The sequence below is a fragment of the Periophthalmus magnuspinnatus genome, chromosome 14 (assembly GCF_009829125.3).
Source record: "Periophthalmus magnuspinnatus isolate fPerMag1 chromosome 14, fPerMag1.2.pri, whole genome shotgun sequence".
In the NCBI taxonomy this organism is placed as follows: domain Eukaryota; kingdom Metazoa; phylum Chordata; class Actinopteri; order Gobiiformes; family Gobiidae; genus Periophthalmus; species Periophthalmus magnuspinnatus.
In genome coordinates this window covers 6145063-6266958 of record NC_047139.1, presented here as the reverse complement: position 1 = coordinate 6266958, position 121896 = coordinate 6145063, and the positions used below count along the sequence as shown (strand labels likewise).

The 121896-nt window shown below is 38.7% G+C and overlaps 3 protein-coding genes across 3 annotated transcripts; 1 reads left to right on the top strand and 2 right to left on the bottom strand.

The window, feature by feature from the left end:
• Positions 1 to 2250: 2250 nt before the first annotated feature.
• On the bottom strand, positions 2251 to 4284 carry sowahab (sosondowah ankyrin repeat domain family member Ab). Its single transcript, XM_033978994.2, has one exon. The coding sequence runs from the start codon at positions 4156 to 4158 to the stop codon at positions 2761 to 2763; it is 1398 nt and encodes a 465-aa protein (XP_033834885.1). The 5' UTR covers positions 4159 to 4284; the 3' UTR covers positions 2251 to 2760.
• Positions 4285 to 8728: 4444 nt separating this feature from the next.
• LOC117381939 (septin-8-A) lies at positions 8729 to 67447 on the top strand. The gene is made up of 10 exons (XM_033978995.2): positions 8729 to 8888; positions 29523 to 29637; positions 31765 to 31960; positions 34381 to 34567; positions 46027 to 46188; positions 49229 to 49325; positions 60427 to 60595; positions 62117 to 62249; positions 63136 to 63305; positions 65772 to 67447. Exons 1-10 carry the CDS (start codon positions 8859 to 8861, stop codon positions 65773 to 65775), a joined length of 1263 nt encoding a protein of 420 aa, XP_033834886.1. The 5' UTR covers positions 8729 to 8858; the 3' UTR covers positions 65776 to 67447.
• Positions 67448 to 70206: 2759 nt separating this feature from the next.
• Positions 70207 to 84491, bottom strand: ccni2 (cyclin I family, member 2). The gene is made up of 7 exons (XM_033978996.2): positions 84152 to 84491; positions 81879 to 82035; positions 80972 to 81106; positions 80019 to 80093; positions 79784 to 79924; positions 73640 to 73894; positions 70207 to 71635 (listed from the first exon to the last, which is right to left on the bottom strand). The coding sequence occupies exons 2-7, from the start codon at positions 81990 to 81992 to the stop codon at positions 71345 to 71347; spliced, it is 1011 nt and encodes a 336-aa protein (XP_033834887.1). The 5' UTR covers positions 81993 to 82035; positions 84152 to 84491; the 3' UTR covers positions 70207 to 71344.
• Between the last annotated feature and the right edge of the window lie 37405 nt (positions 84492 to 121896).

Genomic DNA, 121896 nt, shown 5'->3' with positions numbered 1-121896 from the left:
TGTGGGATAGTGACAAAAAAGACATGAAATTATAAACACATGAATCATATTTGGTACTGTCTGAGTCGTAAAATAACTTCAGTATTAACAGCCTTATTTAAGCACGAAGAAAGACTTTTATTAAAGGCTGTGTACATGATTTTTGTGTACTATTAGAGCAAAAAGCGTTTGCCCAGTACAGATATATTGCATAAACAGCTCTTGAGATCAAAATAACTCTGCTGTGTCCTGTCTTCATCTAATTACTGTGTTTTATTGTCCCAAAATCAGTTGTTGTTTGCTTTACCGTCACTGGAAAACCCTATTCCAGTCTCTCACAGCTTATAAACTCATTGTGGTGAATAATTAGGACGCTTGAAATGCAAAATGTAAGTGACGAATAACTTTGGACCACAGCAAAACATTTAAAATAAACTAGTACCTGATTTTTACTGTGTTTAAAAACTCCAAAACAGAACAACGCCTTGAAGAATGAATCAGTCTTAGTAACTACTTAATTAAAGGGTTAGGGTAAGGTTGTTAGTTACTGAGCCTGATTCTTCTTTCCTTTCTTTTGATTCTTTCTATCTGCCTTTCTTTGTGTTTTGATGACGGCTAATTAAGGGTTACATCTAAAAGTATTGTTACTGTACTTGTACATCAATTCAAACCCTAAGTACTTTCGTCTGTATCTTGTACATCTGTAACCGGAGTTGCAGTCGTCACAGAATCACGTCTTCCTCATATTTCACATCCTTTAGTGGAAACAATGAGTCTTAAGATGACACAGTGTGATAGACAAGTCCCGTCCTGAATAGTGAAGTAATGTCTTTGTTGTCTCAGTTCCCCATGAGATGCAAGCCCCGGTACGCTCTAATGGACTTTAAAGATGCACTATGAGACTTTCTTAGAGGAATACCTGCTACTTGCTTGTCTGTCTCCATAGAGATGCTTTGCCTGGAATGTTTCACAGTATGGCATGGGAAGATACAGGTCAGGCTTGTGGAGAGGTGAGTCCACTCACAGGAAGAATGCTTATTTATTTATGTATTTTTGTTTATTTTATTTTTTATGTATTTTATTTATTTATTTATTTATTTTTTATGTATTTTTATTTATTTATTTTTATTTTATTTTATTTATTTATTTATTTATTTATTTATTTATTTATTTATTTATTTATTTATTTATTTATTTATTTATTTATTTATTTATTTATTTATTTAGTTAGTTAGTTAGTTAGTTAGTTAGTTAGTTAGTTAGTTAGTTAGTTATTTTTTTATTTTTTTTATTTTTTATTTTTTTATTGGCTGAATAAATGCAAGAAAAAGTTTAACCATACTGTGGAATATTTTAGGCAAAGCAATAACATCTCCATGGAGACAAGCATGTGGCAGAACCCCACCAGAAACATTACACTTAATGTTGCACACTTTAAGTCTTTGTTTTGTTGTGATATCATCAAGTTTAATGCAGTTTATAGTTCGTCCTAGTCACCGGACCAACACTAGAGCAACAAAGCTTGGTTACGTTTGTTCTAATGTCATATCAGTTAAGACAGGAGTTTAAAATCAAGACCTATTTTAGCTCACAATGTGTAACGCACACACTGGAGCCTCCCTGCATACTACTGTAAGTGCTTCAGGCTATGACGAACAATGAATCAATCAACTTTACAACAACATAATAACAATAGTTTAAATAATTACAGAGTTCAAAATCATCACGTACAACCACAGCGAAGTCTCTCATTTAAAACACATTTTCATTTCTCTCACTTGCTGATAAATAAGACCTCCTCATTCATCTTAACAGTGTATGTCCTGTAGGTTTACATTGCACTTTGTCTTGTAGGCTTAAGCCTGTAGTAATAATAGACCGCTGACATGAGTGCGTATCACCGAGGCTAAATCTTACACTGACACTAATCTTATCCTGTGGTGACATCTTGACAATTGTAGTTAATCGCAGGGTTAACACTTAGCAACATGCACGGACGAAACAATCGGCCACACCTGGGTGACCTTTTCGTGACCCTAGAGGTGGATGGATTTTGTCAAATCAGTTCTCCTGCAAGTTTACCAGTTTTAACATGTTATTTTTGTGAATGTAGCTATGATGCATCTTAGTTACCCTAGAGCAGGGGCATCAAACTCATTTTCACCGAGGGCCACATCAATAAAATGGTCACTCTCAAAGGGCCAGATGTAACTGTAAGATAAATGTCACTACGTTTTAACCTTGTTAATTAACCGTTTCTATATTTATTACTTATTCGAGTTATAAATATTGCATATGAATTTGCATAGACATGAAAAAATGGCTGTTTAACTGTGTATCTAAGGATAAACTGACATTTTAAGACAGTCATACCTTTTAATTTACTTTGTCACGGGCCACATAAAATGATGTGGCGGGCCGAATTTGGCCCACGGGCCTTGAATTTGACATATGTGCCCTAGAGTTAAGTCTTGAATTGCATCTTCAACGGCATTAAACTTACCCAAAAGTGCTCAGTTTATGCTACAATACGGCAACATGTCCCCTATAACTTTCCGCCTCTTATTTTACATTTGGTTGTAATTACTCATTCAAGTCTGTACTTGTCTTTTAAACCACAAAGACCAGAGGAATTGCAACACTTGTGACATCTGGAATACAAACTGCAAATCAAAATGTGGTGATAATTGTGGTTTCTCTTCTAAACTCGGTGAGAAAACCTAGTCGTTGTCCAGATAGATAATGTTTTCTACGCCTAAACCTTCTTATTTTTCATTATTTTCACATAAAGACATCAGACACGACCCTGTATCTCCCCGCCACACTGCCGTCCTGCCGCTCCTCCATTTCTGGTTCATCCTGGAGCGAGTACAGCGTAGTCCTCGACTTCGACTTCTTCTTATGCCCCGTCAAAGTGGGCTGAAACAGTTTACTTATCGACTGAAGACCTTTGGATAGATCTGGGAAAACTTCTTGCTCCTCTTTGTCGTATTGGTTCACTTTGTTTATCTCCGTACTGGTGAATTTGGGCTGTCCGAGCATTTCCCTAATAGTCTGAGACACGCCTTTATGCAGATAGTGGTACGCTCTCCTCCCGCAGTTATCCCGAATTTTGGGATCGGCGCCGTACTCTGCAACCAACATGGCCAAAATGTACTCTTGGTCGTGCAAAGCTGCAATGTGCAATGGCGTGTATCCTCCGTGGGTTTTGGCGTTCACGTCCACCTCCACTCCTCCTTGCTTGGACACTTCGAAAATCTTCACCAACATGTCGCTGTTTCCGAATTTAGCGGCCCAATGCAAAGCTGTAAACCCTGAAATAAAGTCCTTCTTTTCTGCAAGTTGGCTGTCCAGTAGGAGCAGCCCGTAGACTTGACTCCAGTGTCCAGATGCACATTTAACCAGCCACTCGTGTTCATTTTGTTCAAGAGGAACCGTGGACGGAACACGGTTTTCTTTCATCTCTGTGGACACTTTGCTGCTTTTTGACTTTTTCACATTTGGAGAATCCATGTTGGCGCTCATGTACCCTGATTTGGTCAACTTCTGGTCCCTGTTTGAGTCAAATTTCGTTTTATAACACGCATCTTCTGATTTTAACTTGTGGATTTCTAGTGTGGTGGGTGGTGGCATCCTCAAAGGTAATGCGTAAGGCTTGCTTTGCGCACGACTCGCCTGTTTTTCCTCTGCGTTTTGGATGCCAAAACCCATGCTTCTTCTAGGTGTAAAGTCATATTTGCATCTTTGTAAAGCCATCTGAATCGGGTTAACCATTTCAGACGGATTTTCACAACTTTCATCATTATTTTGCTCTTGTAACTCGTCGCCATTGCGCGCGTCTTCGCTTGGCACAGGTGGGCGCTGCAGCTCACCTTTACGCACGGCATGCACGTCGTCGCCCGTATTCCCAGCTCCCTCCTGCGCTTGGTAACTCTCCAATAAAGGCTCGTATTTCTTCCTGAGCACCACGAAACGCGCACCGTCGATTTCTTTAACCACAGCGACGTTGTTGACAAAGTTTTTAAACATCTCCCGGTTACACTCCCTTTGTTCATGATCGTCACATTCTATCAAACCTTTGAACCTTCGCACCAGCTCGGACTTCTTCACCTTTCCCCCTTCCTCGACCAGGAAAGACAGCACGGATTGGTGTGTTAGCTCCATGGCGCAAGTCTCCATTAGGTGCCAACGGTGTAGCGCACAGTTTTAATCCGTGCGGTTGTGCGTAATCCTCTGGGTATAGGAGTTCTGTAACCCAGCCCGGTGTTTTTGCTGTCTGGGGACGGCAGCGGCGCTCACCTGTGGCCAGTCAACCTCCCTCCCTCCCTCTGCGCCACCTGAGGGAGGCACTATCTGGGGAAACGCACACGTGGATAAGCCATTTGCATTGTATTTGAATAACGTGCAGGCGCATAAGGCACATCAGCGTGTTAGTCTGTTTTATGACCCATTACATCAAGTCAGTAATGAATTAATAATCATTTGTTCATTAGCTTTCCTCTGTTGCTGGATTTTTGGTGTAAAATTCACCCTTTGGGCCCACATTTCCCTGTAATCCACTATACACACCTTTTTTTATTGAATCAGCATGACCAAAACACAAGCTTGTAGCCATATTTTGATCAAAGTACCTGTCATAGCATATTTTAATGATGATAATGTCTGCATTCACCTGTAATTTAACAAATATGCATGTAGTGTGGGGATAGTTTACAACAAAGAGTATGAAAAACCAGAGAAACCATATTTGTGTAGGCTATTTCGTATTACTTATTGTCATTATTGTCATTAATCAACAGGTGGATGAAGTACACAGTTTTGTTATTTAAGCAAAAGACGTACATATGCCAGAGCAAAAAATAAAAACTCAAGTAAAAGTATCACATGAAAAAAAAACATCTACTTAAGTAAAATTATTATAGTACTTGTTTAAAAATCGACTTAAAGAGTAAAAAGTAAAAGTATTCTGTGCAGATTTTGAGATGTAATAAAGCTTCAATGCATCGATTTTCATAAAGATTTGCGTTTATAAATAAATCCCTCAGCCTTTTCAGCAGATCTCACACAATAATAATAATAATAATAAATACTTTTACTTCAGTCCTCCTCAAAAATACAGTGGAGTAGTAGTAAGTACAGACACCTCCTCTCAAATGTAGTAAAGTAAAAGTAAAACCTCTGTCAATCAATACCAACAAAGTACATTCTGCAATTCTTGTACATTTAAAAATAAACTTACAGGCTACATATGTTGAAAATGCAAATAAAACGTAAGAATCTGTGACAAAAACAGCGTCGTCATTCATTCGCAGACGATTTTTATTTATTATTCAGTGGCATAGCTTATAATCATTTGTCTGTGTAATCCCTCAGTCAACTGGACAAAAGTTTTCCGTTCACTCACAGTTTGTCTTCTGTTGACAGATTTAAATTGTTCTTTTATGATCATTTGCACTGACAGGTGACACGCTCATTTTCTATTCTCTATTCAACAAAGCAACAAACTTGTCTCTCCCCATTATTTCTATGGAGCATTTGCTTGTTTCTCATTGTGCATCGCTTAATAATAATCACATTAAAATCCTGTTTGTGCTGTTGTTGACACACGCAATATCAATAGCTACTTACTCACAGCTTTAATAATGCAAGAGGCTCTGACATGTGAATGGAGCTATGTATTTTTAATGTTATCAGCACCGATGGACCAGTAAATCTGTACAACTTCTTTATATTCAGCGCAGCAGCTCATGCATTCGCTATAGTGCAGCAGTTATATATGATAACAAGTGGGATTTTCCTTGTTTAAAATGTTAAAAATGTGCAGTTCTGTCGGCCAACGAGGAGTGAGCTGTAACAAATTGTCTGTTATATTCTTATACTGCCAGAATACCACACCTGTTTGTTAATCTTTGAACATTTAATACCAGATCACACGACTGCGTAAGTTTAAGGACGAGCCGCACCAAAACTGAGACAAGAAATGGAGTTTTTAGCTGTTTTGCTTCACAAAAATGGAAAACACTCCAAAAAAAAATTAAAAAAAAAAGCAAAACTAGAGTCGTTGGTGACACAATCAGACTTTAATTATCTGATAACAAACTTTTATACACCTGCTCCTGTTTTAATGTTTTATATCACATGTGTCAAACTCAAGGCCCGTGGGCCAAACGCAGCCCGCCATGTCATTTTATGTGGCCCGCGACAAGGTCATTTAAAAGGTATGACTGTCTTAAAATATCAGTTTATCAAGAGATACACAGTTACTCATTTTTTCATATCCATGCAATATTTGTAACTTGAATAAGCATACAAAAAGGATTAATTAGCAAGATTAAAAAGTAGTTGCATTTATTTTACGTTACATTTGATTACATTTTTATTGTCTTAAATTATATCTGGCCCTTTGAGAACAGCCATTTTACTGATGTGGCCCTCGGTGAAAATGAGTTTGACGCCCCTGTTTTATATGGACTCGTTTGTTTTTTGTTTTTTTCCTGTTTTTATTGTATTTTCAACACTGTGCCCATGAAAAATACAACCCAAGTGCTCTCATTCGGTTCCCCTGTATAAATAAAGATAAAAAAATGGATAAAATAATATGATTTTGTTAAAAAGAACACTATTTTTGTTTCAGTTTTTAATCAAATCTTTTGCTTACAGGTAGACTTATCTGACTTACTTCAACTTGAGTGGCCTAATACATCTTTTAGAGGTTAGTAGTCTGGGCTACTTCATATTTTTGCACGTTGTCCTATCAAATTTTGCCTTGATGTTTCTCTTTTTGAATGAAACATCGCTGTAACTACCGAATCCTGCAGTTACTCTGTGTCTGATGGGTCCACTGACATCCGCTCTGCCCTCGCCGTGATAATTAAGTATGCATGCACGGTGATGTTATGATACGCACGCAGAGATGTTGGTGACACACATTTTTCCTCCTGTCCTGGCTTGTAACGTGAGCAGCGGCATTCCTGAGCTCAAAGGGAGTTCCTCTGATGTGGCCATATTGAAACGTATTGGTGCTCGACAAAGAGTGGATGTTGAAGCAAGATGTTTGATTTGCGTTTGAGAATAAGACAGGAGTTTGTGTCTATGGAAAATATAGGACTTGTCTTACAGGATAAACAGAATGTGAGTCTGTCCAACACATTAAATAACAAACAACGTACAGTTTTTTTCAGATTGTATGGACGACTAACAAGAAATGATCAGACTTTTTAACCATAAAATTAAGTTATAGCCGCCATTTTAACTTACTAACTTAACCAGCCTATAGAAACAAAGCAAAACAAAAACAGCTGTGTGATAATTTAAAAAAATGCATGGTGATTTGGCCAAATGCGCTTACTGTTCTTTCTGTTTTATGCTTCCAAACGATATGGAAAAAAACAATCTGCAATCTGCAACGTTCTGCTTGGAAGTTGAGTGTTTTCCTGTGATCTGGTCTGAAACGGTCCCTGGATACATTGTCGGTAGCGTGGTTGAATCCGCTGACTCGGTTGGCAGTTCCCTCAGAGGACTTTTGACATTGCGCCGTTATCATGCGTCTGCCTCGTGTCTTTGTCTTCCTGTGTTTGAACGTGGAAAAGCGCTATGTAAAAACCTGATCATTTAGACATCTTTGTGAATTAAATGCTAATTAAAAATAACACTTGGCTTTATATGTTGTCTTTAGAACCGGCAACCTCTAGGTCAGTGGACGATGGGTGCTCTAAACACTTGACCCACTGACATCCCATGATGCTTCAGCTACAATGTGATGAGGAGCAACAATAGTTCAGCCGTCCAGGTCTGATCCATAGTAAAAGCTAAAACTCTAAACATCTGTTGTGTCCAGTTTCAGCCTTAATGACCCCCATTCAACCTTTAATGGCCCTACTAGCTTTCTGTATTGTTTTCTTTGTTTCCTTTGTTTGCTTTGGGTCTGAGGATAAAGTTGTAGATCAATGAAAGATGATGTCTCAGGCCCCCATTTCTGTTTAAGGAAGGATTCTCTTTCTCTTTCCTCTCAAACCATTTCTTTTCTCTGGCTAAGTTCAGAACCTCACTATGGTTTTTAAAATGTCAAATGTGTAGCTCAGAATTACTTAGCGCCTAGGCCTACGCGAATACGATAGCACTCGCGTCAGCATAGCCAGGGCCGGTCCCAGCTTTCAGGGGGCCCTAAGCTGGATTTGTCTCTGGGGCCCCCTCCTGGCTCAGCTGTTGGTGATTCACATTTGACACATTCTGACTCTGCTCTCATCACTTTGACCAGTTGTATTTGTGTTTATTTGACCAACATCACACTGAAAACATCACAACTACCATAGTCCCAAGAACAGTAAACAAACATATTAGGGACGCTCAAGATTTTTGAAATTCTAGACATTTTTTTCTTCATTTCTGGTGGATTTTAATGTGTTCCAGTTGGTGACAGTGGCTTAAATTTACATTATGTCGGGTCCTTGCTCTGGTGTAAACACAGAGCTGCCCTCACCTCTGCACGACTCAAAAACAAACGTAGCAGCAGCAGATATTTTCTACTATAGATATAAAACAAATGCAATCGTTTGAGAGGGATATTTACGCTGCTGCAAACACACAACCCCATGCGTCCAATAAAACCTTCCATTAAACATCCTCCTTGGTTTCACAGCTCCATTCTCTTGCAGGAGGCGTGTCTAAACGAAGCCCCAGCTCTGCAGCACTGAATCATCTCTCCCTCTGCTTCTCTCTGGCGCACTCCTCTCTCTCTGTCTCCTCCTCCTCCTCCCCTTCTCCACACCTCCACGGCTCTGCTCGGGTGGCTTGCTGTAGTTTAGGCCCGCGCGCACAGAGACGAGGGCTGCTCCCCCTTTCGCCCCAGTCCCACACCGACCACCGCAACACCGCACACCATGGCTGCCACGGACGTAGACGTGTTTTCGGTACGTAAAAACCCGCATGCCTTAAGCTGTCGTGTTCTATTGTGCGCAAAAGCTCTCGGATTCGCTGGATTTTCATGCGTAAAAGTGTTTTTCGCCGTAACGCAGCCCGAGTCTGGGTATGTAGCTCGGCAATGTGGGGTTGGAAATACTCTGATTCATCGTAAAACTTAAGGCAACATCCTAAAAAACCAGCCAGTATACAGAATTTGCATGCAAGTCTATGTAAATATCCTTTTTTACGCATGCGAACATATGGGCGCAGCGTATGGCACACTAAACTGTTTACTGCTGACTTTAGGAATAGCCTACTACTGCTACTACTATAAGATTTAGCCTACTTACAAACATGTCAGGCTACTACTAGTTGGCTACTACTACTGCATGCTTAAGTAGTTCCTTTTACTTGTATATTGGGGATATTTCAGGTCACCACAGCATATTTGAGCAGACTTACTATACCCTGCTGGCCTATCAATAAGCAATGGATATATCTAACCTTCTTTTCTAATGTCTAATGTGCAAAATAAACAGAATCCTACAGCTTAAAATTATAAATTGACTAAAAAAAACAACATATATCAGTTCCTAAGTCGGTGCAATAACATTTAATCGCAAAAAACACAGGTACGAAGCAGGTTTTTGGGCTGAATCCTGCAAGAAATCGCAATAACCCTATGTTTAGACAGGTGGGACTGATGCAATGCAAGCAAACCATAAACTGTCAGGATGTTATAGGCTCGTAAGGGGCTTTGTCGAAGTTTTACGGAGCTGAAAATACAGTTATGCTTGGTATTATGAGTAGGCCAATCTCAGGGATGGCTATTCTCTTATCTAGACTGTTTGGTGGATGCTAATCTCTACAGTATATGCAGGAGAAGTTAGGGATTTAGGGATTTAGAAATGGTGATTACTTCATGGTAGAAGCTCTGATGGATCTTGGAGTATTGCAGAGTAGTGAGTAGTGCTGGGGTGTATGGATAAAGTCAGATTATTCTTATTAGGGTGATTGCAGTTGAGTGCGGCGACAAATTTGAGAGGAGATGTACCAAAATCTTACGAGAACGAATTAAAAGTAATGATTTGTCTGTGTTTTTTTGGTTGCTGGTGGTTTAATAACTGGTCTTGGGCATGGAGATGAAGAAGTTTAATGTCATACTGTGAAATACTCCAGGTAAAGCGATGACATCTACATAGTACTAAGCTACTGGTGTCACGATACTACAATTTCAGACTTGATTTCAATAGACTTGATACTCAATACTGGTTCCGATACCATGATAATACGAACACTCTTTATTTAGCTGCGTTAAATCGTAGTACGTTTTTATATTCCCATGTGGCCTTATATTTGTGTAATCGTTCAGTCCAGGTAGGTTCATTGGGCGTTTACTCGTCTATGTGTTTTATATTTGTTCAGATACAGCTGAAGATCATTCTAAAGCTATTCAGGAAGCGTTTCTGTCCTGGGAATATGACTATTTTAGTATCAATACCTGCTCAACTGAGTGTGTAGTTTTAGTACTGATTAGACGTGTCATAATAATTACTATATCCCCTTATTGTTCAACGTATGAAAGCTGGAACAATATATTTTGGGCCTCAAAATGTGTCACGTGCACCATTTCTTTGTAAAATTGTGGAGATTTGGAGTATTTTTGTTACACTACGATAAGATTTGAGCTGTAACGGGTTGAAAAAGTAACTTATGTGGCTAATATTTGCTTCATTCTGCTGTTAATTTGTTGCAGCTCATGCCACTTAATGATATTTAAACCTATTTAAACATGATTTTCTGGGATTATCTTGCATTATTGTTATTGCGTCAGTGGCATAAAGTAGTTTCAGTATTGTTTATTGTTGCATATCTCTGTAGCTTCAAAATATGTTGTATTGTAGTACTTGATTTTTGAAAACCCTATAATGAGCAGGTGGTGGACCCTGTACCAGAGCCAATACAAAACACCTCTATTTTTTAAGGCAAAATCACATATGAATTCCAACTTTTACGTGAGTACTCATTTCACTCCGTACAAGTATTTTTGGCTACTATCTACGCTACGATCTGGACCATTTACTACAATTTGAACGCAGACTTTTTACGTCAAACTGATAAATTACTGTTACACTTAAGGAACAGATTTTGGCCGCTCTTCTCGCCCATAGTCTCGCCGTAGTGCACGAGCAGCACTTCTTAAACCCGGACAGGTTCCAAATTTGGGGTACAAAGTTGCTCCTTTTATTGCTTACTCTGCGTTTTTCGAATGCCTCTCTTTGAATACCAAATTAGGGGATTGATCATGGCTAAAAATGCTGAGAATGTGGTGCAGCCAGAAAGTAGAATGACACTGTGCGATGGTTAACAGCTGCAGTGTCTTTGCTTTTCTATTACTGGTCACTTCCTGTTAAAGTTTGTGAGCAAAGTGAGAGTACTTTGAACAAACGTGACATAGTGTTTGTGTTTGTGGAGCTGCAGACGTTGATAAGGGAAGTATCAATGCAAACTCAATCAAAAAAACTACAGCTTTTCTGGGACACTCAAATCAATCGTTAGAACAGGCGACTTTTGTTTCCATGTATCGATTAACAGAGAGGAAATAGTTGTCAAAACATGTATATGTACTACAGCTACTTTTACAAGTACTACTGCTACGACCTCTACTAATGTAACTGCACTGTGAGTACTGTTGATGCAATAACGATGAATACTGCTGCCTCTAAAGTCAATATGCCCAGTTTGCAATCAAGGCTAAAAATAGTAGAAAGAAAAGAATGTACTCACTACTACTACTACCTACTGCTACTACTACCTACTACTGCTACTGCTACTACTGCTACTGCTACTACTGCTACTGCTACTACTGCTACTTCTACTACTATCTGCTGCTACTATTACTATCTGCTACTACTGCTACTACTACTGCTACTACTACTACTACTACTACTACTGCTGCTACTACTACATGCTACTAACTACTACATGCTACTACTACCTACTACTACTTCTGCTACTACTGCTGCTACTACTACTGCTGCTACTACTTATAACCAATAGCACCACCCAAGAGCCACTTTGGCAGTGTCAAAGGCGTATGGACGTGTATTCTACTACTACCTGCTACTACTGTGATTACTGCTACTTATAACCAGTATTAAAGCACCACCCAAGAGCCACTTTGGCAGTAGTTGTGTTCTTTCATTCATCATGTTTGATTCTACTACTACCTGCTACTACTACTACTAGTACTCATAACCAATATTAAAGTACTTATGACCAATATTAAAGCACCACCCAAGAGCCACAGTCATTGTTATCTATTAAAAGTATCACCATGTACTTCCAATGCTCCAATCCTTTCTAATTCAACCATAGTCCTACCGCTACATTTACTGAAAATACTTATGTTTTATTATGACTAAGCCTACAACTATTAATGATCGTGACTACTACTGGTTATTACTACTATAGAAACACTAGGCTACTAACTGGGTACTCCAACTACCTCCGTACACCTTTGGCAGTATTAGGCTAGAATACTTTGCTGATGATGTTAAAAACACTTCATTTTTTTGGGTCAAAAATGCACCATGTAACTTTTCTCGATGCTGTAAAAGATTCCAGGCAAAGCAGTATATTCTCCCTGGAGACTTGGCAGCGTGTTCCCATAATAAAAGCTACATAGTGCAGCTTTAATTCAGTAATTACCCCGTCCCTTAGCCCCTCGGCAGATGATCGTTCGTTGAGACTCTATGTTTATGTTACGTAATGATGGTGGCTGTTAAACATGTTACTGTAGAGACTCACTGATCCAGAAGAGATCGACTTAACGCTCCTCATGAGGCTGCGCGGGGCAATAAATGAAATTAGAAAAAAAAAAACTTAGAGGCAACACATTGAGCTGAGTAATACTTTAGAATGAGCTGACTAAATTTTACAGTAGTGGCTTTGGTGCATCTAGACAACAGGGGAAAAAAATGGAAAATGTTTAGGTAGCAGCACATGCTTGGTCTCAAATTCACCATCATATACAAATGTTCCAGCTGAATGGGCATAATTAGCTGAAATTATTAGGAAAGATCAACGGATATGTTTCTTTTTTTCGTGGTTGATGCCAATAACAATCGTTTAGACTCGAGAAACTGATGGCCGCTGTGCTCTGCCGATATTTTTGGACCAATATGTACAACTGATTTTGATTACAGTGGTCCCTCGTTTATCGCGGGGGTTACGTTCTAAAAATAACCCACAACAGGCGAAATCTGAGAAATATCAGCTTTACTTTTTACAATTATTATATATGTTTTGAGGCTCTGTATTTTTAGGCAGCATTTAAGAGATTTAAGGCCGATGTGGCAAACCAGGGGTGGGCAAACTAGAGCCCAGGGGCCACATACGGCCCTTTAGTCTTATTAATCTGGCCCACCGAACGTGACCAAATTATATTAAAATAGATAAGAGTAAACCTTGTTCAATTTACCTTTCCCCTGTAATGCCAACGTTTCCCCGAAAGATGTGTGCACTTCAGCCACATCAGCCTTGTTCCTGTGTATTACTCTTTTATTCTCTTATCAGCCTTTCTGCAAAAATGAGTTTATCAAAGAAAAGTAAAGTGGACAGTGAGCGCTGAGTGTTTAATACAGAGTGGACAACAAAATAATATTGACCAAAGTCTGATCAAAGTACCAAGCCAAGTTTTTTCTGGCATTTAAATCAGCAAAAGCTAGCAAGCCTTTCTCTGAAGACGAGTTTTTAAAATAATAATAATGCATTTGGAAAACAATTTGTACAATGATCCTTGCATATTCATACTTTGCTACATGTTACAGGCCAAATCTCTAATGTGGTATAAACATATATACACATCCTGTCCCGGCCCCTCTGTCAAATTTAAGAACCCACTGTGGCTTGTGTGTCAAAAAGTTTGTCCACCTCTGAGCTAAATCGTGCAAACAACAGCCTGATGTATTGGTCTGTCTCTAATGATTTAGCAATTTATGTCGCCTGCGTCAAACTGAATATCCCATCTCTATAAAATCCTCTCATAATGCTTTTTACACCTCTAAAACATTTTATAAAAACATCCCTGAAGTTTACCTCTTACTCAGTTTTCTCGTACTATCTGATTCTTGTACTATTTGAGCAGTCCAGACTCTAGTTTCCTCTCAAATGTAAAACTACTGGACCAAATCAACGTAAACTGTAGATCTTATTTGAGTTAGATTTGATAAATGTTTAATCATTGTTGAATTGTGTGCATGTACCGGTTTATACTCGAAATAAACAAAGCAAAACACATTTTAAAAGGCCCATATTATGCGATTTTCTGATGTTTCCTCATCACAAACACACCTGGAGTTTTGTGTTGTTTGTTTTTGCTAATATGACTAAAAGCTCATGAGTAAATTTAGCATAATATAAGAACTTAAATGTCATCCTGAATCTAGTTAAAGATGTTGCTCAAAAACTATAGTAAATATGCCAAACTAACAATTTGTAACTGGTTTCTTTAGGTGATAATTGCTGCCTCAAAGTTTAGCTCCGCCATAAATGTGTCAACGTCTTTGTAAAGCGCTCGTTTCCTGTGTGACGTAGTTTTTAGCTCGGCAAATATTTGAGATGTCTGACGCTCAAGTGTGACTGCTCTGGCTTCCAGTGAAAATACTTGCGAGCGAAACTACAGCTTTTCTTTGTCTTTTGTTTTCTCTATATCTTCTCGATTTTCATAGCTGGCCTCTTATTTATTATTCACACATATTGCAAGGAATGTTTGGAAAGTACATTATATATTTATAAGCTGGTACTTGGGGCCATTTTAGTGCTGTGTTTCAGAAGTTTACAGAGGAACACACAGTTTAAAAGACTCAAAGTTAATGACCAAACTCCAGCGCAGCACCATATTAATATTAATACACATTTTTAGGTGCGCTGGGAGATATATCGACTCAGTATCGGTGAGATTTCCCCCCCGATATTACTGTATATCTGTCAAATTTTGGACATTTAACCGATATTTGCCAGTAATAGTTGGCTCTAACCTGCCCTAGTCTCTTTCTTAGATTGTTATATTAGTTTATTCAATGGGAGGCAATGGAATTTCATAAAACACATGAATAAAAATAAGTTTAAAAATGGGTCAGTTTGTCTTCAGTGCATCAGATTTTGTCTTGAAGAACAAACTAATCAGTGAAAATGGAAACAGAATTCGGCAAAAAACATGGCTGCATGTTTCTCAATCATGCAACAAACTGTTTTATACTTAAAATAAATACATTTACTATTATTTTTACTAAAGTGAAAGTAATTTGTCAACTTTAGTGTAGTTTAACATAGATTTCTAGGTTTTGCTGTGGATTTTAATATCTTAACTTATATCTGCTGATACTGGTATTATTATGGACCACTGCAGCAAGACAGATATCGGGTATCAGTATCGGCTCAAAAAATCCACACATAAGACATTTTGAAGCACGATATATCGATACAAAGATGCTGCGATAAATGATAATATTGAAACACAGACATGGGACGATACTGAAATTTGGTGCCACGATTATCAAGGCCAAAATAATTGCGATTAACGATTATATCACGATAATGATTAAAGTTGCTGACAGTTTAAGAATGATATTTAAGAATAATTATCACTTTAATATCATGAATAGGTTAAATATTTAAACTGTTATAGTACTGCATTTTGTTATAAGTGCAAGATTATCAGGGAGAAGTAGTTTTTTCTGCTCATTCTGGTGATATAATGGCGATTATCTTTGGCGATTTTCACGATTATATAAAATATCCATGGAACGATTATTATCTTTGCTTTTTATCGCGATATTATTGTTTACTGCCCAGTTGCTAATTAAAACTGCTGGATTAATGCAGGATTATCCCATTTTTTTTTAATACATTGCAACATTAAAAGAAATAAATAGCAGAACGAAGCAATAATCAGCCATAGAAGTAACTTTTTTCAACACTTTGCAGCTCAAATCTATCCATGTTACATCAAAATTAACAAAAACCTCACCACTATTGTACAGAAAAAGCACAGGCGATAAAACTGAGTGCCAACGTATAATGTCCCAGCGTTCAAGTATTGAATTACAAGTCGATATAGTAATTGTTTTTGTGGCACATCTGTATCGGACCATCCAGAGTTTTTGTTGCCCTGAGCTATGTTTTCCATCCACGTTCCCCTGTTCCTGTTTTAGCATGTCCACTCGGTGTTTGTGACTCATTGGTGCTCTTGACTGACTGTACGTGGATGTATTTATATAGATGGACCGTACAGGGCTGTAGTGCCGAGGGGGGGAGTGTCACGTCCGATACAGAGGCAGCGATCACGGCTGAGCGGGGCCTGCAGACACGTGTCAATATCCTTTTATAGAGCCGAGCAGTCAAAATCCGATTGAGGGCAAAACTGATGTTAGCAAAAGGAAAAAATAGACATATTATTGAATGACTTGATCCATAAACTCTATATAAATGTGTGTATAGGGGTTACGTTTTAAAAATAACCTGCAATAGGTGAAATCTGCAGAGTATCAGCTTTATTTTTTACAATTATTCTATGTTTTTTGCTGTAAAACCCCTCACCACACACTTTATACACTTTTCTCATACAGGCATTAACTTTTTCTCACTTTTCCATCTTGTTTAAACACTCTCAAAGTTCAAACCTTCGTATATTATATCCTCCTTCCTCGATGATCGCTTTAAATTTGTCGTTATGCCTCTGCTCACGCGGCCTCTACGTGCAGAGAAACAGTTTTACGGCCAAAGCGTTTCTGAAATTTGTCTGAGCAGAACGTTTCATCGACATTGTGGGTTTTGTCGGGGAGAAAACTTGCAAACACACAGCACTTCAGAGTCACACTGCGATCCAACATTTATGTAAATTGGTGTCCCTTAGCCAATCAGGACAAAGAACACAATGCGCGTTCATATGCTGTAAAAAAAACAAAAAACATGCAGAATTGCACAAAAAAAATCCGCGAGACTGCGAAAGGTGAACCACGTTACAGCAAGGGACCACTGTATATATATAAATGGACATGGCTAACCTGCTAACCGCTGTGTTCCAAGTACAAAATGAGCATAGGCACGTTCCTGACTCCATTGACTCTGGCTCCAATTCACTTTCTATTGAAAAACTCTCGCCCCTCTCTCCGTAACTGCTGCTGTCAGACTCGTCATTTTGGTCTTAAAATGTTCGTACTAACCCACGCTACATGATCCTGGTGTTTTTATTTCGCTATTGTGTCCGTAAATCAAGATATGAACATTAATAACAGACAAATCAGGCGCCTTCTTTCCTCGTGGTCGCTCCCGGTAGCGTTAGCAACAGGATTGGCTCTTTGGTTGCTATGATACTCACATTTGGAGTACAAAAAAATCAGACTTTGCTCCAAATTGGCGCCTATAACCGCCTCATTTGACTGGAGCCGAATGCCGTGGGTGAAGTCACACTCACTTAATCCACTTCTTTATACAGTTTATGAGTTTATCCGAAATATTAAAGGTGCACTGCGTAACTTTTCAGGTGAGAGTACGCTACCTGCTCGATTCCTTGGAGATGCTATTGAGTTATAAGCCGCTAAACATCAAAATACCATCAAAAAACATGGATTCTTACCGTGATCTGACCTCTAACCTGTCCTTGTGCTGTCACCTACTTGTCTCCACGGTGATGATTGAATTTAATGCCACTTTGCTGAACATTCCAGGCAAAAGCAATAACATATTTTTGGAGAAAAGAAGCCAGCGGATGCCGTTCAGTTTAAATATTTCCTGTATGTTTTTTTTTTTCTGCAGATGTATGGCACAGTTGATTTAGCGTAGAGTTTAAAGTCTCGCTGAAAGTTATGGCTTTGATCAGATCTGAACTGCAGTCTGCACTTTTTTTCATTTTGAGTTTTCCTTCAGTTGTGATCGTAAAAGAACAGGTTTAAAGGCCCTGGATGCCTCATAAACTCTCCTCTCTCCTAGTCCCGTCTCCTTTCCCCTAATTCCTTCTTCCTAGCTCCTTTCTCCCAGCAGTATTTCTTGTTAGTCGGCACTTTGCCCTAGCGCGGCCACCTCTTTCACTCTCTCTGTAGCGTGTTCACAGTTTGTTCTGGTTTTTTGTCGGGTTGTTATCGACTAAAGAAACTCTCGGTTGACTAAAGACCAATCGATTGAAAGGGGGGCCAGGCAAAAGTGCGCAAAACTATTAAATATCTGTTTCTGACTCCAGCTGCATAGGAAATTGTGCAAAAACAACTAGAAAACGATAAGAAGCTATATTAAACTTGTGAACCATGACCTTAATGTTGCGTTTTACATATAAGTACCAAACAATACCAAATCTTCAGCTAACTCTTTCACTTCTCCTTTCTGCTGTTGTCCCATATGAATCATTATAACCAAAATAAAGCGATCAGTCAACTAAATTAGCCAACAAATGCAAATTAAAGGACAATACAACTGGTTTAGCCTTGGTTTGAATCCTGTTTCGTCCCGATATGAACTTGTTTTAAAGGTTTAATCCTGTTCTAGTCCAGATTTAGTTCCACTTTTGATGTCGGGTGTGTGCAAGTCTATTCTTTCCTGGCTCCTCTTTACCTCCTCAATCATAACTTCTCTTTCCTAGATCCTTTTTTTTGTTTCCTATCCCCTCCTCCTCCTCATCTCTCCCATCTCCTCTCATTCCTCCTTCTTCCTCGTCTTCTCCCACAGCTCCCTCTTTTCCCTCCTCATTTTTTCCCCTTTCTCCTTGCTCCTTGCTCATCTCCTCTTTCCTCTTTCCTAGCCCCTGCCTCCTAGCTCCTCTCTCCTCAGTTGTAGCCTAGCGTGATGCGTCGCTGTGCTGTTTGTTCAGGCGGTGACTCAGACGCAGAGAAATGATCGCAAAGATGAGATCATAAAAACAGACATCTCCGGAGTTCACAAATCAGTCTGACGGCATCTGAACCGTTTTATCAAGTGCTAAAAAAGACGCTCAAGTATTGCACAATCCACAATTTTATATATGTTACTGCTATAAACTATCCTATACTCTTACAATATCTTTTAAAGTTCATGTTTGCTAAGTTTTTTAGCCTAAAATTCTCACTTATTCTTTTGAGTTGGATTTCTGACTGCTGATTTTGAAGTACGATATATCGCTGAAGAAAATATAGATGATAAATGATAATATTGATACTAAGTTATGCAACCTAAAGTAGAAATATCCCCAAAAACTGTTCTAAATGTACGATATGGTTAAAAAAACAACAACACAGCAATAAATAAACAGCAGAATGAAACACTTTGGTAGTTAGTTTGAATCTATAATGAGCCAAATGAGCCATAGAACAGGAAAAATAACAAAAAAATCCCAACTAATACGAAGAAAAAGTCCCCACGATACCAACTGACCCCCAAAAATGATTGTTCCATCTAACATGTATTGAAGGATAAGCCCATACAGTGGAGTATTTATAGTGACGGGCTTAGATAATGGGCCTGATAATGTTTTGTAAAGTGCATTTCTTACCGGCTGATAGTGAATACCATAACATTAGCATAGCGTGTTAGCATACTTACTGAGATGCGTTGAAGAGATAAAGCCAAGACGAACAATTTGTTTTCCCTGTTGATCACAATTACATTTTTTTGTTGTTGATTTTTGTGCTTATTAAAAACAAAAACATACGGCTTTTAATGTTGATTTCATGAAAAGACAGAATTTTAACACATTTAACGCAAGAAAATGTCAAGTAGGTCTGTCACAATAATTACTGTATCGACTTTATGGATGGAACAATACCTTTTGGGGGTCAGTATTTATCGTGGATACTTTTTTTCTGTAGGATTTTTTGTTATTTTTTCTGTTCTACGATTAGACTTGAGCTGTAGAGGATTGATTAAATAACTTCTTTATCTATACAAACTGACAAAGTGATGAGTTTATCCATTTATGTTATTGCAGTTCACATTTTTCTTCTTTTTTAAATATTGTTTACGTTTGGAATATTTTTTAAGGTAATCCTGCTATAGAGTTATCGTGTCAGTGGCATATTGTAGTTTCGATATTATCATTTATCGTCTATATATTCTTTCTTTTCAGCAACATAACGTACTTCAAAATGTGTTATCGTGACAAGTCTATGAAACGGTGAACTCTACTCCAAACAACATGTGTTTACAGCAGAGTCACAGGCTGTTGACCTTTCGATAAAAAAAGTTCAAAGCCGATCAGTGACAATTTGAATCGATTGGATCAACAACAACTCCAGTATCAAAAGTCAACAGTGCCTTTTTTATAATGTCACCTTGAGGACTGTATCAACAAAACTGGAACAATATATTTTGGGGCTCAGTATTTACACATTTTGCACATTTTGTTTGTAAAAGTGAAGATATTTTGGGTATTTTGTTGTAGTATAAGTAAGATTTGAGCTGTGTGACTTCTATTTAAACATGTTTTACTTGGATTAACTTGCATTATTACTATTATTGTGTCAGTAATTTCAATATTATCGCTTATCGCAGTACAATTCTGCAATGATTTACCGTCTGCCACCATAAGTTCAACTAAAAACACTTCGTCTGTTGTCCAGTTTGAGACAGGAGAGATAAGGAAATATTTAAAACTCTCTGCTAAACATCTGAGTTTATTATGTTGGGTCACATTTTCAAAAATCAAATAAGTTTATGTTCGTTGCTATCACTAAGATATGTCAGGTTCAATAGAAATGACTATGGACATAACAATACTCTAATAAAGATAAGCAGTAGGTTGATTTGTATAGAGTTCATCATCGGCTCTTTCTTGTTTTGGAGGACAAATGAAAAACTAATTTTACATTTCGAGGTACAGCACTAAAAACGATAATGGATTAAGAAATATTTAGTGAGTTTTGGGGTGGTGTCCTTGGACTGCAGAAATGTTGGGACCAAGGTGAACTCAAAATAATCACAAAATACTTAAATTTCTTCATCTTTTTATGTCTTTATGTATGTCCTCTTGTCATCTCAGAGTGTATAAACTTGGTGTTTTGTAGCATTCGGATTCTGGCGTTTGGAGAGATGCTGCTGGTTGTTCTGTTGAATCTATTTCTTGCCAAAAATAATTCTTCATCTTTGCTTCAGCATTCATCAATGTCTATAAAAGCAGTTTTTTCCATAACAACGGACGAGTTCTCTCTAAAAAATCTACTCAGTCTTGCAGCGAATAATAAAAATGTGTAATTAAAATCTTACACATCTTCTCAGAATCACTATGAATTCTGCCATTAATATACAAATACAGCTCCAAATACTCACAAACAAAAGGCGTCTGGGGCAGTAATGAGCAGATGTTTACCTCTGAATGGGGGATGGGGCTTGACACCTTGCATTATCTTTCCCTTATTTACATGTCTGAATGTATTAAATTAAATTCAGATCAGATAATATAAATGTCTGTGTGACTGAACAGTAGTTTCTCAAACAGGGTGAAGTTTAAAATAAATGCATTGATTTACATTTAGTCTCTTTCCACACATTTATCTGCTATAACACTACATCGTTGTATCATTCTAACATATGTGTCCCAGTTGCTCTTTATTGTGTCCTGGCCTGTCCCTCCGTTCTGGCTCATTACCTGGGAGCCACCTGGGGCCCTCGTGCGGTGCTTCCTCTGGTCTGTCATAGGACGTCCTGCGAGCTCTTTCCTCACTGATGGGGGCCTCATGGTGAATATATTTACTGCTGCTCCTCTCCAGATGTACAGAGACAGTTCTGGTGCCTTTGGACATATACGGGCACTGCGTTGTGGTTTATAGGCAACACTAATAGATAGAATTGGATAGGACTTTTTACAATTTGAGTGTTTAATCCATTAACCAGTCAGTGTCTTAGTCCATCTAATTATTTTATTAAGAGTATAAGGATTCATAAGGATAACAACAGAAAGGAGAGCGCATGGAGTGAGTTAGCTGGAGTTTTGATTAGGGATGCATGGCTCTGATATCTACTTCGAAATATCAGTTCAGCCGATATCCTGGTTAGACTTATAAACTGATGTAATTTCACAAATTTCAGGTCATAGTCGGCCCAGAAAGTCTCTTAAAGGTGTTCTGTTGTTAAGAGATAAATAACAGCTACATAACACATTAGGTCAGATCAGTTTTGTCTAATTTTATTTTTGTATAAAGGAAATTAATACTATTTTCCGTCTCTGCACTGGTATCTGTTGATATCGGGAATCAGCAGATACTTAAAGCCATGTTACTGGAATTTGTATCTGTTTGTTCTTTATTTTATTTTGTTTTGTTTTATTTAATATTTTTGTTTAGATTTTTTTTTTGTTGAGATCCCAGCGAGCGCCGACCATGTAGGACGTGCCCGCAGTAGCTCCGCGGGAATGTGACATTTCGATCATATTTTGCACCTTATTATCTCCTAATAACCACCGTTATTTGCAAGTACCATCCACAATCAACCCGTGTTCAGTCAGCTGAAGGTTTTTTGCAGAATTATGGAAACCCGGGGAAAAACAGAAACTACGAGAGCAGGCCGCGCCAAACCCCCACTCTCACCTGAGCCAGAAGCCAATTCTGAGTGTGACGCTAACGAGTGTCTGCTAACGCGCATGGAGGTAATGATGAAGAATATGCATGCGGATATTGTCAAAGAGTTTGAACAGGTTGTTTCTGGGGTAGTTAAGAAAGAGATTACGGCTGCTCTTGAGGCTTTGGAATCAAAGATAAGAGCGCAGAGCGACATCATTGGAAGCCTTGAGCAATCTGCTAATGATCATGACAGTCAGCTAACTAGCTTACAAGCTACAGTGACATCACTTGCGGAGTGAGTTGATTTTCTATCGCAGAAGTGTGAAGATTTAGAGGGACGCTCGAGGCTGAATAATATACGTATTGTGGGGGTCCCTGAGGGAGCGGAAGGGACCCGTCCAACAGATTTTGTCACCACATTATTACGGGATCTGCTCGGGCTGGACAACAAACCCATTTTGGACCGGGCACACCCCACGAGTCGCTCTAAGCCGAAGGATAGAGAGCCGCCTCGCCCCTTCATTGCGCGAATCAACCTGTTTCAGCAACGCAACGAAATTCTATGTAAGGCTGGAGCATCTGCCCCCCTACTCTACCAGGGAAAGAGGGTCTCCGTCTTTCCGGATTTTACTGCCACTGTCTCAAAGAAAAGGTCCGCCTTTGCTAAAGTGAAGAAAGAGCTCCACTCATGTCCAGGTGTTAAGTTTGAACTTTTTTTTCCGGCTGTGCTCCGTGTTACCCTCCCTGGTGGATGAACTCATTGATTCGAGGACCCATTACTTGCTATGGACTTTGTTGAAAGTCAAGTTAAGACTGTGGTGGCCCCGGACACCATCTAAAGTCTGGTTTGATTCTTTCGGCAAGGGGTGACAGGTGCAGCACTATGGGTCTGAAAAGACTCTTTCTGTGTTTTCTTATACTTAATTGCTCTTAGTTTACAAATTGGGTTTATTGTGAATATACACATTAATAATTTAGTTTTTTGTGGTGGTTTAATTATATTTTAAGTTTCTTTTCTATCCTTCCGATTTACCAGTTTTAACTGTAAAGGGCTCAATAATCCCATTAAACGTAGTAAAGTACTGCACCACCTACAGCAGCTGGGGGCCGAAATCATCTTTCTACATGAAACCCATCTTAGGAACTGGGATCATTTGAAGCTGAGGAAGAGTTGGGTTCTGTATAAGCCAAATAAACAAATTTTGAAAAAAAAAAAAAAAAAAGATTTTTTAGTTTAGTTTATTTTAGTTAATTTTTTGGAAATTTTAGTTTATTTTAGTTATTTTTTTATTTTATTTTATTTTTTATTTTATTATTTTTTTAATGTTATTTTATTTTAATTTTTTATTTTATTTATTTTAATTTTTTATTTTAGTTTATTTGTATATATTTATTTATATTTGTTGTTGTATTTATATTTTAATTTTCTTTTTCTTTTCTGAGATGATGATGAAAGATGATTTGTACCAGATTTAGCTGCTGCTCCTTTCCATCACTTCAATCTGCCTTTTCACTTATGAAGACGCTGTGTACTTCATCTGAAAGAAAAGTTATTTTTGCATGAGATCTTTATAGTTTTAACTCCACTACAGCCCTAATATTTTTTTCAACCATGTAATTTACAGGTTGTTGAATTTATTTTCTGTCAACTGTATTTCACACAGTGTGGTCCCATGTTCAGTTCCGTAGGTGGAGCGAACCGACTTTAAAAATAACTCAGTTTCGTTATGACATTCACATTCTGCAATTCACTCTCTTAACTTTAGATAATTTTCAGATTTAAATAAATTCTTGACCCCGGTTCTGCTCCAGCCTCCTCTCCAGGGAGCACACGCTGGCCTCGCATCAGAATTCCTCGACCTCTTTCCGGCTGAAAAATCCTGTCTTTCGAGATGTTCCTCCAGAGATGTGCCACGTGTGACGCATTCAGAGAGAAGAGAGTGTGATCTGGAGGAATCTTTTAGATAAAGAGGAGATGAAGAGAGGATTAAAATGTTTCTGGAGATATCCTCTGAGTACGACCAAAACAGAAGAAGCCAAAATAACAGCAGGACACGACTTAAAAATTGGAAGAACAAACCCATAGAGTAAAGTAAAACACACGCCGGGTTGGAGCACTTTTAACACTTGTGTGGTCATCTGACTTTCCATTAACCCTGTTGTCTTTACTCAGCTGCTGTTCTGCTCATAAAAACCTGACACTTCAGTCTTATTTACACCTGGTGGTGATTTGCTCCTTGGATCCTGGGTGGTTGTGTCATAAACTTGACTTTTTCCTCATTCAGCTCCAACTGCTTTCCTGCTTTGATTGTTTGGGTCTTAACTGTTTCAGCCAATGTTGGAGAAGGTGGAGCGTACACATATACATACTCAAATTCTACTTCACTTCCAGAAGAAAAGTGAAGTATAGAGTTTAGAAAATTTGTGAACGGTACATATTGAAAACACACCAAAATGATCAATTATACTATTTCCATTTCAAGGTTTTGAAAGGACAAATTACTACTGCTACTATTGTTAATGCTGTTTTCATCATTACTACTACTACTACGACTACTACAGCAGATACTACTAGTCCTACTCCTACTATGGTTCCATCTGAGTACTACAGTACAACTATTATTGCTGCTAGTACTTCTTATATAGATAGTCTGTCATATAGATATTTGCTACTTCTAGTTATTGCTCATTACTTCTATCACTACTAGAGTTCCCATGGGATAATGTATTGGACTTGAACTGACAGCTGTGTACTAGTACTACTATGCCAAATATTATTTTTCAGATACTTATAACATGTAATTGCATTCGTTCATAATCTTATCTACACTTAAACTGTCAGTTAAACTCTTCTTTGTTCATAGTTAAATGGCATTTACCTAAAATGCTTCAGACTCTGTTCCCTCGGTGCAGCTGTGACCTCATCCTGAAACTATGCTCTCTCTCCTTCTCTCTCTTTGTTTCTCTCTATCTCTCTTTCTGCCTCTTTCTCTCTCTCTTTCTCTGTCTCTCCTTTTCTCTCTCCCCCCTTCTCTCTCTCACTCTCTGCCTCTTTCTCTGTCCTCTCTCTCTGCTTCTCTCACATGTCTCCTCTTTCTCTCCTCTCTCCTTCACTCTTTGTCTCTTGCTCTCTCTCTCTCGCCCTCTCTCTGTCTCTTTTCTCTCTTCTCTCTCTCTCTGTCTTGCTCCTCTCTCTCTGTTTCGCTCTGTCTCTTGCTCTCTCTGTCTCTGTCTCTGACTCTCTTGCTCTCTTGTCTCTCTCTGTCTATCTCATTCTTATTTTTCTCTTTCTGTCTCTGTCTTTGTCTCTTTCAGTCTTTGTCTCTTTCAGTCTCTTTCTCTCTGAGCCTTGGCCCAGACCACCAGACCAGACTTGAGAGATGGGCTCATTCATCTTTGTCTTTCCCCTGTCTCTTTCTTGTCTCTCTCTTGTCTCCCTCTCGTCTCCCTCTCGTCTCTCTCACGTCTCTCTCGTCTCTCCTGTCTCTCTCCTGTCTCTCTTTCCTCTCTCTCAGGTCTCATCTCTCTCTCTTGTCTCTCTTGCTTTACACCGTTTTGTCTTCCCTGGACATTTGGATGCTGCCCTCTGACTTTCAGTTCACGTAGAACACATTTCAAACATCAAAATTTGAGCAACAGCTGAAATATTTTGATAAAATATTTCTAAAAGTAGTAGTATGTAACTTCTACTTCTAGAGGTGGAAAATCAACTGCATCATTCCATAGAATCAGAAAATAAAATCCATGCTTCACTTATTCTCCGTGAAGATAGATGCGTTTATAGCCAAAGAAACAACATCTCCATGGAAACAAGCAGGAGCAGGCCTTTTTCTTGGCCAAATACGAGTCGTGTTTGTGGAAATGCAAGCCCACCCACTCAGAGTGTGGACAATAATGACGATAAGCCAATAATTTACTGCATTAAATGTCATTTCTCAGCCGTTTGAAAGATATTAAAACTCTATTGTGTGGTTAAAATAGCTTCCTTTTTTATATTTGAATAAATAACTAGTCGACAAAAGCTGAAAACGTAAGTGCTACTGCCTCAAAACAACCGTTGGGGCTCAAACAGCACTGCCTAAAAGAAAGAAGAATATAACGTTTTAACATGGAGACTTTGAGAAATATGCAGGACAGGTGCTAAAGTTTTAAAACTAAAGTACTGTGTTAGCTTGGTTACATCTGTGTGGTCATGACGCACGTCCCACTAAAGAGGAAAGAAACAGTCACTTCCTTAATGCGCATTTGAGCATTACATTTCACAATAAGACCTCACAGTTTCACACATTTACTCGTGATTTAGAGTTTAAAAAGTCAGCGGAGGGGAGAGAGACGTGAGGTTATTGATATATTTTGCATTTAAGTCAGCAAAACTCACATTATACCTTAATAAATGAGCGTTTTATGATGTGTAAAATAGATAAATCATGTCCTATTTAAGAAAAAATGTAAATTGAGCAACATTTTTAGAAGATTTGGCTTAATTTGCTGGATAATAACAATAATTAGGGGATGGTATGATGATATAAAAAATGGATATTGCCCAACTTTAGTAAAGACGCATGTTTTTCTATGTTTTTCAGTGCTATAAAAACATCCATAATGAAAAAAACAAAACAAAACCTGCTCTTATTTGACTCAATTTTGTGGCCAAAAAAAAATTAAAAAAGTTACTGTTGCTTTAATTATATTTAGAAAAAATGCTCTTTTCCAGGTTTGCAATCAATAAAATGTTGCGCTCTACCCAATTTTTACTGTCTGAAAACAAAACTAGTTTATTTAAAACGTTTTCCAGTCGTCCAAAGTTATTTTTTTCACTGACCTTATACATTTGAAACATCCTAATTATCCACCACTTTTCACAATTCTCAGAGCCGAGTTTAGACGAGACAATCCAGCTACCAAAAACTAGCATGATAATGTGTATTTTCTGATTATCGAACAATAAAATCCTTTCTAATTAGACGCAGACAGCGCGCAGCAGACTTATTTTGACCTCAACAGCTGCTTATGCAATAGATCCGTACTGGGGCATGACAAATTTTGCTCCAAAACATGGGAAAAATTGGACCCAGGACCTTGTGCCTCTTTTACGATCCACGAGGGTAAAACAAATGTACTTATATTAAATAATGTCGTGTATCCCGCTGCTTCTAAATATACACAGATGAATAGCTGGTTTTGCCATAGCTGTCACTTCAGACATGTGGTTTATTGTAACTTAACCCTGTTTGTCATTCAGAGCCATAGAGATGATGTAAATGCAATGTAAAGTGGATTAGTTGTGTTTTTGTTGGCTGGTCTGACGTAACCCGAGGCTCTATGGGGAAAATGTATGCATTCATTATTACGCTACAATGTTTACACAGTTTTGGAGTTCCCACAGACTGCGGGACATTCCTGGATCATGTTTGATATAGTTCAGCGCTCGTGTGTGCGTCATTTACTTGAAAAATCAGTTGACTGTTTACAAATGTAGGTGATCATACTTGAGTGACATGTTACACAAATCTATTAGTGGAAGATTTTAACTTTCTTATTATTCTTTTCTATCTATTTTAAACAGTTTGAAATGGCCCAAAATTGTTTCTCCTATTCTTTATGCATTCCTAGCAGCCTAATTATTCACCTTGTTGAGTTTTTAAGCCCATTTCACAACGTTAAGAGCAACAGCTAGCATGCTTCCTGCACGTTCTGCTTTGCAGATCATAAAAAAGGCTTTATAATTAGACTCGCAGCACAAATGGTCTAATTTTGAGCAGCTTTTACTTTAGTATTTAATAGTTTAATACAGGTTTGTCACACACGTTTTCACCGAGGGCCACATCAGCAAAATGGTCACTCTCAAAGGGCCACACGTAAAATAAACGCAACTGCTTTTTTAAACTTGTTCATTAACCGTCTCTGTATTTATTTCCTGTTTGAGTTACAAATATCGCATATACATTTCCGTAGATGTAAAAATATTGCTGTGTAACTGTATCTCCGGATAAACTGACATTTTAAGACAGTCAAACCTTTTCATTTATCCTGTTGTGGGCCACATAAAAAGACGTGGGGGGGCCGCATTTAGCCCGGGGGCCTTGAGTTTGACACATGTGGTTTAATAGTTTCAATGTTATGTTGGTTCGGTCCTTGAATTGAGGAATTGCAATTTTGGGCTGAACCACTTTTGACCTCTTTATAAAATCTAAAGAAACACATCCAGAAAGAGCTAATCATATCAAAATGAAGCTGTTGTCCTGAAACATTAGCATTTTGTAATTTGTTGTAAAAGTGGCAATTTATCTCGGTAACAGATTTAAAAGATTAGGAATGAATGAATAAAATATAGATGTATTTATGTTGTCCAGTGTGACACAATCCAAACTGTCACATTCAGTCAGTTTGAGAAGACATCTAAGGCCTAACCCTGTCTAGCTTCCAAATATTTACACATTTGTGGGATTTCGGGGGATTATTTCGTAATCTGTAGTTGCTCATCCTCACTGCAGGCCCAGATTAACCAGCTCTTGACTTTGCACCAGCGACATGTTTCAAAACAGTCTTTGAAGCAGGGCTCAATGCAAATTTCACAGACTGCCATTTCTTGGGATAATATAATGTCATTTTCAAAAGGGGCTGAACGATTTGGGAAGTATATGTTATTGCAGTTGTCTATAGAGGTTTAAACTACGCGGTTAGCAGTTGTTACCCAGATTATGACGGGATATTTTTGTTGTTTGTGGAGGAAATTGTGGTTCTTGAAACATGGCAGCCTTTCGAATTAGTTAATTAAGTTGCGATTCCCATTAGATTGCGATTCCTTTAGGTTCTTTTGGTGATTCCTGGCTAAAACTAGCTAACGTTGTAGCTTAAACCTGCTACAAACATGTTCTGCAATGCATGTTATTGTTGTTTTTTTAAATTATTAGTTTAGCTCAAGTATTTCAAGCTCCTGGACCTGCTTAGAATGTTCACTCAGAATCCAAATCTCACAGCAAAATTTGTCCAGAAATGGCAATTTTTCCACCATTTTTCAAGCGGGCAGCTCTGATTTGAAGCCACTACAGCAAAGGAATGTAGCACTAATGACTTTACAATGTGTTTCCTCATCAACCTCTCTCTTGCACTTTCTAGAACGAGGAGAAGAGGAGCCTGAGCTTGGGCGGCCATGTTGGATTCGACAGCCTTCCCGATCAGCTGGTCAGCAAATCGGTCACACAGGGATTCTGCTTCAACATCCTCTGCGTAGGTGAGTACGAACGCCGCGAGATCGATCGGTCGGCATCTTGTCTTCATAGAAATGCCATTCACCTTATTCTAGAAGTTGCCATGGGTGCCGCCGTTATCATTTGGGTTGCCGATCTTGACAGAAAATAAGTTTTATACGACTAGAAAGCCATTTTAAATCCTGACTTGCTTTGATTTGAATGTACCATAATATTAATTAAACCCATTTAGTTCGTATATGTTAAATTATTGCAAAAAACATGCACTTTTACTGTGTGTGGATGAGACATGGGACGATATTGAAAATTTGTGTTGCGATTATCATGGCCAAAATATTAGCGATTAACGATTATATCACAATAATGAATAAAGTTGCTGACAGTTTAAAATGTTATAGATACGATTATAATTTGAATGTTAAGAATAAGCTCCTTGTTTAAACAGCTTTTGTATAATTGTACTTCACAATCTTACACTATCAGTGAAAACAGCTTTGATCTGGCACAGAAAATAGTGAATAAACAGGGCCCTCATCAGAAATTTGTGGGCCCGGGACAAGAAGCCTCACAATTCTGGGCCCCTTAAACCCTGGGACCTGGAACAACAGACCCCCCCCCATTGACTCTGGTGATACCACGGCGTCACGATTATATAAAATGTCCCACGAACGATTATTGTGTTCCCCTTTTATCATGAGAAACGATATTATTGTCTATCGTCCTATCCCTAGTGTGGACTTGCCTTTCCACAGATCTGACCTATAACTTGACCTCAGTGATTTGTAAATTTAATGAGCAATGCATCATGGTCTATGTAGTTTACTTTATAGACTACTTACTTACTTCATTACTGCAATAGAATCCATTTTAGCGATAAACGAAAATATATATAAGACCTATGGTAGTAAAGCAATATAACTACTGCATTTTCTGGAGTATAAGTCGCTCCTAAGTATAAGTCGCACCAGCCAAAAAATACATAATAATGAAGAAGTTATGAGTTAATGAATATAAGTTCCACCCTCGGCCAAACTATGAAAAAAAGTGCGACTTATAGTTCGGAAAATGTCATTAAAGGTCCTATATTACACAGAACTGACTTTTGTGAGCTTTAGACCATGTTAGAATGTTGTTACCTCATTAAAAACATACCTGAAGTTGTGTTTTGTTTCAGTTTCTGTTTGAGTAACGCTGCATTATTGAGCTGTCCTCATCTCCCACGCTCAAAATGCTCTGTTCCACCTTGTGACGTCATGTAGTGGCAGTTTTCAAGCTAGCAACTACCTCTTACCTTTTGTTCAGAAAAGATTGACAATCCCAGGGCTGAAATTATCCAAATTATTTAATTAAATGAGCGTAGAATTTAAAAATTTAGTAGAGAACTTCCTGTATCACCACATGACATCACAAGGTTGAACAGAGCGTTTTGAGTTTGAGAGAAGAACTCAGTCTAAAATGCAGTGTTTGTGCGTTAAGCATGTGTGAATGAAACAAAACACAACTCCACGTCTGTTTTTGATGAGGAAACGACTTTATAACAGATCAGAAAGTAGTGTAATATGTGCCCTTTAATGTTACTGCGCCTCTATTGTTTATTCCATAGCGTTTACTTTAGTGATTGAGATTTGTTTTCCCCTCAAACAATGTGGTCGGCCAATTAGTAGCTCCTCCTTGTGCACAGCTGCCAAAAATAGTTGTGTGTGAAGCTTGAGAATCGCTCCCATGTGAGTACAGTCGCATGCGAGCAGAGGAATTCAAACTATTTCCCATGTTTAATTGAAAATCGGGTTTTAAGTGCGTGTAAATGCGTTAACTTCATTTGGTGGGGACAGCTTTGGTACAAAATCAGCAAAGTTTCCACTGCATTTAACTGCATAAGGACTGAGAAGTTTCACTGTGCAACTTTACATGTCTCCTTGTAGTTATTGCTTGCATGAAAGGTTCCGCAGTATGGCATTAATCATATATATCTTGTGGATGTTTCTGATTGACAAAATGCCACGAAAAAGTGCATTTTTACATAGATATGACTTGTTTTTTTTGCCCTGGTGGCGTCACTTAATTGTCTCACTGAATATGGACAACTTAAATGCCTCAGGAAAGTTACACACTGCACTTTTTAATTAGTTTTTTGTTGTTGTTGTTCGCAGGGGAAACAGGCATAGGAAAGTCCACGTTAATGAACACACTGTTTAACACCATGTTTGAGAACGAGGAGGCGAGTCACTACCAGAACGGGGTCTACCTGCGACCTCGGACCTACGACCTCCAAGAGAGCAACGTGCACCTAAAGCTGACCATCGTGGACACTGTGGGCTTCGGGGACCAGATAAACAAAGAGGACAGGTGAGGTCGGACAACGCGCCGTTACGCTACCTTCTACATATAGTGTTTACCAAAGGCGCTTTAAAGTTTCTCTCGTAGTGGAGTGAAAGACCTTTGTGCCTCTTTGTAGTGTATAGTTGAGCAGAAACAAAAAAACAAAACGCTGTGTGCTGGATGTATCATAGGGTTAGCAAATACTCATTCATAGTAAAAACCAAAGTTGACAAAACGTTGTAGGAGTGAAGACATTTTGCTGCTCATCCAAGACGCTTCTTCAGTTCTGGTCAGATTACTGGTGGACACTGCCTTATATCTGTCTGAAGGGAGGCGCTAACTACTCTGAAACTGTCTTTGGGGGCCTCAAACGCGATCTGTCCCCAATTTATAACTCCATCATCAGACCCAAAGCAAACAAAGGAAACAAAAGGAACCATAGAGCGAGCCAGTAGGGCCATTAAAGGTTGAATGCAGGCCATTAAGGCTGAAACTGTCAGTGTAGTTAGCTCCTCCCTTCAGATAGATAGTTGACAGGTTTAACTTCAGCTTTTTACTATGGATCAGACCTGGACGACTGAGGGATTACACAGACATATGACAAACAGAAGTACCAAAGTTGATTTTCTGTCATGATATTTGAAAGATAATGCAGTAAAATACATTTGTTAACACATAATTGGCCCTTAAATTAGTTTTTTACTGTGGTCTTGTGTCCATGTCAGGTATTTTCAATATTCTGAATGCATTGAAGACGGCTAAAGAGGTGGGTGGAGTCGCCAAAAATAAGTGTCAAGTTAAAGTAAATTCAGTGCCTTCCCAAGAACGGAAGAAGCAGCTTGGATGAGCAGCGAAAAGTCTTCACTCCTACAACGTTTTGTCCAGTTGACAGATTTAACTTTTTACTATGAATCAGACCTGAACGACTAAGGGATTACACAGACAGCCATACTCTTCGATACTAGAACTAGATACTTGTTTGAAAAAGTATCAATACTTGGGGAAAAAAAATGACATATATAGAACAAATTTGGACATTTCCTCAATGGTTTTAGTACGGTCTCATTTAATATCATAATTTGTATACGACAAAAACAAACTGAATCGGTACAGAGCGTTTTCTTTGGCGTCAAAAGTTAGATTTTTTTTGTTTTATGCGAAGTTCATAGTGATTTTGTACATTGTGTCTTTATGTTTAACCCTTCTTGCCATTATCCTGGACATATTTGCTGAAAACCGAAGTGTAGTTCAGACATTTTTAGTAAAAGAGATGCATGTACTGTATGTTTATATGTTCATAGTGTAAGGTTTCCAGATAATTTGTCTTGCTTTACTTTAGATAAACAATGCAGCTTCAAATAACCATATAATATTCAGCAGTTTTGTTCCATCTGAGGGCAAGCACAGTGTTAAAGGACATGTAAGGATAGCCGTAGTGCGTGCATACTAGTCTACGTACAGTATGGCACCTAATAAAGTAGAACTATCCTAAGTAGACAACTCAAATCCCCAATATCTGGCAACGTTGGCAGGTGCCTCACATTCCAGAGTGCATTTTCCAATAGTTTAACTGCAGAATTCCTTTCAGTTTGTTTCCAAAACCAACACAGAATTCGCAGCAGAAATGTGTACGCCAGCTCAATGTGTCCATCAAAAACAAATGCGAAAAACAGACCTAAAACACGCAGATTTCACTTCTTTTTCACTTCTGCACTCATAGTACGACGTCCTTTCTGAACGCAGATCTTGTACAGTTTGTTCCGGCTGTGTCCTAGCAGCAGCAGCAGCGGCCGCTCTCTCACGCCCTTTGGTTGCGAGTCTCTATGGGCCACAGATCTGGGATGCTTTAGGCCAGACCCCGCTGCTGCTCGGAGAGAACCGTGCAGCTGCAAGGTCAGAAGTTGTGGATTTCTCAGCGAAGAATGAAGATGGGAGTGAATCAGGACGATAGCTGGGAGAAGGCCTTACTTAAAGGGCCAGTACGCAATTTTGCAACGCCTTTTTCAGCCCAAGTACAGTAATTCAGAGACAGGAAAGTTGGAGATGTGAGGATGCTTGTCTAATTTGTTTAATTTGAACCTAATTTTATGATCTATTAATGAGTTTACACTGTTGTAGACTCAAATGAACCTCTCTCTCTATTTTAATAACTTCATGAAATGCAATAATTGGATTACATCTGATAATAAATTGTAATTGCTGAATGAATAGGAAAAGGATTCTTCATGTTAGTATCTGTTTTTTTTCGTCTGGTAATTAACTCACGATCTTAAAGCAATAATTATAAAAGATTTTGGGTCAAATCCGTCATAGTTCTCATTTCATTTTACTATTTATGTGTCGTTGTCATCATATTTCAGGACCTAAAACCTTCATACTTTGTGCATTGTGAAGAAAACTCTATATTTATTAGTGCATTTGTAACGTTTCGTCTTTTGTCTCCGCAGTTACAAGCCCATAGTGGACTACATCGACACTCAGTTTGAAAACTATCTTCAGGAAGAGCTCAAAATCAAGCGGTCGCTGTTTAACTACCACGACACCCGAATCCACATTTGCCTTTACTTCATCGCGCCAACGGGACACTCGCTCAAGTCTCTGGACCTGGTCACGATGAAGAAACTGGACAGCAAGGTAACTACAAATATATCTCCAAGACGCATCTATTAGAGCTACACAGTATATATCTTCACCAATAACCTGAAACCCTAATATTTATAATACTAGACTGGTCTTTAACCCTTTTTGGTTAGTCTAGATGGTTTCTTTTGTTTGTGAATGACGATCGGTGACTCTGAAATCCAAGCTCAGCAGTAGAAATAGTGTGTGTTTCACTGTGTCACAATAACGTCCATTCATTTTGTCTGGGTGGGCCCCAAGTATTGAATTTTATATCAAGGATCAGTGGTTGTTTCTGCGGAAAACATACTCGTAATTTGTTGTTTGTTAGGCGTTAGTAGAGAGAAGTAGTAGAAATTATCATTGTTGGTTGTTTCTTAGCTTAAAAAAATAGTGAAAATGGTGAAATATTTCGTTTTTAGTTCAGCGTTGACACCTTTTGTTGCTCTTGTTACACTTTGTGCTTTGTCGTTTATATAACAGCTTTTGTTCGTGACACTCGGTTGCTCCGCTGACACGTTTATTTGAAGGTTCTACTTGTGAGTTACAGGTTTGTTTTGGAGACTTTGCTCTTGCTTTGGCGCTGCTTACGACCTGCAGTAGCGTTTGCGTTCAGAAAATAAAGAACCTGAAGAAATTTACCGTGTTTCCAACAATGTCATACTGTATTGTAAATTGTAAATTGTCTCGTAACGTAGCTTCAAAACGGCAGAGTTAGAAATGCAAGACTGCAAAAAATGATGCTCCATCCTGTATCGTGTGTCCATTACGTATTGTGTTTCATAAAGGAATTGTAGCTGAGCTGTAGACGTATAAACTCCTTGCAGAAAGTAGCAGCAGTTGCACCAAAGATATGCCAATATGCGGCTAGCTTGTCATGTTTAGGGTGCACTCGCTAATGCTAGCTAGTCGCTGGGATAGCCCTCGTTTTACATTTTTGTATATCTGTATAGAATATTGATAACATGAGCAAGAAAACAGTCAACTACAACACATACAGAACTAAACTGTGGTCTAATCTGTATAATTTTAGCATTGCGACAATAGTATTTCAAAGTTAATACAGTTTTTTGATTGTTGTTGTCATGTTTAGGATGCGCCCGCTAATGCTAGCTAGTCGCTGGGATAGCTGGGATTTTTGTATGTCAGAGTATTGATAACATGGGCAAGAAAACAGTCAAATACACCACATACGGAACTAAATTGTGGTCAAAATCTGTATAATTTTAGCCTTATTTCAAAGTTTTTTATAGTTTTTAGATTGTTCCAGTGATAAATAATTGTTTTTGGTATTTCTTTTTCGAGTTAACGCAGGAACAGTGGCCTAAACAAAGCAAATATTTACTGGTTTTGTAAGAATTTTATGTGATTAACTGGTTGTAGGAACATTATAGAACAACATTATTGACAAATCTATAGAACAGTGTTTTATTTGACAGCGCTGCACTAAATTTAAAGCCAGGTCAATAGTTTTCCTTCACAGCCGTTTGCCCGTGGACAGGCATTGATTTGTGGTGTTGTTGCTGCTTTAGTGTGTGTGTAGTGTGTGTGTAGTGTGTGTGATGTGTGTGTGTTGTCATTATTGCCTTTTGGATGTATGGACATATAACCAGACTGAAGCGAGCACAGAGGCAGATACTCCACTTAATTATGAACCAGTGGAAAAATCTCATCACAGCGACACATGGAGCGTGAAAAATGGAGTGAGATGGAGCAGGCGACGGAGGACAGAGAGAAGAAGTCACTGGTGGAGGAGTAGGAGGAGTAGTTGGAGTAGTAGCAGTAGGAGTAATAGTAGAAGAAGTAATAGGAATAGTAGTAGTAGAAGTAGTAGTAGGGGTAATAGTAGTAGTAGGAGGAGTAGGAGTAAGGGAGAAATGGAGAAAGCGAGAGAAAGGGAGAGAGAGAACTGGAAAAAGACAAAGAGAGGGAGAGAGAAAGGGGGAGGGAGAACTGGAGAAAGAGTGAGAGAAATGGATAAAGGGAGAGAAAAGGAGAGAGAACTCTCGAAAGACAAAGACGGAGAGAGAAAGGGAGAGGGAGAACTGGAGAAAGAGTGAGAGAAATGGATAAAGCGAGAAAAAGGGAGAGGGAGAACTCTCGAAAGACAAAGAGGGAGAGAGAAAGGGAGAGGGAGAACTGGACAAAGGTAGAGGGAGAACTGGAGAAAGACCAAAAGAGAGAGAGAGAGAAAGGCAAAGAGAGAACTGGAGAAAGGGAGAGGTAGAATTGGAGAAAGAGTGAGAGAAATGGATAAAGTGAGAGAAAGGGAGAGCGAGAACTGGAGAAAAGGCGAGAGAGAACTGGAAAAAGAGTGAGAGAGAAATGGATAAAGCAAGAGAAAGAGAGAGAAAATGGAGAAAGAGAGTGAGAGAGCATTCTATGCACTTTATTTTTGTATTCCTCATTAGTCTAACCCAGTTGTTAAACCACAGTCTGGGTTTGTAAGTATAAAAGTTCCAGTGTAAGTACTTGTGTACGTGTAAATACTTGTGTACGTGTAAATACTTGTGTACGTGTAAATACTTGTGTACGTGTAAATACTTGTGCAGCAGACATACACAGACCACACACACCTGACAACTGATGAAAAGTGAAGAGTGTCCCGGAACTGTCTGTGAGGTTTCATCCTAAATCATCTGCTCCCGAGTGAGGAAAGAGAGGAATTCTGGGAGCCAAAGAGTCATCCAAACATTTAAAAAGCATGTGTCAGTGCAGGGAAAGAGAGGGAGAGGGAGGGAGAGACACGGAGAAAGAGAGAGGGGAGAGAGAAAGAGGGAGTGAGGGGAGAGCGAAAGAAGGAGAGAGGGAGAAAGAAAGAAATGGAGAAAGGGGGAGTGAGGGGAGAGAGAAAGAAATGGAGAAAGAGGGAGTGAGGGGAGAGAGAAAGAAGGAGAGAGGGAGAAAGAAAGAAATGGAGAAAGAGGGAGGGAGAAAGAGAGAAATGGAGAAAGAAGTGGAGAGGGAGAACTGGAGAGAGAATAATGGAGAAAGAGAGCGAGGCAGAGTAATGGAGAGAGAGAGAGACTAATGGGGAGAGAGAGACAGAGTAATGGAGAGAGAGAGAAACAGTAATGGAAAGAGAGGGAAGGGTGGGGGGTGCAAGAGGGAGATGGGAAGAGAAATGAGGGAAAGATGAGTAGAGAAGTGGAAGAAGGAATGAGAGAGTAGAAAGAGAAAAAAATGGGGAATAGAGTGAGAGAAGAGAGGAAGGAGGTGATACAGAGGGGACAGATGAGAGATGGGAGTGGAAAGATGGATGAGGGAAAGACAAGAGAGAAATTGAGAAGGAGAGAGTAGAGAGGGAGGAAGAGCAGAGATAGACGAGGGAGGTGGGAAGAGAGATGAGGACAATGTGAGTAGAGAAAAGAAGGGATGAGTAAGGAGAGAGAAAGGAGGAACAGAGGAAGGAGGTGATGGAGAGGAGGCAGATGAGAAACGGAAGTGGAGAGAAGGGATGAAAGAGGAGAAAGAAGAGTGACAGGAGGGGGAGAGAGAGAGTGTGAAAAGGAGAGAGGGAGAGGGTATGCGTTTGGCAGAAGCAGGGAGAAAGTAAAGATGGAGGATGAAGAGAGAGAGAGAAAGAGATGAGAGTGTGTGTGTGTGTGTGTGTGTCTTCGTGTCTTCGTGTGTGTGTTCTGGAAGTATTTGCTTTGGGGGCTGTTGAAGTATAGAAAGTACACGGCGGGTTTGACTGTGAAGTGGTTTGAAGGTGAGGAATGTCATTGTCCAGTAAACACTGACACTTCTGAGGACTTTAACTGTAAAGTGGAAAGTACTTTAGTAGTCACTGTGTACAAAGACCTGTCACAATACTTAATATATCCGACTATTGTTCAATACATTTTAGATGAAACACAAATTTGGGGGGGTTAATATTTATCGTAGGGACTTTGTGCATTTTTTTGTACTTTTCTGAAGATTTGAGCAGTAAAGGGTTAAATAAATAACTAAAGTGTTTCATTTATTTATTGCAGCTCATGTTCATTGACAATGCAGGTTTTTATACAGCGCTTTTCCACCTTCAAGGCACTCAATGCGATTTACATCAAGGAACGACTCACCCATTCACACACACATTCACACACACATTCACACACACATTCACACACACATTCATACACCAGCGTACACAGACACTGGGTGATGTGGGTTAAGTGTCTTGCACAAGGACACAACCTTCAACCTTCGGATCAGTGGACAAACACTCTACCAACTAAGTTACTGTCGCCTCTGTACATATAGAATCGTTTTTTGGGGGAAATCGGCTGCTTCAAAGTTATTATGTGGCATAATGTTTTTTAATCTTATCGTTTATCGTGTATTTTCTTCTACATTATATCCTATTTCAAAATGTATCATGACAAGCCTATAAATACAACATTTTATAAGATATTTAGACTTTTTTGATCAGCTGAGGTTGGACATATTGCACTTTCCAATTCCACCAAGCCAAGTGATCCATACAAACTATTATTTGTTTGCGACAGCTGCAATTTAATTTAATTAGTATATATAATGTTTTTTGAAGGGATCAGAAGAGTCCAAAGTTCAGCTAAATGGACCTTTTGTAGAAAACATTTTAGCCATTTCTAGTCAATCACATTACAACATTTTGAAGTAAGTGTACAGGGATATTGTACAAGAAATATCCCAACTTTACTACATTTAAATCCTGCATTCATGTTCATTCTCAGTATAAAACAGCCCTATCCTGTATGTTAATGTAAAGTTTCTTACATAAGCAGACATTTTTGTTATGACTTTTTTTTATTAGCACATTTTATATTTTATAGGTCTTCACAATAATTGATGACTCTATTTAAGTCTAAAATCTGGCTGCACCAGAACTGAAATGGAAATAAAAATCTTTTGTTTACTTTGCTTCCCAATAATGGAATATCTTTCAAGGACATGCAAAACTGGATACTTAAGTGCCACTAATTCTCACACCTGCACCTGTTTTAATGTTTTTAAATGGACCTATGTACTTGTTTGTTTTATTTTTCTAGTTTTTTGCTTGTATTTTTCTGTATTTCAAACAGGACACTCCTGAAAAGTGTGAGTCTGAGTGCTCTCATTGGGCTCTCCCCGTAGAAATAAAGATAAATACATAAATTAATTAACTACAAAGACTGAATTGGGGCTAAAAACAATACTAAAACATTTGTAGCTTTCCCAGTTTTTCTGCATATCTCTACTTGGACCGTTTTTGACAGGTACATTTAAATCCCTGCCTCTCGTCCACACAGTTACACACAAACTGGACATGGTTCTGGGTACTACACACACTTTATATCTTACTTGATATTTCCACCTGTCAAATACTTCATTGTGAGCAGATTGTAGTGTGATTTTTGAGCCAAACTGTTGTATTTTTATCACTGCTGGAGTGAACTGATGCAGAGCTAATACAGAGGGGGGGGAGCAGATGGTCAGCTTGTGTCCAAAACCTGTTCTTTTAACTTCCATCATGCAAAAATACCTCTGCCAAATCTGTCCTCTGGGAATATTCCAAACTACTACTATAAGGGTATGATCGCATTACATTCTTGGTTTGGTCCTGGTTTGAGCTCAGTTTAGTCCTGATTTAGACTTGGTTTGGGCCTGTTGTAGTCCAGGTTTAAGCAGTGTAACGATCATGGCAAAAGTAGGTCAGTTGGTAGAGTGTTTGTCCACTGATCAGAAGGTTGGCGGTTCGAATCCCGCTTTCGATGTAAAAAAACATTATCGGTTGAGTGGTCAGATCCAGTGACCCACAGGTTGGCCGTGCGATTCTAGCTCCCACAGATGAACTTTGTGTGTGTGAATCGATGAGCGGTTCCTTGATGTAAAGAGCTTTGATTGCGGTGAAATAACAATAGACCTGACCATATAAAAATGTGACAATATTGCAGTATTTGAGTATGTATATATACTTTTTTCCACCAAAAGTTTACAAGTCTGCATATAGTCAAACAAATAAAAACTAAAGCTCGTCCAATTCATGACTTCATAAGAAAATTTATGATTAAAATCTCTTATTTTATTTTATATTTTACTTAAAAAAAATGTTGATTCAAGCCAGACGGTGAACTCTGTGTTTTATACAATACAGTATATTTATTTTCTTTAAAATATCAATTACCGTGTTCGCCAATACTGTGATATCAATATTTTGGTGCAGCCCTAGGTTTTGGTTCAGTCACACTTGATTTGATATTTGGCCATACCAACTTGTCAATTTCTTAAAGCCTGAGCTGGTCACATCTCAGAAGCTAAACAAGGTGGGGACTGGTTAGTACTTGGATGGGAGACTTTTGGGAATACCAGGTGCCATGGTGGGGCGCGAGTGGCAAAAACTGTAGTTGTGTTCTTCAGCAAGACACTTCAACCACATTTGCCTAGTATGAACGCGGTGTGTGAGCGTCGGTGTTGATCAGAGGGGCCCGTTTTTGTTTTTCATTTATGCCAGTTATTCTCCAAATTGACTTATAAGTGATAAATTCAGTATTTGTATTATACTCATTGCAATTAACATTATACAGTTGTTAGCTATGACAAAACTGGACAAAAACCAAATGAGGCCAATCCATTTTTGAGACTGAACATTGATTCCTCTTTAACCAGCAGCAAACCGGGCTTGTCCCATCTGCTGATTGTCCTTTTAACATGGTCCAAACCAAGAGTCCAATGCCAAACAGCTCTGAGGTGGGTCTATGGACAAAAAATGCAGCACTGGCTAGTAAAATATGCAATGTACAAATATATAAGTATTTAAATGTATAGTCACATCATGTTGAAGCGAAAACTTTTATTTATAATGTTTTTAATGTTGTTTTAATATAACGTTTCTGTAATAAAAGAAACTGTATCTACATGAGAACAAGTACCGTATTTTCCAGAGTATAAGTCGCTCCTGAGTATAAGTCACACCAACCAAAAAATGCAGAATAATGAAGAAAAAAACATATATTTCACCTATAAGTCGCACCGGAGTATAAGTCGCTCCTGAGTATAAGTCGCTCCTGAGTATAAGTCGCTCCTGAGTATAAGTCGCTCCTGAGTATAAGTCGCTCCTGAGTATAAGTCGCTCCTGAGTATAAGTCGCACCTGAGTATAAGTCGCACCTGAGTATAAGTCGCACCTGAGTATAAGTCACACCAGCCAAAAAATGCAGAATAATGAAGAAAAAACATATATTTCACCTATAAGTCGCACCGGAGTATAAGTCGCTCCGGAGTATAAGTCGCTCCGGAGTATAAGTCGCTCCTGAGTATAAGTCGCTCCTGAGTATAAGTCGCTCCTGAGTATAAGTCGCTCCTGAGTATAAGTCGCACCTGAGTATAAGTCGCACCTGAGTATAAGTCACACCAGCCAAAAAATGCAGAATAATGAAGAAAAAAACATATATTTCACCTATAAGTCGCACCGGAGTATAAGTCGCACCGGAGTATAAGTCGCTCCTGAGTATAAGTCGCTCCTGAGTATAAGTCGCTCCTGAGTATAAGTCGCTCCTGAGTATAAGTCGCTCCTGAGTATAAGTCGCTCCTGAGTATAAGTCGCTCCTGAGTATAAGTCGCACCTGAGTATAAGTCGCACCTGAGTATAAGTCGTACCTGAGTATAAGTCGTACCTGAGTATAAATCACACCAGCCAAAAAATGCAGAATAATGAAGAAAAAAACATATATTTCACCTATAAGTCGCACCGGAGTATAAGTCGCTCCTGAGTATAAGTCGCTCCTGAGTATAAGTCGCTCCTGAGTATAAGTCGCTCCTGAGTATAAGTCGCACCTGAGTATAAGTCGCACCTGAGAATAAGTCGCACCTGAGAATAAGTCACACCAGCCAAAAAATGCAGAATAATGAAGAAAAAAAACATATATTTCACCTATAAATCGCACCTCAGTATAAGTCGCACCCCTGGCCAAAACCATGAAAAAAAGTGCGACTTATAATCTGGAAAATACGGTAAGCGGTGCACCATACCTCCTACAGAAAAGTCACATAATGCATCTTTAAGGAGCATAAAAACAACAAAACCACCTTATCAATGAATGAACATAAGATTCTACATAAAGTCTACGCTCGTATAACTTGGAGTTTTGGAGATGTGGGTTTCCTCTAAGAACGTTTTATAGTGAAATACTGTTTCTCGTTCCATAATTTATATCTGCGCTTTGATACGTTTGGCCTTCGCGTACCACAATAAACAAAACACAATGGGAGAGGTTACGCAGATGAGAGGGGTGTCAAAACAGATCAACGTGAGCTATGATTTTCATTTCACCAGTGACTTACAAAACCTAAACTTAACAATGGACCTGACCACATATAGTCCACACACTGTTGAGTAGGTGGACATTTTCCTTTCTAAATTTGCCAAGTGACCTCCGTAACATCCAAATAAAATACACTGTAAAATGAGTCACGATCGCCCCAGAGCACTCTAATGTCCTTTGCAGAGGACTGAATCTCATTGGGTCTCCAGTCTACTTTTAATAATGCAGTTTACGATCGCTTAATCTGCGGCTAGAGCGTGTTTTCAAATACACGAGACACTTGTATTTGTTTATCAGTTCGTATTTCACCTCTCAAATGTCATATTAAACATTTGTGCTGCGAACTGAACCTTTACGTTGCAATTCTAAATCAGTAAATGAGAATGTCCTATGTTTAAATATCACTCTAATATATTATTATTAGTGTTAAATGCACAAGTTTAAATGAACAAATCACAGTTCTATTGCTTTATTTATCCCCGAGGGTCAATTAAAAAGCACAGAGTGAACAAACTGGATGCAAGAGCTGTGTTGTCTCGTTTTGTGCAGTGTCCTCTTAGCACTGAAGTGTTCAAATAAAGTGTTATACGTGCTCTTTAGTGTTCTGCTTGGCCCAAACAAAATAACGACCTCTGAAAGAGTATTAAGGCTGATGTGCTCAATATACTAAAAAGTTTATACAGTGGTCCCTCGTTTATTGCAGAGGTTAGGCTAAAAAAATAACCCGCGAAGTCGTCAGCTTTATTTTTTTTTTACAATTATTATACGTGTTTTTTGTCTGTAAAACCCCTCACCACACACTTTATACACTTTTCTCACACAGATATTAACGTTTTCTCACATTTCTCTCTCGTTTAAACTCTCTCAAAGTTCAAACCTTCGTAGGCGTCTTTGTCGGTGCAGAACGTTTCATCGACATTGTGGGTTTTGTCGGGGAGAAAACAAACTGCAAACGTACAGCACTTCAGAGTCACACTGCGATCCAAAGTTTATGTAAATTTGTCTGAATATTCTGTACTGTACACGGCACGATATATCGATCTATCTCAGCAGAGTTACATAATTAAGTTAAGTTAAATAAATCTGTCAACACACGTCTTCTGCTGTGTCAGGAAAACCAGGCAAACAGACCATAGTTTTCCATGATTCAGTGTATTCTGGTGTTAAGGCCGAGACAATGGTGTTTTTCTTTGAAGCTGTTTTTGAGTCTGTCCTTTCTGCATGAATGATTGAAGCCCTGGATGCACGGGGTGGTCTGTGGAGGCAGGAAAAGAGATAAGAGTAAAGAAAGAGGATTTTATGGCTTATAATGAGCTCAGGGTGGAAGTGGGAGTGTTGATATTTGGGTTTGTCCTCAGTAGTACAATGTAGACATCTGCAATTAGCCACATGGGCTGAGACAACGAAATGACTTGAACTGGACCTTTGCATTATTAAAAGACCTTTTCACTGACCACTCTTGACCCCTTAAAGCCATAGTATGTAACTTTCAAGACACAAAATAGCCTGTGTTTTATGTTTATTGCACTGACAAACCTACTCTGACTTTCTTTCTTGGTCTGGAGAAGGGCTTTTTCCTGCTTGAAATGTTCTTTTGGTTATAATTTTCCATAGTATGACATGAAAAAGGTTCCAAATTATGGTTTTAACCTTCTATTTCCATGGAAACACGCAGGTGACGCTTCATCTCGAGAAGGTTATACACTGCACCTTCAAGTTTATACGTTGCTGTTGCAGAATTGCTGATTAAATACGTCTTGGCATTGACAAATTCATTGAAATATTGTTATCAGTATCAACTTCAAGACTGCAAAAACTGTATTGCTGCATCTCGTTGTTTTGCATTTCAGCTTTAATTTCGAACCTCTCATCAATGTTGCATATTTTGTGTAAAAACTTTAGCAGTAAATGGGTGTAAACAGTGATAAATGAGGTAAACAACATACTACAAGTGACGTTTTATGACAAATGTGCCTCCTCTCCAAGTCGCTGTGAACTGACCACTCCCCCTGCTTTCTGCCCATACCATTACTCTCAATACATGTCCCTGAATAACCAAGATTAACGACCGTTTAGCATTTAAAGATGATAGCCCCCTGCTGTTAATTAACGAGCCAATAAAGTATGATGAGGATGTAATTTGACTGTGGCTCCGAGCCTCAGTGTGACTGATTTAAGAGCTGCACGGTGGAGATGTTATTGGATTTAAATGTATTTATTTTGTCTCGCTCACATCTCGGGCTGTTGTTTATTTTTGAACATCTGCTGCTGATTGAGTTTGTTTTTTGTAATTAAAATGTTTTGTTTTGCGTCTCTTACTTCAACTTCCAATTAAGCTGATTTTATTTTTTTCAAACGCCCTTGTACGTCAGGATCTGATTGTGTTACGTTGGTTTCAGTTGTTTATTATATTGCTTCTCCAACTTCAGACTTAAATAATTCAGATTTTAAACTTAGAATGGGGTCAGTCTTTGCATACAGATAAGTTCAGTAAAAAGTGTTATTAAAATATTGGTATTGCACCTTTTGCTTAATTCGTAATTTTTTATTTAAAGATTTTTTTTTTATCTGTTTATCATGTTTCCAAGTATTTTTCCTTGCAGAGCAGTACAAAGTTATATAACATACAAAGTTTTTACCTTTTACATTTAGATTTTTAAGTGTAGAAACTCAGAATGCAACACATTTTTGAGAAATTTGAGCACAAACTTACCAATTAAACCTGGCCCCAACGAGAATATAAATAACCAAATCCCTTCTTCAGATGTAGTGACCTTGAACCATGTTGCGTTTTACAAAAAAAAAAAAAAAAGACGGCTCTGTTCCACCTTGTGATGTCATGTAGTGGTATTTTTCAAGTTAACCATCACCTTTTACCTTTTGTTCTGTAGAGATTGGCAATTCCACTTCTGAAATTATCCAAATAATTCTAGTGAAGGTGTCTGGAGTTTAAAAACACAGTGGAGCACTTCCTGTTTTACCACATGATGACATCACACGGTGGAACGGAGTGTTTTTGTTTGGGAGAAGAACTCCTAAATATGCAGGATTTGTGCGTTAAACATGTGCGAATGAAACAAAACACAACTCCAGGTCTGTTTTTGATAAGGAAACAACATTAAAACAAACATTAGAGCATTAGAAAACATAAATATATATTCTATTATATGTTGTTTGAGAGTAATTGTTTATTTTCTGTGTCTTGTTTTAGGTGAACATCATTCCAATCATTGCCAAAGCGGACACAATCTCCAAAAGTGAGCTGCACAAATTCAAAATAAAGATCATGAGCGAACTGGTGTCCAACGGAGTCCAGATTTATCAGTTTCCCACAGACGACGAGACAGTGAGCGAAATCAACGCCTCCATGAACGTAAGTAACACTCTCTGAACACGGCTGCGCTAGTGGCATTTGGAGACGCTAAAATCCTCTTGTTTGGTTCAAATTAAAGTTTGAATCGGAAAGAAAGAACATTAAAGTATGTGTCAATTATTTTTTGAAAACAACACAAAAGACACAAAGAAAACCTGCAAAATTATAAGCAATTTTACACTATTATTAGAAGATTGCAAATGGGTCACAAAGATGTTCTGAAAAAAGTAACAATTTGTTCATTGGGTTATAAGGATGAATTTTATTTAGCTTTTTTATAGTGTTGTTTTAGAATTAGACTGTCAAAACATTACATTACGAGCATTTGGTTTATTTTATTGTATTTATTTTTTCTTGCATCATCAACAAAATGCACTGCCTGGCCAAAAAAAAAAGTCGCCACCTGGATTTAACTAAGCAAATATGTTGGTGTTGCTGCAGTTGGTCCGGTCGAGGTTCAGCAGAATGAGGTCAGCTGACACCTGAATATACTGAATGACCAGGTTATTACATCAGTGGATTTGTTCTTCCCTGATGACACGGGCAGATTCCAAGATGACAATGACAGGATTCATCGGGCTCAAATTGTGACAGAGTGGATCAGGAGCATGAGACAGAGAGAGACAGACACATCATTTTCACACATGGATTGTCCACCACAGAGTCCAGACCTTAACCCCATTGAGAATCTTTGGGATGAGCTGGAGAAGCTTTGTGCAGCGTCAGACTCGACCAGCATCAATGCAACATCTTGGTGGAAAATTAATGCATCACTGGATGGAAATAAATCTTGTGACGTTGCAGAAGCGAAATCGAAACAATGACACAGTGAATGCGACGTAATCAAAGCTAAAGACAGAACAACGAGATATTAGCGTGTGTGACCTTTTTTTTTTTGGCCAGGCAGTGTATTTACCACATTAAAGGTCCTGCACCCAAAGTTTATCTTGCCCCACTACAGAATCAGAGCATAAAAACAGCTCTTGAGATCAAAATATGTCAGCTATGTGTTGTGTGCATCGAGAGCGTTTTATTGCCCGATAATCAGGAAGTGTGTGTTAGCGTGCTAGTTGTTGTTAGCTTTATATCGACTGCAAAAATCCAATCTAGTCTCTGAAAGTTGTGAAAAGCACTTATGAGCTTTTATGATGCTCAGAATGCATAAGGTAAGCGAGGAAGACCGTAAAAATCAGGTAAAGCGCCTTTAACGTTAGCTTCTATTGATAAAGTATCTACTCATATTTATAAATTATGTCTTATAGTACATTTTCTACCACGTACATATATTTATTACCCGCACAAATCTACAAACCCCTTTTAAAATGCTCCTTCCTTCAGTCCGTGTAGCGTGTCCAGTCTATTCTTAGCCTTTTTACGTCATCTCCTCTCTCACCCGCTCTCCCTCTCCAGCTGGTTCCAACTCGCCTCCTAATGTTTGAGGTTGAGCGAGGGGCATGTTTTTTTCCCATGATGCTTCACACTGTCGATCTTAACCAGGCGCAAAAACACACCACATGGACCAATAACAAACGTGTGGGTTTACTCACTCAAAGCTAATGGCCTCGTAGCCCCAGCTGAGCCACAGTGAGGAGGGAAATGGCTGTTGTTTTTTTTACGGCAACGTTGGTGTATTTTGGGTGGTCTGATGCAGAGAGATAAGGATGACTTAAAGAAACTGTATGTAAGAGGGAGACATGTACGCTTTGGTTCTCAAGACCATTATCCAATCAGCAGAAAGCAGAATGAGCCTCACATGAGTCTCACATTTGCGTTGCCAGTTTTTATGCTGAAATCCAGTTGGTTTAAACCTAAAAGGACTCGCTCTGATCTGAATCCTCACAACCTAAACCTAAACTCTGTCACGGAGCCGATCATAAATCAGAAAATTGTGTATTTGTCGTCTATACAGGTTAAGACACTGGCAACCCAGGTTCAAATGTGTTGTAATACCTTTTGAAAACTGTAAAAGTGCAGGTTACGTACAGCTTCTTTAAGTTTTCAATGTATATTTTTATATATTTGGATAGAGGAAAAAAAAGTAAGAGGATTTCATGTCGTCAAACAGCTGAGAATGAGATGGTACTTTGATAAAGCATCCTAAAGCTAATACAGCTAAGAGTAGTATCGTATTTTCCGGAGTATAAGTCGCACTGGAGTATAAGTCGCACTGGAGTATAAGTCGCACTGGAGTATAAGTCGCACTGGAGTATAAGTCGCACTGGAGTATAAGTCGCACTGGAGTATAAGTCGCACTGGAGTATAAGTGCACCAGCCAAAAAATGCATAATAATGAAGAAAAATACATATATTTCGCATATAAATCGCATCTGAGTACAAGTCGCACACCCAGCTAAACTATGGAGAAAAAAACTGCGACGTTTAGTCCGTAAAATAAGGTAATTTGTTTTGCTGATAATAAAATAAAAGGTGAGGTATTTTCACAAAAAACTGTGGAAAAAATTCACTTTTTTCCCCAAATATTACAGGCTTCACAACATCTCGTTACTACATGTTTAAATACCTAATACTGTATGTGAAAATATGTTTTGAAATACAGTATTGCATTAGCTTTTCCTAAATTATGTGTAAAACGCTTTGTAAAAAAAAAAAACAACAGAGTACAATGATTTGCAAATCCTTTTCAACCTATATTGAATGGAATAAACTACAAAGACAAATTGATAAACTTTATTGTTTTTTATGCAAATATTCACTCATTTTCAATAAGATATCTGCAACACGTTCCAGTAAAGTATTTTTTTTTAAAGTTTTACACGGCGTCCCAACTTCACTGGAATTGGGATTGTATAAGATTTGACAAATTAATTGACAAAAAAAAACACGCAAATAGTAGCTACATTTTAAATAGCCAAATCTTTTTTAGTGCAATGAACGAACATACTGTAGATTTGATTTATAGTAACAGCGTAAAAACAAAAAATTACGATTATAGAGTACAATAAACTAACTGTACGAACCAAAATGCAGCTGTACTATTTGAATTTGAAGTTAACTTTTCATTCTTCTTTCTTTACCTTAGGCCCATCTGCCGTTCGCTGTGGTGGGGAGCGTGGAGGAGGTCAAAGTGGGGAACAAAACTGTCCGGGCGCGACAGTACCCCTGGGGCGTGGTGCAAGGTGAGACTAAGCACTATACAACACAGCCTATATTACATTTAGAGAGTAACACGAGGAGGTCAGATCAGGTTTAATTCCTTCCTCCAACTATTTCAGACATAATAGATCAGGAAGTGAGTGTCTGTCGAGTATCAACTGACCTCACTTTGTAAAAATACTGCAGTTTAATGGACTTTAAAATGTGCAGTCTGAACAACAAAGGAAAAGCTTTTGTATTCCAGTTTGTGCGGTCAGAAAAGAAACGAAACTGTGAGTGAACGCCTCAAAAAATGTCCCAAAATGAAACAGTTTGAACAACGATGTAAAGAAATGATTATAGGTGTGTGGAAGAAGAAATTTAAGTTATGTGGCATTAGGATTGTACACTAATTGTTATTTTATTTGTGGAGTAAGTGAATTATTGTTGTAAGAGTCTGACAGAAGTGTGATTATTGCTAAAATGACATTATAAAAGGGGGCGGGGGCAAAAAGGCATGTGCTTCTCCTCGCTCTTTTTCAGAATTTTTTATTTGAAATTAATATTCATGACTGGAAATGAAAAAATATTTACATTTGCCTTCATGTATCTGTTGATTATAGTTTGTTTGTCGTGCTCTCATGTAAATTCAAACGGCGTCTCAAAGCGGAGACATGGGGCTATCTAAATATTTTACCCTCATTACGGTAATCTGCCTCTGTTGTCCCTCGAAGGTGACGAATGAGAGCGCGGGGCTGCGGGGATTTTCCCAGTCATTTATTCGATGCGTAAAAGAAAAAATACAGATGGATGTGTAAAATAGAAGTAGTTGTGTGAAAAAATGCAGCAAATTCTGATACTCCGTTTAACATGATTTTTATGGCTAAAAAAGAATAAAAGTCTAGGTCTAGGTGAGCTGTACTGGCCCATAGTGTGCTCAGTCCTTAAAGGGTTATTACCGCTATTACTTCAGCGACGCCTCCTGACTACATGTGTCATAATTGACCAATATTGATCCATATATAAGGCGCATCGGATTATAAGGCGCACTGTGGGTTTTTGAGAAAATTAAAGGCTTTTAGGTGCGTCTTATAGTGCGGAAAATACGGTACTAGTCTATGTGTCTTATATTTGTTCTAATTCAGCTCAAGATCATCCTAAAACTATTCAGGAAACGCTCATTTCTGTCCTGTGAATGTGATTCCCTAGTATCAATACTTCTATCTACATTTGCTACTAGTTTTAGTCTTAATAGGATCTGATTTTCTGTACTTTACCAACCCTATTCCACTACACAATAACCTCTCCATGACAATCCCTCAACCAGAAAAGTCACATGACACACCTCAAATCTATGTTTTTTCTTTGTTACATCCATAAAAACATCTAATACATCTTAATGTCCGTGCGTGTCCTTAATGTCCCTGCTTGAGGCCCGTCAGCTGCCTACTCTTTGTCTTGTTATTTATACCCTCGTCCTCCTCCTCTTCCTCATAACGCTCTGTGGCCACTGCAGCTGCAACTGTGGACTTAATACAGAGTGACACGGAGAAACGAAGGGCGTGCAGCGGACACGGACCGGCACAATCGCCTCGGTGCTTGTAATGTTCGGTTTTCCGCGTACACTTAAACTACGGGTAATGCTTTTGCGAGTAGTTCTTTGCATATTGAGTCAAAAGGACATGTGTGGTCGTAGTGTGAGGAGGTTTTCAGCGCTAACAGGCTAATTTAATAAAGTCACATTCTTGGTTTGGCGTCTGAGGAGTTTCCTTGTCTCCTCCGCGTTAAGATCCGTCCGCTGACCGCTGTTTTTAAGTCGTGTGTGATTTTGGTGGGTGGTTGAGTTCTTCTGAAGGCTAACTCCCGAGACACGAATAAGATCTGAAATGTTTGGCCCAGTTGCACCAAAGAACGGGTCAAACGCAGAGGATGAGTTTCCCTATGGGGACAGTAAAATAAACTTTAACCGTAATGCCCAAAGCGTCCGCCAGCTTCTTTGTGCCCATGGAGATGTTATAGCTTTGCCTTTGTCTTGTCTATTTTCGTAACAAGGAGTAGGTGATGCCATCTGGCCAAGCTACAGGTCTGATCTGTGGAGAAGTGGGCCTCCTCACTGTAAGAATGCATATTTTTAAAGATTTTTAAGCAGTAAAACACCTGTAAAAGTCCCAGCCCTTTCTTCCATCAGGACATGAATCAAGTGCTTTTTTATGCTTATTCAGTTAAAGGAAAAAAAGGAGGAAAGGGGAAAAAAAAAGAATATATACATACCTATACACATATACATACATATACCTTCATATACAAAAGTTCAAAAGTCACTGACACTTTTAAATCTTCAGTAGCTCCTATAATTCTTAAGTTATACTCACCAAATTTTAGCAGTAGATAAACTGAACCTTCTGAGATTTTTACACTTGGACTTATCATTTATCATTTTCAGCATTTCCGGGCTTATGTCTTTTATTTGATCCTCGATATTATGTTTTAAGTCGTTTATTGTCTGAGGTTTATTCACAAACACCTTTTCTTTAAGATCACCCCACAGGAAGAAATCAGGACTAGTCAGGTCTGTGGAGATCACACACTGCCCCCTGTCTTTGAAAATGACTTATTATTCCTTTAATGGCGTTTACGCTTGACCCTCGTGACTCAAAGTTCCACTGTACAATGAGGGTTCGTTCCTCGGTGCTGTATTTGCTCAGATTAATGGCGGAAGGGTCGTTCTAAACGCTCTGAAAAAATGAAAGAAAAATATTTAGAAACAAAAGAGTTATGAGTTTTTTTTAGTTAAGTAAATTCAGTAGTTTAGTGCCATTTTTTCATTGTGTTATTCCTGATCTATCCCAAATTGTCATGTCTTATAATAATGAGTTTTTTAAAGTTTCTAAATCGCAAATGGTGATAAAATATGGAAGAGTTTTGTCACTCGCCTCACGCCCCAAGCGGCTCGAAAACCCCCTTTTTTGTCGCTGAACGTTTAAGTTAGTTTTAGTTAAGTTGTTTTGAGAATAGAGCATTACACATGGGAGTACTCTGCTGCAGGCTCCTCCCTTCCTCTCCTTCCTTCCTCGCCTCGTCTCCTCTGGCCTAACTTGACCACTTGTCTCATTCCTAAACCCTCCCAGGACACTTCGGTTATTTATATAGCGGTCTCCACGGGGACACAGTCATTTGGGCTTCATCAGTCGCTCAGAGACTCTAAAAACACATATTAGTCACTACAAACTAAGATTAAGTTAAGAGATGTCAATGTCAGATTTTATGTTGTTGTTACTGGAAGAAGCAGTATTTTTTTTGGTATTTTCCACGACAGGAATTAAACCATCTTTCACATAAGCATTTACACTGTTTAGTTATGGAGGTGTTTGTCTGTGTCCTTATTTATTACATTAAACCTTTTGATTTTATTGCTTTAAACGAGATTGGATTTGAAATAAATTCTTTACTCTTGTCATAGCTGCCATTAGACGGACCAATAAACTGCCAAAAATTGATCAAATAAACTGTTTTTGGCAGTAAGAACATAACATAATTTGACTTTTGAGACCCCAAACTGTCCAAAAATGTATGTATGAGGAAAAAATACACAACACTGCAAAATCGAAATACCTTTTAGCAAATATTATAAGGTTTATCTGCTTTAGAAAGTTTAATTTTATTCTACATTCACGTCTGGTCTAATGTTATGATACCAGAAAGAGGAAAGTGTGGTTTGCCTTTAAACTCGTATTACAATAAAAGGTGCACTATGTAACTTTTCTGGTGGGAGTCTGTCACCCGCTTGTCTCCATGGAGAGGTTATATGTTCCACAGTATGGCATTTAATGAACCAAATTGGTATGTACTACACAAAAATGTCTAGAAAAACATTCATTTTTATCGTGAGCAGGGTCACCTCTACACAGATCTGACCTGTAACTTGACCTGGTGGCACCCTATGTTTGTTTCCATGGAGATTGACACATTTATTGTAATACTTTTGAACATTCCAGGTGAAATTATCGCACCTCCGTGGAGAAGTGTAGATGACAGAACAGTTACATAGTGCGTCTTTAAACACCACTTGATTTTATTATTTATTTTTTGTTATTATAATTTATATTTAACTCGTGTCTAAAAATCGTGTGATCCTCGGTTGATTTTGAAAGCCTATCCTCTGGTTCCACATGAAACGATGAGTCAGTTCTGGTCATTGTCAGGTCAAGTTGCGTAATTATGTTTTGTCTTTTTCGTCAGTGATTTAAAATGTGTTGCGTATGAGCTGATAATTTTCTGGACGTGCAGTTTTTATTAGGACCATTTAACAATTTTGCAAAAAAAAAAAAAAACGACCAGCTCATATTGTCGAGCTTGTGTTTAGCGTTTTTTCATTGGATTTATCTTTTTTTTTGAAGAACACTCACATTTATCATTAGACTGAATCAAAAGTAACATGAGAAATGCAAGATTCAAAGTTAAAACTGTAAATATTAATTCATAAAAAATACCATAAGTCAGTTTCCTGCCGTTTTTAACAATAAATATATTCAATACACTGAAGATTCAACATCAGAGCTGTCTCATTTTTTTCTAATTCTGCTCAAAAATGCTCTGTTCCACCTTGTGATGGCATGAAATGGTAGATTTCAAGCTAATTAACAGCTACTTTTTAACTTTTGCTCAGTAAAAATTGTCAATTCCGGGACTAAAATCATCCAAATAATTCTAGTGAAGCCGTATGTGGTTTAAAAACACAGTGATGGACTTCCTGTTTTGCCACATGATGACATCACAAGGTGGAATAGAGCGTTTTGAGGTTTGAAGATGTAGAATTTGAATAAAAAGTGCCAGTTCTGATGTTGAATGTTCAGTGTTTTGAATATATTTATTATCAAAAGCGGCAGGAAACTGATTGAAGACACACAGTGAGGGACTTCCTGTTTTACCACATGATGACATCACAAGGTGGAACAGAGTGTTTTTTTTTCCGTTTGAGAGAAAAACTCAGCTTAAATATGCAGGATTTGTGCGTTACACGTGTGAATGAAGGAAAACACAACTTACGGTGTTTTTTGGATGAGGAAACAACATTATAACATAGATTTAGATGAGAAAATGTCGTAATATGGACCTGTTAAAATAATTAACAACTCATTATTTATATTTTTGTAATTGTTTCATATCGTTCCGACATTTGTATAAAGAAAACTGCATGATTTTTACTTGTATCTGATTTGGCATTGGTCCAGTTGTCCAGTCTACACACTTATCTTTCATCTTTCTGTTGTGTTTTTGATAAAAGAAAAAAAAAAAACGCATCATGGACTGAACAGAGATGTCCCTGTCTCTGTCTCTGTGACACGGGACAGGCTGAGGGGACGGGGGGGGGGGACTCTGTGATCATGGAAACAGTCTGTAGACGCCAGGTCCCGTATGGGCTTTGGCTGGGGGTTTGAGTAACCTTTAGACGGGCCTTTACACAGCCATGGGAAACTGCCCCGAGAGGAACAGAGAAAGGACAGAGAGACGACTGTGGAACTAAAACACTGTGATGAATGGAGCCCAGTGTGGAGTATTGTGTAGGATTGTGTAGTAGTAGTAGTAGTTTGTGTAGTTGCGGTAGATGTAGTACTAGTATTGTTGTATAAAGTGTTGTACTTTTAAGAGGAGGAGTAGAGGCATGTATGTAGAGGTGACAAAATGTAAAAAAAAAAATGTATATCTTGATTTTTTTTCTCGAATATCCCAAAAACTATACTCAGATACTCACTAAAGTATGTCTTTAGATGTAATACTTGACGTTACTAACAAAAGTGTAGAAGTTTTCCCGTCTTTTTATGGCAATTTTTATCATAAACAATATACTCAATATTGAAATTTTGCATATCGTCAAAACAACACGGTCACCCATTGTCTCTGGCAGTTCAAGAGGTATGTAGTAGTTCTAAGTAGTAGTGGGCTTAAAGTGCACAAAGTACAAGTAGGAGTAGCTATATTTATTGCTAGTAGTCTGTGCAGCTCTGATTTACTGAAATTTGTGTAGTAGTTGATGGTGGTAGTAGCAGTAGTAGTAGAACCAGTAGTAGTAGTAGTAGTAGCAGTAGTAGCAGTAGCAGCAGCAGCAGTAGTAGTAGTAGTAGTAGTATTAGTTGCAGCAGTAGTAGTAGTAGTAGTAGTAGTAGTTGCAGCAGTAGTAGTAGTAGTAGTATTAGTTGCAGCAGCAGCAGTAGTAGTAGTAGTATTAGTTGCAGCAGCAGCAGCAGTAGTAGTATTAGTTGCAGCAGCAGTAGTAGTAGCAGCAGCAGCAGCAGTAGTAGTATTCGTTGCAGCAGCAGCAGTAGTAGTAGCAGTAGTAGTAGTAGCAGTAGCAGTAACTAAACTGGGACTAAACCAGGAGCTGTTGTAGTAGCAGTAATAGTGTAGGAGTAGGAATAGTAGTACATTTAGTTGTAGCAGCAATAGGGAGTAAATGTAGGTGTTGTGGTAGTAGTAACAGTAGCAGAAGTAGCAGTTGAAGTTGTTTTTGTAGTAGTGCTAAGTAGAGGCAGTGGTCTTCCTAGGAGTAGTAGAAGTAGGATGATGATGAAGAGGAGGATGAGTAGCTGGTATTAGCATTAGTCACATATTAACTATTGTGTCGAGTGAATAATTTATTTCCAAAGGTTTCCACTGTTCAACTGTGTATTTCTCACTAATGATGTGGTCAAACAGTCTTTTACTGTTCTACTTTAAAGACGTGAAGTGCGCTGGGGGCAGTACATGAACATGAAATAACTCGGCGTATCTTCAAATGTTTTTTATATATATATTTCTTTCCCCTTAAATGTCATGTTACTTGGCCTTTTCCACTCATTATCTGTTCTTTCTATCTACAGAAGGCTCAGCGTGTGGTGGCATTTGAACCCCCCCCTCTATAGTGTAACTGTGTCGTTCTACACTCTGCCCACGGTTCAGACTGTATGTGACGTTCAGACTGTATGTGACGTTCAGACTGTATGTGACAGTTCAGACTGTATGTGACGGTTAAGCCACGTATGACACTGGGCACGTGCCACGGAGGAAACTCACGCCACACCTGGAACAGTGTATATTTTTACATAATTAGGTCAACATAGTAAGGTCTGTGTTGTAACTGGAAGGTACATGAACAGCAGGTTGTGGCTGGTACTGTTGTTGTTTTGCCATTGCTGTATTTATTTTGCTGTTGTTGCACTTGTTGTTGCCGTTGTTGTTGCTGTTGTTGTGGGTGCTGCTGTTGTTGTTTTTATGCTCTTGTTGTTGTTATTGTCATTGTTGCTGTTGTTGTTGCTGTTGATACTGTTTTTGTTGTTGCTGTTGTTGTTGCTCTTGTTGGTGCTGTTGGCTTTCTTGTTGTTGCTTTTGTTGGTGCTGTTGGTTTTCTTGTTGCTTTTGTTGGTGCTGTTGGTTTTCTTGTTGTTGCTTTTGTTGGTGCTGTTGGTTTTCTTGTTGCTTTTGTTGGTGCTGTTGGTTTACTTGTTGCTGTTGTTGTTACCGTTGTTGTTGTTGCTGCTGCTGCTATTGCTGTTGTTGCAGTTGTTGTTTTTGTTGCAGTTGTTTTTATTCTTGTTGCTGTTGTTGTTATTGTTGTTACTGTTGTTGCTTTTGTTGTTGTTGCTCTTGTGACTGTTTTTGTTGCTGTTGTTGTTATTGTTGTTACTGTTGTTGCTTTTGTTCTTGTTGCTGTTGTGACTGTTTTTGTTGCTGTTATTGTTGTTACTCTTGTTGGTGCTGTTGGTTTTCTTGTTGTCGCTGTTGTTATTGTTGTTGTTATTGTTGTTCTTGTACTTCTTTATAGCAGTGCAATCTATTTAATTGATTCTTTGTGTCCTTGACATGGCACAGACTAAATATTAAATGTGTGATCTGCACATAAAAAATATATCCTAACTTTACATGGATTTTGATTAATGATAAAACAATACTATAGTCCATATGTCCCACAGACTGTATATATAAATGGACGTTGCTAACCTGCTAGCCGCCACGTTCCAAACAGGAAGTGACCATCGACTCTGACTCTAATCACTTTACACTGAAACACTGTCACCCCTCTGTGCAACCGCTGCAGAGAGCCTCATCATTTTGATCTTAAAATGTTCGTATTAACCCGCTCTACATGATCCTGGGGTTTTTATTTGGAAATCCACAGGCAAAACTCCAAATGTGGAACTCTGCTCAGTAACCGCTAACCTCGATGAGCTTCATTTGACTGGAGCCGAACGCTGTGGGTGACGTCACACTCACTTAGTTCTTCTTTACACAGTCTATGGTTGTGTCCGGTTGATGAAGTTTGGATGTTGCAGTAGGATAAAAGGTGAAAGTGTCATTTAGTTCTTTCTACTAACTTTCCATAAAAGACGAGAATAGACTGAATGTGACGCCTGAGTGATTGTTGATGGTCGGAGGGGCTGATGGCTCAGATTTGCTGCTTCACTTCCATCAGTTTTACTCCAGGGCTGCTCCGTCCAGTGAGTGAATGAGTAATGCACCAAACTGTAACGTGACTTTGAGCATCTGGAAACGTGGCTTTATAAGACTAATGCATCGGTATTAATATTAGATGATACGGCTATGCAACTGAATAGACATCGAATAGAGATTTAGTCATTTCTAAATCAATAAATGATCTTTGTAATGGAGGTTTATAGTCAATCCTCTGTCAGTAAAAGCGTGTGGTGTTCAGACGTAAAGGTTTTATATTACGCAAAATTGACTGTTACGAGCGTTAAGCCGTGTTAGAATGTTGTTACCGCCTCAAAAACACACCTGGAGTTGTGTTTTGTTTCATCCGCACGTGTTTAAATGACTCTTTAGTATTAGTCTGTCTGTATCTCCAAAGCTCAAAAAGCTTCGTTCCACCTTGTGATGTCATGAAGTGGTAGTTTTCAAGTTAACAGCTACATTTTTACATTTAGTTCATTAGATATGAGCAATTCCAGAGCTGAAATTATCCAGATAATGCTAGTGAAGGTGTATGGAGTTTAAAAACACAGCGGAGCACTTCCTGGATTACCACATGATGACATCACAAGGTGGAACGGAGTGTTTTCTGTTTGAGAGAAGCCTAAATATGCAGGGTTTGTGTGTTAAACGTGTGTGAATGAAACAAAACACAACTCCAGGTCTGTTTTTGATAAGGAAACAACATTATAATAGATCAGAAAATGGCATAACCCTTTAAGAGGAAGAAATTTGACCATTTTTGGCGTTGTTAAAAGTGTGTTTTTTATCGTCTATCTTCATTTTTTGTTTGTTTTCCATGGGACAAAATGAAACCGTGATTGAGCAACACCGGGGACACACATTTTATGACATTAGCAAAGATTTTTACGCCTCTCATTTTAATCTGAAAGCGCTTCATGCTTCAATAATCGAGTACATGTAAGAGAATTTTGACGATGGCGTTTGACAGCTTTAACTCCCCTCCCTCACTGTTCTGCCGCTTAGACGTTTCCTGTCCCCTCCCCCAGAACACGGGATTAATCAACTGTAAGGATCACTCCACGTTAAAGCAGATTGAGCGGGCGTTACTCCTCTACGGATAATTAACACCAGTAACATGTTTGGAGCTTGTAACCATGACGCTGTGCAAGTGTTACTATGGTGACGAACCAGGAAGTAGAGTGGATTAATATGATATGGTGTAATGGGGGTGGGACTCCTTAAACTCTCGGCATTTCGTGCGGCTTGGGGCTTAACGTTCCATGACAGTGAAAGCTAACCGCTGTGTGATGTGTTTTCTGTGGAGAGTTAATGGAGTTTATTTTTTTTAATAATTAGCAGATGTTATTACAGCAGATATCAAGGTTTAAATTATTTTTTTGGTTTGTTTTAAGATTTGTTTAAAAAAATACAGCTCTCTACAGTTAGCAAACCTGCCCCAAAGCCCTAAACTTAACCAAATTACGCTAACTTTAATCTAATTGTGAGAAAAAAAAAGTTGTTCGCTGGGAATATCAGACACCACAGGGGGGCGCCAGTGATTAAAAACTATCGCTGTGTCCTTAGGGAAGGCACTTCACCCACATTGCTTAGTGTGAAAGTGATGCCTGAGTAGTATCTTAGCACCACAGAGGTTAAAGTGAATTAATAATGCATCGTAAAGCACTTTGGGAGTCATGAAACGCATGATATAAATCCAGTGGTTAATTAATTCATTAATTAATAACAATTCTGCAAAGTGGTTGTTGTTTGGTTTGACTTTGTTTGGGGGAAAATGATGCTACCCTTTTTTTTTAACAGTTTATTTTCACGGTTTTCACAATAAAGACGAAATAAATACATACATATATTAATAATAATACATATGATAAGGAAGAAAAAGAAAAAAAAAACACACATTGTTGATTTTTACCACAAAATCGCTGCACATTCATAGGACAAACAAGCAACAAACTGGAGGCACAAGAGGCACCGCCCCACTGCACCATCATTCAACTTATTAACATAATCAATAAACGGGTCCACTTCACATTCACTTCACAAAATAACAGGAGATACGTTCGCCGTTTACTTTTTAGTTCATACCTATGTGTTATTTTTATGGTGCTGCCCTGATGCATCAATAGAAAGTCAAAGAAGAAGAAGCTGGATGTGTTTTTGTCATAATTTGAGGTGCAATTTAAGCTTTGTCTCGTCAAAAAGTCTGTTTTTGGCTGCACAGGTTTGTAAGAAAACAGTGGTTACAATAGATAAGTTGTTAAAGTTGCCACTGGACGAGATGATGAGCTTTTCCAGGGAATCATTTAGGGTCTGACTGTACATTCCTGTTGCAGATTTGATGGTTTGATTTCCTGTGTTTGAGGAAGGGAGGATAACAGGATAGGCTGAGAACATTACATAAGCTGCGAGTTTTTTCATTCAGAATGTTTTATTTAACGAATTCTCATATTAGAGCCTTATTGATGTATTGAACAAGTAACCGTAACATTAAAATTTGATATCGTAACTTGTTTTGACCACATACAGTGTTTGAAAATAGAAAATGTGAAGGAAAATGATGAGATTTGGACGCGCAGGGTTGTTCATTTTAGCTGAAACGCAACACAAGTGAGGAAAAACTACTCTGAAACTTTACTTTTGAGACTAATTTATAAGTAATGTGTCTTTTAATAAGTATTGGTTCTGTCTTTTGTGCGACAGTTGAGAACGAGAGCCACTGTGACTTTGTGAAGCTGCGGGAGATGCTGATCCGGGTGAACATGGAGGACCTGAGGGAGCAGACCCACGCGCGACACTACGAGCTCTACAGACGCTGCAAACTCGAGGAGATGGGATTTAAGGACACTGACCCAGACAGCCAGCCGTTCAGGTGAGAGCCGTTATGAACCTGGGGATGCAGCGGTTCCTCGTTTATCGCGGGGGTTATGTTAATGGTCGAAATCCGCTTTATTTTTACAGTTATTCTATATGTTTTGCAGCTGTAAAACCCCCTCACCACACACTTTATACACTTTTCTCACACAGGTATTAACATTTTCTCACATTTCTCTCTTGTTTAAACACTCTCAAAGTTCAAAAAAACCTTCGTAGGTGCAGAACGACATTGTTTCATCGACATTTCATCGGGTTTTGTCGGGGAGAAAACATACAAACATACAGCACTTCAGAGTCACACTGTACTGTAAAGTGTAAAACTTATATTATCTTCATTAGGGCAGTTCTGTGGGGAGTAAAAATGTGACCTCAAAAGTCCTACCTTTGATTTTGAACCATGATAAAGGAAAATGTGTCACCGTTTTCCTCCACCCACTTACTCTTTAAATTGAACCGTGACAGAGGAATAACCCTGTAGCGTCATTAGCTGATCTACGGCTGTGCAATTCATCAACATTTAATCAAGATTGAGGCATTTTTAAACATCTGTGCGTGTGTTATTTTAGTTATAGTCACATTTTTGTAAAGCGCTTTTCCACCTTCAAGTCACTCAAAGCGTTTTACAGCAAGGAACGGTTCAACTATTCACACACACATTCACACATGAGGTGCATTGAGTGTCTTGTCCAAGGAAACCGCGACAAAATTCATCTGTAGGAGCTGGAATTGCACCACCAACCTGTAGATCTGAGTGGATCTGACCGCTCAACCAATGATGTTTATGTCCAGAGCGGGATTTCAACCAGCAACCTTCAGATCAGTAGACAAACACTCTTCAAACTGAGCTACTGTCGCCCATCATGAGGTCTACCATCTGTTAAAATATGTGGTTTGCTTAAGAGTTTATGCTTTGGAGGAAGAAATTTTACTATTTTTTGTGTTTTTTTCACTGTGTTTTTGCATCGTTTATATTCAAGTAACTGGTATCGAAAGACATTTGTATTTGATTGAAGCAGACAAATAAAAAAATCGAATCAAATAGCGATTGATGAATGTAGTATGAGGGGAAAATTATGAATGTAGTTATTTTTCAGTTCGATTTGATTTATTTTTGTAAAGCCCAAAGTCACAACAGCTGTCGAAACTTAGGGCTGAACATGAGGATTCATTTAACAAAGAAAGTTAGAAAATCAACAATGAAAGAGAAACACACGAGCAAATTAATCAACAGAAAACAACAACAATAGTCAAATCTCCCAGCCTTTTCTTGTGTCCATATTGCAAGAACTACACACACAGTTGTACAATATTTAAACAGAAAAGAGTGGGTATTTCCAATCTTCACTGGGTCAAAAGTTATCGAAGGAAGGAGCACTGGTGAAGAAGAGACAGATTATGCAAATTGCGAATGAAGGCTGGTCCTACAAGACGAGACAAACAAGCTACATCCAAGCAAATCTAATGTATGTATATGTACAGTCACGTTGCTCACTGTCGCCGTGTTCGCTTTGTGCAGCCTGCAGGAAACGTACGAGGCCAAGAGGAAAGAGTTTCTGGGCGACCTGCAGCGCAAAGAGGAGGAGATGAGGCAAATGTTCGTCAACAAAGTCAAAGAGACGGAGGCAGAGCTCAAAGAGAAGGAGCGAGAGGTCAGTTAATCGAGCTTTTTGTACAAATAACAGCACAAATATTAGCTTTCTGAGTATGATGACTATATATCTGGATGTATGTATCAGGCCTAAACTAGGACTAACACCTCAAATATGAATATCAAATACTACAACTTTGTATCACCGGTGTAGCACAGTTTATATCAATATGTATATCCATTTTTTCTTACATTTAAACATGTGCTATGTGTCTTTTTACGGGTCTGCCACCTGCTTATCTTCACCAAAATGTAATTGCTTTGCCAAGAATGTTCCGCAATATGGCATTTAGCGTGTCCACCTCGCAAACTTTTACACTACGCTACAATAAAAACAGCTGTAATGGAATAAATACAAGCTAGATATGTTTAATTCTATACTGTGGAGCATTCCAAGCAAAGTAATCACTTCTTCTTCATGGAGACAAGCGGGTGGTGAACTCTCTGCCACAAAAGTTACATAGTGCACCTTTTAATTTATCAATGTTTTGGGTCTATTAATGGTTTTAAGTCTTGAATTTAGCCTCTTGTACCTTTGTCAGGTTGTCAAAAAACATCAAAAATCAAATATTAATCATTGCTAAAGCTAGGACTGAAGCTAGATACTCATTTTAGCAAGTATTGATACTAAAAAAATGTCAAAATGTATAACTTTAGAATGATCTTGAGCTGTATTAAATCAAATATAAGACCAGACAGACTAGTATACTCCACTGGAACACTTATTTGGACGACTGAAGGATCACAAAGATATAAGACGACATGGTAAAGTACGATAATTTAATGTTCTACTGTCCAAAAAAAGAGTTTCTAATCATCATCGTGGTATCAGAATCGGTTCGCTCCTTCCCGATCTAACATCCTTAACCCCGTGTCCGCCGCCGCAGCTCCACGACAAGTTCGAGCAGCTGAAGCGCATGCACCAGGAGGAGAAGAGGAAGGTGGAGGAGAAGAGGCGCGACCTGGAGGAGGAGATGAACGCTTTTAACCGAAAGAAAGTCGCCGCGGAAACCCTGTCCTTATCCCAGCCGCTCAAGAAGGACAAAGACAAGAAAAAGTAAGTACAGACCGTCACTCAACGTCTATAAAGTGAACAAAAACCAGAGGTGAGTAGAGAGGGAGCAGAGGAAAGAAAATATAAATAATAGAGGTCTAATGTACCGTAAATTTCGGACTATAAGCCACGACTTTTTTCCCCACGCTTTGAACCCTGCGGCCTGTACAATTTTACTGGATAACGGCCACCGGGGGGCGCTGTCTAGCTGTAAAACATAAAAGTGAGATAGACGTGGGGGAAGATTATGCTCTGAAGAATTCACCAGTTGATTTTGAATGGTCATTTTGCGCATCATGGAAAACACGACGAAATGGATATGATGCAGTTTTTAAGATAAAGAAGGAAATAAAGCCACTGCACGTGAGCTCGGCATCAATGAATCCAACTCGGTCAATGTAAAAAGACGACAAAAGGAAATAAAAGCAGACGGCCCGTGTTGGTAAAGCTTTATTTTCCAAACCTGCAGGTGTGTTCAGCCCGTATTGAAGGCGTGTTGGTGCCAATTTTCAAGCACGGTTTTTAAAAAAGCGTGTACGTCTTTCTGTGTAAATATCTCATGATACAATATGAAAACCTGCGGCTTATTGAAAAAAAAAAAAGATTTTCTTTTCAAATTTAGCTGGTGCGGCTTATATTCAGGTGCGCTCTATTGTCCGAAATTTACGGTAGTTATAGCCATCCACTCCTTTATCCAAATTGATACTGTGTTTGGTGATAAAGTAGTAGTAGTAGTAGTAGTAGTTCTTCTGTAGACTATTAATGTAATTACTCTGAATAAATCATGCATTCAAAGATTTCCAAAAAAAAGAAAGAAAAATACTGCACTCTTTGCAGATTTTTTGTGGGCAAAACACCAATTTATTGTAATAATTAAATATATAAAACATAGATTTTCTGATTTGTGGTCTGAGTAGTTTAATTTACTCTACTATGTAACAAAATAAATTAAAAAAAATACTAAAAAAGAAACAAAAAACAGTTTAAAACACCAAATTATTGCAATAATTAAATATATAAACATAGATTTTCTGATTTGTGGTCTGAGTAGTTTAATTTACTCTACTATGTAACAAAATAAATAAATAAAATACTAAAAAACAAACAGAAAACAGTTTTTTATAATACAAATCATGCCATATGAAACACAAATGCCCAACTCTGCAAATAATGAGCAAAGTGAAATGTTGCAGACATAAAATGCACCATGTTTTTTTCTATGTTGTACTCTTCATTACCACCTTTGGGTTGAACCTCTTTACTTTGACTTCCTGTTGTTCTCGTCCTTTTGTTCTGCGTAATCGCTGGTACTGAGTTAATTAACAGACTAATTAAATGTGCTGCTGTGGACCTATCTTCAGTGACCACCTGCGACTGAGCCAAAAGGAAACAAGCTGCTCTATTGTTCTAAACGCTTCCTGTGCTTTCACTTTCCAACGATTCAGGAAGCACAGATCACGGCTCAGCATAGAGACGGAGAGGTGGCATTAGCGCTCCTGACTTATTCTGTTTACAAGTGCAACGTGATCTGTAAGACACTTTAGTTTTGGTAGAAGTTCACATTTTTAGACAAATGCCAGCAAAAAAAATAGAAAAAATGATAATCTACAGCATAATAATAATAATAATAATAATGATAATAATAATAATGATAATAATAATAATAAAAAATGATGATAATGACAATAATAATAAAAAATAATAATAATAATAATAAAAAATAAAAAACAATAATGATGACAATAATAAGAAAAAAAAAAAAATAATAAAAAATAAAAAACAATAATGATAATAATTATAATAATGATGATGATAATGACAATAATAATAAAAAATAGAATATAAATAATAATAATAATAAGGTTTTGCACATTTTTTTATTTACATTTAAGAAAAAGGTTGAAAACATAATCATGGCAGCACACATTTGACTTAATTAAACTATATACTTTCATATTAACCAAAATGGTAACATAACATAGCGTAGCATAGCTTTTTTTTTTTTTCTTTTTTTTTAACTACAATGAAGCACACAACTGACAGCTACATACTGGATTTCTGAATAATAAAAAAAAATACATTTATTCAATTGGTGGATGTTAGGAATTATATTAAGGCAAATTAATGTTATTTTCCCAATGATTAAACACCAAATATATTGAAGTTTTCCATTCATAATCTCAGGTCACTTGTGAGGAGTCTAAGGAGTTCTGGCTCCATCTTGTGGCTAAATCTCAACACTGCACCTTTATGTCACTTAGAAAAAAGTAGACTTCCACTTTAAAAACACCCACAGTTTGCATCCGTGTTATTTATTTAATCAACTACTATTAAAAAGTAGTTGTAATACTTTCCTTACTTACCCTTTTCACATTTTTCAAACCTCTACTTTCCTACTTCAATTACACTTTCCATGTTTTGTCCAGTGTTTGCCGTTCATTCATTTTATTTTTGTTTTTATTGTTTCAGTTAATTTATGGCTGCCGTTCACCTTTCCCACACACGGACACGGATCTGTTCTCCATCACCATAGAAACAGCAACACCTTTTTTTCTGTTATTTGAATGATTCTTGTTTTATTTTGTTTTGTAAGTTTTATTTGGTTAACATTCCATCATTGTGCACATGGACCAAAGAGGATGATGAAGACCCACCATCATGGCCATCTCATGTATTAAGTTTCACAATGTTTTGGACACTTTATATATTGTTTTTAATGCTGTTTTTTGTCATTTTTTCCCCTTTGACCTCCACAAACATGCAGAAAAAATGTATATCTTATATTTTCTTTTATTTCACCGTTTCCACTCCTGGAAATAGCATTTGAAATGGTTTGTTGCTTTTTCACAGAGGTCAATAGAATAATAGATGGATATTTTTGTAGATTTAAAGATGCACTGCTAACTTTTCCAGTAATGGATAGACAAGCTGCTTGTTTTTTGTGTTTTCTTTACTTTGTCTGAAATATTCAATAGTACAAAATGGTTCATGGTACAAAAAACATCGGAAAAAAACAAGTAATTTTACTATTGGACGCATCGCCTCTTCACAGATCTGACCTGTAACTTGAGCTGTAACATGTTCGCCTCCACAGAGATGGGTATCCTTAATGCCGTACTCTGAAACATTCCAGGCAAAGCGATAACATCACCGTGGAGACAAGCAGGTGGCGTGTAGTGCATCTATTAAAAGGCCAACATTACACAAAACTGCCCGTGTTCTAATGTTGTTACCTCCTCAAAATCATACCTAGAGTTGTGTTTTTGTTTCATTCGCGCACGTTTAAGTACGCAAAACGCTCTGTTCAACCCTGTGATGTCACGCAGTGGTCATTTTCAAGTTTACAGCTACATTTTGACCTTTTATTTAGCAGAAATTGGCTTTACAAGCGCTGAAATTATCCAGATGATTCTAGTGAAGTTGTATTGCATTTAAAAAACTACAAAAACAAAAAACAGTGGAGCACTTCCTGTATCACCACTTGACATCACAAGGTGGAACAGGGTGTTTTCGGTTTGATAAAAGAAGGATTTGTGTGTTTAAACATGTGTGAATGAAACAAAAACACAACTCCGGGTCTGTTTTTGATACGAAAACAACAATATAACACACAGTAAATCAGAAAATAGCGTAAAATGAGAACTTTAACGTGTAAAAATCAGCCTAAATAAAACATTAACACTTTTCAAATGCTATTTCCAAGCCATTTTTTGCAAACTTTACCCTGTATGAAATGCCCGAACGCGTTAAAAGCAATACAACAGAGTACCAGTATGCTGTAGATATTATAATACCTATACGATGGTACTGACATAGTAGTCTTATGCAATACTCTGGTGCTGTTTTTGTAATAACTGCATAAATGTTTGTGAATATTTTTAGATCTTTCCTAGCTTTCTATGCAAAATGTCTTAATATTTGGTTAATATAAGAAGCACATATGACATTGGTGTACATTGTCGTTTGATAAGTGTATTGCTATAATCTATAATAGTGTCGTGGCCGTTTTTAGGACACGCACGACATGAAGCCAGTATGAAAAAAAAACACAAAAAACAACATCACGAAGCCATATTTTGAGTAGATCTAAGACGAGAGCAGCTGTATTTACTGTTACCGATGGAAATAAATGCCCCTGTTTGACATGTGTGCGGTTTGATGTGGATATTTTGGAGGCGTTGGCGCTTTTTTTTTCACTCGCGCAACAACAAAAACAACCACCGAGCTGTCAGGAACACACGCGCAGCTGCTGAAGAGGAAGAGAGAGTGAACGACGGAGGGAGGGGGGGGCAGACAGATGGAGAGAACTTCCTGTTGATGTGAGAAAAACGGGTTTTACTTTGCAATAATTGTGTAAACATCGAGAAACGGGAGCAGGGGGAGCTTTTGGGGTTTTTTTGTGCTGCTGAATCGGACATTTCTGAACCATTTTGTCAAAACCGTTGAAATTAAAACGTTTTGCTGATGTTTCCACGGCCGACGCCCATCTTTTCTCCGCTCGTGTGTGAATAGAGTAGCTGTGTTGAAAATAAGAGTTTTGCGTGTCCAGTGGTGTAAGAAGTGTGATACAATTCATCGCTGTGTCACTGCGGTTTACAATCGTTTTCCAGGAAGTTGAGGGGAAGAGGAAGAGGCGTCGAGATGCGTGCGCTTCGTGACCGCATGTTTTTCAGATCAGCATTTCTTCTTCTTCTTCTTTGTTGTTGTTGTTGTTGTTTGAGAATAGATTGAGTTGATGTGGATGTGAACCCTCCTCATTCTCAGTAACTCTTGTCTTGTCCGAAGTGAAGGTGGTAAGTATTAGACTCACTTCAACGTCTTTTTTAATCTTTATTTACACGAGGGAAGCCACTGAGAGCACTTGGGCCCTGTTTAAAATACAAATCAAACAGAAAAACACAAGTATATACAGTGTCGTTCAAAAATAATCGCAGTATAACGTGAAGAAACCAGAATAATCCAGGTTTTTAGTTTATTTTTATTAAGACATTGGAGATCATTTTAGCTGAACGGCCTAGAATTTTTCGCACCCCTTTATAGGTTTTCCCCTTTCCAATCAACTTTTTAATCAAAGTACGCCGTTCTTTTTCTGAACAATGTCTTGAACGACCCATTTTTCCTCAAACGCACACTGATTGGATGCCACACTGCTATTTTTTAACCTTAAGAGCGCGCGGATCATCAACGTTGGGTTTTGTTTGTTTTCTGCGAATCTGCTGCACCGACTGGTAACTTGTTTGCCATGTAGAAATAACAAAAATATATTAAAAACCTGGATTATTCTGGTACTGCTATTATTTTTGAACAATACTGTAAGTCCTTTAAAAACAGGTGCAGGTGTGCGTGATACATTTAATTGCGATTGCATCACCGATATATCCAGTTTTGCTTTTCGTTTGGAGCGTAATCCGAGGTCTAAGTACGACTCTGATGGACCAAAGTGCACAGGTGTTTGTCCATGTGGCTCGTTTTAAGTGAGGTCAGGTGTTTACGAGGGAATGATTTCAATTGGCAAAGCATCTAAAACACACCACATGGATTTAACTAAGCACAAAAAGGTGGTTCAATGAAATATTAAGAGTGCGTGACCTTATTTTTGGTGGCAACTTTTGTTTTTGCCAAGTGGTGTAGATAAAAATATACACTGAAAACTTAAAGAAGCTGTACGTAACCTGCACTTTTACAGTTTTCTAAAGGTTTTACAACACATTTGAACCTGGGTCCAGTGTCTTAACCTGCTCGGAGGATAAATACACAATTGTTACAAACCGTTTCCTCGGGAGAAAGGAAGTAACACAAGATAGTAATAATAAATAGTTTTTCAAATGTTGGGGAATAAGGAGGCTCGACCAGTACAAAATTCTAGGTATAAGGTTAAACACAAAAGTGAAGTTTCTCAGTTGCAGATATAAGTCAAAGTTCACAAAGCGCTGGATATTCTAAGTCAGAAAGGTGGCAGAAAACACAATCAGGCAGCCAAGAGTAGCAGGAGGCGGTGGAAGGTGTCCATTATTGTTGCTCCAATCACAGGCAGAGAGAGACACTGTGGGAGGAGCTGGAGGCCTCAGTCTCACTGTGTGGACAAGGCTGCAGCAGAAGAGGCGCTGATTTATGATCGGCTCCGTGACAAAGTTTAGGTTTAGGTTGTGAAGATTCAGATCAGGGCGAGTCCTTTTAGGTTTAAACCAACTGGATTTCAGCATAAAAACTGGCAACGCAAATGTGAGACTCATTCTGCTTTCTGCTGATTGGATAATGGTCTTGAGAACCAAAGCGTTGCATACAGTTTCTTTACGTCATCCTTGTCTTTCTGCATCAGACCACCCAAAATACACCAACGTTGCCATAAAAAAACCCAGCCCATTTCCCTCCTCACTGTGGCTCAGCTGGAGCTACGTGGCCATTAGCTTGGGTCCTGTCCTCTACGGAAACAGCAGACCAAATCATTTCGACATCTGTGTGGAAAAAATGGCCTAGAGTTGTTTTTTTTGTTTGTAATTCTTTATTTTCAGACAGTGGAATACATTCAAGGGGCAAAACATTAAACCAGGCCTAGAGTTTTATCGATTAACCAGCCTGGACAGTCGAGACCGGCCAACGCTTTGACGTATGAACAGAACGAAGGAGACTGGCTGCTCAAGAAATGTGCCTGAAGTTCTGCAAATTTTAATAATTCACTTCAGAAGAAACAGCCAAAATGAGGATGTTCACTGACTCAATCATTCTATTAATAATTTTTCGCTGCGTTCCTCGAAATATAAATGTACTCTCTTCATTTTATAATTTGTGAAACAGCTTTTCTATTAGATGGTTCTCCGTCTGTCCCATGACCCTCTGGCCCCTCTCCAGACTCCTCATGTGGTTAATACTGTGATATGATGTGGAACAAACCAGAAAGCACCACTTTTGACTTTTTAAGTCTCAGCTTTATTGTTTTTTTAAATGGAAACAAAGAATAGCTGCCTTTGTATTGGAAGAAACATGTTGAAGACAAAGTAAACTGACGAGTGGAGCAACAGTTTTGAGCAGTAACCAGTTCACGCTGAGGTCAAACAGGGAATTAAATAAATGTCTTTAGTTTGGAGTGAAGACCTTCAACAGAGACAACACAAACGCAGTTTCACTGATCATATTGTGTTTCCATAGTTTTCTTTTTAAAAGCAAAGATACAGATAGTGCTAAATAAAAAGTACATTAAATTAACTTTACTGTCCCCTTTATGGGAACAGACAGAACGTGGTTTAACTTAAATCTTAAATATTGTTAATGCAGTAATACGAATACTACGATCTAAAAGTGAGTTCTACTGATGCTGATCATGTGAATCTCATGATGCCAGTTCATCTGGATCTAACCTCAAAGTTTTTAAAAGTGACAGGTGTAACCGGACAATAGCGAGTTTATGCAGCATTTATTATGAAAGTAAAGCTTTTCCAAACGTAACAATTACAGAATCGCGCAAATGTTTAGTAAAAGTAAGTAAAAGGTTAAAATAACATTAAAGACTTCTGAAAAAATATAGTTTTATAATAAAAAAAGCTTTTGAAAGTGCTGTTAGGCTCGGCGAGAACCGGAGCACCACAAACTAAATCTGGATCGACTCTCAGAACATAAAATAACCACGCCTTCCACATGGACTTATCGATTAGCTTCACATTAAAACAAAACCGTCTCTGGGTTCAAAAAGTACATTAAAAGTACAAAAACGTGAACAGGTCGACGACTTGGATGGACCATTGTAGCTCTGTTTCGACGTGAAACATTCAGTCTGAAGTTTTCCTGTTTTGTGGCATCAGAGGTTAGCACACCCACGTCTATAGTCATAAAAAAAAAAAAAAAAAAAAAAATGGCTGCCAACACGCAAGGATTCACAAATAAAACGAGACTAAAACTAAAACTTTTGACCAAGACGTTCGATTGGTCACCGGTTCAAAAACACGACAGGTAGGTAACTTGTGGTCGTTCAAACATTACTTTTGGACCTTCATAATAATAAGTGAATGTATTTTCGGACTAAGAACTGGACAGTGTCGTCGCCGCCTCTAGTTGACGGGAGGGTGGAGCGGCGGGCAGGGAGACACGTTTTTCATAGACACTCCGCCGTTAGACTCGGGCATCTTCTCCTCGCTGTACAAGCACCCGAAACCATCGTAGTAGTCGTCGTCGCGGTCGCCCTGGTCGCGTTGGCCCCTCCCCCTGCGCGCCCTCTGCCTGTCCGTCCCGATATGCGCCGCGTCCAGGATGTACACGGCGTTCGCGGAGAGGGAGAACTCCAGACTGTGGAGGTACTCGTCCACCGTCTCCCTGCAGTGGATCAGCTCGGCACTGTCCACCTGGAATAAAACAAACACGGACATTTTAATCATTTTATTACGTTTAGGAATAGATTCGTTTTAAAATTAGCATGCCCAAACTGTGGCCCGGGGGCGAAATGCGGCCCACAGACCAATTTTTCTAGGCCCATATTACCTTAAAAATGGTACTTTTTACTGTATATTTCTGAAAATCTACTTTAACAAGACCATACCAAATATTTATTGTGTCCCACTGAGGATATAAACATGAATAAAGGTCGAGCGGTTCAGTCTAACTTGTAATAATATCACATTTTTTAAGTATTCACTGTATTCGCGAACAGTTTATGGCCCTCAATCGACCCTCAGCTTTGTCTGTGTTGTCATTTGTGGCTCTTAATGAGAAAGTTTTGGACACCCCTGATATAAATGATCAAAATTGTTTTAACTTCTACAATATCCCCCAGTAAATACAGAGAAGATTATATCTCGTTGTGCCATTTACATTTACTGTTATATTTTGCCAGATAACAGTTTGTAGTAATTCAAAAGATAATATTTGCTGAGATCAGAGGTGTTTGGTCGTCTTCAATGGTTTAGTCAGAGAAGAGACATGAAAACCTCATCATTTCTACAACAAAACAAAACAAAATAAAATCTTTACATCCATGTCTGTCTTTGATTTAAATAATTGACATTTTGTGTAAGTACATCTCCTTATTCCTGGGGTAATTGCGCTTCAATTTCCTTTTATACACACGTCAGGCAAATCTGCGTCGGGTCAATATTGTCCTCAGTGCATCAGATCTTCAAAAACCCATCGATCACAGATACAAACACCGGAACTAATGTACTGCACATCCCTCGACTCTAGCGCAAGTGTTAATGTACTACAAAATAAAATACAGAGAATACAGAGCTCAAAATGTTACTGCATCTCTCACTATAGCAGTTTTCACAAAAGGTTTAATGTTGGCGAACTTTCTGAAGGTAAGATAAAATTGGGATTATTAAAATGCCGTTTTGTTTTTTCCCCTAAAATAGTGAGTTCTCGAGTCTAGTCACTAACAGAAATTAACAGATTCAACATTTGTGCGTGTCCTTTTTGGATGTTTCATGGAAAAGTATAAATATAAACCTGGATAAGAATCAAGAGCCAGATTTTCCGATTGATCACATCATATTCTATTCTAAAATCTGAAATAGGCCCATCAAGATAATCATTATATCAACTTATTTAATATATGAAACCTGGAACAATATTTTTTTGGGGTCAGTATTCATCGTGTGCACATTTTCTTTACACTACTGGGAAACTGTTGGTAATTTTCCCCCATATTTCAGCCATAAAAAGGTTGAATTAAACACTTTTATGACTCATTACACAAACAAACAAGGTACACTGACAACAAAAGTCACTGACAGTTGAAAAAACATCATAACTCTTTTGTTTCTAAATATTTTTCTTTTATTTTCTCACAGCATTTAGAACGACCCATTGCCATTAAAGGAATAATAAGTGGTTTTCAAAGACAGGGTGCAGTGTGTCATCTCCACAGACCTGACTAGTCCTGATTTCTTCCTTAAAGAAAAAAGGTGTTTGTATAAACCTCAGACAATAAACGACTTAAAACGTGATATCGAGGATCAAATGAGAGACATAAGCCCAGAAATGCTTTTAAGTGACAAGTTCAAGTGTAAGTGAACAATTATAACCGTATATATTGCCAAAAACTCGGAAGGTTCAGTTTATCTACTGCTAAAATTTGGTGAGTTTAACTTAAGAATTATAGGAGCTACTGAAGATTTAAAAGTGTCAGTGACTTTTGGGCCGCCCTGTACTTAAGTGTTTGATTCTGCTGTTTATTTCTTGCAGCTCATGATTTTTTAATAATATTATAGATTTAAATAGTTTGGATTAGTTGCAGTATTATTGTTCATCATCTACATTTACTTACAGCACTATATTTGTACTTCAAAATGTGTTATCGTGACAGGGTTAATCTGAAAACCACAAACGCAGAGTAAAGCTTTTGTCCTGACCTGTGCCTTTTTCACCAGGTCGTTGCAGATGGAAAACCAGTCGGGAGTTAGCGCCTCCAGCTCCAAAGTGATGATGGCCAAAGCCAACGTGGAGCCCTTGAACTGCCAGAGCTGGTGGCAGGCCATGCAGTGCTGCGCCTGCCTGGTCCACAGCGCCCCCTGGAGGCCCGAGGGTCTGTTCTGATGGGCCACCCCGGAGCCCAGACCGATGGACGGGATGAGGAAGGGCTGTCCCGAGACCAGCAGGGCGTGGAACTGAAGAGAAGGAGAAAGAAACACAGGGAAACTTAACATGGACCAAAAGTTTAACATCCCTTTGTCTTGTCATGACTTCCGTGTACAGGGTGACCACCTCAAACGGTTATTTTCTTTCTGTTTGAGCCTCGTTTAGTCCTGATTGGCTGTAGATTTGATTAGCCCCGTCCTAGATTAGGTTTAGTAACAGTTTATTCACATTTTTTGGGTGAATATTCAAGCGCGACATTGTATTCATTTCATTTTTGTTTTGAGCAAAATAGGACAATCCGAAACTTTACACGAGGAATTGTTCTTTCCCCATTTTTTAAATCAATATCCATAATTTTCTGAGCACTAAATTAAAACGAAAGATAGTCTAAAGTCGATATAAATCAGTCGGACAAAGGACGAAACAGCTGAACAGGACAACGTGGTCACCCTATCTCCATCCCGTTCTAGTCGCTCTTCCCGCTGTACGCCATTTTTACAGGAAACTCTTGCGTCGCTCGAGTGTCGCAGGTTTTGCGTACACACTTTGAAAGCGGCGCAGATCTCCCATCATGCCCCTCTCTCTCTCTGCCAGTGGATTCATGGCAACTTTGTTTGTATTGTATCGTCCGTGCAGTGCTCCTCTGTGGTCCATTATAGGCAGTAACTGTTAGACCTGCTGTGAGTGGGGCTGATGCGTTCAAGGACCCGGGATTTTTATTGGTCATTTTTATCTTCACGCTGTCACGCTGTTGGAAAACCGTCACGTTTAAGATCGCAGCGCAGGACGGCGGCGACAACGTGGCTGAAATAGCAAAGGAATTGAGATTAGAGAAGTAGAGGCAAGTAGCCGTTTTAGGACTTTCCGCTGGGTTAAATAACGGTTTTACGGGGGGTTAAAAAACACGAGCCAATTTGTTAAGAAGTCACATCGTGCAAAATTGGTATTGGAATAATCGTTGGAGGGAAATCATGGAATTACTGTCCAGACGCGACAATCCATAATGACAAATCGTCTCCACTCGTACCACGGCCAGTTTGTATCCACTGAATCAAGCTCCAAATCACTGCATAAAAGGACAATTCAGTCGACGAACAATAAGCCCTGTGTGTTGACAACAAGCAACAGTGTGACAGCAAGTGAAACGAACGCATTTCACAATCAAAAAAACACGACTAAAGTATTATCACGTCATTTTATACATATTACAAATCAGTTTATTTGTCTGTGTGGCAGGAAAATGAGTTTAGGACGATACGGGAAGGCAAACTCAAAAACATATGTCCATTAGACCTCTAGATGTGTTTATATCTGCCTACGATTTAAAACAGGAGTCTCAAACTCGCGGTCCAGGGGCCAATTCCAGCCCGCGAGATGATATTTTGTGGTCCGCGGGATAATATGAAAGTTTAATATCAGTGTGGCAATACCATGTTGCGTGTAAAAGGCTCACGCTGCGTTCTCCGGTCACAAAAGATTCAACAAATAACGATGTATATCCTTAAAAGCCACAAGAATTCGCGTATTTCCTCATGTGTGTTGAAAACAGCGATGACGTTTATTTAACAAAGCTTTTTTTTTTGTGGAATTTTGTGGAACCTGATGTGGCCCAAGCTTCACCCAGACTCTGCCTCCTGCGGCGCCCAGATAAATGTTTGAGACCCCTGGTTTAAAGCGTACGATTATTTAAAAGAGCATTTACGATCACAGATTCTGCCTTCCCGAAACTTATCAAATCTATTGTTTAAAAGGGCCAATATTACGCGATTTTCTCATCTATGTTATAATGTTGTTTCCTCATCGTAAACAGACCTGGAGTTGCGTTTTGTTTCATTCACACATGTTGAATTTAGTCTAAATAAGTGGGATTTGTGTTAATTTCTCAAACGGATAACGTCTCGTGATGTCATGTGGTAATACAGGAAGTGCTCCACTGTGTTTTTAAACTCCATGCGTCACTAGAATTGGTTATGAACTGTTAGTTTAAGTTATAACAAGGTAGAACAGAGCATTTTGAGCTTTGGAGATTTAGACAAACTAATACAAACGTGTGAATGAAACAAAACAACTCTGGGCATGTTTCTGACGCGTTAGCAGCTTTACAACATGGATAGAACCTCACAAGAATCAATTTTGCGTAATATAGGACCTTTAAATTGTAGTTGTGAGAAATACTGAAGCGTCGATGAATTTTATTTTGCCGTTTTACAAAGAAACTTTATTAAGAAAACTTTAAAACACGAGATCGAGGAGAATGTAGACGAAGAAAGCACTATATTTATTCATTTTAGAATATTTATTTACCTGATTATTTCAATATTTTAGAAAAGGAAAAAAAGTCTTTATTTTAATATGTTTTTATTGAGACACTGAGTATTTATTTTCAAAGTATTGGATTTTGTAAAGGCGTAGTAGTAGATGTAGAGTAGAATAGGCACAAGTTAGTTTAGTTTTAAAGCACTAGAGTCTCGTACACGGCGGATACAGCGGCAGGGCGGGCGTTTTTATTTGGACTGGACCGAGTCTTTGTGCCAAGTCTACTTTTGGTGACGATGGTTTGTGGCTTTAAGCGTTTTCCTTCAGGACAAACATTAAAACAAGGCCCCTCTCGCTGTACATTTTGTTGCCATGTACTGTATTCTGAAAACATCTTTTAAATAAAAAAAACAAAAACCCAAATGGACGTCTACGCATCCAGATATAACCATTTAACATCAACTTTGTCACAAATCCAGCTGTTCTCCAATGTGCATTTTGTATTTAAATCATAGAAATCAACTGTAACACCTTTTTACCCTTAGTTTTATTATGAGCACACATTAAAAAGGCTGTGAAGGAAGTGTCAAAATTGGTCCTAAAACTGCTCAAATGACACGTTTTCATGTTTTTCTAATGATTATTTGGTTTCGTGGGGTAGAACCTGTGCTAATATTTACTGTAGGTTCTTTTTCCTTCGCACCAGTGGGAAATATTTGGTTATTTTTCCGCACCACAATGAGATTTGAGCCTGTCATGATAATTACTATCAGAATCTGAAGACTTTTATTGCCATTGTCAGTGAACACAACTCAAACTAGGAACTTATTTGGTGATAAAGTGCAACATAAAAACACTGAATAATAATAATATAAAAAGGTATAAATATAGCCATTATAAATACAAATAAGGGCATTGGTAAAGTAAAAAAAAGACTCAATTCATGCTAGATTAACTATATTTTTCCAGTTTTTAATCGCCTGTACCCTTTTATTTTGTGCTAGTGGGCAATTTTGTCTTAATTTAATGTAATATTAGGCCTATATGACGACACTTCCGCAGTAGATCGCCCAATAATTAGTTATATCATCTATAAACGCGACTAACTACTTTAAAATTTGTAAAGTAAATTGCTACGTGAATCATGGGAAACAATGTGGCCAGAAATTTATACAATTTACAAACAGTTTACTGCGATTATCCCGTTTTAAGGTCATCGATAGTGTAGTAGTATGAATGCATTTGAATATTATCGTTTATCGCGATATTTTCAGAATCAATACTGTACATCGCTCTTCAAAATGTGTTATTGTGACAGGCCCATGTGAGAAATATTATGATACAGCAGTTAAGTGACAGTTTGTGCTCGAAAACAGAATGCATGAACAATAAACGCACGAGGAACTACTTTTTCTGACAGTTTAAACTAAATATTTCACCATTTATTTTCCAATCATCACTATATAACTATAGTTTTTGGCCCTTGTTGACAAAATGGTTGCTAGGTAGTTATGCAATTACCTCAACGCATGTCTGCTCTGCTGCTCATGTACAACCAGGAAGTTAAATTATTATAAACTTCACCAAAATTATACAGCTAGAAAAAGGCGACGAGGTGTTAAATCTTAAATATAAAGATGTTAATGTGTCATATGCATTTTAAGCACTAGGAGCGGAACTGATGTAACCCGGTTGTGATCATTTTTGGTACTTTCTACAAACGTTTACAGGCAAATATAAAGGATTTAAATCGTATATCGTCGTCTTCAGTCTCCACTCGAGTCGTCAGGTTCAGACTCTGGTCCAGCAGAAGTGCCTTGGCCTCATGCGCAACTTCCTCTGACCCGGTTTTAAACGAGAGGTCAGGTCAGAGGCTCAGTTTACGTAATGTTAATGAATAACCGTGTTAGTTTTAGTTTATTGTCCCTTCATTTGGCTGCAAACACTTAACATCTGCCTCTTTCTGCTTGTGCCGACTTCTCTTAAGAACCAGAGAAATGGACACAAACTTCAAGCGGATTCGTTTACTAAAATCATGTTATTTTAAGTCGGTCAAATTACTTATGGCAAGCAGAACGGCTGAGAGATTTGCGAGAAATATCCAACTGCAATTTTTCTGACAAGCATTACTATTAGATTTACGATTTTTGCTTTAATAATAGTCTTTTTGACACGTTTAAATTGTGAACTTTGAACAGAATCCTGAGATAATCTGCCTAGTAACACAAGAATCACATTTCAGAAGATGTTTGTACAGATATAAACTACAGGGACAATGGTTCACGCAGAATAAGACGGGATATTTTGTTCTTTGTGGAGGAAATTATGGCACTTCAAAACTTGCAGCCTTTGCCATTTGAGTGAATGCAATTAACAAATCGCAGTTTTGATTCAGTAAAGATTAACGGTGCATAATGACACTGCTGTTTTTAGTGTGCAGACCCAATACTGAAAAAGTTCCAACAAAATGTCATGTGTATCTATGTAAGAAAAGCTTCTCCTGACAGTTTGAGGCCATGTGTATCAGGGCTGTGTACTTAAAGGGTGGGGCGCTCTAAAGGGTAGGTTCAATGCTTTAGTGCACAATGTTTTAAAAGGACCAACTCTGATCTGAAATACTGGCGACTCTTTTGGACGTTGTGGTTTGTGAGCTCCTCTGTGGAACCAAGAGGAAATTACACGTCATGTGTGCCTTTTGTTTATCGCTGTTCAGAGCCTCCAACTGTCAACGTACAGCTTTGTGTAAAGGTCTGAGATAACAAAGTCGATGCATCACTGTACAAACAAATATGTGGCACTGGGAAACTCGTCTGGTCTTGTCTGAATAAAGTCAATATCACTGGTTTTATAATGTGGTAGTTTAGCAAAACACTCGTCCCAAATTTGCACTGAAAATATACAACATGATGAATGAATCATTCGTTGATGAGTTTGTGTCTGGCTCATTTTATAAAGTACTGAGCCAACAGCCTGAAAAAACACTGGTCTGGATCAAAATCAAAATGACATCATGACTCCTCCAAATCTAAACATGTACTAAAGTCCTCTTAATAGATTTACAACATTCTTTTGCTCAAAGATCATCAAGGTCAAATTCTCCAGGGCAGGGCTGGGCAATTAAACCAATTCATTTGATTAATTTGTGTTTTTCTAAATTAAATTAAGACTTTTTAAAATTACTATTATGAAGCAAATTTACCTCTAACTTTCTTACTTGCAAAACAGGGTTATTGTGCAATTAAACAAATGACACTGCAAAAAAACAACAACCCCACAATACTCTCTTTAAAGAAATTGTAAAGTGCTTCTCCTGTTTGAAAGACGAGTAGTTCCTGCTCAGATTTCCATTAAAATTGATCAAATCACACAATAAGCAAACACTGGACGATTATTTTTTGGCCTTTTTTGCTCCGGTGATACGGCCATAACTGTCCCAAGGCATTTTCCCCATCCACAAGTTTGAAATTCATAAAAAAATAAAATAAAATAAAAAAGCAGAGTTGCATTAACATTAACTATTCAAAATAAAAGCTCTTGAAGTGTTGCATAAATCCATCCTGACCCAACAAATCCACCCTCTATCTTTTTACTCAAAATGAAAGCTGCTTTGACAGTCGGAGGCCCCGTTTCGCTGGTGCACTGTTTTTCCTGTGTGAACTCACGATGTGGATGAAGTCCACCGTTGTGGCCGTGTACAGGTCCCAGTGCAGTTTGTCCAGAATGATGCGCTCCATACGAAGGATCTCTGCTGTGGAGAAGCTGCAGCCGCTCAGCACAACCAGGTCCTTCACACAGCCAATGACCTGTTTATGAGACCACAAGGAAATACAAATAAATAAATATGGTTTTCAAATAGCAGCGAGTCGTGCGTTTTATGTTATGTTTTTTGGATCGTACCTCATCTTCCTCGTTGATCTTGGCGGCCAGGATCAGAGAGGTGAACGCGATGCACTTCAGGTATTTTGGCTGAGCCTGAAGACGAGATAAGGACATATTTTAGACTTAGACGAACTGCAGTCACCTCACAATCTGAACCAGAAGACAAGCTTTTCTTTTTTTTTTACATAAAACTGGAACGTGTACGAACAGGAGTCTCCACGTAGAACGAAAACAAGACATTTTACAGCTGCACCTGAACCTTACACAATGACCTTCAACTTAGAAATTAAGTTGAAATTTCACTCTGGACCTGTTCAAACTTTTTTTTTAGAAGACTTTTATAACCTTTTCATGATTAAATAGTAAACTAACACTTAAGAATCACAAACGCCCGACATAATGAGCAACAAGAGGCTACAATCTAATCGAATCCAACTGAAATCTCTGAAAAACAAGGTTCAATTCTCTTCCAAGTGCTATTTAAAAAAAAAAAAACAACACACACTGCAGGTACTTTTCTGGTACAAGGTCCATCTTCACTGAGAGGTTATTGCTTTTCCTGGGATTTTCCACATTAAGGCATTAAGCAAATCTATATCTAACATGTATTTCAAGTGTTTTGTTGGTTAAAAACACGTCTTACAATGACCCTGGCTTTCTTTTCAGGGATGTGATCTGTACCTTGACCTGTTGGCGTTTATCAGCTTCTCTTTATGGACATGGACAACTTTAATGCTACGCTGCGGAACATAACATTCCTCCGTACAAAGACAAGCAGGTGACACTGTAATATTCATTATACAAGCCACACGAGCTTTACTAAATCTGTTCAGCTGAAAAAAGTTGACAAGTTGAAAAAACAAGTCAAGGTTGTCCCGGGTAAATGATTGTACGAGAGTCGGGTCACTTTATTTATTAAAAAAAAAGGTACATAATGTTTGTTTTTATTGGCTCTGGCAGGGCGGTGGTACCTTCACAGTGGACAGCATGCGGTGCAGGATACACACGCCCAAAGCGAAGGTCTCGGGGCAGAAGCGGAAACAGCGGCTCATCTCCCCCAGCCATCGGATCACCTCCTGGTGCTGGGCGGAAGAGGTGTCAGTGCCCTGTGGGACAGAGGGGCGAACCTTTACTACTCCAGGTTTAGGTTGAGGTTCAAGGGGCTCAAAGGATCAAAACGTAAGACTATTTTTTGCAGAGGCTGAATCGATACGTGTGGTTAAAGAGAATTATTATTATTGATTTGCTACAGCTTCAAGTAAACAACATCAGACCAACATCAGACCAACATGGGATCCATAAAATCTATAGGAAACACTCTAAAGCGGGAGTGTCGAACTCAATTTCACCGAGGGTCAATTTGCATCGATGTAAAAAAAGTATGACTGTAACTGCCCATCTAATGGTAAACTGACATTTTAAGACAGTCATACATTTTAATTTACCTTGTCACGGCCACATAAAATGACATGGAGGGCCAGATTTCACCCATGGGCCTTAAGTTTGGAAAAATGGTTTCTTTAGAGCACGTGTCAGTCAAAAAGCATGTTAAATATAGTGGTTCTTCTGATACGGGTGGTAATTTAAGTGTTAATTTTGTGCCAAATTTGCGTAAGAATAATAAACTACAATACATAAAATCTACGTTTGTTTGAATTTACTTTATAAGCAAAAAAACTAGCAATCAAATCTCATCATAGCACACAGAAATAGCAACGTTTCCACACTAGAACGAAGAAAAACTACATTTATTTTTGTCATCAGTACTTACTTTGTGTTAGTTCTGTCACGATAATCACCCAAAGTACCGTTTAAGATTATAATCAAGCGTGATTTAGTGCTAAACAAGGTCTAAATAAAATAAAGACCGGCACAGACCTGGATGAGCCCGTTCTTGTAGACTGGGACCTTCCAGAGGCGAGCTTCCCGATGCAGCGCGGCCTCCAGGAGAGTCACCAGCCGCCGGTTGTCCACATGACCAGGGAACTTCATCACCTCCGCAGCGCAGGCCAGGCTGCACCCAGGGCACGCACACCTGGAAACAAAACAGTATAGCATCAGTATTCCACAAAACACAGCATCAAATTATGTTTTTACTCGGGTTTAGTCAGTTATTTTTGCGTCTTTCTAAACACTGTATGGGTTAAATTCCACATGAGTTTCATTGTGTGGCATTCACTGTTTTTGTCTATGGTTTATCTCCATTTTACTTGAGAAAAAAAACAATAAAAATGACAAAAAAATATTGACTTGCGCTGCTGACACTTGTAATAAGAATTGAAAGAGAAAAATGTAAATAAATCTAATCATTCAGGCTCAATTTTTGTATAAAGTACTGTCATTTTACCAAAAATACATGAAAGCTACAACAATATACAATATATTTTGCAGCTTAAAACTTATCGTACGTACTTTTTCTTTGCAATAAAAGGAGATTTTTTTTGCCATTTTTATGTAATATAAGATTTGAGGATAGAATAAATGACAGCTATGACCAGCCATTAGTCCATTCTTTGTTGCAGCTCAGGCTTTTTAATAATCCCAGTAAATCTTTTTAAACAGACAGGATCATCTTTGTGTCAGGGGCATATTATCGTTTAAATTGTAGTTTTTATCTGTAGCAATATATCGCACTTCAAAATGTGTTATCATGAGTCTTTTGGACAAAATAAGTCTTAGTCAAATCTAAAAAATCTCATCCAAATGTAGGAATCATGGACCTTAGACTCAGACATTGTGTATTTGTTTACTTAAACCCAGCCTCATTTGTCACAGCGAATGTTATGTAAAAAATTTGACTGTCGTTGGCTTTTCCTACAGCTGTGAATCAGGCGTGTTGCTCTCAGCGATACCAGTCTGTTGACAAAAACCAGCACCATTGCATAACTTCAGTATTGGCACTTAGTCAGAGAAGTTATTGATGATGCAGCGTGACGTCTGTTTAAATGGGCAAGTCCCTGACACGACAAATTACAAAGAATTGGGTAGTTCCCTGGTCGGTTATAATGGTTTTCCTTTCTTTTTCAAACATGGAAATGGCAATAAAGCTCGTAAAATTACTTTATAGACTTGTGTGCAGAGATTTTATCATCTATAAAAGTTATTTAATGGAATTGGATCAAATAAATCTAAAATTCCTGGTAGGCTCTAGAGTTTTTCTTTTTTCAAACATGGAAATTGGTGATAAAAGCTGCTAAAATTACTTTAAAAATTGTGTTGAGAGATTTTACCAGCCATTTCATGATTTTTTTTATCTCTAAAAGTTCAAATAAATCTTAAATGCTTTTTTTTGGGTAAGAAATCAGTAAAAGTTGCCATTTCTCCTATAGTCAGCTGTTAGAATGTGATAAATATAATTGTGCAAAGACAGAAACATCACCTCTTCAACTTCTGCATACACAAAACTACTCTAAAAAGTTGTTGTTTAATGGAATTGGATCAAATACATACTTTAAAACACATTTTTCTCAAGAAATCAGTAAAAGTTGCCATATTGATCTGCAGACGTCTTTGCACAGTTACATTTATCACAAACATTTACGCACAACTATTTTATTGTGCACATTTTGAAGCAACACGCAACTTTAAAACAATACAGCCAGAGCAGTTTTGTGCAGACATAACCATTGTTCAAGAGGAAGCCTTTAGTCTTCAGCAGACACCACAGTCTGGCAGCAGCAGGACGTGCACAAAACTGCGTCATCTTCCACCAAAAACACTATTTTCTCCACAAATTTTCCCCAAAGTATAACCTTAAACGCCTTCTGTGTCAGTTATAAAGGGTTTAAACCAGGTCAAAGCCAGAATAAGCCTCTCTTTTGGCTGCCAAACACTAACAGGAGGCAAATTGAGCAGCTATGTGGCTCTGCTGACAACTATGCAGCAGGAAATAGGCGCAAAATGCCAAAGGCTCAACAATAACGACATTTAAAGCCGTGGTAGCCGAGCCAGAACATGAAATAACGTTACTATTGCATTAAGCTTTTAGTTAAACCATTGGAAATAGTAAAAAAAGAGGTTGTTTTAAAGCAGAGATCGAGTTCTGGCCGTGCGTAAAAGGCGCAGGCGGGATAATTAGCCGCAGCTGCTCTCCGCTCTCGAACAATACGTCGGTTTTTTCTCGCTTGTTTCCGTCTTTTTTCGAGTCTTACCTCTTCGATGTCAAAAGCCGAGTCTCTCATCGACGGGAGGAGCATTTATCCGGCTTTTATTCGTCCATTTTCACCGAAAGCAGCGAGGAAACAAACACGGGGAGGATGCCAGAAGAAGAGAAAGCGCACAGGAGCAGGGGGATTTGGGTGTTACGCGGGGCAAAAACAGAAATCAACCGCATTATATTGGACTAAAGAGGTGATCAAGAACTAAAAAAGACTCTAAGGGATTTAAATCATCGAAAACGGGGTTAAAATAAGCGCTAAAATGGACGGGAGAGGAGAAATAAGAAAGGGATTGAGGGCAGGCTCTGTTTTGAACGCCAGGACGCCGCCCCCTCCGTGACGTCATGACGTTTTTTCTATTAAAATGTGTTACTGGGTCAAACATACGGGCCCCAGCGCACAAAATGGTCGGGCTTTCGTCGGAAATGGAAGATTACAAGATGGGGTGACCCTAATTGTGCGTTTTTGTCCTTTTAGGTTTGGTTTACAGTGTTTTGTGTCAGATTCATGCAGATATTTGCCCCCACAGGCTCCTCCCACACAGCTGCCCATCCCCCCAAGGAAATGTAGTGATGTAATTGTCATCTGATTATTGCATTTTTAGAGTTTTTAAAGCATCTGATTGACCTAATGCAGACAGTTCAGCTTCTAAATCATCTGATACATGTTGCAAAGTAAAAATATTGAATCTTGGTGAGGCAGAAAACTATGAAACTATGAAACTATGAAAGCTGTGGGAGAATTTGTGAAGGACACTTTGACATTGAGCCAGGCCAAGTCAAACCAACAGCTGTGAACAGGCAAGGCAAGTGTATTTGTACAGCACAGTTTGTACACAAGGGGATTCAGAGTGTTACAGAATAAGAAAGACATTAAATTCACACAAATCAAAACATAAATAATCACAAATAATTATCATAAAATTGACATTAAAGGAGAAAAGTGCAGAATAGAAACTTTTCAGTCATATGCACAGATAAACAGGTTTAGTCCTGGTTTAGTTCTGGTTTAGTCTTGGTTTAGTCCTGAATTAGTCCTGAATTAGTCCTGGTTTAGTCCTGGTTTAGTCCTGCTTTAGTCCTGGTTTAGTCCTGAATTAGTCCTGGTTCAGTCCTGCTTTAGTCCTGCTTTAATCCTGGTTTAGTCTCGGTTCAGTCCTGGTTCAGTCCTGGTTCAGTCCTGGTTCAGTCCTGGTTTAGTCCTGGTTTAGTCCTGCTTTAGTCCTGATCTGGTCCTGGTTTAGTCCTGCTTTAGTTCTGGTTTAGTGCTGGTTAAGTCCAGGTTTAGTCCCGGTTTACTCCTGGTTTAGTCCTGGTTTAGCCCTGGTTCAGTCCTGGTTTAGTCCTGGTTTAGTCCTGGTTTAGTCCTGCTTTAGTCCTGATCTGGTCCTGGTTTAGTCCTGCTTTAGTCCTGGTTTAGTGCTGGTTAAGTCCAGGTTTAGTCCCGGTTTACTCCTGGTTTAGTCCTGGTTTAGTGCTGGTTTAGTCCTGGTTTAGTCCCAGTTTAGTCCCGGTTTACTCCTGATTTGCTGAAGGTGACTGTCTGCTCCTTCCATGTCTCCAGGTCTCGGGGGGAGCAGGCCGTATAGCAGCTGACACTTCTCACCCTGGACTATTGGACTATTTGAGCCACTTCCCTCTGGCAGGAGGCTACGGTCCATTGGGACCAGAACCTCTCGCCATAAGAACAGTTTCTTCCCTTCTGCTGTTTGTCTCATGACACTTTATAATATCTGCACTAAACTGGACACTTTATAACACCGGTCACTTTAATAAATCGTGTTTGCACTGCTGTTCTGATGCTGTTGTTTGTATTTTCTACTTCTAAGTATCTTATTTTATTTTTGAGCATATCTTTTTAACTTTAACCCTAAATTTCTAGCCTAATTTGAAGGTTTTAGAGAGAGACACTGGCGCTGACACTTTCTCTATAGAGCGTTTTCCATATTTGCATCTAGTTTTATGAGCTGAATACCACACACATCTCAACTATACTCATATTTGTATAATTATAATTGTTTATTTTAAGTATATATATATATTTTTCCACATAGGTTTTAAAAACGACCTAAAATCCTGTTGAAAATCTGTTGAACCTGATGAATATTTAGACATTTTTATACACTATACTGGATGAAAATTTGAAACTAACACTTACGCGACTTATTATTCCACATTATATTACACTTTTATGAATGAGCATCAATACAGGAAGAAGTGAAGTGAATAAAATCTGTTATACGAGCTTATTGGATCGGATTTAGACTGATTTTTTGTGTTTTTTAAAGAAAGAAAGAAGGTAAACGTGAATGTAAGTGGTAACTCGGTGTCAGCTGAAGTGTTTCCTGGACTCGTCTGTGTGATGCAATGTTTTGGAAATAGATGCTGCTCAGAAAAAACATCCTGCTTGAAAGACAATAGTCCACTTTGAAATCCAACTATAAACACTGCAACTTTGAGCCTTTTACCTGTGACCTGAATACACTGAGCTGACTCGGTTTTGTTATCTGTTTGACCTCTGTGTAAAAGTCAGTGACCGATTATACACTATCTGAGTTATATAATGTGTAATGAATAGCCACGATGCACAGCCACATTTTCATAGATTCATGGATTTCGCATAAATGAAAAGCTCCCAGATCATGTTATAGCACTAAAAAGGTAATACTATGCCTGTCTGTGCTGGTTTGTTTATTGTGTCCACATAAAGCCGTCCTGTCCCTTTAAGAAGTGCATTCTGGTAAGTGCGTCCTCTGGACACGCTGTGCGGTAAATGACTAAGACACTACACGACGTCGCCTCATCTTTTAGGTCATATAAGATAATTATAGTCTATAGAGTTTACAGTATGTGCTGTCTGTACATGAGAGCGTTCACACTGTCTAATGTCCTGATGGAGTCTAAATCTGGCATCGAAAACACAAACATCCAAATATATAACTTCATATCGTTTTACAATCGTATAATGTTTCTCCAGAGATACATCGCACTGGCGGAAAGTTATATCGAAGAAACTGTCCTGCATATATTGGATAGAGGAGGTGGAGGAGGTGGAGGAGGAGGAGGTGGAGGAGGAGGAGGAGGAGGAGGAGGAGGTGGAGGAGGAGGAGGTGGAGGAGGTGGAGGAGGTGGAGGAGGAGGATGTTACTGCAGAGAATATAAATATTTACACCAATCATAAGTTAAAGTGCTGTGTTGGTGAACTGTACTGTATGTTGTTGATGGTATAAATACACCGCCCTGGGGATGTTTCACCAGGAGGAGGAGGAGGAGGAGGTGGAGGAGGAGGAGGAGGCCCCCAGGGAAGACCCAGGACGTGCTGGAGGGACTATGTCCCCTGCCTGGCCTGGGAACGCCTCAGAATCCCCCAGAAGAAGAGCTGGAGGAAGTGTGTGTGTGTGTGTGTGTGTGTGTGTGTGTGTGTGGGGGGGGGGGGGGGGGTGTAAAGGGGAGTTTGGGCTTAGGCCGCTGCCTCTGTGACCCGGCCCCAGATAAAGTGGAAGAAATAAATAAACTCCCCCAAATAAAAATACGTATGACACAAAATTCAATAAACATGTGCACTCCTTCCTAATCTTCTAAAGTGCAGTTAAGTTATAGACGTACTACTGTATAGATCAAAATTAATATCATATTTTTAAAATAATCCTCCTCCACCACCGCACAGACCTAACACAAAGGTAAATAAACCACAGGCCTTAAATACATTTATATAAAGTACTGCAGGTTGTACCAGGGCCGGTTCAGTCAATGAGCAGATTGAGCAGCTGCTTAGGATCCCGAGGCCACCAGAGGGCCCCCAAGAGCCCATACATTTATATTGAAAATAATATAGTATATCAGGTTTTATTGGACACAGGACGTGTGTGTTTACATTTGTTTGATATCTATAGTAGAAAATATCTGCTGTTTGAGTCGTGCAGAGGTGAGGGCAGCTCTGTGTTTACACCGGAGCAAGGACCCGACAAAATGTGAATTTAAACCCACTGTCGCCAACGGGAACACATTAAAATCCACCAGAAACGAAGAAAAAATGTCTAGAATTAAAGAAAATTTTGACCTGTTCTTATATGTTTGTGTTGTTCTTATATGTTTGTGTTGTTCTTATATGTTTGTGTTCTGTTCTTATGTTTGTGTTGTTCTTATATGTTTGTGTTCTGTTCTTATGTTTGTGTTGTTCTTATATGTTTGTGTTGTTCTTATATGTTTGTGTTCTGTTCTTATGTTTGTGTTGTTCTTATATGTTTGTGTTGTTCTTATATGTTTGTGTTCTGTTCTTATGTTTGTTTTGTTCTTATATGTTTGTGTTGTTGTTGTGTTGTTGTAGTTGTGACGTTCTGGATGTTTTCAGTCTGATGTTGTTCAGATAAACACAAAAACAACTGGTCAAAGTGACGAGAGCAGAGTCAGAATGTGTCAAATGTGAATCACAAACAGCTGAGCCAGGAGGGGGCCCCAGAGACACATTCAGCTTAGGGCCCCCTGAAAACTGGGACCGGCCCTGGGTTGTACTTATTGTTATTTGTTGTGGTGGAACATAACAAAGTAAAAGTAGTAAAGTACTGCACTTAAGTAACATTTTTAGGCATCTGTACTTTACTTAAGCACATTTTACCGTGGATACTTTTTACTTCACTACATTTGAGAGCAGTATCTGTACTTTTTACTCTGCTACACATTTAAACAGGCCTGAAAAGTAAAAGTATTTTTATCTGAGACCTGCTAAAAAAAGGTTGAGGGTTTATTTTTAACACGTTCAAAGTTTGAGCAAAAAAACCCCAAAAAAGTTTAAAAAAATTTTTTTTTTTAAGTACAAATAAAAACAGCTCGAAAAAACAATCGATTAAATTGTTTCTTTCAGCATAACTTTGTATAAAAATCACTACATTTGAAGCTTGACAAATTCTCAAAATCTACACGAAATACGTTTACTTTTTACTCTTTAAGTACATTTTGAAACACGTACTTTAATACTTTCACTTAAGCTGTTTTTTCATGTGATACTTTGACTTTTACTTGAGTGTTTTTTGCTGTAGTATCCGCACAGAATGAAGTACTTTTCCACCTGGGATTATTTGTTCCCTTTAACTCTGAAGCAGTGACTTCAGCCTGTGATGACAGTACTTCCTCGGGGGCTTGTCTCCTGACGTCTTGTGTTACGCCATAAGTTTCACTGTGTGTCACAAGTGTAGTTTTCCTCAGACTTTTGTTGTACGTGTTTCCCATAAGACACGCCCTTTTTCTGTCTGTGGCCGCAGGAACACGTTGTCGTTGTTGTGAAATGTTTCAAAAAAAATTTCCCCCGTATAAATTCTGATCGTGTAAAGTGCAAAGAGACGTCTGATCATTTGAGAGGATATGGAAAATTTAAAGTACTTAATGTTTGAACGACTCGTAAAAGTTTTTGTGCGACTGTTTTGGGGTGAAACTGTGGAACGTTCTGGATTTACAACAAAAACAAAGCCAAAGTCTTCACAAATTTAAGTTTTTGTGTAAAGAAATGGTCTGATCTGATCTGATGAATTGAATGAAGTCTGTGTTTATGTATTTGTATGTGTGTAAATAGAGTAGTAAAGTTATAGTTCTCGAGTCTAGTCAGTAATAGAAATGAACAGATGCGACATTTGTGCGTGTTGTTTCACGGAAAAGTATAAATATAAACCCGGATAAGACACAAGAGCCAGATTTTCCTATTGATCTCATTATATTCTAGTCAAAATAATCACTATGTCGACTTATTTCAGTTCAATTTACGAAGCTGGAACCATTTTTTGAGGTCAGTATTCATCGTGTGCACATTTTCTTTACACTTTCGGGAAATTTTTGTATATTTTTCCCTATATTTCAGCTATAAAAAGGTTGAATTTATCACTTTTATGACTCATTACGCAATTAAACAAAGTACAAAGTGGCTCAAAAGTCACTGAAGGTTGAAAAAAACTTCATAAATCTTTTGTTTCTAAATATTTATCTTTCATTTTTTCAGAGCGTTTAGAACTTCAAATATTTTTTAGTAGATGTTCCAAAAAATATGACCTGACAAAAGCAACGTCTTAGCTGCATAAACGCCTGACTTTTTTTTATAGTACGGGCTGTAAAAACCTAACCCTAAGTACAATCTGCATAATCTCTCGTATAAATGTTGATTATTGTTCAAATATGTAATGTAACGTTTCTCTGATGCTGGTCACACAGTTTTTTCATTGTTTGTTTGCATAAAAGTTACTCAAAAGTACATTCGTTTTTATATTTTTCTTCTACTTAAACTGGTATTACACAATTATTTGATGCATCGACGGAAAAATAAGGATGAATACAGGTAGTTGTGTGAAAAAGGACAAAAGTAAATGTTGATACATCCTTTAACATGATTTTTACAGCTAAAAAAAAGAAAAAAGTCTAGGCGAGCTGTACTGGTCTATGACGTACACAGTCCTTAAAGGGTTAAAGGAATAATAAGTGTTTTTCAAAGACAGGGGGCAGTGTGTGATCTCCACAGACCTGACTAGTCCTGATTTCTTCCTGTGGGGCGATCTTAAAGAAAAGGTGTTTGTGAATAAACCTCAGACGATTTAATAAACGACTTAAAACGTAATATCGAGGATCAAATAAGAGACATAATCCATAAGTGATCAGTTCAAGTGTCAGTGAACAGTTAAAATCGTATATATTGCCAAAAATCTGACTCAGAGAAGTGTCTTTTTACATCAAAACATCAAATCCAACCCTATATTTTGCGATTCTGTTTCGATTCCTTTGTTTACTTCCTCGCTCAGACCTGTCAGTGTGACTCTTTGTCGTGTCGGCTCGAGTTTCATCACTTTGGTTTATTCCACTGACGACACCTCAGAGTTAAAACACAACAAAAAAACCCCCCGATACAGACAGAAACAGTGTGAAATCTGTGTAATATTCTACTTGTAGTTTATTGAGTGTTGGTAAATGATGGAGAACAGATGAAGGCGGAAGGAGGAAGAAGTACACAGTTTTGTTACTTAAGTGAAGCTAAAAATACTCAAATAAAAGCAAAAGTATCACATGACAAATATACGTAAAGGAAAAGTATTAAAGCAAGTGTTTTCTGATCTGTTCTAATGTTGTTTCCTCGTCACAAACAGACCTGGAGTTGTGTTTTGTTTCATTCACGAACTCCGCAGATTTAGGCCGAGTTCTTCTCTCAAATGGAAAACGCTCTGTTCCACCTTGTGATGTCATCAAGTGGTGATACAGGAAGTGTATAAGTGTGTTTTTAAACGCCACACAGCTTCATTTCTAGAATCATTTGGATCATTTCAGCTCTGGAATTGACGATCTCTACTGAAACAAACACAAAAAGGAGCCGTTAAAATGAAAACTACCACTCGATGACATCACAAGGTGGAACGGAGCGTTTTGAGCTTTAGAGACGTAGAAAAACACGCGTGAATGAAACAAAACACGACTCCAGGTCTGTTTTTGACGAAGTAACAACATTATAACACGACTTTAACCTCACAAACGTCAATTTTGTGTAATATTGGACCTGTAAATGAAGTATTTTGTGCAGATATTTTTGAGATTTAATAAATAAATCTAATATTTTTTATACAGATTTGTGCTGAATTTTGTGCAACAGAAACAACTCAATCAATCATGTTTTTCCAGCTGTTTTTTTTTTTTTTTTTTTTGTATATTTTTGTTTAGCTCAAATTATGAACATGTTAAACATAAACCCTCAGCCTTTTTAAACGATAATGAAAAATACGTTTGGTTTTAGAAAGAATAAAGTAGAAAGTACAGATACTAACGTGACATAATAGTAGTAATAATAGGTATCCACTTTAAAATTTACTCAAGTACAGTACAGATACTTATATTCTTTACATAAGTAGCGCACTTTACTACTTGTACTTCACTGTTTAATATTATAATAGTTAAAATGCAGAATTATAAAGTAATTTGTGAGTTTGTCTTTTGGATATTTCAACACAAAGTTCCATGTTATAAAGAGAAAATCTGGTTCTCCCCGACATCTGACAGAATGACACAATCTGATTCTACAAAAAACTAAAAAATACTGTCTTTTTATCGTGTGTAATTGTCCATAAATTGATGAAAACTTAAAGATAGAAATGATTTGAGAGTGGAGTTTGTTTCTAGGAGTTTGTGGGTTAAATCTCAAAGTCGTATCTGAGTAAATGTTGTAGCTTTTCGCTCGTAGTCGCTGGTTTTGCTTCATTTCTGATTCAGACTCTGTTCATAACTTTTCATTTCCTGATCTGCAACTTTCTCACTTAAGAACTTGAGTCAGACGATAATCAGGAAATATGAGCCCGTTTCTCCTGCGTCGGTCGCTCTGCCTCCCTCTGAGCTTCAGGACTAAAGTCAGGATTCTTTAGGTCTGGTTCTGGTTTAGTTCTGGTTTAGTTCTGGTTTAGTTCTGGTTCAGTATTGTCTTAATCTTGGTTTAGTCCTATTTTGGACCTGGTTCACTCGTTTTGCTGTAGTTACTTGGTTTAGTCCTGTTTCAGTCCAGGTTTAGTCTTGGTTTAGTTCTGCTTGGCTCCTGCTCTGGTTTATTCTTGGTCTGGTTCTGAATTAGTCTTAGTCTAGTTCTGGTTCAGTCTTGGTCTGGTTCTGGTTCTGTCTGGTTCTGGTTTATTCTTGGTCTGGTTCTGGTTCAGTCTTGGTTTAGTTCTGGTTTATTCTTGGTCTGGTTCTGGTTCAGTCTTAGTCTAGTTCTGGTTCAGTCTGGTTCTGGTCCAGTTTTAGTCTGGGTCTGGTTTAGCCTGGGTCTAGTTCTGGTTCAGTCTGGTTCTGGTTCTGATCATGTTTTTTAATCTCTCTGTGTCTCTGAGCTTCTGTCTGACCCTGTTCCCAGTTGAACATTGAACAAATCAATAAACCAGATGATTTTGGATGTTCCAAGGTTAAAACTCGACTAAAAACTCGAGGGGAATCGGGTTTTTGCTGCAGCTGGTCCCAAACTCTTCACCAGTCTCCCTCTGGATATTAGAACAGCCCAGTCTTTAAATATTTACTTACTTACTTTACTTACTTTATTTATTTAAAGGACAATGTGCAGTTACATTAAAAGATGGCTGCACCAGATTTAGCATAATGCTACTTTCCATCTGTAGTCCTAAAACAACAACTAATATAACAGTTAAACAGCAATTAAAACAACAATTAACACGTACAATGTAAAAACAATACAGTACGGAGCAAGAATTAAAAAGTACAGATTATTCAGTGTTCAACAGACTGATAAAACAAGTAATAAAGCAACAATAAAATAGTCAAATAGAAGTAAAATTGCAGCAGTTACTTAAAGTGCAGGGGGTCAGTATTATTTAAAGTGCAAGAGGTAAGTAAAGTGCCTCAGTATGTTTAAAGTGCGTCAGAAAAAACAATAACAATATAACAATTTCTATTATTTCTTTGTCGAAAACTCATTTTTTGCACTGGATTTTAACACGAGCTGAACTGGACTCTTGTATTGTGTCGTTCTATTGTGTTTTTGCAGGTTTTGTTTTATAAGATCACACTTTAAATCACATTTGTGCAGCTGTAAATATGTTTTTTTTAATATATTTGACTTGACTTGACTTGAACATTTCCATTTTTTTCATTCTGAAACTCATAAAAACACTGCTTTTTTCTTATGTGGGCTATGAATTATAAGCCAAATACACTTATAAATAAAAAGACTGCTACTTCTGCTTCACCTTTTGTGCAATATTTGGACCTAAATGAAGACAGGTGTGTAAAAGCAAACTTCTAATTGGTTTTGATAAATGTTGTATGTATTTGGAGACTCTAAACATTCATATTTGAAGCGGCTCGTCCCTTCAGCTGTGCCTCAGTCCTGGTGTGTGTGTGTTTCTCTCACGTACAGCTGACTGATAAGCTCCGCTCTGTGAACGACGTGTCACCGAGGTCAGGAGCGATAAAACCACGATCTGCCCTGAATCTGACGAGGAGGAACAGTGGGAACATGAGATTATCTACAATAATATTACACTGTTTCTTCAGTTGTACGGATCACAATGAGAAGTGTACTCTGTGTCGTTAAGGGGAGACGCTACAGGGAAATGTTTTATTTTATATTTATATTATATCATTTATATTTATTTATTTTAATGTATTTTGTTTTGTATTTAATATTTATTTTGTATTATTTTTTTAATTTCATTTAATTAATTATGTTATTGTATTATTATTATTATTTTATTATTTTACTGGTCTGTTTGGTCTCTTACCGTACAAGCTTGTATTTATTTAATTTTATTTATTTATTTATGTATATATATATATTTTTTTTTTATGTATTCATTTTGGTCTGTTTAGTCTCTTATCACACAGGTTTTCATGTGAAAACAACACAACTGTCCCTTCTACAAATAAAGAAGTTTTATTTTTTCATTTAATCAACTTGCAGCTATTGATTTATTTTAGAGATTATAATTTTTAGTCAAATCTGGTTTATTCAAAAACCAAATAAGATACAAAATCCCCTCTACAAATTTAATTTTTGTCTCTGGTATTTGTCTCCACATTGCCTAGTATGAAGGTGTGTGTGGGGGTGTGTGTGTGTGTGTGTGTGTGTGTGTGTGTGTGTGTGTGTGTGTGTGTGTGTGTGTGTGAATGATAGGTGGTGGTCCGAGGGGCCAATGGCTCAGATTGGCAGCCTCACTTCTGTCAGTCTGCCCCAGGGCAGCTGTGGCTACAATAGTATCTTACCATCACCAAGTGTGGAAAAGAATGAATAAGGACTGTAGTGTCGCGCTTTGAGAGGCTTTGATAAGCATCACAAGTGTAAGGCTTTATTATTATGGATTGTGCTCAGTGTGTGTTGTGTGGATGTGATGTACAGAGGTGTGTGTTTAAGAAGAAGAAGAAGAAGAAGAAGAAGAAGAAGAAGAAGAAGAAGAAATTAAGAAAGTGGGACTGTAAATAAAGAAGTAAATCAGTAAAATATTAAATTAAATACAGAAAATATAGATGTATATAGTGCAAATTGTGATATTTGTCGTACTTGCAGTAAGGACAGTAAATATGAAGTAAATCATTGTTAAGGTGAGAAATACAAAACATTACAATTTTAAACTCAATCAAACATGACTTCAAATCTGCTCATTTTAAAATACTATTACTGCAAATAAACACCAACTACCCACTTCAGTTACTTCCAATATCAAGTATCAAGTCTGAAGCTCTGAGCACACACTCGCACACACACACTCGCACACACACACACACCCCCACACACATACACACCCCCACACACATACACACCCCCACACACATACACACCCCCACACACATACACACTCGCACACACATACACACTCGCACACACACCCCCACTCGCACACACACACACACTTGCACACACATACACACCCCCACACACATACACACCCCCACACACATACACACCCCCACACACACCCCCACTCGCACACACACACACACACTCGTCCACAGAGCGTGTTCTGTGGGACGTCCTGTCTGACCTGGAGTAACCCTGAGCCCGTCCTTCTGCTGATGGGACGGTCTGGCTGTTTTCACACAGAGGCTTGTGTTTGCACAGCTCCCAGTTCAGAGGGAACAGCTGAGGCATGAGATCTGCCCCTGTGAGATCTGCCCCCCCTGTGAGATCTGCCCCTGTGAGATCTGCCCCTGTGAGATCTGCCCCCCCCTGTGAGATCTGCCCCTGTGAGATCTGCCCCTGTGAGATCTGCCCCTGTGAGATCTGCCCCTGTGAGATCTGCCCCTGTGAGATCTGCCCCTGTGAGATCTGCCCCTGTGTGATCTGCCCCTGTGAGATCTGCCCCTGTGAGATCTGCCCCCCCCTGTGAGATCTGCCCCTTTGAGATCTGCCCCCTGTGAGATCTGCCCCTGTGAGATCTGCCCCTGTGAGATCTGCCCCCTGTGAGATCTGCCCCTGTGAGATCTGCCCCTGTGAGATCTGCGCCTGTGAGATCTGCCCCTGTGAGATCTGCCCCTGTGAGATCTGCGCCTGTGAGATCTGCCCCTGTGAGATCTGACCAAGTTTGAATTCATACTTTTCAAGATATTTGTGTGAGAATATTTTTTATTTCTGTACAAACTGGTTTAGTCTTGGTCTGGTTCTCGTTCAGTCTTGGTCTGGTTCTGCTTTAGTCTTGGTCTGGTTCTGCTTTAGTCTTAATCTGGTTCTGCTTTAGTCTGGGTCTGGTTCTGGTTTAGTCTTGGTCTGGTTCTCGTTCAGTCTTGGTCTGGTTCTGCTTTAGTCTTAGTCTGGTTCTGGTTTAATCTGGGTCTGGTTCTGGTTTAGTCTTGGTCTGGTTCTCGTTCAGTCTTGGTCTGGTTCTGCTTTAGTCTTGGTCTGGTTCTGGTTTAGTCTTAGTCTTAACTTTTCTCTGAAAACATTTTAACTTTATAATAACTTCTTCCTTAACCTTAATAATTAAAGACACACTGTGTAAGTTTTCCAGAGCAGAGTCCATCATCTTGTTTCCATGGACTTGTTATTGCTTTGGCTGGAATGTCCCACAGTGTGACTTGTTTATCTCCATGGAGACAATCGTACGGTGATGTAAGGCCAATAAAAGTGTATTATGTAATTGTGAATCGTGATAATAAATGATAATAAACGTCTGCAAACGTCTGAGAATGTCCCACTGCAGAACTTTAGATCCTTTACATAACCTGCTTATGTCATGGTGCAGTACTCAGGGATCATGTGGGAATATGCAGTACCTGTACGAAGTGTTTCTGTCCAGGAGACTTGAACCAGAGACTCTGTGGTTGTGTAACGTTTGAACTTTGAGCTGAATATCAATATGTGTCAGTGGAGCCTTTTCCCACTGACTCTGCACTGGGTTTGCTTTTCTACTGCAAAATAAACTCGTCGCCCTGTCGACTTATACTTATACCTCTCGACTTATACTTATACCTCTCGACTTATACTGCAATGAGTAAAAAGTCTGTATCTTAGTTTTTTCCTGCTATTTTGCACAGTTGGAAAAAATTGGACAGGAAATAGATTAAATTCATTGGCAAAAATGAAAATGAGAGCCTGGAGAAAAGTGGAAATTGTGCAAAAAATAAAATAAAATAAAATAAAATAAAAACACAAAATAAATAATAATAATAATAAATATAAATTAAAAATAAAAAAATTAAATGAAATAAAATAAAAATAAATAAAATAAATATAAATATAAATAAATATAAAAAATTAATACAAAAATTAAAATAAATAAATAAAAGTAAAAAATAAAAATAAAAAATAAAATGAAATAAAATAAAATAAAAAAATAAATATAAATATAAAAATTTATACAAAAAATAAAATAAATAAATAAAAGTAAAAAATACAAATAAATATAAAAATAAATACAAATAAATAAAAAAGAATAAATAAAATAAATACAATTTTTTTTAAAGTTAAATAAATAAATACCAAAATGACAAGGTATAAAACATGTGTTAAGAGATTCATGAGAAGAAAAATGACTTTTTATAATATATTTAGTCTATCTATATGAGTAGTGAAAGACATACAGCAGTACTCAAAAAGACGTCTGGACTGACTCATGACAAACAAACACCAATAGCACCAGAGTCACAGTGAATGACTCAACACAGAATATGATCTCATTTAAACAGTGAAACGTGCACAAAGTCGTGTCTTTAAACACAACACAGAAACCAGGAGTTGCTTTTCACATTTCACAAATCCCACCTTTGTTCAGTTGAATTTCATGCACAGCCCTCGACTCCTCGACTTATCCCTCAGAATGTTTCTTCCTGATCCCAGTCCAAGCTTAGTCCATTTTTTTATAGAAATCCCAGAAGAACTACAAAAACTGCAGCTGGATGCTAACTTTAGAAAATGAGTTACCACGGCGAGTAACCACACATGATTTAGTTATTATTAAGTCCTCATAAGTATTAAACCAGGCCTGTATTTTTAAGTGCTGCTGCCATGACAACCACCTATAGCCACTTTTTAAATTAGCACTATGTAACTTTTCCGGTCCCAACCTGCTGTATGGACACGTTATTCCCATGCTTTCCCGGGAATGTTACGGCATAATGACATTTAACTTTTCAATCGCAATAGAGACAAGTGAGTACGGCCAGGCGAAGTTACAAGTCAGATCTACGGGCAGGGGGTAAATGTAAGACACTAATGCTTGTTTTTTTTAAGCATCAAAAGCACCTGTGGTTTAATAAAGCAGGAGAACGTGATCCTACTAATGAACCATTTATAAAATCTAATATGTATAAAAATTTATTGAAATATTTAGTTGTTTTGTACTGTGCTGTTTTTTTTAAATAAATAAAAAATAAATAAATAAATAAATAAAAAAGAAGTAGTCGTTATAACTTAAAAGATTTTGCTTCAGTTTGAATCTAATAAAATAAGAATAATAAAGTATAATGTGAGGCAAAGATGTGTCTGTTTTAGAAATAAGACTTTGGAATGATCTCACGGATGAATTTAAGTTAATTAAAACTGTCCGAATTAAAAAAAAAACAACAACAACTAATTAATTCACACAAATACACTGCAATACGTTTATACAAGTCAAGACATTTGTGTTTAAGATACTGATTTACGTAAATAAATTGTGTTATGTTACTGTATTTTGGAGTTATACGTCGTCAGGATGGTCTTATATAATCACGTGACTTCAGTCCAATCCTTTTTTGGTTGTAATTAATGACGAAAATGTTTTGTTTTGTCTTTTTAGAAGAAAAAAAAGAAGAAAAAAAAGTGTAATAATCCAAAATAAAACTCACTCATTCATTCAATATATGCCAGATGAATGATTTCACAGTGTGCAACAAGAACAAACATCATCATCTCATGGAAACAATCAGTTAAAACGACTAGAAAAGTTCCACGGTGCACCTTTAACACATTATTCACAAAACTAAACATTCATTATAATCTGAAAATGCACGAGACACTTACAGAGTCTTGATAGGCGGAGTCTTCACCATGTTTTGCTGCTCGGACGCTGCATGTGGGACCTGGACTTTCCGATCGGCTCTTCCCTTTAACTCGCCCTCCCTCCGCTCCCGTAGACGTCTGCTGAACTTTGACCCCTGGAGTCGGCCCCGTGCGTGTGTGTAAATCGGTGGCAGTGCTCTCTGTGGTGTTGTGGCTCCTGTCAGAAGAGCTCTGTGCACCGGGATGGGCACATTATGTCTCCGACTTTGATCACTAACCCTCTTGTGTTTGGCCCCCCTCCTTTTATCTTGCGGGGCCCCTCTCCTGCGGTGTTATTTCGACCCTGGATTAGTTGAATGTACATACATGGCCGCGTACTGTCCGCGCTGGCATCCAGGGACAGAATGTACAGACATCTTCTTATCGTCTATATGTTCTTGTCCGTGATAGTTGGACTGTGTCATGTCTATCGTCTGTAAAAAACAACCAAATATGACTTTTTTCTTTCACATTTTGACATTATTTAATGAGCGGCAAACAGTCTCGCTCTTAACTGGTTCGCAATTAGGTTTTGTAAGTTACTCCTGCTTCTTCCATGGTTCATTTCTGTGCAGTTCTAGACCTGTAACGTAGGCTGGACTTTAGGGTTGGATGTGGGACAGAAGACGGCAGCACGAGTGTGGGACACAAGTTTTATTTCTTTTTTGAGATAAGATAAGATCTGCCTTTATTAGTCCCACAGTGGGGAAATTCCAGTATTGCACCGCACAGTTAAAGAACAGAAAGAAAATGGTACATGCAACAAAACAAAATAATAGATAAATAGCTTTAAATAATTTTAAAAATAGACTTAAAAATAATTAAAAATTAAATAACTAAAAATAGTCTCTAATGTAACATCTCTGTAAAGTGACTTGAGTATTGCACATGGGTCTGGTTCAGTGACTTGAGTATTGCACATAGGTCTGGTTCAGTGACTTGAGTATTGCACGTGGGTCTGGTTCAGTGACTTGAGTATTGCACATGGGTGTGGTTCAGTGACTTGAGTATTGCACATGGGTCTGGTTCAGTGACTTGAGTATTGCACATGGGTCTGGTTCAGTGACTTGAGTATTGCACATGGGTCTGGTTCAGTGACTTGAGTATTGCACATGGGTGTGGTTCAGTGACTTGAGTATTGCACATAGGTCTGGTTCAGTGACTTGAGTATTGCACATAGGTGGTTGAATGACACATGTTCAGTGTTAACAGTGTTCATTGTACAGTCTGACAGCAGCAGGAAGGAAACACCTGACGTCTCCTTCACACAGCGACGGTGAAGTCACTGAAGCTCCAGGGCAGAGCGTCCTGCAGAGAGTGAGACTCATGGACCAGAACAGAAATGACCTCAGCCTTTTCATCAGTTATCAAAGTGCAACGTGCAAATGGAGGTTTGAGGAGCAGAGTCTGGGTCTGGTTTAGTCTGGGTCTTAGTCTAGTTCTGGTTTATTCTGGGTCTGGTTCTGGTTTTGTCTTGATCTGGTTCTGATTTAGTCTTGGTCTGGTTCTGGTTTAGGTTCAATCTTAGTCTGGTTCTGGTTTAGTCTTGGTCTTAGCCTAGTTCTGGTTTAGTCTTGGTCTGGTTCTGGTTTAGTCTTGGTCTGGTTCTGGTTTAGTCTTGGTCTGGTTCTGGTTTAGTCTTGGTCTGGTTCTGGTTTAGTCTTGGTCTGGTTTTTATCTCTTTGACGCCTGGACACAAGGACAGAGGTGGTTAAGTTAAACATTTTTAAAACACTACAAAATTTTACACCAACACTTAAAACATTCTCACATAAACATTGCACTGGTTTTACACAAATACACTTTTATTATTCAGCTGTTTAAGTTTGTCCTCTTTCCCCTCCAGTAGCTTCAATTAAAATGCCACTGTGGCTCCAAATCTAAAACTGGGTAAAAGCAGACGAGTTTTTAAAATCCTTTTGTGTAATTGTCTTTTTTAAAGTGCAGATAATGTTTAAAGTGTACGTGCAATTTAAAGTGCATATAGTGAAAGGTTCTGTTGATTTAGACCCAGAGGTAAAAACCATCTTGGTGAACATTATGGGCGATAAAGGCCAAACTGAAGATCTGCAGCTCGAATTCTGCTCCAATCAATGCTTTTTTTTTGTTTTATTTTTTTTGTTACAGCTCTTGTCCCTTAAGTTCTCTTCATTTGTTATTATTTGCCTGTTATGTTTAATATGTGACTGAATCTGTCCCTTTCTCCCATGAAATCCTGGCCGGCTCTGGTTTTCAGGGGCCCCTAAGTGTCTCTGGGCCCCTCTGCGGTGCATCTCCCTGGGCTCAGCTACTGATGATTCACGTTTGACGACATTATGACTCTGCTCTCATCACTTTGACCAATTGTGTTTGTATTTATGTGACAAATAGACTGAAATGTTTTAGTCTAACTTGTAAAACAGCCGTTCAAAAGTATCCCCCGGGTGTAAACACAGATAAAATAAATGTAGGCAGCAGATATTTTGCTACTATATATAAAAAAATAAATGTAATCTTCATAGAGGGATGTTTAAGCTGCTGTAAACTGATGTTTTTGAGACTTGTTTTTGAGATTTATGTGTCTCTTGTTTTCCTTTTGTTACTTGATTTTGTTTGTGAGTCTGGGATTAAACAAGGACTAAACCAGGACTGAGCAAGAGCTAAACCAGGGCTAAACCAGAGCTAAATCTGGACTAAACCAGGACTAAACTGGGACTAAACAAGGACTAAACCAGGACTGAGAAAGAGCTAAACCAGGGCTAAACCAGAGCTAAACCAGAGCTAAATCTGGGCTAAACCAGGGCTAAACCGGGACTAAACTGGGACTAAACAAGAGCTAAACCAGAGCTAAACCAGAGCTAAATCTGGGCTAAACCAGGGCTAAACCGGGACTAAACCAGGACTAAACTAGAACTAAACCAGGACTGAACAAGAGCTAAACCAGGGCTAAACCAGAGCTAAATCTGGGCTAAACCAGAGCTAAACCTGGACTAAACTGGGACTAAACAAGAGCTAAACCAGGGCTAAACCAGAGCTAAATCTGTCCTAAACCAGGACTGAACCAGGACTAAACCAGGACTAAACCAGGACTAAACTCGTGATTTTGTTTTCATGTTACACATCCCTTAGTTTGTCACTCGTTTTTAACATCCCTACGTGACCAGTTTTCTCAGACACAAAACGTATTATTTGTACATTTTTTCAATAAATATTTAGTTTGGCCCAGGGCTTAGTCTCATTTTTTGATTTTGGATTTTGAGTTTGGGTTAGGTTATTTTATTTTATACATTTACGCGAATATTTGAGTCCACTTTTGTTACTTTTACAACCCTGTACCTTAAATTACTGCTGTATTTCACCATTTTTCCGTCTGTTTTTGTTACTTCCCTGACCCTAGACGAGCTGGGACGTCACAGTGTTTTTGGGCACAACATTTCACCCACTTTGTCCGTGAAGTTGGTGTGAGTGAGTCTGTCCCGGGGCAGGTGTGGCTACAGACGAGTTTGACTTTTAGGAGGGTTAAGGATAATACGAGCGACTTCTAGCTGCACAAATTAAGAACAATCATAATACGGTGAGCGTTCTTTTATTCCATTACATCGATACAAAGATCATTTCTGATTTATAAACAAAACACAAGTTGTCATCTGTCAAATCTCGCTGTAAATGTCCCAGAAAATGCTTGGACCTTCCCCGACAAAAGGCCGTCTCTTACACATGTGTGCTCTCTCATCTCTGATATTTAAAACCCTAATCTCACGACATCGGCCTTAATCTACCGTCGCAGTTTGATCAGATTAGTCCTTCGTCTGTCTCCTCGTGTTAATCGTCTTGTCCAGAGATTAGACACGGCACTATTCAACAAAGAGATCTTTTATTTTATTTTTATTTTATTAGACGTTTATGTACAAAGGTGCAACGCCCAAACACTTTTGATTCTCGCTTAAACTGTTGAAATCAAATCACATCAAATCAATAAAATCTACAGCTTTTTATCATCTGAAAACAAACCAGGGCTGAACCAGGACTAAACCAGGACTGAACCAGGGCTGAACCGGGACTGAACCGGGACTGAACCAGGACTAAACCAGGACTAAACCAGGACTAAACCAGGACTAAACCAGGACTGAACCAGGACTGAACCAGGACTGAACCAGGACTAAACCAGGACTAAACCAGGACTGAACCGGGACTGAACCGGGACTGAACCGGGACTGAACCAGGACTGAACCAGGACTGAACCAGGACTGAACCAGGACTGAACCAGGACTGAACCGGGACTGAACCGGGACTGAACGGGGACTAAACTGAGGGGTAAACGTGGGCTAAAACAGGACTAAACCAGGACTAAACCAGGACTGAACCGGGACTGAACCAGGACTAAACCAGGACTAAACCAGGACTAAAGCTGGACTGAACCAGGACTGAACCAGGACTGAACCGGGACTGAACCAGGACTAAACCAGGACTAAACCAGGACTGAACCAGGACTGAACCGGGACTGAACCGGGACTGAACCAGGACGAGACCAGGACTGAACCAGGGCTAAACTGGGACTAAACCTGGACTAAACCAAGACTAAACCAGGACTAAACCAGGACTGAACCAGGACTAAACCTGGACTAAACCAGGACTGAACCAGGACTAAACTGGGACTAAAGCGGGACTAAAGCTGGACTAAACCAGGACTAAAGCTGGACTAAAGCAGGACTAAACCGGCGCTAATCCTGGACTAATCGGGACTAAACCAGGACTAAACCAGGACTAAACCAGGACTAAACCAGGACTAAACCAGGACTAAACCAGGACTAAACCTGGACTAGACCAGGACTAAACCAGGACTAAACCAGGACTGAACCGGGGCTAAGCTTGGACTAAACCAGGACTAAACCAGGACTAAACCAGGACTAAACCAGGACTAAACCAGGACTAAACCAGGACTAAACCAGCTAACTTCTGTTTATCTGTGCATGTGACTGAAAGGCTTTTATTCTGCACTTTTCTCCTTTACTGTTAATTTTATGATGATTATTTATGATTATTTATGTTGCAGTTTGTTGTATTGTGTCTTTTTTATTCTGTAAAACACTTTGAATCACCTCATGTACAAATTGTGCTGTACAAATACAAACCTGCGTTGCCTTGAAATATAAAACATATTTGCGTTTGCAGCTCTGTGTTCAGATTGTGACTGGAAGGCAAGGCAAGGCAAGGCAAGTTTATTTGTATAGCACAATTCGTACACAAGGTAATTCAAAGTGCTTTACAGAATAAGAAAGACATTAAAATCACACAAATCAAACATAAATAATCACAAATAATCATCATAAAATCAACATTAAAAGAGAAGAGTGCAGAATAAAAACCTGTCAGTCATCCATCCATCCATCCATTTTCTTCCGCTTATCCAGGGCCGGGTCGCGGGGGCAGCAGTCTAAGCAGGGACTCCCAGACTTCCCTCACCCCGGACACGTCCTCCAGCTCCTCCGGTGGGACCCCAAGGTGTTCCCAGGCCAGCCGAGAGACATAGTCCCTCCAGCGTGTCCTGGGTCTTCCCCGGGGCCTCCTCCCGGTGGGACATGCCCAGAACACCTCCCTAGGGAGGCATCCAGGAGGCATCCTGAGCAGATGCCCGAGCCACCTCAGCTGGTTCCTCTCAACGTGTAGGAGCAGCGGCTCTACTCCGAGCTCCTCCCGTGTGACTGAGCTCCTCACCCTATCCCTAAGGGTGCGCCCGGCCACTCTGCGGAGGAAGCCCATTTCAGCCGCTTGTATCCGCGATCTTGTCCTTTCGGTCATTACCCAAAGCTCATGACCATAGGTGAGGGTAGGAACGTAGATTGACCGGTAAATCGAGAGCTTCGCCTTCCGGCTCAGCTCCTTCTTTACCACAACGGACCGATACAGCGACCGCATCACTGCAGACGCTGCACCGATCCGCCTGTAAATCTCACGCTCCATCCTTCCCTCACTCGTGAACAAGACCCCGAGATACTTGAACTCCTCCACTTCTCCACTTGGGGCAGAGACTCACCACCCACCCGGAGAGAGCAAACCACCTTTTTCCGGTCGAGAACCATGGCCTCGGATTTGGAGGAGCTGATTCTCATCCCAGCCGCTTCACACTCGGCTGCAAACCGCCCCAGTGCCTGCTGCAGGTCCTGGCTCGAAGAAGCCATCAGGACAACATCATCTGCAAACAGCAGAGATGAAATCCTGTGGTTCCCAAACCAGGCCCCCTCCGGCCCCTGGCTGCGCCTAGAAATTCTGTCCATAAATATAATGAACAGAACCGGTGACAAAGGGCAGCCCTGGCGGAGTCCAACATGCACTGGGAACAGGTCTGACTTACTGCCGGCAATGCGAACACAGCTCCTGCTCCGGTCATACAGGGACCGGACAGCCCTTAGCAAAGAGCCCCGGACCCCATACTCCCAGAGCACCCCCCAAAGGACACCACGAGGGACACGGTCGAATGCCTTCTCCAGATCCACAAAACACATGTGGACTGGTTGGGCATACTCCCATGAGCCCTCGAGGACCCGATGGAGAGTATAGAGCTGGTCCAGTGTTCCACGACCAGGACGAAAACCACACTGCTCCTCCTGAATCCGAGGTTCGACTATCGGTCGGATTCTCCTCTCCTGTCAGTCATATGCACAGCTAAACAGAACTGTTTTGAGTCTGGATTTAAACATTGTCAAAGTAGAGGCCTGTCTCACATCTTCAGGAAGACTGTTCCAAGTTTTAGCTGCATAAAATTTAAACGCTGATTCCCCATGTTTAGTCCTGACTCTGGGCACCAGCAGGAGGCCGATCCCTGAAGTCCCTGGAATGAACCTGTTGCTCGCGTCTCTGTCCACTGTACTCACTGTGACATTAAAGGGGCACAGTAGGGAAACTAAAAGACCCTAAATAGTCGGGATTCCTCAGATTCTTGCTCGGATTAAAGCTCTTCATGTCTGAGAGGATTAGGGGCTGCTGGGGAGAGAATGTTTGGACGACTCTTATGTTCAAACTACCTCAGGAAAGAAGAAGACGTCCATAAAAGACCCCAAAGTCCTTCTTAAGAGCTGGTGTTTATTTACTTTATACACAGAAAAGAACTGTAAGAAAAAACAAAAGGAGCAATGCCCACGAGACTAACTGGAGGCACTGTTCCGTCTGAATGTCTGCTAACCGAATTAAACTTTAATCTCAGCTTTATTTTAACATAATCTCAGCACAATGAACTGACTCTGAACTACAACAGAATTTCCAAGAGTGAACACTAGATTTATAATTGTATCAGTGTTATATTATAGAAAAATTGGTATTACAAATAAAAAAAAACTACAAAAAAAACAAAACAAAGCAGGGATGAAATAACAATAAACAATAATAATATCAATAATGGTACTAACAGAAAAAAAACAAAAAAAACAAAAAAAATAAATAAACAAAAAATAAAAAACAAAAATAAATAAATTAATAAACAAAAAAGAAGCAAGGCAAGGACGAAATATACAGTACTGAAAATAAATGTATAAAACAACAAACAAACAATAATATCAGTAATGGTACTAATACAAAATAAATAAATGAATAAATAAATTAAAAATCAAAAATAAAAAAAACAAAAAAGAAGCAAGGCAAGAACGAAATATACAGTACTGAAAAAAATGCATAAATAAATTAGACAAACAATAATAATATCAATAATGGTACTAATAAAATAAAAATAAATAAACTAAATAAATAAATAAAAAAATAAAAATAAATAAATTAAAGAAAACAATAAAGACTCAAAACAAAAATAAATAAATACAATAAATAAAATAAACAAATGTACAAGTAAAATCAGTCAGTGTTCCCTTCATTGAGAGGTGTTTGCAGTCCCTCAAAATAATTCAAAAATGGAGTCCAGGCCTCTAAAAATTGCCATGTGTTTTTCTTTAAAGTGTATCTCGTTTTTTTTCTAATTTCAAAAAACACATAACATCTCTTATCCATTCAACGGAGGCAGGTGAGGATCGTTGTTTCCAGTTAAGAAACTACAATAAAAACTTAAGAACACCTTCCTGCAGTAACGACATCACACTGCACGAGTCGAGTGGGGGAAGTGTCTTGCCCAAGGACACAACACTTCCAAATTTTTAGGTTTGTGAGCGAATGACTCAACAGAAACTCATTTACTCCGGCATTTACTTTACAATCACGTCTTTCAAGCAATTAGTCTGTTTTTATGTAATTACATTTATATAACTAATTAATAGACTACGTACATTTTGTGTTGCAAGCTCCATTGATCTGACAAAATCAAGCTAATGTTTTTTTTTTAACGGCTTCACTCGCTCCACAGTTGCTCGCAGAGGGCGCAGGAGCCATTTGAAGCTGAATTGCTCATTATATTGGTTATACGACAGGAAATACTAATTCTAATTTGTATAAAAGCCCATTTATTTAACTTATTTCTTTTTGCACACGTCACGTACCACTAGAGGGCGACAGCGTACAGCTAATGGCACCTGCTCCTCTTGTGTCCACACAGCAGTATATCCACATTTCTCCCACGTTCTCCTCAGACCCCCCACTTTCCCCTGTGATATGGAGATGAACGGTGGGTTTTACAATGCTCCAAAAATTCCTTTTCAACTTTACATCCCACTGTATCTCTCAACATGAAGCTCCCCGACGCGCTCGAGCATGAAAAAACGAGGAAAAAGATGATACGGCGAGTCGAAACAGAGCTGTATGAGCGTGACGTCTTTGTAAGGCACATGTGAACTATACCAGGACACGCTGTTAACGTTTTACCCAGCCATGTGTCGTCATTAAAGCTGCAAAATGGCGGAATAGGAGCAGTTGGCGGCGTAGACTCAAGCTCCAGGGCCTGGGCCTTTAGCGGCTAAGTACGTCCAGTCGATATGATGAACCGAAGCGAACGATTCAGACAAAAATTATGATCTGAAGACAGCGTAAAACTGACACAAAATACAAAAGTCACTGACACTTAAATCTTCAGTAGCTCCTATAATTCTTAAGTTATAATCACCAAATTTTAGCAGTAGATAAACTGAACCTTACGAGATTTTTGGCATTACATACGGTTACAATTGTTGATTTACACTTGAACTTGAACGTGAAGTAAAAATTACAAATTTTTTTAAAAATAATGTTTTTTAAGTGTCCGCCATTTAAAAAAACAACTTTTATTTCATTTTTTAAAGTTTATTTCATTTTTTTATTATTATCATTTGTCTCTTTTCTGTTTTTTTTGTGATATATATATTTTTAACTTTTATTTATTTTTTAAAATTTGTTTTCTGTAATTTTTTGTGATATATACTTTAAAAAAATACTTTTATTTAATTGTTTTATGTCTATTTCAGTTTTTTATTATTTTTATTATTTGTCTGTTTTCTGTAATTTTTGAGATTATTATTATTTTTTTTAAAGTTTATTTCATTTATTTATTTTATTTTTATTTCTTCTATTAACCATTTCGCCATTTTCGGTTTATCCCTGAACAGCCCAACACACTTAACATCACATTTAAAAACATTTCCGGGCTTATGTCTCTTATTTGATCCTCGATATTACGTTTTAAGTCGTTTATTGTCTGAGGTTTATTCACAAACACCTTTTCTTTAAGATCGCCCCACAGGAAGAAATCAGGACTAGTCAGGTCTGTGGAGATCACATACTGCCCCCTGTCTTTGAAAAACACTTATTATTCCTTTAATGGCGTTTACGCTTGACCCATGTGACTCAAAGTTCCGCTGTACAATGAGGGTTCGTTCCTCGGTGCTGGATTTGCTCAGATTAATGTCAAAAGGGTCGTTCTAAACGCTCTGAAAACAAAAGAGTTATGAGTTTTTAACAAATGTACAAGCCGAACACGAGCAGTTTGTGATTAAATTGCCAGAAATGGGAAAAATTCTGTCAGTTCGAGAGGATTTTTTTCGCTGTAGTACCACTGATTGACCACTAATCCAACTTGAAACACGTCTAAGCTAACGTCAGCCTTATGGAGTGTGACGTCACCCACAGCGTCTGGTCAAATGAAGCTCATCGAGGCCAGAGCAGCTATAGCGGCGAATTTGGAGTCGATTTCCATATTTGGACTTCCGACCGCGAGTATCATAGCAACCAAAAAGCCAATCCAGAGCGAGGCTGTTGCTAACGCCCCTTTCCGCTCACACTGTAGGTTTAGCAGAGAGCGGGCACTTAGCAACGCTGTCAATCAAACCTGCTGCTAACGCTAACGGGATCAACCTGAGGGAAAGAAGGCGCCTGATTTGTCTGTTATTAACGTTCATATCTTGATTTATGGACAAAATAGTGAAATAAAAACACCAGGATCATGTAGAGCGGGTTAAGACGAACATTTTAAGACCAAAACGATGAGTCTGACAGCAACAGTTACACAGAGACGAGCGACGACTTTTCAATAAAAAGTTAATTGAAGCCAGAGTCGATGGAGCTGGAAGTGCGTCTACGCTCACTTCCTATTCGGGCACGCAGCGGCTAGCAGGTTAGCCACGTCCATTGACATATACAGTCCACCGTCGGCGCCCGCACTTTTCCGATCCGTGGTGCGTTTAATGGACAGGAGGTGCGCAGGTCGTTCCATTACCGAGCGCACTGGTCTGTAATGGATGGACGTAATGCATTTGATCATAATAAAGGTTATGAAAGGGTTATGATTTGATTACGGCGAGGGCGAAGTAGCTGCTGCGTTTAAAGTCGACGGGAATTTGCGCTGTCACGACGAATTCCGGCACTTCTGGGAAAAATGAGTTCTGCGAATTCGCTTTGCTGTTTCGTAACTTAAAGTATAAATCAGTCCTCAGTCTTTCAAGCGCTTTAGTTTAGTTTAAAAGTTTAGTCCGACTTTAAACGACCACCTACTGTCTCCATAGAGATGTTACTGTAACGCCTAGAATAGTCCAAGGTGTGGCATTAAAGTTATCTCGCATGTTCAACTCCAGATGTTTGTTTTTTTGCTCCACTGTCGCATGGAGATAGATGAGTTTAATGCAAAGTTTTGGAATATGTTGCAGGTAAAAAGCATCGATATCGCAACGGAGACAAGCAGGTAATGAACGCTCTACTAGAAAAATGACGTAGTGCAGCTTTAAATAGTTGTGCCAAGAGCTGAACAGGTAAAAAACACGCAGAGTTTATACGTTTTAATTTATTTTTTGCAGATTAAGACCCTTTTTTTCACATTTTTTTAGCTCTTTTCCCCTTTTCTTTTTTGTCCTTCATCTGAATATGAAGAATAACGACAAGTTTTCTACGTCTCACTCCTTTTCGAGCTTGTGCGAACAGTTTGTGAGATGTGCTTTAGGTGAACCTGTGTTCGAAACAAATAAATAAATGAAAATGAATAAAATAAAATATATTACTATACTTTTATTTATTACTTTTATTTTATTCACTGTCGTTTAAAGTCAATGCACCTGCTTTTTCCTCGCTTGCCTTATATATTCTGAGCGTCCTAATTATTCACCATGATGAGTTTATAAGAGAATAGAGCGGATTTTTGCCGTTACGCTAATGTAAACAACAACTAGCATGCTAACTGCACACTTCTTGAATACTGGACAATACAGCGCTTAGTAAATAGATACAGAGATACACAATATATCTGTGTCTGTATTAAGAGAAGACAAATTTTACCCAAATACATGAAAAAAAAAACACAAAATTGCCTGTTATGAGCCTTAAATCATATTATAATGTTGTTACCTCATCAAAAACGTACGTAAAGTTGTGTTTTGTTTTTAGTATGATCTGAAAACAGGTTAAAACTGACACAAAATACAACCTTTTTTGAAAGCTGTAGACGCCCTGTCAGCCGAACATGAGCAGTTTGTGATTACACTGCGGGAAATGGGAAAAATACTGTCAGTTCAGGAGGAAAAAAAATCAGGTAAAAGCTGAAATACAGGCTTTAAATGTACTACGTTACACAAAATTGACTCTTGTGAGCTTTAAATCGTGTTATAATGTGGTTACCTCATCAAAAACCTACCTAGAGTTGTGTTTTGTTTCATTTACCGTTAGTCTATCCACATCTCCAAACCTCAAAACGCTCTGTTCCACCTTGTGATGTCATCAAGTGGTAGTTTTCAAGTTAACAGCTGCGTTTTTACCTTTAGTTCAGTAGTAGATTGGCAAGTCTGGCGCTGAAATTGTTCCGAATGATTCTAGCGAAGGCGTCTGGAGCGCTTCCTGTATCGCCACACGATGACATCACAAGGTGGAACGGAGCGTTTTCAGTATTACGACCAATACGGAGCCTAAAAATGTGGTATTTGTGTGTTAAACATGCGTGAATGAAACAAAAACGCAACTCCAGTTTGTCTGTTTGCGATGAGGAAACATTAAAACACGACTTAAACCTTAGAAGAATCAATTTTGTGTAATATTTGACCTGTAAAGTAGATTTTTGAGATTTAATAAAGCTTTAAATGTAGAAACAACTCAATCGATCTTTTTTTTTTTGCTGTTTTTATTTGTATATTGTTGTTTTGGCTTGAAATTATGAATGAACATTACAACACAGATGAGAAAATAGTGTAAAAGATGCATTTTTCTTGAATTTTCTTGATAATGACACACGTTTCCAGCACTAAACCTGCACTTTTAAAGAGAAGAAAACAGCCCAGCAGGGGGCAGTGTGACTCCACAGCTCCACTCCTCTTCCTCCCTCTCCTCCTCTCCCTCCTTCCTCCTTGTACTAACACTCAGCAGTACAAAAGTCGTCCGTATTACTCTGCATAAAGCTCACATTCATATCAAAGCGTTTTTTTTCTGGGAGCGTTCACCTTTTGTCGGTTCTCGTGTGATTCTCGGCTCTTTCGCGTTTCGTCCTGCGGCTCGAGGAGTTTCATTTCAACTGTGACATCGACTCGGCCGCTCCTCCACGCGACGCTCCACGATAACTACAACGCAGACCTTGTAGTTTACTGTAGGATTTCAGAGTACCATCGAAGAAAATACCTCCCCCCCGCCCTCTGTCCCTGCGTAAACCTGATACTGTGTCGAATATTTATATAAACACACAAAGTACACACACTAAGATGGAAATGTGTAAGAAATAATATATGTTATAGTAGTACTGTATACCAAAATACTGTAGTAGCTGGGATAGTAGTCACAGAAAGGGGCTCTAATAGTAGTAGAATAAGTAGTAGTAGTAAAAATAGTAGTAGTGGTAAAAGTAGTGATGATTGTTGTACTAGTTCTAGTTGTAGTAGTAGCATAGGTAGTTGTAGTATTTGTGCATGTAGTTGTATTTGATTGTTGCAGTTGTCATAAAGACTAATATTATTACAGTAGTGATGAGGCAAGTAGCAGTAGTAGTAGCAAGTAGTTGAAGTAGTAGAAGTAGCAGAAGTAGTTGAATTAGTAGAAGTAGTTGAAGTAGTTGAAGTAGTAGAAGTAGTAGAAGTAGTAGAAGTAGCAGAAGTAGCTGAAGTAGTTGAAGTAGTTGAAGTAGTAGAAGTAGTAGAAGTAGCTGAAGTAGCTGAAGTAGCTGAAGTAGTTGAAGTAGTTGAAGTAGTACAAGTAGCAGAAGTAGTAGAAATAACAGAAGTAGTAGAAGTAGCATTTGTACATGCAGTTGTAGTTGTTAGTTGCAGTATTAAGACTAATATTATTGCAGTAGTGATGGCGCAAGTAGTTGAAGTAGTCGAAGTAGTACAAGTTGCAGAAGTAGCCTGTAGTAGTTGCGATAGTAGTCACAGAAAGGGGCTCTAATAGTAGTAGTATAAGTAGTAAAAATAGTAATTGCTGTTGTTGTTGTAGTAGTAACACTCGTGATAATTGTTGTACTCGTAGTAAGCCGGCACAGGCAGTAGTTGTACTAGTTCTAGTTGTAGCAGTAACATAAGTAATTGTAGTATTTGTACATGTAGCTGTAGTTGATTTAAAGACTAATATTACTGCAGTAGTGATGAGGCAAGCGGCAGAAGTGGCCGAAGTAGAAGTAGCAGAAGTACCCTGGGGTACACAGACATATACACCAGGCAGGTGAAGTGTTTTGCCCAAAGACACACCGACAGCACCAACAGCTTGGACCGAACTATAAAATTTATCGTTGTTGGGCAAATACTCCAACTACTGAGCCACTCCTGCCCTGAAAATAGTAATAACGGCAACATACATAAAAAACAGCTACGGGCCTAAACAAGAATCACTCGAAACTACTTCAATAATACAATTTTGAAGTACCAGTCCATTATTTTAAGTAGTATTAAATTCGATGCACCTCTATCCAAAGTTTCCATTTGGCCGTGTTGCCGTGGCCACCTGTTTACCCCGATATTAAACTCTAATCAGAGACTTGGTCCACATGCTCCGAGAGGCAGTGAGCATATTTGGGCCGCATTTCCATATAAATCACTTGGCTGCAATGCATGGTGGGTAAGGAATTACTTTTAATCAGTATTGGCTTGCTTACCTTAGGCATTAGGCAGATTAAAATTTATAGCAGGAGGCCACACCGCCCTTTTATAAGGCAGAGCTAATTGTGCATTTAGGAAGTGATACCTACAAGGAGATAATTTTAGAGTTCAGAAGTGGCTCATTATGTGCTTAGTATCCAGATCATGCCGTAATATTAGCGTGGGTTTAACAATAAAACTTTCTACAATCTTAATCGTTTCTTAATGCACTTTGCCTTCAGCGGAGCATTACTGTTTGAATTTCAAAGCATCCTCTTGAACTTGTTTCTCTGGGGTGGCTGCACACTTCTCCAAAATCTGCGCTCAGCTTATGTCGGGAGTTCTGTTCTGGTCTATTTTTGGTTTAATTGGGGTTGTTTTTTCCGCAGTTATAATGACTTTTGTTTCGGGACGCGGGGTGCTGCTGCGGCGGCGGATGTGTCGGGCGGCGCGGCGTCGGTTGAGCAGGTGTTGTTTTGTTTGGGTCTGCGTCCGGTCGGGTCGCCGATCGCTTCTCGTCTGGGCAAAACGCGGACAGAGCGGCGCGAGCGGGTTTGTTTATTTCAGTGACACTTGGGAAAAGAAGGAAATTCATTGGGTGGACATGATTCAGAGCGAAAACACACTCCTCTCACCTCAGAGTATAAGACGAGGTGCACAAACTCTTTTCACTGAGGGCCGTATCTTGAAAAATATTCGTCACGGAGGGCGCATTTAACGTAGTTTTGACTTGAAATATTAATAATAGGTCTGTTTGACGATGCAGTGTGCTGTTATTTAGGTTATTTTGGTAGGATTACTCAAATTTGCCGTAAATCGTACTGATTTTGATTAGGTGTGGGCCAATAAAAATTCATCTGAGTGCCGCATTTGGTCCCCGGGCCATAGTTTGGACACTCCTGGTATAAGACATGGTGTGTAAGTATGTATGGTACTTTCTTGTTCACATACAGAAATTTGCTGTCTGCGTTCGACCCATTTTTACGTGGAGGATTTTACCTATAGCTTTACGCCAGGGCTGTCCAAACTACGGCCCAGGGGCCAAATGCGGCCCTCAGATCAATTTTTATTGGTCCGCACGCCTTCTCTTAAACTGCTCCAATTCATCAAGAAGTATTTTTACTACAACATGAAAAGATTCCACCTCTAAAACCTGAATAACATCACATTGAATCGTGACACAGGCCTAAAAATAATCTGTCGAGTTTTATTAAAGGTACAACGTCTCTGTCAAACCTGTGTTAAATGTTTCGGTGACAAAACTTTGGACACCCCGGCTTTTTGCGAACTCCACGCAGACTGACCCGAGCAACCGGAGAATCGAACCCAGAACCTTCTAGCTGTGAGGTGTGTGTCCAATTTGAACTATTTTCACAGGTTTTTACTGCTCAAAACTACCTTAAAACATGCATTCTTTCACACTTTTCCACAGTTCTGACCTGTAAATTGGTGGTTTCCATGGAGATAGAGATGTTTAATGTTACAATATGAACGTGTGATCCTCCAGTCGTCCAGATATGACCCAATTTTTCTTTTTTTTTCACTATGTTACAATGTGAAATACTCCAACCAAACCAATAACACCTCCATAGTCTGTACCTTTACATGTGTCTTATCAGTGTAAAATGTAAAAGTACTACAATTTAACGCTAAAATATAAAAAGTACTTGCAGTGAAATCCTTATACTTACTAATCTGAGTGTTTTTTAGTACTTATGGTTGAATTTTAAAGTACTGACTGGCTCCAGAAGCGTGTACTCAGCGTGTACCAGGGGGGTCACTTCACCCAGGAGTTCATTTTGAATTAGTTATTAAGTTTTTTGGATTTTGTCTTTTCAATTTGAAGCTGACGTTTATTTGGCGGCGTGTTTTGAGACAGTAATTGCTGCGGGGTTTGGAATTGTGTGATTTTTAAATAAATACAGGAAATTGAAACAGCAGTGGTAAAGGCAAACAAAGGAACAGCACAATCAGGTGAAAAGAATGTTTGATTTGTTTGGGGATTTTGGTTGAAATTTTGATGATGTTTTTATGTTTTCAGTCAAAGGAGAGTGGCTGTTCTGCGTCGCTGTTTGGTTTGAGACATTGATTGGTGCCGGTTTCACTGTGGAGTTGAAAATAAAAGAAAACAAGGCTGAGGTTTATTATTTAAAACTGTAATAGTTTGGCTGATCCAACTTAAATCATAAAGTTTTAAATACTTCACATTTTAGCAAGATAAAAGGTGGACTACGGCAAGGAACGTTTATTTGTACAGCACAATTTGTACATAAAGTAATTCAAAGTGTTTTACAGAATAAGAAAGACATTAAAATCACAATACAAACAAAGCAAAACACGGATAAAAAAATGTTTTGAGTCTGGATTTAAACATTGTCAAAGTCGAGGTCTGTGTCACATGTTCAGGAAGAATGTTCCAGGTTTTAGGTGCATAAAACTGAAACACTGATTCTCCATGTTTAGTCCTGGTTTAGTCCTGGTTTAGTCCTGGTTTAGTCCTGGTTTAGTTCTGGTTTAGTCCTGGTTTAGTCCTGGTTTAGTCCTGATTTAGTCCTGATTTAGTCCTGGTTTAGTTCTGGTTTAGTCCTGGTTTAGTCCTGGTTTAGTCCTGATTTAGTCCTGGTTTAGTCCTGGTTTAGTCCTGGTTTAGTCCTGGTTTAGTCCTAGTTTAGTCCTGGTTTAGTCTTGGTTTAGTCTTGGTTTAGTCCTGGTTTAGTCCTGGTTTAGTATTGGTTTAGTCCTGGTTCAGTTCCGGTTTAGTCCTGGTTTAGTCCTGGTTTAGTCCTAGTTTAGTCCTGGTTTAGTCCTGGTTTAGTCCTAGTTTAGTCCTGGTTCAGTCCTGGTTTAGTCCTGGTTTAGTCCTGGTTTAGTCCTGGTTCAGTCCTGGTTCAGTCCTGGTTCAGTCCTGGTTCAGTCCTGGTTTAGTCCTGGTTTAGTCCTCCTCATGTGAGATGGTTCATGTGGCTCATGTGGGAGATGTTCTTTGGTTCTGGTTCATGGAGAGACTTGTTCACACTGAGCTGCTTTAAAGTCTCTGAGCCACAGGAGCCACAGACCTGAGCCACAGGACACATGTGTGAAGTACTTCCTGGTTCTAGTCAGTGTTCTGGATGTTCTGTTCTGTCTTGAGGCTCGTTTGGAGAGTCCAATGATCAGGACGTGACAGTCGTCTAATCTACTGAAGACAAATGCAGGATAAGTCTCTCTAAGTCTGGTTTTGACAGTATATGTAACTTTTCTGGTGGGGTGCCGCCATCTGCTTGTCTCCGAGGAGAAAGGATTGCTTTGCCTGGAATGTTTCACAATATATCATTACACCCATTAATTTTGCAATAATTACAGATGTGTTTATACTGCTAAAAAAAAACTGGAAAAATAGATTCTATTCATACAGATCTGACCTGGGACTTTACCAGGTGCCGTGGCCTGTTCATCTCCTTGGAGATAGACACATTTATTACCATATTGTGGAACATTCTAGGCATAATGATAACATCAAGGACAAAACAGTCCTATATGCTCCACTAACATCAGATTTCCTCCTCCTTGTTGGGACTTATTTCACAAGTAGCTTTAAACTGTCTTTTCAGTGGGACTAAACATCTAAACTTGACATTGAAGTTGCCAAAAAATGACTAAGAACATGGACTAATGCCATTAAAACACCAAATACACAGTTCAGTAGCATAAAATCTGATGTAGAGCTCAGTTTCACTAAAATGTGCCTAGAACTTCCCCCTTGTTCTGAGAGTTCAAATGTTCTGTGATTGCTTATTTCACCATCGTTCACTTCCACTTAAGCAGAGCTTAACCGATAAGAAAAGTTGGTGAGAAAAAGTATCTTGACTTTGAGCGTAGTGCTTCATGTAACGCAGTGAATCACAAAATTACCAAGATGGCACATTGTTAAGGCATCTGGCTTAAACCCGACAACTTCTGATGTAAAGAGGAGCAAGCTGTTTCTCAAAGTATCTGAAAAAGTAGAAAAGCTCTGGCAGATTGAATTCAGTTGTGTGGAGAGTAAACGATGCTAACCTGAGCTAACAGGCGTTAATAGGACATGTGTTTGGGGTGGACACATGGGTCACACTGGAGCGGGGTAATTGGGAAACGCAAATTATTTCACCTGAAGCTGCTGAACAAACGAACAACAAACAAACTGCTGCTCGACAGGAGAGAATAAACAGCCCAGACACGTTTGATGAAGAGTCCCTCCAGAGTCACTAACACGGTCAGAGTGAGAGCAGCAGTTTCAACAACTTCACCTCTGCAACTAGTTACTGCTCAACACCGCTCAAAGTAAAGGATTAATCTGATTATTTTTTAAGTAACGCAGTAATGTAACTAGTTCCAATTGAAAATGCAGTAAATAGATCACAGTTACTTGCTCTAATAGTCTTTTTGTTAGTTTTTCCCAGTCAAAATTGTGTGTAATCCATTGAACTTTGTCGGAAAAACAAGATAAACCGATAGCACGGATTGTCATGAGATAATGGGACAAGTTTACCATTTTACCAGTCAACTTTACCAATCAAACGAAGCAAGTTATGGCCCTCAAACGCACCGCAGTGACAGATCCGGCGTTCAGGGCAGTACTCAAATCTCGGGCTTATTACGATCGTCTTACTGCTGTAGTTAGACCTCTACATTGACCAAAACACATTCAGAGTTTGTTCAGTCTAAACCCAGTGAACAGAGGCTTAATGACGGAGCAGCTGGAGGTGGGACGGTTCTCCAGAGTCCAGCAGGCCGTGTGTCCGCTTACACAGAGGGGGTCACTGGATCGGGATCACGCTAATTGCGGACAGATGTGCTCCTCATTCTCGACCTCAGGCGCTACAAGTGATCATTACGGCTTTTTCTTCTAATTCTGATGAAAATGTAATAAAAAAAAACACAACTTCTCCACCTCACAGCACCTGGGCGCCGTAGTTGAACCTGCCTCATGGTAATCAGATGCTTCTATTGTCCTCTAGGGGCAGTGTTCGGCTTTGGAGTCACATGACAGAAACGTAAACACGCAAAAGAGTCCAGGACGCAGCATAGTATCACCGGACAGACTGTAGGGGGCGCCGTGGTCTCACCTGCACCACGTTCATTGCCCAATTTCGTCCATCTGCAGCGAAAGATTTGTTATCATGGGGAAAATCTTGAGTCGTAGCTAAAAATTGTGCGTCGTAGATCTAAAAGTGAGACAGAAACAGCTGTGAACCAAAACAATTCACATTTTGGTTTATGGAGGACTGTGTTTTAAATCAGGTTCTACAGCAGACAGTGGAATTACTGCGAAGAATTCTTACTTTTTATACTCGTGAGCTGTACGTTTCCTTTTTTTCAAACTGACTTACAGTAATCAGCAATCAAATTACTTCTGAAATAAAGTAATCAGAGGAGTAAATAGATAAGTTTCGCGAAGTAATCTGACCAACACTGCATTTGAACATGTTGAAGTTGTGTGTTTATGATTTATTTGTACAAAATCTGTCTTGGTCCCTGTATTGAAAGTAAACACATTCAAATTAAAAATACATGTTACTGACAACAAGATTTATATTCATTCACACAATCCTTTTTACATTATTAAAAAGTTGTTGATGTCTATGTTTTAGCTTCAAAACTAAGTGTGTCATGCATTTTTTTACAGTTTCTGTTTGTTGACGAGATCTAATGAGCTACATTAAGTGTGTAAAGGGCCCTGCCTCAGCCTTAGGGAGGTGGTCCTGGAGGTGCTTGCTCCTCTTATACTCATACTTATGTACTTATACTTATATTCAGCCTTCGATGGACACTCCATACTATAACACGCACCCAACAAAGCTACTTTTAATGTCGTTTTCAAGCTCAAATAGTCAAGAACATTCTGGTTATGACCTTCAGAACCGTTTATCATCTTTTATCATCGCTTTATATGTGTGTGCTGCCTTTCATGATTTCCTAGTACTTGTGCGCTCTTTACATTGAAACAGAAAGTGGTTCATAATGCCTCAAAAAAAGAACTTATAGACCTGTCTGTTCGGTCTTTTCGCAGTCTCACTATCGCAGCTCCACTTAAAGCTCCCACATTTCACAAAGTGGATTCTTGTGAACTTTAAGACGTATTATACGGCTATTACTTCATCAAAAACAGACCTGCAGTTGTGTGTTTTGTTTCATTCACACATGTTTGAGTCACCCTGGTTTATCGCTGCATCACCAAAGCTCGAAATGCTCTGTTCCACCTTGTGATGTCATGAAATGGTAGTTTTCAACAGCTCCTTTTACCTTTAGTTCTGCAGTAGATTGTCAATTCCAGGGCTGAAATGATCCAAATGATTCTAGCGAAGGCGTATACTGGACTCGAGTTACGTTTTTGCCATTATAACACACATAATATACGCACTTTTGACGCCTTAACATTTCCGAGATCCACTGAATCACTCCGAGTTCTTGTGGAGACCTTGGTCCAGCTGGTCCTGCTTGTTCCAGAGGCGGTGCACGTGTGTCTGTGCGTCGTGAGGCAGAGGAGCAGGCTCTTCATTACACAGTGTTAACCTGGCTCTGCGGTGTTCTCAGGTCTGAGCGCGACTGTTTGTCCGTCAATAATTAATTAGCCCAGAGGATCCGAGAGGCCGCTGAGGACACGGAACATATTGACCGAGCATAGTTGAGGTGAATATTAAGGATTTATAATGAATTATTTTAGGCTGGGTCCAGTTTTATATCAAATACGCTCAGATAAACAACAGTACAAGTGTTTGGTATTAAGTCAAAACAAATATCAATATTGCCCATAGATAAGTAGTACTGATACTTGATACTAGCAGCGTGAGACATTGCAAATAAAAGTACTTAATCCCACATTCTTGTCTTAAAGGTGGTCCAGACTTTTAGACACATTCGCTCTCCGTCTTTGTGTCTGCAGACGTACACACTTTGGCCTTATGTCACAAAACAGCTTGAACTAACCCCGAGTTTAATTCTTGACTCAGAGTTACTTCAATCAGTCAGGGGCAACTCAGAGTTTCCCCGTTTCAGAAAATAGGTTTGAAGCAGAGTTAGACCAGTCGGACTTTTTTCACTTTGAGATAAAAGAGGATTCACAACGGTAAAGGTGAAACAAACGAGGCGTCCGTCTTAAAGGGAAGGACAGGATGTGACTGTAGACAGGTTAAATATTAGTCAGGTTTGATATTAAAATGGATAAGAAATAGTTTCATTAATAACTAGTGTGAAGCATTAAAACATTAAAGTATTGCATATTAAAAAGCTCATTAAATACTATTTTAAAACTTCAAGTCATTTTACACATCATCACTTTGCACATTAAAGGTCTGATATATATTTGAGTATTTGAGTATTTGAGTATTTGAGTGTAGTAACATAAACTGTACTTATGTGACTTAAATACATTCATTAAAATATGGCAACACTCTTTGGTCAGGTTTATCAGCTTGATATAAAGCAAATAGATCAGTTAATCTATTTATCAAAAGGTATGTTAATTACAAATTGAAACAAAATTTATAAAAGTGAAATTATTTTTATAAAGTTGAATCCTCGTCATTAAACTGTAATCATCTGTTTCTTGTACTTCTGTGAATGGGGAAGTGAACTGTCCAATCAGAGCTCTCCTTCAGGACACGTGACCGTCCAATCAGAGCTCTCCTTCAGGACACGTGACCGTCCAATCAGAGCTCTCCTTCAGGACACGTGACCGTCCAATCAGAGCTCTCCTTCAGGACACGTGACCGTCCAATCAGAGCTCTTCTTCGGGAGCATTGACTGTCCAATCAGAGCTCTCCTTCAGGACCTGTGATTGTCCAATCAGAGCTCTCCTTCAGGACACGTGACCGTCCAATCAGAGCTCTCCCTCAGAAGCAGACTCTGGTTAAACTCTGGGTTAGAGGTATTAAAAACCTGCTCTGGACCAGTTTACGTTCACAGAGTGCGTTACCATGGAGACTGACTCAGGGTTTAGGTTAACTCTCTGTGAAACTAAACTCTGAGTCGACCTCTTTTCAAGGGTTAACAAAGTCTGAGTTTGGGCTAAACCTGCTTCTTGAAACAGGGCCACAGTCCATCCATCAGTATCACAAAAAAACCAACAAAAAAAACCAGTATGGCAGCTTACAAGGAAAAAAGGGACTAAAAACAATGCGTAGGTGAGAGAAATTTGATTTTATTGAAACTCACAGACGACCAATGAGCTTCAATAGTAAGAAACACTGACTCGAGCCGTGACAAAGAGACAGACATAGCGGTGATCTGACTCATATTTCTCAGATACATCATTATGAATTACCAGGCCACTGTTTTCCACATAACGTTTACATTAGCATTAACAAGCCTATTACAGTTTAATGCACTTGAACA

Coding starts and splice junctions, on each gene's coding strand:
- sowahab (XM_033978994.2), bottom strand. CDS start 4,158: ATGGAGACTTGCGCCATGGAGCTAACACACCAATCCGTGCTGTCTTTC.
- LOC117381939 (XM_033978995.2), top strand. CDS start 8,859: ATGGCTGCCACGGACGTAGACGTGTTTTCG. Junction 8,889..29,522: donor CGGACGTAGACGTGTTTTCG/GTACGTAAAAAC, acceptor TGCACTTTCTAG/AACGAGGAGAAGAGGAGCCT. Junction 29,638..31,764: donor CTTCAACATCCTCTGCGTAG/GTGAGTACGAAC, acceptor TGTTGTTCGCAG/GGGAAACAGGCATAGGAAAG.
- ccni2 (XM_033978996.2), bottom strand. CDS start 81,992: ATGAAGTTCCCTGGTCATGTGGACAACCGGCGGCTGGTGACTCTCCTG. Junction 81,107..81,878: donor ACAAGAACGGGCTCATCCAG/GTCTGTGCCGGT, acceptor TCTGTCCCACAG/GGCACTGACACCTCTTCCGC. Junction 71,636..73,639: donor ACCTGGTGAAAAAGGCACAG/GTCAGGACAAAA, acceptor GTTTTATTCCAG/GTGGACAGTGCCGAGCTGAT.